Source organism: Cuculus canorus, chromosome 1 (genome assembly GCF_017976375.1).
Source record: "Cuculus canorus isolate bCucCan1 chromosome 1, bCucCan1.pri, whole genome shotgun sequence".
Taxonomy (NCBI): domain Eukaryota; kingdom Metazoa; phylum Chordata; class Aves; order Cuculiformes; family Cuculidae; genus Cuculus; species Cuculus canorus.
The window spans coordinates 89,190,536-89,331,532 of record NC_071401.1 but is presented as its reverse complement, the minus strand read 5'-3'; the positions used below and the strand labels follow the sequence as shown (position 1 = coordinate 89,331,532).

Below are 140,997 nucleotides of genomic sequence, written 5' to 3'. Positions count from 1 at the left end.
AATGGCAATAGGTGTTAAGATGAATGAAGATCTCGAAGGTAAAGAAATATGGATAGGAAAAATTGTACTAATTACATTAATTGTCATCAGAGAAAACTCTCCCTTCCCCCTTATGTCTGAACAAAAGGGTTTAGGAGAACTTGACTCCTGAATCAAGTCTGTTGTTCAGCAAAACCTCATAGGCCAAAGCTATCTGGAAGAGTCAAAGCAGCGTTAGACCAATAGCAGCTGTAAGAAGGATTCCACCACCTCAAAGCAGAAGTCCACATCCCCCAGAATGCTCAAAATGGGAGGCCTGCAGTTGACTGTAAGCTCATGGGAAAGGTCTGTTCCCTCCCAGAAGGCTCTCCTCCTTCTCTGCCTGCTACTGGCTCCTCATTATGCCCAGACAAAGGGAACGGTCACACTAGTGCTTTCCCTGGGCGTTGATATTGCACATGTCTGTGCCATTCACCTGGGCACACTGGCCCTTAATCACACAACTGCTCCAAGCACTGGTCGCCCAGCTAAGGACAAATCCCTTGTGGGAAGTCTCAGAATAGTCATACTGTGTTTGGCTGCATCAAACTTTAAATCACCGGCCGTGAAGAGCTGCAGGGCCACATAAATAAATAATAATTTCAAAATTTTCTGATAGTTACTGAACTGCTTGTAAAAAAGGAGTTAATGAAGATGAATGAAGCAAATTCTAAGTGTTTGAGATTTATGGTCTATGTGATGACCTTCCTTTGAAACAGTGTCAGTGTCATTCCCCTTGCTGGCTGAGCACACACACGCACACAAGCTGTCTCTGCAGCTCTCCCAGCCCATTTCTTTCTAGTTTTATTTTTTCTCCACCCTGATTTATAAGGATGTGTCCTATCTTCATGTCTCAGGGAACACACCGGACTTTCAGTAAACATACACAGTGCGGTTCCTTTTTTCCCAAAAGTCAAAAGGAAAAGGCTCCTCGCCATAAGATAAACATCCCCACCCATTCCATCAAGAAAATACATAGCGGAAGAGATCATCGAGTTTGTGTTGTGTCCTGTAGACCTTCAGGCTGCCTTCTACAGTGGAGAGCTCCATCGATGAGGGCTTTCTCTTGACAGTGCCCTGCCACAGGTCACCCCGGGTGAGGTCTGGGGATCTCAGACTCAGCAGTACCCGGTGCCTGGCTTCTCCCTTATCCCATTGCCAGAGAGACAGGAATTTTCCACCAGGGTGATATAACACGGGACAGGACAAGGGGGAATGGCCTCAAGCTCTGCCAGGGGAGGTTCAGGCTGGATATCAGGAAAAAACTTTTCACAGAAATGGTCATCGGGCACTGGAACAGGCTGCCCGGGGAGGTGGTTGAGTCACCTTCCCTGGAGGTGTTTAAGGGATGGGTGGACGAGGTGCTGAGGGACATGGTTTAGGGAGTGTTAGGAATGGTTGGACTCAATGACCCAGTGGGTCCTTTCCAACCTAGTGATTCTATGACTCTGTGATAGCCAAGGAGCCAGGCATTATGGACTGTGCTCCATGGTCTGCAGAACTGATCCAATTCCTGTTAAACAGGTACAAAGTGATTTCTATGGCTGAAATGTCTTTTAAACTAATAATGCGGCAGGGGTTTGATTTAAAAAAATCCATTGACCTAGGGACCTTGAAACTTGTCCAATTTGCCTTACAACCTGACCCCAAGACCATTAAAGTCATTTTAAAGTCTCCCTTTGATTTCATCGAACTTTAGATTGGCCCTTGACAAATGTTTCAATTAATCTTTGCCAGGTTCTATGTTTGTAATGAAATCTAAATTCATGTTAGATTTGTGCAATTCCCTTTTTTATAACAAATGTTCCTCACCACATAATTTCCAATATAGAGATGTGCTCAGGCCCTACAGACCAAGGAGAACCTTAGATAGAAGGTAAATCAGTGGCCACATGGGACCTACATTTTAAGAGGACGCAATCGTATTGGCAAAATCATGGTAGTTATCTATGAGAGGGTCCACAAATCACTTTTCACCGCAGGATGGTCGCTTATCCCTTTACCTTCTGTACAGGAACAGTCCCGTTATTGGGGAGCAGCAGTGCACTCACTGACTTGGTTACCTGAGACGAGGGGAGGAAAGAATTGCATCACAGTAAGAAAAGCTTTTATGGCCAAAATGCAGTCATCCAGGATCAGCCACAGAAACAAGAAGCCACAGGAGAACCAGTTGCCACCAGTCACCGTGTAGAAGACAACTATCTATGTGATTACTCTTAGGCTGCAGAAATGTGATGTCACTCATATTAGCAAAGACCTCTCTCATCTTCCATAGAAGATGCAGAGATCTCAAATTATCCCACATAAGCCACTGTGTGAATCAGCAGGGGCAGTTGCCATGGATCAGCAGACACCTGATAATTTGTTAGCCAGCAGTAAGCTCTTCATGTGTTAAACTCACAATCTCCCTTGGGACTAAAACATGCTCTGCAATGTTTTGGAGTGTGCCAGGCTTTCTGCCTAGCACAGAAATGTTGTTAACCTATTTTTAATGCCCTTTTATTCTTTTTTATTTTTAAGAATATGGTCAGAATTGCAGTTTCTCCTGTTTCTAATTAACTGGCATTCCTTGGTATTCACCTGCTGACTAGAGTAATTATTTCAGAATATCCTTAGCACTTAAACCTCTCTTCCTCCAGTTTGAGGACTATCATTTCGGGGGCTGCTCATTTCCGGAGTGGCTCTGTGTTTGGTGGTGTCTCCAAGTAGAGACAAATCACTTCCAAACGGGCTGTGAAAACCCTTCCTTCAAGACACCAATATTAATCAGACTCCAGACCTTATCTTTTCTATTACAGCTGCTTGTCTCCTTCATCCCACTAGGAAAGTTGAAAACTTAACAAAAACCAAGAGAGCTTAAATTAGCTTTCAAGGACACAAGATCTATGTCATATTAACTACCATTCAAATTTGTTTGCATTTTCAACAACGTTGGCTCACCAATAACGCTGTATTCCCATCCAGTGCTTATCCAAGATCAATTTGCAAAGCACATTTTCTGATGACAACTTGAATTTCTCATTTCCCGTCCACAAAGGGCCATGATGTGAAGGTGGTAACCGGCTTTGCTGCCTTCTAGAATAAAACCTTGTAGAGGTGGAAACCATGGGACGTCATCCTCTCAGCATATCTGAGCAGAAAGGCAAGCTGAATAGCACATAGCATATGGGAGACCTGGAGAAGTTGCTTTAGTGCAAGTCTAGCTTCCACGGCAACCAGAAGCAGTGTCACATCTCTGGGGTATGTTCTGCCAAGGAATCTTCTCCTGCCGACGTGATGCTCAGATCTCACTATCACACAGGAGACTTCTGAGTGATGAAGCAGTGTGGGACTCCAGTTGACATCATCATCGTTCTGCTTTTGTGTGCCATTTCAGTCCTGTGTGTCCTATCTAGTCTGGATTTGCACAGAATTAACATGCTAATAATTAAAGATGATGGTCTGCACATTCTGCAGAAAGATGACCAAATACATTGGAGTCCCTTGCAGAGCTGCAGTTTGGATGTCTTCATGTGGTAGTCAACTGCACACCCTGAATTAACACAGATAAGCTCAGCTGAATAAAAATTCCTTTTACTCAGGGTTTAAGTCTCCATTTCTTGAGGAGCTAGACAAGAGTACTCTAAAAAGCCAAATCTTATCCCAAAGTATAAGCTATCTTGGCTAGTAATACACTGCAAATATTAATTTAAGAAAAATATTGTATTCTTTATAAACTCCGAAATATTGTGTTGTGCTGTATTGTGTTAGAGAAGTTCTTCCAAGAAAAAAATGGGCTTGGTATAAGGCAGATGTATATATCTGACTCAGAGTGGTTAAAACAACAATAAAAAAAACACTATAAAGCAATAATTAAAAGGACAAGCAGGAGCAGAAAGCAAAAGCAAATGCAAAACATACAGAGACTTGGAAAATACAGGAAAGCAGAAAAAGCCTATAAATACTTATGTCAATAAAGCAAGCCACTGGCCCTCATTTAATTAGCGATTTTTATTAACGGTGGTTTGTTGACTAGTGTAGTGTTTACCTAGAGCCTGCATAAAAAGCATTATAATCAGGAGATTGTGGCATTTTAATTCCCCTATTCCCAGCGTGGAAATTAAAGTGCTAAACCTGTCATTTGTGTCCATCAATAGATCAGGAGCAGACAGATCACCAATCTTTGTACTTTCTTTAGGGAACGGGATGCAGGGGGTATATCCATGGGCTCAGTTGGGCTGCACCTTGCAGAGAGGCAGGAGGTAAACAATTACTGTGGCTGATATTGTTTTATCTCTTGCACATGGATTCATAAGACCAGGTCAGCAAAGCAGCTGCTGTTTTCCAAACCCTTTTCTTCCTGCTGGTGGTGTAGGTGGACGCGAGTCCAAAGTCACGTATTTTATTTTCAACATTTGAACTCAAATCCCATTAATTAGCAATCTAAAGTTTAGCCTACATCTAAAATGCAGACTTCCATTCCAGCAAGGCAAGCCCACTGGAGACTTTGGGTTGGAGGCAGGGGACCAGGACCCACCTCCCTAGCTTGTTTCCAGGAGCGTTGAGTTCTGAAGTTATCTTCCTCACTCTCTCTCTCAGTAAAATAGGAAACAAGATGGTTTTATCAGAAGTAAGGCCCTCTCTAGAATTCAGAAAACTTTGTTTTGTGCCCCATTTCTGCTTCCTTTAATCTGAGGTCAGGCAGGGGCTGAGCCAGATTCAGAAGTGACTTAAAAAGGACAAAATGAAGAGTTCAATGAGGCTGTTTAGTGACTCTATGGGGTCAGTGCACCACTGAGGCTTGCGGGTCCCTCTCTACTCTTTCTTAGTGCTCTGTGCCTGCCTGGAAAGGCCTGGGCTACAGGGGTCTGGGTCCAGGGAGCTGACAACACTGGCCCTGGAGAGAGGGGGGGGGGGGTTCCCTCCATCCACTAAGTCCCAGGCAAGCTGTGTAGGTGAAGCCATCTGGAGCAGTGTGGCTGGATGGTGTAGGCAGGGGCTAGGATATTGTCTGCAGTCCCGGCGTAGACCCATCAGTGGGTTGTCCCCATCGCTGCTGGACCTTCAGCCTGCTTTGCGGACTCGAGGTATGGGTGTAGGGAAAGTCAGGATGGCAGGAATGCAACCTATCTGGGTTACATTACATCCAACCCCTAATTACAGCCAGAGACTTCCAAGTCAGACAGTAGTGAATAAACGGGTGTGGACTGAAATCCTCTGCCCAACGAGTTGGCTGGGATGTGCGGTGACCGATGTGGGGCTGGGATTGGGTAAGGAAGCTGGTGCCCTGCAAAGCAAGCTGACTGATATGTCAGGGGCAGGGGAAGGCGTTCTTGTGCCTGCTCCACCCTGGCTCTCCTCCTGTCACCCTGCAGCACACAGAGATCAGGCTTTCTAACAAAGTGCAGCAAGGACCCCCCAGTATTTGCTGGGCTGAGCCAAAGGTAAAGTAGCTCCTGACTGCACCCCAGGCTGGCCGATTGCAGGAGGTGCAGCTCTGGTTTCTGCGGCTCCATGCCTGCTGGCACAGCCCGGCCGTGCCTTTAGCCCAACTCAGAGCAGCATACATCCTGCCCCTCTACACAAGGTCACCTTCTGGTTGATGCAGACACCTTTCCATTTCCTCAAATAGCAAAATTAATAACTATCCCACCTAAGCCTGCTACAGCAGGCAGTGAAAAAAATGGCCTTTTTTTCCATCTTACAATTTCCCTAAAAATAAATGAGACTAAGCTGTACAATGCTGCCAAAGCAGGTGTCAGGTCTCTGGCTTGACACCTCCGTGGTTCTTCTGGGTGTGAAGCACACGTGATGGCTGATGGCATTAATGACCTCCAGGAGTGAGGAGAGGAGGGATAACTCACAAGTGGCTTTAATGAGTGAATATAAATATAACAGCCAACCCGCAATCATATAATTATGTCTAATCTGTCCATCTGTTGTACACATACTTTATTGATTACACACACACATACACACATAACATATATCTGCAATATGTATGCATATGTGCAAAATGCTTAACAAATCATCCACGGACTGGAAGATTTATCCTACTTGTCACAACTGTTCAGGCTGCCATTTCCATTATAGCTATTCTTTTCCAGGTTGCCTAACTTTCTTCAGAGTGGCACTTTTATGCTGGCATTTAAACATTGCATTTCAGCAAAGTTTGAAAGGAAAAAATGTGAAGAGATCTTGTTCATCCACTTCTAGGTTCAGTAAAAATGAAAAATTACTTTCACCACATTTTTGTATTAATAACAAACTCCTCTGCCCATCCTGACTGGTGATGAGATAATTTACCTGGGAGGCATTACAATTCTCTCAGTAAAACAAAATAAGAAACTTCTGCAACTCCCCAGTCCTCGCTGCCTCAGGGGAAGGGAAGGGGGAAAAAAGCAAAAAGACTGTTTCCTTCACAGGTAAGGGAAAAAAATGTATGCAGAAGCAAAAAAAAATCCTTTATGTGAGGATCTGTCAGCACTATTTGTAAATATTCTCTGAGATTGAAGTTTTTTCTTTTCCTTCTTTTTAATAAGAAAAAAACCATGGATAGTGGTTTTGCCTTGTTCCATTACAAGGACTGAGCTGCTTCATTGCAGACAGGGATGCCGTTGCCCTCCTGATCTGATGCTGCTGAGAGGTGTTGCCAGACAAACAGGAGAGCTATGAGGGGTGTGAGGGGACGGTGACGTTTCCCCTAGTCACAGCCTGCCGGGGCAGACCCACATGGCAGCATTCAGCTGCTCTTGCAGAAACTCTTCTGAAGAAATGAAGGGGATTTTTGCTCCCCTTCCCTCCCTCTGGCACAAAAAAAAAAAAAAAACAAAAACAAAAAAACAAGCAACAAAATAAAGGTCCTGAACAGAAATTTTGAGGCGGCATGGTATTAAAACATTAGGCTACACATAAAAAGAAAGAAACACTAGTTTGGGTGTTGTGTTTATTTTCTATTACTCATATCAACAGAAATGTGTGGAAGTAGGGGTGTTCTTAAAGGCAAACAGCACCCGTGGGAAGCTCAGAGGGATGCTCAGGCAGTCTGGCAGGTCTGGAGAGCTTCAGATCCAAAAGATATTAATGGGAAGGCACTACAGATGTGCCCATGGCCAAGATAACATTGTCCTGGAGACTTAACTATTCCATTTCCTGGCTTAAGGTTTGTGAGTTAATTGTGTGGGTCTAATGACTGTTAACATAGTGTTTGGCACGGAAGGGAAAAGGGAGAAGGAGGAAGGAGGAAAGAGGGAATGGTGAGAGCAACAAGGCTTTATTACGAAAGGGTATGAAAGCCACCTCCTGCACATGGGACCAAGGCATGGAGTGCTTCTTTAAACCAATCAGCCTAAAAAGCCCCAAAACTGTGGGTGTTGCAGCACATCCAGGAAAGCAGTACTCTAACGTGTAACTATGGCCCACCTGGCTCTGACAGCACAACAGGGCTGGCATCCTTAGCAGTGGCCTCTGTGGTGGAGGTAAAGTTGGCTCCTATTGGACTTCTTTGTTTGAGACAATTCTGACCATTTAGTTCTGTAACAATCCTGCATTTGCAAGGACATTCCTCTCTTCTGGAGCTGAAAGTCAGACATGCCATAACAATACCTGTAGGGCAGGAGCTGTTGAGCCAAACTTTGCTGAGACTGAGAGGATATTTCTGACAGTGGGATCACTATGTATGTGTTCCTTGCTTGTACTTCTCCCTGTGCAGCTGTGGACAGCTGCTATTGGAGAAAAAATGATGGCTTAGATGGCTCTTTAACCTGACGTGGCATAGTGGGTTTTATTCTCCAGTATGTGATCCGTAAAACCTAGTCCCTCTCTCTTTAGGCATATTGTGGCACACAAGGTGCCTTCCCAGTGCTTTTTAAATACATTAGAAAGCTGTGAAATCTCCTGAGCTCCTACTTGGGAAAAACATGGTGACAGTATTACTGCAACCCTGTGTGCCAGGAGGCTCCTGTGTGGACATGCCAGGGAAGATCAGAATGTCCAGAGGGACAGGGAGGTTGGGCTTCACTCCGGGCTGCAGATGCTGGAAACAAGACTAGAGAAGAGGAGATCTGGGGGCTTTGAAGGCAGTGTGATATTGGTGTAGAAGTTACGTGAGAGCTGAAGGTGGATCGATAGTGAATTTGGGCTTTGCTGGTGATTGCTAGATTTTGAAGGATTGCCCTGATAAGAAAGGTGTTTCTGTAAGCAGAAACAGATTGGATTTTTTTTTAAAATGATTGGACTTTCCTGGTTTGAACATATATGTCAATCTTTCAGTGGTGTAAATTAGTCCCAGCTGATGATTTAAACCCACTGACGGTCTGTTCACATATCCTTTTGCTCCTTACTAACTTGTTACTTCCCCAGGGCTGTGTTGAGCTTGCAGTGAGGCCCAGCGGGCTGTGAGATTTGCTGGAATACAGCCATTTCTCATGCAGCCACAGCCGGAGGCTAAAAGCCCTGTGCTAAAAGACTGTAGCCAAGCATTGGCCATCACGCAGTTTGGCATGAGTGAGTGGGATGGAGCACCCCCCTGCCCGGCCCTGAGGCTGTGCCAGGAGGAGGGGCAGCACTGGTCCTGTCAGAGCTTCGAGCCCACCTGTGATGCTGCACGCTGCAGCACAGAAACCCTGGGGTTAGAGGCAGCCACCCAAAAATCTGGCATCACCCAGTTGTCTCCGGTGCGAGAGCACTGTCGAAGAGAGTGCAAGTCCTTTCATGCCACTTGGCTACCAAACTGTAGCCCACTTCCAAAGCAGCACTCCCTCCCCACCTGGGCTGGGCAGGGAGAAGTCAGCCCTGGCAGCCCAGCCAGCATGCAGGGATGGAGCAGAGAGCTGAGGGCCAGGGAGATGGAGCAGTACCTCTTGGGTCCTGGGGCTCCCTGCTGCCCAGAGCCAGCCAGCATGAGCAGTAAGGCCCCTTGGCATGCAATTGCCTGGTGCCATTAACCTCTCTGCCTGGCTGTGGGATTTGGGGGCTGCCTAGCAGCCTGTCTCACATGCCCCAGCACTGGCCACGTACATAATCCCAGAGCGAGAGCCATGCTTGAACTGCACATGAACCGTAAATCCCCAATCCTAAGGCTGAGGGCAGTTCCCGCTGGCACGCCTGCTGCGGCGGCTCAGCCTGGTCCCGAGCACCGCCGCCCAGAGCAGCCGTCTCATTTAAATTGCTTTATAAATGGGCCAAGGAACTCTGGCTCCAGCCTTCATCTGAGTAATAAATACACAATAAAGCAGCTTCAGTGGCTGGGGGAGGCCAAACGAGCAACACTTCCAAAACAGAGAGGATGTTCTTACTGAAAGGATGTCGGCTTTTGTAATGTTTTAGCCCTTTTCTGGCTCTTCCAAGGATCCCTCCTGGAGGAGATGGCAGTAGAGGCTATGTTTAGCCAGCTGCATGCCCAGATGGTCACAACACTTATGAACAACATCCCCTAGGAATAATTGTATTAAGTCTTCTTTGGATTTTTCACTCTTGGGGTTTAAAAAAAAAAAAGAAAAAAACACAAACAACAAACAATTCTATAACTCTCTCTAGAATTAATGGCCTAGCAAGTCTGCGTTTGATTACTGTATTAAGAAACCAGCCAGTGCCCAACAGGTTTTTGTAGTCACCTCCAAACACGAGACGTCACACAGAACTGTGACTTTTTAATGAAAAGCTGGAAAGTATGTAATTGAGGCCGAGGTAGGATGTGCTGACATGCCAGGAAGGACATCTGAACCCTGTTATACCAGTATGCCCACGTGGGTTAAACTCCATACTCACCAGCTGGACGAGGAGCTCTTCCTGCAAGTACAAGAGGAGCTAGGACTTTTCAGTCTCCTGTTAAGCAGTGCACATGGGAATGAATGTCTGCTCCCTTTGGCTTGCAAATTTTACATCACCTATTGCATTTCCATTCCTTTCTTTGCAGAGAAAGAAAAGAAAGCAACCAAAGAAAGCAACCAACAAGAGAAAGCAATGAACCATGGCAGAGCACTCTGCTGCACACACACTTCACACCAGCCTTGGGAGAAGGCAGGGAAGGGTGAGGGGGATGTGGGGATGAATGAAGGCAACACCACACAGTTCAGTTAAGGAATGTGCTGAGAGATGAGAGTGATGACGGTAACATAAAAACTTCTGAAGGAGATCGCTTGGAAGGGTATGTAAGTTTTAAAAGTTAATGCTTCCTTTCCTGGTACATCCCAGCGGAGGATCATAAAGTGCTTGGCAAGTAATATAATCCCACAGCTCAGCCCTCCTGCTACCAAACTCCTGCCTGATGACATACTCATTTTATGGGTGGGGACACTGAGGCACAGAGAGGTTATCCAGTTTCTGCAAGGAGAAATCAGGCAAAGATAGATGACAGCTGTGATTGCAGAGATCTGACCCTAATGGTCAGGAGGTTCTTGCCCAAATACTTACATTTCTACCTATTTGTAGTATTGGAAAAGACAAGAATTAGAGGCATATAAAGGATATGCAAAACATCCACCCTGTGTACCAGGGCTACCAACACTTCCCTGCAACCCATCGCAAACTGTCAGAAATTACCTACAGCCGCAAGTGTTACATTCCATAAAAAGGAGCCGGAAAGGCCATGACTGGTGGTCAGCATCCTTGTGATGGCAAGGAATGCACAAAATGACTGAAACAGAAATGAAGACTACTGCTACACTTTTACTCTTGTTCCAGCAAAGTGTGAATGCCACAAGTAAAGCTTTCTGGAGGTGTCCTGCATGGAGAACATGGGGAATTAAATGCATGCTTTGCTGAAGGTGTAGCAGCCCACACAACATCGCACCAAATGCAAGCTGTTACTCACCCAACAGACCCCAGTAGGAGCCAGCTGTCTGATGCCAGGAGGTAGGGACCGTTGCTGTCCACCTTGTGTTTGGACTTCAGAATAGTGGCTGCCACAGGACAACCTAGTCTTGGGTGATATTGTCCTGTGGCCCCAAAAGGCTGCTCTAGTTGCTGGAAATAACAAGGCTGTAGCAACCTTCTGGCCATGGCCTGTTATTTTCCTCCATGGCCCTTATTTGGACACCACAGGACATGAGGCTTGGCAGAGTATAGGCGTGTGATTCCTGTTTAGTTGCCCTATTTCTCAAGATCCCACTGAAAAGGCTTCACTGCTCCTCTCTGCTCTTGCAGCACTGCAGGGAGGCACTGCAAACCCAGGGATTGAGGCTCTTGGTGTCATCCTCCTACCACACACAGGATACTCGCCTCTAAAATGGAGCAGGGATGAGATTAGTATCTTCTCTGTCTCTTGCTGCTCCAGCTTTTGACACACAGGGAGATGGGGGGGGCAGAAAATGATGTATAGATAGAGCTGTGAGTTTTGATGGAAATTGTCATCAGCCTGATAGCAGAAGCATCACCGGGGGACAAGGTGGCTCTGACCTGCTGCAAGCCATTCACTGGAGGAGAAGATGGCAGAGGAGCACAACACATTGTGAAGGGGCTTTACCTCAGCACAGCCCATGGAGCAAAACCAAACCTTTGCCTCTGCCCATACTCTAGCGTTCTAATGCATAAAACCCCTACAAACTCAGGTCACACAATTCATCCTGCTTAAATCACTACCGCAGCCTGCAGGATCAGACATGTACTTTAAGCCCATTTAAGGTATCATTCACTAATGAAGCAGGTCATTTTTACCTGTCTTTTAGGAGACATTTTTTTTCATTATATATGCACCAAGTAGAGGCTTAAGATCCAGAAACTATGGCTATGGAATTTTGGCGTTCCTACTCATCAGTTTGGTTAATTGCTCGTTTCGTTTACTAGCTGGGTTTTAACTTTTGTATGGATCACTTGGCTCTTGAAATTCCATAAGTATTGAAAGTCAGCAAATTTTGGAAAGTGTGCTCTGGAGGAAAGTCCTGGAACTCGTACAACAGGCATAATTTTCATTTGTGCAGGTTTAGTGCTCTCGCAGAATAAATAAGCATTAACTATCCCACAACCGTGCCAAAATGCAGTCAGTTTGTAGCTGGTCGTGTGCGGTGCTGGAAGCATGAGCATTTCACCTCGCAGGCTAAATGCCTCTGTGAACAGAAATTGCAATCATTACTCAGCAGATACCTTCCAGCTGAAACCTCACTCAAGAACAGCTATGTCTGCATTCAATATGTGTAATATCAAGACAGTGGTGTTTGCATTTAAATGCTGTCTTTTGTGCAAGGAGAATCATGAGGGGCAAAGATAAATTTTTGATTAACCCTTCTAGCCACTGGGTGCCACTAGTGATTTGTTAGGTTAACAGAATAGCAGTAATCTTGCAACTTTACAGAAGAAACCCACACGTAAACCATTGCAATGAACTGTTAATATATAGTTTATTTAAAAAGCATCCATCCTGCATGTCTCCGATTTTTCCTCTATTCCAATTCTCAGCAATTGTATTTCATTGTTGGGGTATCGTTTAAGGTGCTGATTTAGAGGCTGCGAATTCAGCTCTTGCAAAGCCTGATGAAGCAAGCAAAGCACTCAGGCTCGCGTTTACCTTTAAAACAACCCAGTAGTGCCTTTGCAATCAGTGAAACTACTCACGTGCCTACAACTAACCATATATTTGACTGCTTTGCTGGATTAGTGCATAAAGTGACTGGAACTGAAAATGTGGTCAGCAAAGAAGCCCTCAGCACTATTGTCTTTGTTGCTGCCCAAAATTCTTCCTTTGCAATGCAGATTCAAGATAACATATACATATAACCATTGCTATTAATTCCTAGCAGGAGACAGGATCAGACCCCCTGGTTTTAGTAGTCTGCTTTTCATCTTTTTAATCCCCATCCCATCCTGCTTTTCACTTCAAAATACCCTTGCCTCCCTCCCCTTTCTCCGTCCTTATTGTTCTGATGTTCCCCACCACGATTTCTCCAAAGGCAGGATGTCGAGGTGGCTCAGTTAGAACAGTCCATTTCCACAAATAGGCACATACAGGTTGAAGTGCATACACGATTTTATGCTACACCTGAAAACATACAGAGCAAAATAAACCCCCAGGATCTACTTGAAGACTGTACCTACCGAGAGGTCTCCACTGTTTTTTTCGTCTGATTTAAATTAAAGTAACATGAATTCTGTGTAGGGACAAGTCTTAAATAGCCGGTAATTTGCAAGTGCATATTAAAGCCCCACAAGCCAGGTTTAAATCGAAGCTGGGCCCTTGAATAAGAACTCCGACAGAGGAACAGGTTGCTGAGGGGGAGTAACAAGCTACCACACATCAGCCGTGTTGGAGTAATTTGCCTGGTTACAAATGCCCTTAGCTGGTGCTGCCTGCAAAAGAATGCAATACATCCCGTGTCTCTGCCAGCCCTGCTTCACACATCTCCAGGGCGAGAGTATGAACACAGGCATTGCACTGGACTGACTGAGGTGCTGTAGATCCACACACCGGTACCTCTCGTGATAAAAGTGCCCACAGACACCAGTTCAACGCCTTCTTCCTTTCCTCCAGCACCAGATGTACCCAGAGTCCACCGATGGCTCAGCTCACCCTTTCTGCAGCTCTCCCTCCCCTTCCCGCTGCTGCTCCAGCCGCAGGGGCTGGCTGCTCCCACGCTCCCTTTTGTATGTCAATCACGCAGCTCTCCCCACTTAGAGCTGTCTTCTGTTTCCTGCTGCCAAGAACTGTCTCTATTTGAGACTCCCTTTCAAACCCATGATTACCAGAAGCCTTCCTCTCATCTCTTCTCTCTTCAGCTCTTCCTTACTATTCATTTCTTGGTCCGCGTTTTATTTTTGTCTGCAAGTGAGTGCTCTGGGGCAGGGTAGCCCCACACGTGTATGCACTGTGCCGCAGGAATGATGTGACCGCATATTCTTTGCCATGCAGAAGTGGCCTGGAGAACAGGGTGCCTCACCATCTGAAGGCAGACAGGATGGCACTGTGGTGAATTTTTAACTCTTATCCCTGATTCTGCAGTTGGGAATACTCCAATGTGTTCTTCCCACCAGAGAGGCAGCTTCCTGCACCAAGAGCAAGAGAGTACAAGAGCAGAGGTGCGACACAGCTGCCTGCAAATCTGAGCTAATCTGCTCTCCTCTGGGCCATCTTCTAGCGTGGGCAGGAGACCAGGCTCAGAACAGTTTGGTGTGGCAAGCTGCAGAGGAGGATATTTACGGGAAGCTGTGGGTGCGGAGAGACTGTACGACCAAGCCCAAAAGTTTAAATTGCAGTTTCGTTTTTAAGTAGCTGTGCTGGATAAGGGGGGCAAGGACACAGATGGGTGGCACGCATTGTTAAGGCCAAGTTCACAGGCTGCGTTCAACAGCTCATACTCAGTAGGACTCCCTTTTTAATTAATTAAGATTATTCTCCTTCGGATATTTTAAAAATGGCTCAAAGATTTCCTCTGAACTACAGGTTTCACACGAGCGAAGGGTTGCAAGAAATCACCATTTAATTAAATAAATATCTCTTTGGCCAATGACCCTTTTCCAAACTTGGAACCTCCTTGCCATCATTACAGCCCCACATAAACCATAGCAGTTAGCAGTCTGCTTTGGGATTACAGTGTTCCTAGCAAGCAAAATTGCTCGCGAGATCATTTAACCTCCCCGGGGAGATGACAGGAAGGAATTAATCTTCTGCTGCTAATCCGCCCTGTGCTGCTGGATCAAAAATTGGCATCGATGGGGGTGCCTGCAGAGGGGAGCCTGCGGTGGCATTTACCATCCATATATATTCCCTCCCACCTCCTTCCCAGTTTGGCTGAGGAAACAGGGGGCAGCTATTTCAGGAAGTCTGCGTAACATACTATTTAACCGTTTGTGCTGGCAGTGAAAAAGGTTTAGTTCCTAGCATTATTCTCCAGTTCTATGTATGTCGGCAAGGAGAATCTACAGAAAAGCTTTCACATCAGTCCGTGAATCAGTCCCTTCCTTAGTTTTGCTGCTATATGCAATCTCTTTTACTTTATATTTAGTTTGGGTTTATTATTATATTTATTAATAATTTTAATATATTATTCAGCAATGCCCAGGTACATCAGTTTTTTATTCCCAGAGTGTTTGTAGGAAATAAAATGCTCTGGCATAACCCCAAGGCCTGGAGAGCCTTTGCATTGGTAGTAGCTCTGCAGCTATTTTGGAAATCTCCCTTTTTTTTTTTTTTTCCTGGAGAGCACAATGGATCCAAGGAACAATTCAACATGTTTGTGGACAATCTGTGAGTAAAGAGGGGGTTCCACTTTATAGACCAGCGAGGCCAGCCTGGGAGCAGGGGCAATATCTTGGGAGACAGCAATCATAATAGCATAGTGTGAATAGCAAGTAGTAAATGGCCTTAGCAACTGGCTTGTGGAAAAAAATTAATTTGCTAAAGAGCATTGGTACTAAGTCGCCTTGAAGAGTTGTAAATCACTAGCTTGTAGAAAGGGAAACCTGCTCCTCTATAGTCTGTGGGAAGGGAAGGACTGTTGAGATAGATCTGACTACTCGAACTAGCCTGAACTTAATAGAAAGAGTTCAGAAAATAGTAAGCACATCCAAATCAAAGGCCAAGCTCCCACCGATGTTGGCAGAGGCAGGACAGGACCCCATGGGCAGTTTTTTCGCAGCTGAGGACAGCTGCATGTTTCCTTCTCTGCAGCACTCGGGTTTTCAACCCAGGTCCAGATGCCTCTGTCGAGATCTTGCACTTCCACCTCACAAGGCGGCAGGACTGTGGGGCGGGGGCAGGGTGCAGGGTGCCCTTCCTTCCTCTGGCAGGGTCCTTCCTCTGGCATGGAAGGCGTGGAGGATAGGAAAGCCAAGCCCAGAGTGGGACATAACAGCAGGGAGGGCTCTCAAGAAGGCTCTCACTGGCCGGAGGAGGGGTCTGATCGGTGTGGGAGCAAAGTCAGACCCTTCTATTGCTAATACCAACCCTGACACAGGCTCTTTTCTCCCCTGACTGATCCAAACATTTGCAAATGGCGGGTTTTCTTTTCACTAGCATGCCAACAAATGGGATTTGCAACACAGAGGTGTGAGGGATAACAGCCCATCCCTCATATCCAACAGAGCCTGCAGGCTTCTCTTGCTACTTTCACATTTCCCCTGCATTAATCCCCACAATAACAAACTATCACCAGAAAAACCTTGGGAAATAGGAGGCAGCAGTATACATACACTCTTCAGAAAGAAAGGTATAAAAGGAAGCAAAGAACATCACAGTGGAAAAACACAGGTTGTCCGCTCTTCTGTTTTTTTGTCAGATGGTGATTCGAAGAAAAAATGGTCTTTCTGTACCAGTCAAGAAAGGAAGAAACATGTTCCACTTCTCTTAAAAAAAAACCACAATCCAGTTAAATAAGAGTGATGTTACTTCTCTAACCCGGAGAAGTAAGGCAGTGCTCTGCAGTCTGTGAAGGTTTGTGAAGGTGCCCTTGCAGTTATTGTCCTAAATGCTGATGAAATCTTGTTCCCCAAATGTGCAGGGTGGCACAGATAACTCCTTCAAGATGTTTACCAGTTCCTGGCTTGCGAGTCTCCAGCTGCCTAAACCTGCCTCCAGTGTCTCCCATCTGCAGTTTCGGATAGTTTTCCATACACGTCCCACTGACTGTGCAGCTCTCTGAAGCTGCTCTTTCGTGTCTCTCAAGATGCGGTTGAGCCTCACCGATGCTGGTGCTGATGTGGCCTGCTCTTGTTGTACCCTCCAGATGCTGACACTGGGATAAACCAGGGCTGCCTCTGGACAGATCTTTTGTCTTCTCTGCTCCACCATGGAAAGCCACAGGCAGGAGTTAGGATATACAGAATATACTCATGGTTTGGGATCACGGGTTATTGTATTCTAAAACAAATGATAGCTCAGATGACACAGCCACAAGTTTCAGCTCACCTAACAAGTATATATCTAGTTCATCTATTTTTGTGAGCTTTTCTGCATTGTGATGTTTCTTTTTTGTGCACTGAGCATTTTCACTTGAGCCAAAAATAATATTTGGGTTTGTTTAGGTTTGAAAGAAAGCACATCTAAGTATGTTGAGGCAAATCCAAAGAGCCTACTAATGCCTGGGGAAGCAAGTGTGTGTCACTGGATTCATGTGACAGGCAGGCAGGGGCTGGAGAGGAGCTGCCTGGTCAATGCACAGCAATGAACGGGTCAGGACTCCCGAATGGCAGTGTTACACCTGCAGGCTCTGGCACCACACTTCAGCAAGTCCCGGTGCTTGGTCTTGGCCTTGGTTTTGTAGGCCTTAGGGACATGCACTAAGCACAATATGGTCTGATTTAATACAATTTCACACAAGGCACTGTTCAGGCTAGCGGTTGAAAAAGACCCATATACCACATTTGTCTTGACAGTCAATTCATGTTGACACAACGTGGTTAAAAACAAACAGCCATCCCAGTAAAAAACATAAGTAGCTGAAGCAGAATGTATATTTCATTTTTACATTAAAAACTACTTACGATGATAGATGACAGCACAATACAATCCAGAAACCAGCTGCCTATATTATCCATTATATCAATATTTATTTTAATTCCAAAGACTGTAGTTTGGGGACTTTTACTGAAATAGATACTCTAAATGGTATCCTGATGGATTACATTTTGCTCAAAAGTAACTTTACTTGGACACCACTGAATTCTTTTTGTCACTTATTCTTGTCCGAGTTTTTTTAGCAAGCTGAAAAAGGAAATGATAGAATACAAATAGAGCCAGCAGTGTATCTGTAGTGAGAATTATCTTCCCTGGCAATAGCACACAACTGGTCTCCAATCATAATTACTGCCTTTTTAGTCTCTAACAATAGATCTGAAATTGTGTTTCGAGGATATGGGTCTTTCTTTTACAGAGCCTTTGCTGTGTGAGCCTCTGTGTTAGAGGGCAGAGTTTTTCCCTCCCCACCCTTAAACCTTTCCCAATTCTAGTAACGTACCACCTGAGCAAATACCACGCACATAGAGCAGATTGCTATAGAGAGAGAACATCGCCCAGGCACGTAACCCAAGCATAGCTGAGGCTCTGCCAGCGCTGCGTACAGCGCTAACTCGACTGAGAGCAAAGGGAGCAAGGCAGTGCTGAGCACAGCCAGCAGCAGCCAGAACCCTGAGTGCCCTGGAGCTTACGCTAGCTCAGAGTGAACCAGTGGCAGCAGTCCCCGCAGGCTGGTTCTCTAGAATAGACAAGGGCTCAGCATTTGCAAGCCTGGCCCTTAAAGATCACAAATAAGGGCATTTTGCTGTATTGGTAACCTGCAAGATTTTTTATTACTCTTTCCTCACAGAATCAGGAGCAAGATATCATAGAAAACACAACTTGAGAGTTATCGAAATGGAACATCGACAGTTTTCATTCCTTGAAATTGTGATTATAGTTTTGCATCTTTTTCAACACCCCTTTACTCTTTTTTTATGGGTGTCACAGCTAAAATGTAGCATTTGTTTCTATTAGAACTTGGAAGCAGTGAATTACTTGTTTGCTGCAGCCCTGTTTAATTTGCAAACACTTCATTCCTAGAAGGCAGAGGGAATCAAGCAAGAGGAGACAATTTGTTTGCGTATCTCTTCAATTCTTTTTCTGGAAGCACTTCAGCCTCAGAGCACTTTTTCTGAGCATTTTCTCAGTCCTGGTCCAAGTAGTGCTATGCTTACTGCTCACTGGCTGATTTTCCTGAAGCTACCCATGTGGTTTCTCTCACCTATCATAAATATAGGCATCCTCTTCTACCTATTTCCATAGTTCCCTATTTCAGTTTAATCAATCTCTTACCTGAAAGGCAGTGGGTACACACTTCATTTTCCCTATAACCGTATCAGCCAGGTTAATGACAATATCTTAGACCCAGTGCTGTCTTGGGGATACTCAAATCAATGATCATTGTTTTGTTACTGCTGTTACCACAATGATTCAATGTTGTTCATCCCAAATCCTTTTGGAAGACCATCTCAGAGGAAATCAGCCACTGCCACACGCTTTACTCGGCTGGTGCTTCCCTCTTTTCTCCATGTTGAGTCCTCTGTGTGGTGGAGGTCTGAGCCCTTAGAATGCTTCTTAATGGGGAGCTATGGCAAGATGGGGATATCATCTGCAGCCCCAGCACTGGAGGAGGCAGAGCCCGCCACGAAAACAGCTGCTTTGCCAGCAGATCCCGATGTCCCTGTTGCAGGGAGTGAGTCTGAGGCAGATGCCTGTGGTGGAACACAATTTGACTTTCATTTGTCTTGGCTAGTTTGCGGCACACCCAGAACAAGCTCGGCCCTGGTACGAAATCCTTCACCATCTTCAGACTGCTGGCTCCAGCAACAAGCATTTCCAAAACTCTCAAAGCTGAAAAGATATCTAAAAGCCAACCAATCTCAACTCAGAAACAAGTTTACTGAAAAGTTATGATGCTTTTAGTATTAACATTAAACTGCAGCCAAATTTTACTGGGAGGTGTTCAAAATGATGAGGCTTTTTCTGCACTTGCATTATTTAAAGGTTAACAGTAGAAGGGCATACCACTTAAGATATAGGACAGCATATATATGTAAGGTTAATGATTCTTCAAATAGCAAGCCCAGAAAAGGACTGAGCAGGTGTAGCCTAAGGAACCACATAAACATCAACCAATTATTTTTATGTGTTTTCTTTCTTAGTGTAAGCTTCAGCAGCTGGGTCCCATATGAATATGTCATGACAGATGACAGTGATATGAGCAGATGAACCCTAAGGCAACCCAGTATCCTGTCAAGGAGAGGGCAAAGCTGGGTCCCCTAAATATGCATAGGCTCTGTCACTGACAGCAATTTACTGTTGTGGTTAGGCGCCTGGAGTGTGTATACTTCCCCAAGAAGCAGGTTTTAAAGTATTTTTAGACATGAATACCATTAAAGTTTGTCTTCAGTAAGAATCACTGTCAAAGGAGCCCAGTCTTCCACAACCTGGTGAAATTTAATTTTTTTTTTTTTTAATCTCACATTTCAAATGATACTTAACAAAGCCCTACCAGCTTTCTTACCTGTCCCTTACAGGAGAAGGTTTATAGCAACATTAAGCTGTCAAGAGAGGAAAAAAGGTTACTGTAATGATTTGTCATAAATGTTTACATTCTTGTAATTCAGCTTACACCTGTGTTTTGTCTGGCTCTGGCCATGTGGTTCAAAACTGTGAAGATGGATGCAACTACACAGTTTATTCCTCTACGGTGAGGCCAGAAACATTTTTAGTGTCAGTAGGTTGCAAGAAGTGGGGTTAATCCATCACCTCCATTAGGAGCTGTATAAACAAACCAGCCACCCTGTGATGCTGATAACGCACAGCCTGTTGCTCCAAAGCTTGGATCGGTTCCTCTTCTGGCTTGTGCCACAAAAAAGGCACGGTAACTATTGCAGAGGTGCACATGACAGTTCAAAGAAAGGACCAAATCTCACTCCCTGTGCTTCTGTGAATGGGGGGAATTCGGAGACTGATTTAAATATTAAATCTTTCCTTTTCCAAGCTCCATTCTCAGTCATCTTCTCCTTTTGAAATATCTTCTCTGCTCTGAAGCAGTGACCAAATGCTTTCTGTGGCATTTTGAAGGGATGTCAGTGATTTCTTAGAGTAGGGATTCGTATCAGGGGAAGCTGGTGTGCATACTAGCTAAAACAAACCATGCTCAATCTAATAAAAAGGAGGATATCAGTATTGAGGCAGCAGTTAAAGCTGGTTTGGAATTTGCAGCCAAAACAGAATCAAATCCCTCTGTGTCAAATATTTGTGATCTAACTTAATCTCCAGATTTTAGAGACTGGCGCTTGCATAAGGCAGGGAGGGGTTAACACATTGCTTTCTGGCATATCTACTGATTTCTAAATGTTGCTGGTTTTCTTTCACATTTATTTCCAAATAAACCGAAATACCAAACTTTACAGATGGAAAAATCTAGTGGTACTCCAAGGTTTCTGTTGCTTTGTCCGTTGGAAATCTCAGGCACCACAAATCATTCCTCCTGCTTCGGGTAGCAGATCCAAGTTATGCCAAGTTTAGCAAACAGGACTGGTTGAGTTTGCCAGCAATACGGGGTTAAAAGCTTTCCACTTTTTGCATTGCTTACCAATAACAGAAATTACGGAGGTGGATTTTCAAGGTAGCGGGAGAGCGAAGTAAGGGAGATATGCGTGTGTGCATAGGCACATGATGTGAAGAGCAGGTGACTGAGCACTGGATTTGTGTAAGTGGTTAGGCCTGCCTAAGTCCCAAGTGCTCCAGCATCTCTGCAGCAGAGAAGGAAAGGACTAAGCCTGGCCTTGGGCCCTGAGGTACTGCACCAGATCAGCAGTGCTTGCGCAGTTCTCCTTGCGGATGTCTCTCCTGTGTCACCTCCCACTCTTCTGCGCTTGGCTTGTGCTGAAGGAGCTGCACCTGTGTGCGGGTGTGCGCTGGCTCTGACTGTACCACAGAGCCCAGGTAAGAGCAAGGGGCTCCTTCTGAGGGCTGCATGCAGGCTCCTGGGCTTTCACTCCCTGGGGAACCCTGACCTGTTTCTGGTCCCTCAGTCTCTCTCCTCAGCACACTGGTTAGCTGCACCACAGTTGGCTGGGCTGGCAAGGGCAGGGGGGATACAGTGCAGCTGCAGCAGTGGAGTTGTGTGGGACAGCATGGAAAGGAAAATAGAACTTAAATGAGAGGCATTCAGGTGAGAGGGGCGGCCTAGGCTTTGTCAGCATGCAGGTCCTCTGTTTCTCTCTGCACATTTCCAGACTGGCTACAGGGCCAATTTTCTCACATCATCCACCCCGTTGGAGCTTGTCAGTCCTGCAAAATCTCAGAGCACAAACCCCTACCTACATTTCAATACCTTCACCACCCCTCCTTATGCTGCCTCTCCTTACTATCCCATACATATCCGCTTTCTCCTTCCCTGCTCCCTTACCACCTTTATTTTTTTCTCAGTGCCCATATATATCAACTCATATGGGTATTTCCAGTGATTCTCTATAAGAAAGCAGTGAAAAAGCTTAACGAAGAGTGAGAAAAATGAAGAAAAGGGTTAGTCTGGGCTCTAGAAATGACAGAACACAGAATTAATCCAGGACATGGTCTAGAAAAGAAGGCAGAGAGGGAGAGTCAAGTAAAGATGTCATCCAGAAAGAGAGGTGGTATGTGAAGATTCAGGGCTTTGCAAGACACTAAAGGAGGAACAGAGATGAAAATATATGAGCTATCCATGCCATCTGTCAATGTTTGCACAGAAATCCCACCAAACCAAAAACATTGTTAAAAATCCGTTAAAGTTACTCATGGCACATCCCACCAAGAAAAAACATTAGAAAGCCATGAGGTCTCTAGCCAAGCCTTCGCTCAGGTTTTGAAGCCCTCAACCGCAGTTTCACCTTCAGCACGTCACCCCATCACCTTCTAGAACCCACAGGTTTCCTCCTTCCCTTCCCACTCGAAACCTTTAACCTTAACCCCGTGCACAAACCTCTCCTGCCAAGAAAACAAAATACACCACCGTACTTCCTTAGTACTCGTATTTCCTACCACCTAACTCACACACTACTAGCACACGGAGCAGGTAAGAAATTCTCAAAACCATGAACTCTCCTACAATTTCTTCCCGCTTACAAGGAAATGAAAGATTTGCACCACCCACCATCGTCTTACGTAGCGCCTTTCCACCAGCCACTGAGACCATATACTCTGAACCCCAGCTGCTTCACCACTGATCCACATAATTGCTCCTCTTGCAAACCGTGCCACACAGTTTGAGTTTACGGTTATTCAGTTCATGTGGGGGTTGAGGGAGGAGGTGTGTGGGTTGTGGCTGGTAGATGTGGCTGACGTAATGTGGAGAAGGTGAAACCGTGCTTGCAGATAGTGAGAGCTGGCTGAGCTCTACACTGGCAACTTCACTGATTATTTATATGAGTCTGGTAGTTCCTGATACAGGTGAGGCACCAATTTTTTTCTCTTTTCAGTATTGAGAGGAGACAAGAGTGGCATTAAGGTGTGGCCATGAAAACATAACAAAATACTATTTTGTTGTTATTCTTTCCAAATTTTTGGTTTGTTGATGCGTTATGGTCACAGCTTTTGGCTTCAGTAAGTTTTTCCTTCCCTCCCACTTCTCTCCCCATATTGATGTGAATATGTAATAGTACTTTTTTGCCATTATGCTGTGTGTTGGCTAGGACTTGACCCTAGTACCTCCTGGAGCTCTGGGCTGATACAGGACTGGGTAGGAGGAGCGGATGGCCTGAGAGAGTGCAGTCATTGGTTAAACAACAGAAAACAACCGTAGTTAGAAAAGGTAGCAAAGTAAATTATTAATGGGAAAATTCACTGTGCAGAAGCAGTAGAAAATATCTTGAAGTACCCCCTCTGCTCACAGTTTTCACCCTCCTCCAGCTGCACTGCATCTGGCCTGCATACCTTATTTTGTCCATTTTTGGCCAAGATGAATTAAAGTAGTATCATTTTTTTTAATAGTTACTGATGACAAGTCCATCTGCTTTTGCGTACAGGGTATAGCCAAGTGCCCAGAAATCAACTCTTCCCTAATCAGTGGGTATTTCTGAAAGCATCTCCCATAAGATACCCATCCAGTGCATTGGACTCTGTCTTCAGAGTACTTGCCACATGGAGAGGGAGTAACAGCACCATTTTTCTCCTGATGTCAGTATTTGAAATGAGTATCGTTATCCCAGTGGTATCACGGTTCAAAATGTGCGCAATGCCAGCTGACTAGGTGCCAGCTGGTGTGACAGAGGCATGCGTCATACCTGTCTTACGCCCATTGGGAGCTGCCCTGTTACCTCGCCTTACTCTGCAATGTCCAAATTTGTTGCACATCCACCTCCCCTCTGTTTCCCCCGAACTTCCCTACCACAATTCCACTCTTTTCCTCAGAACTGCAGGATACTTCTCCATCTGAGTAGTGGGGAGCTGCAGGAGCTCTGCACGCCCCTTTCCCCAGTGGCACGCCAAAACAGAAGAGATCCTCAAGACTCTCAATGTCTGTGGCTCCCAGGAAGCAAATGAGTGATAGAAGGGGGGAGGTTTTTGGGGTAAGTATTCCCACAACTCGGGGGCAGGCAGAGTAGGAAGAGAAGTCAGGGTCCATCTTGCAATATTCCTTGGGATTCAAGTAGCCCAGTTAATAGACTTGGACCCTCTGGTGAGATCGCATAAGCTAGGAGAACACAAAATGGGTAAGTACCTCCTCTTCCACCTGTAGCATTCTGTAACTGGGGAGACCATGATCCTCTTTAAACTACCATAAAAGAATCAAATATGATATATCACTATTTAGTAGGGTACAGTCTTAAATTGTTGGTAGCAACTAGAGAGGTAATGAGCAGAACTCGTTTAAGCATAAGGAGTAAAGGCCTCTGCTTGAAATCCAGCAGCCCTACTCTTCCCGAGGCAGACTGGCCAGGCACTCTCCTCTGGCAGACAGATCAAAGCTTCCAGCCAGGCACCGTGTACAGAGGAGCGCTTCCCAGCAAATCACAAGGCTCCGAGAGAATCTCTTTTACTCATCAAACCCTTGAATTTTTCTGCCAAGGTTTCCTCAAAAGATACGAGTTATGATTATATTGGCTATCCAGTTCAGTTTAGCTCATTTAATAGAAACCACATATTAAAAAGAAACCTTTAAGGTAATCCTGGGCATGAACTTTGTAGTGCACAGATTAGAAATTACCCTGTCTAAGAGCTGATTTGATAGTCTCCAATAGCAAAGGTAAATCTTTCCAGTGACCAGGATGCTGATTTCTGCAGATGGCGAGAGACTTTGGACCAAGCTAAGAAATCCTGCATCTTCTAAATGTTACTTACAAGATGCCAAGTATTATTTGTGTTACCAGGACTGTGCTCCTATGCAAGGCACAGGAAGGATCCATCATTTTGGAGTCAGTGTTTGAAGAGGCCTCCCAGTTGCATTGGTTGCCACACATGGTGACAGAAAATAGACCACACAGAGCATTTGAATCAGGTGCCTGGCACGGTTGCTGGTGCAGGGAGCACCAACAGATAAAGGAAAATAAAAAATAATATAACATAAAGCTACATAACACAAAATAAAATGATAAAAATGAAATCACTTGCGTGCTGCGGGGAATTCCCGGCCGGCAAGAAAACGTTTTTCCAACAGGAGGAGCTCTTTACTTTGGTGAGACGATGTCAAAGGAGTGGCCACAGTTTTATTTCAAACCCCCTCCTCCTCCTTCTTCTCCCGTCCCCGTTTCATACGAGAGCGGCAGCTTAATTGATTTGATAACAAAATAAACACCAGCCGAGGGCTGCCCGCGGGAGGAGGCAGGATGAGGCCAAGGATGCGCGTCGCGCAACCCATCGTGACTTCTCCCGGTCGCCGCCCTCCGGCCCTGGGGGCAGAGAGGTGCGAAATGCTCCTGGGCATCCCGATCCCCTGCTTCCAGAGCCTGGCACACCGCGGGGGCGCAACTTCCACCGCCGGGAGAGCCGCGAAGCCTCGCGGAGCCGGGAGCAAGGCTTTCCCTGCCCTTCCCCCAGCGGGAGAGCCGGAGGATGCCATGCAAAGGAGATAGTAGAAAGCACAAGCGCAATCAAGTCAAGCCCTGGGGGCTCCTGAGCGAAGCGAAGGGTCAGAGCCTGGGATTTCCCCCGGCGCTGCGGGCGGGTGATGATTTTGGCTGCTTGGAAAATTGGGGGGGGCGGAAGAAGGGGAATGCGGGATGGAATAAGGAGCAGCGCTGCCTGCACATCTTATTAATCCCGAGGAGGGGGGATGCGTGGGTGTCTCCGTGACTTCGCAGGGTAACTTGCCTTCCGGGCAGTCTATTTAAACGCTCTACAGCATCCCAAATCGGCCGCTGGGAGAAGGCTCCTCACGCCCGCTAAGCCCCGATCCCTCTAAGCACGGGAGCCGTGGGGCTGGCAGCCGGCTTGGCATTTCCTACCCGTGCAAGCCTCCCCCCGCGCCCGCCGCCGCCCCAAGCGACGGCAACTTGGTGGCGTAAATCAAACTCATCGTCATTAATGAGTTTCACTATATCTCTGGCAACTAACGCGCCGAGCGCTTTAAGGAAAGAACCCACTTAAAGGTTGCCGCGGAGGGAAACCGCCCTGGGTGCTGAGCTTGCCCTCGGGGGACGTTGTGATGTGGAAAAGTGGATCCCGAGAAGCCGCAGCGGGAGGAAAAGCTGCCGAAATAACTCCACTAAGCCGCCCTCGGCGACACCCATCCCCTCCCGTGGGGACTGGCAGCGACTTTCGCCTCCCGCGGGCACCGTGGGATGCGCTTGCCCTCCCGGGGCAGTCCTCATCCATGTCAGGGTCATACTGCGTGTCCCACACACAGTCTCTGCGGTGTCTCTTGGGCAACAGCAGCACTTCTTGGAGCCCGGGATCCCTGGCTGGGGTCCCCGCGGCTGCCCACGCGTGTGCGCGCCGTCGGGGCGCGGAGGCTGCGGGCAGGGCAGCGGGCAAGGCGGTGCTTTGCTCTCGCCTGCAAGGATTAGTGCAGCCAGGAGCAGCAGCAGCGTGGAATTTCCAGTGCTTTGTCCGCAGTTTCAGCTTGTTTTTCTTCCTAATTATTTTTGTAAAGGCTCGATGATTCCTCTGCGGGGTTTTTTTGTTGGTGATGGTGGTGGTGGTTGGGGTTGGGTTATTTTTCTGGTTTTGTCTGTTCTGCGCTGCAATGGGGATTTTGAGCTGCAGAACCCGAAACCAGGAACGGTGACTAATTTAGGGGTGTATTTCTTCCGTGTATTCATTTCAAGACAGTAAAACTTAAAAGATGGGCTGGAGGGACAGTGAATCGGAGAGAGGTGGGAGCAGACAGCTAGGGCTCTGTATGTAGTTTAATACACCCTGAGACACGTAAAGTTTTCGGTCAGTGTGTGCGGCTGGCGGGGGGGCGATGAGGGGGCACAGGCAACAGCAAGTAACGAGCAGGCTGCGTATGATTTAGAGCGATGATGAAGTTTATCATTTGAACACTGATGAATTCAGGGAACGGGAGAGCTGCAATTGACATTCCTAAAAACAATTAAATCGGTAGGGAGTAGTGCTGGAAAATCGATACGGCCCAATGTAATACTGTTTGACTATAAACAGATTCCTCCTATGGTAATAAACCACGAAGTGAGTGTGAAGTACCGCGATTCCCCGGCTGAAAAGAGGTCTTTTCCCTTCGGCACCCCAAAACACATCCTCCCTCGCCCTTAACAATGATCCTCGGCTCCCGCGGCGGATCCTGGAGAGCCGAGGCGACAGTACCGAATAGCCTTGTGAAATTCTCCAGCAGCAAACGTTCATAACCCCGAGGGGAGGTCGGGGGAGGTATTTAAATAGCTTCGCGAATAAGTAGCGAGCGCCTTTGGTCTAGCGACGAAAATAAACTGGGAGTTAAGCTTTAAAATCCAGGCTTGATTTAAGATCAAGAAGCACTCGGCTGAGACCGCTCTCGGGGTGGCCCCCGAGGGGGGGCCGGGGAAGGGATGGGGAAAGGGGAATGCGAAAGGGTGAAAAGGGAGAAGCAAGACGAAGGGAAGGACACCCGGGCCCCACTTGAAGGGAAGGGGGGCCGGGGAATGGGGAAAGGGAAATCCGAAGGGAAGGGGTGGAAAGGGAAGGAAGAGGAAGGGAAGGATACTCGGGCCCCACTCGGGAGTAGGGGGGGGCGGGAAAGGGAAGGGGAAAAGGGAATGCGAAGGGAAGGGGTGGAAAGGGGGAAGGAAGAGGAAGGGAAGGACACCCGGGCCCCACTCGGGCTGTGCCGCTCCCCTGAGCGCGGCGGGGATGTTTCCTGCGCCCGGAGGCGGTGGCCCGGTTGGGGGGGAGTGTGTGTGTGGGGGGAGACACACACCCCCCCCCCATTGCCAGGGCCCCGCACTGAGTCTCCGTTTCCAACAGGGGGCGAGGGAAGCCCGGCTGCCTCCCGGCTCGGCTAGGAGCCCCCGCGAGAACGGGGTCGGTCAGGGGGCCCCGGGGAAGCTCGCCTACATCCACCCTTCCCCGCCGGGGAGAGACCCGCCCTTCCCCGGCTGCCGCGGGGAGGAAAACGGGAAAGCGGCGGCCCGCGAAAGCCCCGAGGCCGTTCGCACTTTCCTTGCGGCTTTGAGCGCTGCGCCCGGGGCCGCCGAGTCCCGCTGTGCCGGCGGCTTGGCACGGGGAGCGGCGCCGGCTGCCAGCGCCGAGCGCCGAGATCGTGCGGTTTGCAAAGCAGCGGCTGCACGCCGGGGGCCCTCACCCGCGGGAGGGAGCCGGGAGACGGCCAGCCCCGCCGGGAACGCCTGACAGGGCCCCGCCGGGAATGCCTGGCAGGGCCCCGGGGACACCGCCGTGCGCCAGGTGGGGGCGGGAAGCGCCCGCTGCCCCCGCCGGCTGCGAGGGAAACGGGATCCCGCTGCCGTGCGCCGCACGGGAGCCTGTTCCTGGCAGCCGCCCGCTTCCCGGTGCCTTCACGGAAGAGGAGACAAGTTGAATATTGTTTGCACGGCCGGGACAAAACATCCAGGGTTGGCGGGGGGGGAGGAGGGGGGGGGAGGGAGGGGAGGGATTGTGTTCGTCCGCCCGTGATGAATAATCCGGGCCGGCCTCCCGGCTGTGGCGGCCAAATCGCTCTGAGATCTGCCAAGAGATCGGCCGCTGCCTCTGCCCGCGCCTCGGGCGCTGTTGGCCTTTCCCCGGCTGGCTCTGGCAGCGCGAACATCAGCCGCCGAGCGCACGGCGCGGGCTCCGCGGGGCCGGGAGCGCGGCACCAGCACCAGCCTGGGACTGCGGGGACGGGGGCGATAAAGCGTGGCAGCGGAGAGAGAGGGATGGGGGTGGCATAAGGGGAAAAAAAGCGTAGAAGTGAAAGGATAAAGTGCTGGCAGTGGCATGGGGGGGCGAATAAAGCCTGGCAGCAAAGGGATAAAGGGCTGGAGGTGGCTTGGAGTGCGAATTAAACGTGGCAGCAAAGGGATAAAGGTCTGGGGCTGGCATGGGATGCGAATTAAGCCTGGCAGCGAAGGGATAGAGAGCTAGGGGTGTTCTCGGGACGGGGGTGCTTAGCGGCAGGTGGACTCCCCGCCGCTGCCCCGCGCCCCTCGGTCTCGTCGCCCCGCAGTGCCCCCCGCCCCGAGCTGCTGGGCGCTGAGCCGGCTGTCCCTTCCTCCCCCCTCCCGAGAATCGTCTGGTGGGAACAAACACAAGCTGTTCCGGCCCGGGGCCGCGCAGCTGGCCCGGCGGTGGCGGCGGAGCGGTGCCAAAGGGGCCGCAGGGAAGGTCCTCGGGTTTCACCGAATGCGTACACACGCGGCCGGGAGCGGCCCCGGGCGTGAGCGGCGGAGGTTCTGTGTGTGTGTGTGCGTGTGAGAGAGTGTGTGTGTGGGCGTGTGCGGGTGGCGACGTGCCCAGGGAGCAGCCGGGGACGGCGTGCGGCTCCATGTGTGGAAGCCAGCGGCGGCGAGTGCCTGCGAGACGAATCCCTGCGAGGGGGAGCGGGAGAGAGCTGCCAGGGAGGCGGCTGTGTGCCTGCGTGGGAAACCCCGAGAGTGTGCGATCGCGTGTGCGGGGACAGCGGGAGCGCGTGTGGCCGTGGAGCCCCCGGGTGCGAGGGGTGGGAAACGTGTGGCTGCGTGCGAGCGAGCTCCTCGGCGTGTGGCCGGGGTGAGAGAGGCGGCGAGCGTGCGTGGGAATGGATGTGCGTGTGGCACGGCGCCGCCTGTGCCACACGGAGCGTGTGCGTGACACGGGGCGGCGTGCCGGTGTGACTCAGCGTGCGAGTGCACGCGTGGGCGAGAGCGGCGGGGCGGGGGGGGGGGCACCCGCGGAAACGAGGATCCCGGGATGAAACTCTGCCCTGCCCGGGGCCACCATCGCTCCCGCGACCGCCCGAGGAGGATGCTTCCCACCATCGGACCCATCCCGGACCCATTCACCTCCGCCGGGGGAGGGAGCTCCCGGGGCAATGGACCGTGGCTGGGCGGGCAGCGGGCCATGGAGGAGGGACCCCACGCCCTTCCCCTCTCACGCAGTGCCGAGGGCCCCTCTTGGCCTGTCCCCACCTTGTTTATGTGCGACAGGAACTGGGATTTTCCATCTGCCTGCTCCGCTGGTCCTGACCTCCGTGCAGGGCTCGCAGGCACCGGGAGTGGGTTCGGGCTGGAGAGGCAGACAGGCTGCTCCTCTCTCGGGCTGCCGGTGTGAAACGGGGACGATGGCAACGGTGGGGGAAGGGATGGAGCTGGTGGTGAGAGGCCCTGGGAGACCTGCCCTTCCCGGGGAACCCTGCCAGCGTTGTCCTGCCTCTGCACGTCCAACTGCTTCCGCACAAGTCTACTCTTTCCTTGCCCCGACCAGATCCCTCTTGCCGGGACAGCAATAGGCCCTTAAAAGGGTTTCTTTTAAAGGGGATTCAGGGGGGTGGTGGGATGCCCTTTCTTGCCCTGCAGGGAGTAGGTGACCTCGCTGCAACAGCTGGAGCATTGACAGAAGAAAGGCCCTTAGCTCGGCTGGGGGGGGGGTCTCCAATTCCGCTGGATCCCAGAAACGCTGACAGCTCCATGGGAAACATGCTGCGCGAGCGGTGGTTCCCGATGCGGCTCTGTGGCCCTAGCCCGAAGACGCTGGCAGGGAGAAAGGGGGCCATGGATACAAATCCTTGCTTGCCCTGGGGCTGTCTGGGATGCGAGACGCGGGGTGCGTGGCGTGGTGCCACCGCCGCCCCGGAGCGCCGAAGGGTCCGGGTCTCGGATCTGCCCGTCCTCGCCCGCTACGGGACACGAGCAATCCCGCGTTGCCCCACCGATAGGCTCGGCCCTGGGGGTGCTTGCGGATCTCTCAGGAAGGGGCCGGGGGAGGCCGACGGCTTTGCCTGGAGCCGGCACGGAAACAGCGCTGGGAAGGAGCAATGGCTCTCCTCCTCCGGCGCTGTAAAGCAGAGGCTGGCTCTGTCTGAGCAGCCGGCAGTGATAAGAGCTGATTTACAGGTAGGGGTGAAACGTGCTCTGAAAACCTCGTGACACTTTCCTCCGGTGGATTCAAATAATATATAAAGACCGTGAGGTGGCGATCTCCCGGGTAGCTCCTAGGATGCGTGGCGTTGTTGTTAACACATGTTTCAATTTTGGATTGAGACTGTCAATTACCCGCTGAGCTGCGAGTCTTAGCCTCAGGCGGGCTGGGGAGAGGGGACGGGTGTATTTATTAACCTCTCAAGCCTGGCGGAGCAGCGCTTCCAGCCTCTCGCTCGGGCTTTCTCGTCCTTTCCCCCTATCCCAGCCGGTGCCACCCGGGCTGCTCCGGCGGCTCCCGCTGCCTGTGGCAACTGCAATTTGCCTCCTTCGGCCCCTGCGGACGAGGCTTTCAGTCCTCAAGCCAGCAGAGCACAGCGGTAAGCCGAGCCTGGAGGGGTTCTCTTGGCCAAAAAAGCCCCAGACGGAGCGGGGTAATGCACTGGCAGGGCTTTCCCGCTTCCCAAACGCGTTTTCTCAGTCGGAAAAACAGGCCAGCTACGCTTGGCATAGCCGATTGGGTTTAATTCTTTTTCTCCCCCAAGCGGGAGAGACCCCCGTATACCCCTGAGCAGAGTCAAACAGCTCCGAAAGCCCGCTCCAGAGGCAGCAGCGGAAGGGCTGGTAATTAACATTTCATCTGGTGGCGGAGATCCGCAGGCAGATCGCTCGGGAAGCTCATCGCCCCCTCCCGCGGCGTGCTCTCGCCACATCGCACGGCGGCTGCGAGGCACTCAGCGCTGTTTTCCAAGGGGTGGGGGTTCTTCCCGGAGAAGCTTTCCCGCTCCTCCCGACCCCTGCCTCGCACCGCCCTGGGGATGCTCCGCCAGAGCATCCCGGGGAGGCCCCCCAGCAGCACGGTTTGCCCTATTTGAGCCTCCGCTGCTTCCCTTCCAGTCACCTGAAAACCAGCCACCCTAACTCGCTAAAGGCAGCGCTTCTGCCTCTTGCTTTCCACCCCCTTTCCCCCCCACCCCAGCTCCCAAACTTGGCTGGCCGGGGCCGAACCGAGCCCGCACCCCCAGCGCGGCCCCGCATGCCTCTCCGTGCTGAGAGCCGTGAGTGCGCCTCTCCGCACCAAGTCTCCGTGACGAGAAAGGCATCGTAGGCAGCCTATAAATAATTTCCATTATGTTCAGCTGACAGCGCGAGGCGATTAATTTTAATAGCTGTATATTTGCCTGTTTCTCCTAATGCTCTGTAATGAGATGAGAAGCCATCCAACCCCAGATGGCTCCAGCCGCCTCGTTATTTATTTATTTTGTGCGTGCGTGTGTGTGTGTGTGTGTGTGCAAAAGAGGGGAGAAGGGGAAGGGGGGGGGCAGCCTCCCCCCTCAACCGAGCTGCCCGCGTTCGTGCCGCCCCCGGTGCTGCCTGTGGGAGCCATCGTGACACTGCACATTCAGTCGCAGGGACCGGCCACTCGTGAGCACCTCCAAGGCCGGGGGGGCACCTATTTCGGGGATGTGTATTTATTCTCTCCGGTCGCGCAGAGCGTGACTGCGGGAGCGGGAGTAAATGCAGCGGATCGATGTCGTTCGGGGTGAGGGGAGGGCGAAGGGGACCACGGATCAAAGCCCATCCTATTAACCTAAATTTCGGCTCTGCGTGGCCTGCGGTCCGGGGGCCGGCAGGAGGGGAGAGCTTTGTGGGAGCCGGGAAAGCAAACACGCCGCCGGCACCAGGCAGCGACGTGGTGGTGTGTGTGGCGGTGTGACAAAGCCTCGCCGCGCTGAGCAAGCTGTCCCTCAGCCCAGGCGGCGGGCGGGGGAAGGGGAGGATGAAGGGAGATTTCGAAATGTAGGAATGGCGGAGCGAGTCCCAGATTTGGGTACTGCAAAGGTGGGGGGGGGGGGGGAGGGTGGGGGTGCGTGTGTCATTCCTTGGTAGGACGAGGCTGCTTAACCAGGTGGAACAGCACGGAGGCGAGCACCTGTGTCTTTTTCTAAAAGGCGTGTACTGATAATTACGAGAGTTAATTGCGTTGCTTTGAAGGTCATTTGAAGTTACGGGGCTGTGTTTTCTTTTCAGGCTAGCAGACAATGCCCGTGCGCTGTTTTAAATGTAAATCAGAGGGTATCCGCATAAACCTGTATTGTAGGATCGAGGCGTAATGGATTCACTCCGGCTGTGCCTGAGCTCGCCACAATACAGCTGAGCCGCCGAGCTGGGAGCGCGCCGGGGTTTCTCTGCGGAAACGCAGTTGCCGAAGAACATGAAAAGCATTAAATCGTGACTGGAAGGGGGCGGCGGCGGGCGGGGGGGGGAACGCGTTGACGCTTGAGGAGCGGGGGGAAAGATCGGGACCGGAGGATGCGGCGCAGTCACCCGTCGCTATCGTCCGGGAAGTTTCGCCCCACGGAGAGGCACGGGGCCGTCGTGTCACGCACCGGCGGGGACAGCCCCAGCCCCGCTCCTCCCGCGGGCCGAGGGGACAACGTTCCTTACCGCCCCCCACCTCGGGCATCGGCCGTTCCCAAAGGTCCCGAGGGCAGGAAGGCTGGGAATAGGGGCCTCTCCTCCGCCTTGGCATGGGGACCTTGCCCCCGCCGCCCCTACCCCGGGGGAGGGAGAGTCCTGGCCCGATCCGGAGGAATGTGGCGGGGAGGGAATCGGCCCGCAGCCCGTCCCTGCTGCCTCTAAGCCTTCATTAATCCCACCGCCCGGGGCCCGGGCGTCCCCCCGAGCTGACCTGCCGTGCGATTAGCTCGACGCCCCGGGGTACGGCTCTCCCCGGCGGCGCTGCCAGCTAGCCCGGCCCCCGCTGCCCCCGCTCCGGCACCTGCAGGCGGCACCGCCGGAGGCGAGGACGTGCAGCACCGAGCCCGCAGAGAGCCTTTCTTCCCTCCCCCTTCCCCTTTCCCCGCTAATAACAGGGCAGCGCTCTGAAGACGGTCGCGCCGCACGGGAACAAACGCTCATTGATTTCCACCGCCGGCTGCGGGGGGACGCGAGGAGCCGAGCCGCGGCCCCGCACCGGGGGGTTCGTGGCGGGGAGGATGTGAAGGGGAAAGAGCACAAACCGGGGAGGCATCCGACGGGGGGAGGCTGTGCTTCTTCGGGCACAGAGCTCACGTCCCCAGGGCCGCTCGTGAGGAGGGGGCTCCCCTCTCACAGAGATGGGGTGACTCGGGTCGCCTCCCGGGCGAGCAGCTAGTCGGAGGGACCGTATGTGAGGAGGGGGCTCCCCTGCCCGGAGATGCCCTGGTGATTCAGAGTCGCCTCCCGGGCGGGCAGCCGGTCGGAGGGGCCGCAGGGCGGCCGGGGGCAGCGGCCGGGAGACCGCTGCGGTGCGTCCCTTCCCGCGACGCCGGGCCACCCTCGTGCAGATCGCGCCGTGTCACCTCCCTGATGGCAACCACCACCCGCCTCTCCAGAAAAGTCGTCAGCCCGGTACCGCAGCTTCCCCCGTTGTCCACGGCAACCGGCGTATCTGATTGAACCTCGTTGTAGGCAGTGACACCCGCGTAATGGATCATCCTGTCAGTGCTTTTTTATCACAGGCATTTATTTTGGTCACGGCTGGTGATAACTTTGGTGTTTATCCCTCGCGTCGTTACGGGCCCGGCTGCGATCTCCCTTCCTCCCTGCCGGGAGAACGGCGGGGGGACACGGTTCGCTCCGGGGCGGCGGACCGTGGCTCCCTCTCCCGCGCCCCCCCCCCCCGCTACCCCCAGCTGCGAGGAGTGGGGGGGGGGGGGGGGGGGGGCGCCCCCGGGCTGCCTCGGCTGAGGACGGATCGATCTGTTTGGCTTGGTTAAGCGCCCTCCCCCGCTCGCCCTGGCCTCCCCGGGGCCGGGTTATCTTGGGTCATGCGGAGCCGGCGGGGAGCGCCGGGTGCGGTAAAAGAGGCTCCAGCGGGAGCCCCCGGAGCAGGAGGGAGCCCAGGGGAAGAAAGTGCCGTCCGCAGCTCTCCATCAATCCAGACACTTCAAAAGTAAATAAAGCAGGGCAGGGAAGGGCCTCCAGGGAGGGGAGAGAAGAGGCCTCTGACAGGCGATTGTCTAGGGCGGAGCCAGGGCTATTTCCATCCCGGGAATAACAACACTCGGGCTGCGGTGGCTCCGACCCGCGTGTCCAGGAAAGACCGGATCGGGGTGTTTGTTTTGCTTTTAATTATTATTTTGACGGCGGGCTGGCGCAGCGCAGGCAAACAATGACCCCAAGACGTCCGAGGGGGTGCCGGGGCCGGGGGGAGAAGGACAGCATCGACCCACGCGGGATGGGAGGGGAGAGTCCATCGAGGGGGGTCGCGGGGCTAGGCTCGCTGTCCCGGCCGGGGCCGGTGGTGTCCCTGCAGCCCCGTGGGGCGGGCAGGGAGAACCGGGGGGAGCCGGGCCGGGGCCCCCGCTGGCGGGCGGAGGTGTGTGTGCTTGGGGGGGTGGGGAGGAGGCTGCCGAGCTTATCTGGGTCACTGGGGTTAGAGGGAGCAGCTGATAGGAACAGAGGAGCTGAGCTCCCGCTGCTGCAGAGATAGAGCCGCGATACGGGCCAGGCAGGCACCGAGCTGGAGGAAGGGAGGAAGGGCGGGAGGGAACGAGGGAGGAGGAGGAGGCGGTGGCTCGTTCCGGCTCCCGAGCCGAGCCCAGGTGCGCTGTGGTTTCCCTGCGCTCAGGGCTGTGCTCGGCAGCCCCCCCTCCCTTCGCTCCCCATCCCCCGTCCTTCCCCCCCCTCTTCGCGTTGCCCTCCAACGTTTAACCCTTTCCCACCTCCGCGGGGCTGGAGGCTGAGGCGTGCGCTGGCCCGGCCGCGTCCCCTGCGGTTCCCCCACTCCCTCCGTGGCAGGGACTGATCGCGGGGGGGCTGAGGGGGGGGCGGGGAAGGAGAGAGGCTGGCCTTGCGGTGCCGAGTACCGCCCTCGGGCAGCTCCAGGGACCCGGCTTTGTACACACACACGCACACACACACACAGAGCCGTGCACACACACCCAGCTGCGCCGAGCCGAGCCGAGCCAGCCCCGAGGCCAAACCCTCGCCCGCCGCGGCTGCTGCTGAGGCGGGCGATCTCAGTTACAGGCAGCCATGCAGCGAGGTTTACTGCTGCAGCCGCCGCCTTCCTCCCCCTCCGCCGTCCCCGCCGCCCTTTTCCTTCCTGCTCCGGCCCCTGGAGCTTGCCCCGGCTCGGCCGCCGGTCCCGGCGGGGAGGCGAATGCGGGAGCGGCCGGGAAAGGGCTCTCCGAGCGCCCTCATCGCGCGCCCGGCCCTTTAATCAATTTCACCCTATTAATTATTAATTTTACGCCAGTCAAGCTTGCCCAGGAGGAAGGGGGGAGGGAAGGCTGATGTCAGTCGGAGGCGGCGGGGCCGTGTGCCAGGCTCCCCGCTCAGCCCCGGCCCAGCAACTTTCGGCTCCGCTGGCTCGGGCAGCTCCGAGAGCCGGGGGAGGCGGCGATTCCCATTCCGGTGGATGATGCGCTACCCCCCCCCTTTCCCCCACCCCCCCTTTCCCCTCTTCGCACACACATTCACACACGCTCTCCCTCTCTCTTTTCCGCTCCCTCCCTTTCTCTCCCCGCCCGCCCCCCGTGTAGACACATCCATACAAGGGCCCATTGCATCGTAGCGATGATGGATCGTGCCTAGCGGGGGTGATTTGGTGTTGATCGCATATTATCACGGGCAGGTTGGACTGGTTGCTGATGGACGGCTTTCTAGCAAGCCGCTCCTTCCGACGCTCGGGGAAGCAGCTCGATCGAAAAAAGCAGCTTGCTTTTAACTCCTTCTCTCACCAGCACGCGTAGGGCAAAGCTTAGCATCTGTCACAACAGCTCTCCGGGTAGCACTTTTCCCTCCTCCCACTCCATTTTCGCGCCGGCTGGCTCTCTCCAGCACCGGGTTGGACACCGGGCAGGAATTAGGGGGGGCTGCCTGTGAGGGTTACCCCAGCTCTTCCCACTGGTCCGTACGGAGGGAGATGCCCCTAAGGGTCCACCCAGTCCGTTGGGGACCCCACCACCCAAGGAGGGCTGGTCTCTCTTCCTTCGCCTCTTCCTCGCTTTTCGTGTTTTTAATGGAAGTGCATATAGATACAAAGAAGGTTTCGTAATGCCTCCCGCCTGCAAGGGCCGGGGACCTTGGCTAACCTTCTCACAAACTGATGCCAAGGGCTTGTTCCCAGCCCTTGCCGAGCGCTCGGGGCGCAGGGGGAGGCTCTGCGTTTCGGTGACAGGTAGCGAGGTAGCCATGGAGCCCCGGCGAAAAGGCCTGCTCGCAGCCTGCCTCCCCAGAAACGCTTCGTGCGAGCGCTTATTCTCTGGCGAGAGAGGAGGGCGGTGGAGGGGAGGCTTAACCCTTTCCCTCCTCCCTGCCGCTCCGAGCCGCGGCTCTGGCCCTGGCCCGGGACAAAACACCCCTTCGCCGCCTGATTGTGCACGACGGGGAACTCCGGTTTACATTTGTCTTCTTATTTTTTAATATATCTTTTTTTAAAATTCTCTTCTTATATTTTTATTTGTCTTATTTATTATTATTATTTCTTTTCTTTTTTTTTCTTTTTTTTTTTTTTTTAATTCGCGGGGCTCGAAAGAGATGGTGCAGATTATCTTGCTCTTCGTGGCCGGTTTAACTCCTTCCTGCAGCCCCAGCACAGGTTCCTCGGGCCGAAGATTGTTTTCTATTTGGAAACCGGAGAAGAGGCGGGGGGGGGAGGCTATCGGCAGGGAAGCAATAGCTCGCTCTCTCTGGAGAGCTGCTCTCCAACAGGCAGCGCCTTGAAATCTATTTAAAGAGAGAGAAAGGCGGGGGGGGGGGGGAAGAACAAAGGGGGGGGTGGGAGGAGGGGGCCGAACTAGAGCCAGCGAGAGAGAGAGAAAGCGATGGATCAGCCAGTTTGCAGTATGCATCAAGCTATCACATCTGTATATGCTCCGATCGATGAAAAGGATGGATAATATTTGTCAGCTGCAGACCTTTTTCTTCTCACTTCCCGTGGAAAGGACGAGGGGGGGGGCGAAGGAAGAGAGGTAATAGGGAGCTTCAAGGCCAGAGGCACTTCCTGATATAACAAAATAGAAAAGAAAGACTGGGGATTATTACCGTTATTAATTATTTTTATTATTCTACAGTAACCAAAGGGATGATCAGGGCGCCGTGCAGCCCTTTCTGCCTGCTTCTTCACGCTCCTACTCCTTTCTCCCCAGCCGCTTTTTTCCTTTCTTTTTTTCTTTTTTTTTTTTTTTTTTTTTTGGTGAAACTCAGCTGCTTCCTTGCAAGGCTCCGAAGATTTAACCCTTTGCCCGCGAAGGCTTGAGGTCGGCGAACACAAAAACAGATCGCGAAAGCCTTGCACTGGAAAAAAAAAAAAAAAACAACAAACCAAACTAACACGCGCCCAGCGCGAAGTCCGTAAAACGCACCGTTACACACACAGCGATGTGGTTTGGCCTTAGGGAAGACGGGGGAAGGGGGGAGAAGCGAGAGAGAGAAGTAGCCTCCCTCTCCACCGCTCCCCCGGCTCTGCCAGCCCCTCGCCTGGTGCCTGCAGTTGCACTCTGAGTAAATAGTTCCCACACATGGTCCACATTTTGCACAGCAGCAGCGTGTTTCCTCTCGGTCTCTCGTTGCTGCTCTATGAGTAAAGGGAAAAAAAAAAAAAAAAAAAAAAAAAGAAGAAAGGTTTAGAGGAAGTTAAAAATCAGGCGAGCTGAGAAAAGACTGTGTTACACACATCCTGAATGAAAGTGAAAGCCCAGCATTTCGGCCCTCTGAGCGCCAAGCTCTCACCTTCTTAGCAATGTCACTAGCGTGCACGTTGGACACATCACAGTCATTACTGACACCCATCGAGGCGGGCTCAGGGCGCTCACAAGAGCTGAGGAGCCCGCTGGCCGCCTGCTCTATGCCCGGGGGGCGCGCCAGGGGGAGCCGGGGGATTTCTCACCCCTGGAGACGGTGCCCAGCAGCCAAGCCGTGTTTGCAGAAATCGCGATGTCCTAACCCGTCCAGCAATTGCTTTCCCAGGGCACCGAGCGTGCCAGGAGGGGCGGCGGGACTTGGGGGGAGAGGGGATGCTGGTGTGCCAGGTGACACCTCCTGGAGGGTCGGGGGGCAGAGGGGACGCTGATATGCCAGGTGGCACCTCTCGGAGGGTCGCTTCCATCTCCTGCACCCAGGACACACACATACACACTCACAGGGAGCTGGACGCCACGGTGTGAGCCGCTGGGAAACAATTATCCGGCGTCCTCCTTTTCTTCTCCAGCCAGGCCTCGGCTCCGTCCCCGCCCGCCTCTGAGCCGGGATCAGCCAGATGATCCTCCGGCCGTCGGCTGAGTGGCAGCCGCTTCGTGGGTAGCATTAGTGCTCGGCCACTCCGCGCTCCAGTGACCCCGCCGCGTTTCTCTCCCCCTCCGGAGCCCGGTGCCCCATCAGCTCTCGCTGTGTGATATTTAAAAGAAGGGTTGCATTCTCCCCGATAGAAGCCCACTCGTTTCCTTGTTGCCAGGAACAAAGCGTACATTCAGAGGGGTGGCTGTTGATGGCTCCCTCTGTATAGCACTGGAAAGCGGGTGGCCTTTGGTTACTGGCAAGGAAAATTCTAATCAGGGTGCTTGTAAGCGGGGCTTTATAGAAGCTTAGTTACAAAAGGCTTACACCAGAGTAATGCAATAACTATAATAACAGCCAGGGAGCCCTAAAGAGGGTGGAATGTGCTTGTGTCTGGATGATTTTCCCCGCTAGCACAGAGAGGGACTGTTTACCGCGAGTGCCATTAAGTATCGCTGGAAACTCACCAACCGCAGACTTATTTCAATATACTTTATTGTTGTATCTGCTCTAAAAACAGCTTGCTTCGGACGACTTTTAGATCGTTCTAGAGCAGAAGGGGAGAGAGAGGCCGCCCGGGAGGCTCGGAGCGGAGGGGCAGTGCCAAGGGCGAGGGAGCTGCGAGCCGGGCTGACCGGAGCGCATCCCGGCGGGCAACGACAAAGCGGCGAGGGGAACGGGCGCCCAGCGGCACAAAGCCGTCGGGTTCTCGCCCCCCGGGGCGGGCAGCGACATAGCCTCAGCCACCCTCTCGGGCTGATAAGGACGAGGGGGCGCCGGGGCGGACACCGGAGGAGGGACAAAGGGCGAGCATCGCCCTCCCGCCGCTCCGTCCATCCTCCCGGGGCGCCCCGGGCGCGGTGACCCCGCTGTTCCGGCTCAGCCCGGCTCTGGCTCGGCGTGGTTGATGGGATCAGCCGCAGCTCTCCGCCACCGTCGCCGCCTGTTGGTTTTTCCATTCCGCCTCCTCTCCGCCCGGCCCCGCTGCCCGCCGCCCCCCAGCCAGACCCGGCTACCGCTTGGCCGCCGGCGAGAGGCCGCGGCTCCGCAGGGCAGGAAATGGTTTGGCCGGGGAGCCGGGGCGGTCACCCCGTCCCGCCGCGATCCAGGGCACGGCCGCGGCCCCGCGGGAGCAGGCTGTCCCGGGAGACAGTGGGGGAGGCGGGCACGGCTCCTCCGCCCCCGGCGCCCCCCGGGCAGCGCTCGGTTTTAACGGAACGGCGGAGCGCGGCGAGCGAACTGCTGCTCCGCGCGGGGCAGGAAAAATGGGTTTTTAATAGGCGAGGTCGGCGTGCTTGGCAGCCGGCCACGGCGGCCGGGGAAATAAACAAACACAGAGGAGCTGCGACTTCAGGTCGGAGCACAAGTTGCGCTCTCGGCGAGAGAGGAGCCCGCGGGGCGAGCCCGCAGCCTCCGGCGCGGCGAGCAACTCCAGCCCCTCCGTCCCCATACCAGCCCCCCACCATCCCCGAACCAGACCCTCTCCATCTCTATCTCCATCCCACCACCATCCCCTATCTCCATGTCCCCTCCATCCCCATCCCAGCCCCATTCCCTCCCCATCCCAGCCTCCCACCACCCCCATCCCAGCCCCCCACATCCTCATCTCAGCCCCCCTCCATTCCCACCTCCACCCCCCCATCCGCCACATCCCCATCCCAGCGCCCCCGTCCCCATCCCAGCCCCCCACCATCCCCACCTCAATCCCCCCATCATCCCAGCCCCCCTCCATCCCCATCCCAGCAGCCCCCCTAGCCCCCTAGCCCGACAGGGCCGGGCCGGCAGCGGGCGGAGGACAGCTGGTTGCCTTGTTTATCGCGCCCCGGCGCTGCTGCACGCCCAGCCGCTGCCGTGCGGCCGGCCCCGGGGAAGGCAGGCGGGGGGATCGGAGCAGCCCTATGGCGAAAGGGCAGGCCGGCGTGTGCCGGAGGGTTTGCAGCGATGCCCGCGGGATACCGAGCAGGCAGGGCTCGGCAGTGCCGTGCCCGCTGGCCGCCCCGCGGGGGGCGCAGCGCTCCCGCTCCCGCCGCGCGTTCCGGGCTCGGTGCCGAGCGCAGCAGCCTCTCCGCCGCCGCCAAGCTCCCTCCCGGCTCCACGGGGCAGCGTGGATACAGGCATCCCTCTCGTCGCCGCTGCTCTTGCCGACAGTCCTGGATGGTCCCGGGCGAGGGGGTCAGCCCCTCCTCTCGCCAGGCCCCCGGAGCCCTCGCCGAGCCTTTTCGCGGCGCCGTGCACTGCAGGCCCAGGAGGGGAGATGGGCAGCCCGAGCCTGGGCTGTGCAGCCCCCCGGCCCGGGGAAGGCTCGGTGCACTCAGCCATCTCTTTAGCATCCCCCGCCGAACCGGGCCGGAGAAACCCCGCCGCCTCCGGAGGGGGAAAGGGAGGCACTGGGTGTCCCGGGATGCCCTCAGCAGAGGAGGGCAAAGGGAGCTGGGGCAGGAGAGCCGAGAGCAAAGTCCAAGCGTGGGGAAGCTGGACGAGAGCTCCGGGAGAGGCCGCCAACCCCGGCGGTCACAGCCCTTTCTCGGCACAGCGGGAACAGGAGTCCCTTTGGGTTCCCGGGAGGAGGCGCGGGGGCAAACCGAGCGCTCCGAGTGCCCTCGGGGCCGCGGCCCGGGCTCGCAGCTCTGCTCCATCGTCATCTCCCAGCCACACCGTGGCGGAGGGCAGGGCTCCCTAGTGTGTGTGTCCCACCCCACCCCGCGGCGGGGACAGCGGGGCTGCGGCCGGGGAGGGCGGCTGCCAGCTCCTCGCCGCCCAGGCAGCTGCCAGCTTTTGGCAGCTCTCTCCGCTGACGCCTCCCAACGACTCCAGCAAGGGCTGAGAGGGGTCACGGGGAAGAGCGGAATAGTGCGAGAGGCCGGGCTAAGGCAGGGCAGCTCAGCAGAGCCAGCCCCGGAGAGAGGGGACCGGCCAGCCTGGAGAAAAGGGACAGGTGCAAAGAGCCGGGGAGGGGACACACACACACACACACAAACACACACACGACAGGCAAAGCCACCAGCCTGCAAAGTGCTGAGTTGGCAGTACGCCGAGGAGCTGGGGCGCACTGCAGTCCCGAGAGCCAGGGAAGGGGCGATGGAGAAGCAGCCTGAATTGGGGCCAAGGCTGTCTCTTACCAGACCTATCCCTTAAAAAAACTGGCTTCCCTTCTAGTACCAGGGTTTACCTGCAGGGTAAAGTCTCTGCCTTTCTGTCTCCGGTCCCATTATTCCAATACAGTCTAATCCTTCTGTTGTGACCTACAGCAGAGCTCTGATTTATTTTTAATGCGTTCCGATTCCTGTTCCGTTGTCAAGAGATGCATTGAGATTCATTTTCCATCCCCTGCTTTTCAGACTTCTGTTCTGCTGGAGGAACCCGCCGATAGAGTTTAATTCGATTTTATATGATTTAATGAACACCTTTATCTTTTGTTTTTAGCAGGAGGATAAAGAATACAACTGCTTTCAGCTTTTGCTAAATCAGACACGTTTCCCACCGAAATTCTATCTAGTGACACACACTCTCTGTAACATTTCATTAACAACCCCCTTGATATATTGATTTTTAATATTTGTATTAAATGTTGTGTAAAATTGAACTCAGGCGTTAGAAGAGATTGTGCAAGTCACAAGACATGACTCCTACTTAATTGTTATTTTTTTTCGGTCTTGGAACAACAGTTGGAAAGAGGCCAAGGAGTGTGGGGGGATTAAAAAGAAATATTCCAGGGGGAAGTGGGGGGGGGGGGGGAATAAAGGGCAGCGCTCGGGGAAGAGATGGGGAGAAGGCACAATCCCTCAGAGGCGCGGGCAGCAGGGATCGACGGCCACCCTCCCTCCGTCTGTCCGTCCCCTGCCGGTGCCGCCTGCCCCGTCGGTGCCCTCCCCTTCCTACCCCATCGCCTCGGAGTCCCTGCTCCTTCCCCTGCTCTCCCGGCTCGTTCTCTCCATGTCGCCTCCCTCCTTCCTCCTGTTCCATATGGTTTCTTCCCTCCCCCTTTTCTCCCCCCTCCCCGTTGTCTCCGTGACTCTCCCCAGTCCGTTACGCCCCCAGGGGAGCGTAGAGGGGCCCGGCCTGGCCGGGATGCTGGAAGGGCTCAGCTGGGCCAGCACGCAGTGCGGGGGGGGCACACGACACAGCAGGGGAACACTGAGGGTCAGGAGAGGGCCTTGGGGAGAGTACCAGCCAAGACTCCCGCCCAGAGAGTTTTCCGGGTGTGTGGGAGAAGATCTTGAAGAAGTTCATCGCCCTCATGCTTCCCCCCTCCTTGTTTTCTTCCTCTCTCCTCCTCCCACCCCCCCACCCCCCCCAAGGAATACGAGGCATTCAGAGATCAACATAATTCACCTGCGTAAAAAAAAAGCCTCGCGAGCTATAAACTAGCGGCTGATCCTCCGCTTAGACTAGTGTTTAGCCGTTCATGCATCATGAGTGTCAAATAAATGCCTGATTGAGGCCCTCAGCGGAGGAATTAGCTTTCCTTGTGCTGGAAATGCATAATAGAGAAAGTGCTGAGGCATCCTCCTCGGAGTTAGCTCGGGCTCCGCTCCCTGCGCTCCTCCTTTCGGGAGCTTTCCCTCCCGCACCCCGACTCCATCCAGCCCCCCCTCCCGCGCCTATCTTCCTTCCCTTATCAGCACGCCCAGCTGGCCAGGGGCGAGGGGACCTCTCTGAGGGGGTCTCGCACCCAGGAAGCCGGAATGGGGTCAGAGGGAGCAGCCAAGCATCTCTCCCGGTGCCCGCGTATCCAGAACTGCCCCCCAGGAGGGAGGACGGTGGAAACGAGGGAACGCCGCGGGGCGGGAGGAGGGCTCTCCTCCACGAGCTTCTTGTCGCTTGGCCACCCTTCCGCACAGGGGGCCTCATCCTGCCGGCGGGTGTGACCCAGCCCCGAAGTTTGGTGACAAAGGCGGGGGGAGCCGGGCTGGGATAGCGTCCGGGGGGGGCCCCTCCCTCCCCCCGCGGCTCTGCGCCGGGCTCCCCGCACGGACAGGGTCCCCCGAAGGACCCCTGGGCAGGGGAAGCCTCCGGCCGAGGCACAGAGGGGTTAACCGCGCCGCGGCCGGGAGGAGCAGTTAAAGTGCAGGGGCTGCAGATGCTTTTCAGACCTCAGTGTCTACCGTTTTAAATTAAAAAAATGCGCCCGGCCCGACCATGCACCAGTGACCTGCAATTTCCCCTTCTTTTCAAACTGAAATATGGCCAAACTATCTTCAAGTTAACTTAGGGGCTGAGGACGGAGGCGGGGGAGGTAGGGGTTGGGGTTGGGGGGTGGGGGGGGAAGGGAGGAAATCGCTCTGGGTTGAGATCTCTGTGTCAAGTTTCATCCCCTCCTGACATTTCTGGCTCCGCGCCAAAGCCCTGAAAATGGAAAATTGGGGAAGGGCGGGCGGTGAAAGAGGAGGGGGGTGAGGGGGGGGGTGGGGGGAAGCGGGCCAGAGCTCTCGGCGGAGCGGCAGAAGCGAGAGGCTCTGGCCAAGAGGGATGCATGAGCGAGCCCGTCTGAGCGGAGCGCGGCGGCATCTTCCGCCCTCCGTTCCGCCGCCCAGGCGCGCGGGGATCCGCCGGCCGCTGCCATTGTTACCGGTGGGCGATGCGGGGACCGGGAGCCGCCGCTCCGCCGAGAGATAAATAACCCCTGACAGCGCCTCTTCGCACCCAGCGCTCGGCAGATCGCGCTCGGCGGACGGCCGCAGGTCTGTTGTCGCTCCCTTTCGCGGGAGTCCCTTTCAATCACCGCTAACCCCCTTCACTTCTCCCGGGGGACGCTGCCCGCCTTCCCCCCTGTCCCCGGCACCGCAAGCCCTCCCCTGCGCTCTCCCCCTCCCGGCTCGGAGCCACCGGGGGCGGGGGGAGAAAAGTCTCTGCTGAAATACTTTGGGCAGGCTGCGTGTCTGCCAGGAGGGATCTTAGCTCCAGGTCTTTTGTCTCGGGGCCTTCGCCGAGTGGCTGTCCCCGGGAAGAGCCTCTGGGGAAAGCGCTGGGGAGTCCCGGGATGCCGCCGCGGGCAGCACTGCCTCGACCCGCCACGCTGCCGGCACTCCCGGAGGCTCTCCCGTCCCCCTCCCCTGCCGCAGGAGCCGAGGGGCTCCGGCTGAGCTCCGCTCTCCGGAGTGTGACAGTGACCGAGCGCGAGGGAGTCCCTCGCCGGCTGTGATGCTCCCGGCCACCCCGGTAGCCAAAACGCTACTTTCCGGTTGCCCCGCCCCGCAGCACCGGGGCAAAGTGGCAAACGTGTGCGCTCTTGCGCCCGGGCTGCCCTCCCCCCCGGACCCCGCGGGTGCTCGGAGTGAAGGGAGCCTGCACTTCGTTCTTTACAGCATCCCTTTCCGAGGCCGAGCCGCTCTGTGTGTGTGTGTGTGTTTGAACGCGAGACAAGGTTATGGCCAACCCGAGTCATTATTTCCAGGCGGGCTGCCGGGAGAGGCTCTCCCAGGTGGAGCCGATGAGGGCGGCCGGAATCGGAGAGACAAAGCCTGGAGCTCGGGATGGGTGCTCCGAGCGCCTCTTCCCAGTTACATCGAAATGCACTTTTAGGCGATTGTTTTCCCTTTCCACTTGTTTGTCTCCTGCTAGCCTCGTAAACTGCCTCATGATTTATTACCTAGGCTAAGTGCTTAATTTGTGAATAAGAAACAGATTAAAAGGAGATCGGAGTATTTTAGCAGGCAGGCCAGAGAGAAGCCCGGCAGCTGTTTCGAGTTTGTAGGCATTCTCCAAGCTCCCGTTAAGCAGGCTGGCCTGCTAGTGATCAAGGGGGTATCCCCGGGCGCACGGCTAGCGCGGAACCCGGCGGCGGGATGGGGCTTTTTTGTGGGGGGAGGATGGGGACACCGATGCCGGCCGCCTAAGCTACACCCGGAGCTGTGGCATTCGGGATCCGCTGCGTCTCCACCGAAGACGGGCTGTGCCGGCGGAGGGCCCGGCCGGCACGCAGAGGGTTAACGACGACTCTGCCCTCTCCTTCAAAGGACTCACTCGAGATAGAGTAAATACGGCCGGGGCGGGGGTGCCGCTCAGGCCACATGATGCAAAAGTAAGACAAGCACACTCCTGAGAACAAAGGCTTCCTACCCCCTTCCTCCCCCTCCCCCCCAAATCTGTCTTAATTCTGCGAGTAAACTTGAGCTGCTGTAAAACAAAGGGGAACGATGGAAGTTGTAGCCAAGGGACAACCAAAATAAATACCTTTGATGCAGTCCAAGCACGCACTCGACATTTTCCGGAGCCCTCACTGTGCTCAGCCAGGCGGGACAGACATCACATCGTGGACTCTCCCCGCGAAGTGTGACGGGCATCCCCACCACGTCCCGCAGCCCCTCGCAGCCCTGGGGGCGGCGTTGGAGCAGGGCTGCCCGGGGTGTCCCAAGGGCCAGCTCGCCAGGAGGAGTGTGGGCCTGGGAGGTGTCCTGTACCCGGGTCCCCAAGGAGCTGGTGAAGCACGGTGTGTGGCTGGGAGCGATGTCTCGCTCCGCAATGAGCTGTGCCCTGGCCCCGCTGGAGCCCGACAGGAGCCAGCCAGGGTGGTTTGCCCCCCACCCTGACCCGATGGTGGCCCTGGCCCCAGGTCATGCAAGTGACACCACCCTGACCACGACTCCCTGCTCCCGACTGACTGGTTGCAGAGCCAGGCCAGCTGCTTTCATGCTTGTCACCAGCACCCGGGAGCGATTCCCAGCCCCAGTGCCCCGCAGAGCCTGCCTGCTCCTCCTGCCCCCTCGCCTCGGTCCTGGCCCTTGGAGGAGGTTTTAATGCATCAGAACAGCGGAAGAATCGAAGGGGGAAAGCAGCAAGGGAGTAGCCTTTGCAGCCAAGCAGCCAGCAAGGCCTGCCGAGTACAAAGCACTGCTGCTAAGCCCAAAAGCCAGAGAGAGGCGAAAATCTATAACCTGCCCTGTACCTCAGTGCGTCACTTAAGAACTAGGAGCAAGATCGCTGCGTTGCTCCCACCAGAGCGCAGCAGACAGGGCTGGCTGGGAGGAAAATGACTCACGTGCCCTTGTTGTACCTCGAGTGTTTGCTCCGGTGCTGCAGAGATGGCTGGTGTTGGAGCCCTGGAAGGAGTGGGAGAAAGGGACAGACCCCGGGCAAAGCATGCAGACCAGGTGTGGGGTAGCACGTAGTCTGGCCAGGCTGAGCACTGGCCTGCCAGGGAGCAGGAGAGCAAAAGACCATGCACACAGCATTCTGAAAGATCCATGCATGTGTGCACACATGAAGATGTCAGAGTAAGTAAGATGTGCACAGAGTAAGTGTGCACAGAGTAAGTGCACACAAGTAAGATGTCAGCTTTTCCCCTTGTCTGGGGAAAGCTGAATGTAAGCTGTTTCTGGGAAGCAGTTCTTAAGATACACGTGAGTGAGGGCTTGGGGATGCCCCCTCCCACAGCAAGGAAGCACCTGAAGGAAGAGTGCAAGAACGAGACATAGCGGATATGTATGTCTACACAACTGTTTCAGCCTGGCTTGAGACAAGGTCCTTCTTCCGTATTTGGGGCAAGGTTTGTGGCAAACCAATGCTGGAACCCATTTCCTGGGGCCTGGTGGTGTTTGGGTGTAGTTGATAGGTCCCTGCCTTGTGACAAGACGGCTATTGCATAGGTATTGTACACCAGCACCGTTCCTAGCCCTGAGCCTTGTTGTTCACTGACTGAAGGTAGGACACAAACTTTTGAGCAGCCTGAAGAGCAGTAGGCAAAAATGGCCCCAGGGTCTCTGCACCTCCCTGTGGGTTCTGTTCTCTTGCTAGATATCTCCAGCGTTTTATCAGGGAGAGAAAAGCACAGGCTTGTGTCATGATGATAAGATACAGCACTTTTCTCTTCAAGCACTAACAAACTGGAAAAAAAAAAAACAGTGGCAATGGAAAAGTAAAAAAATCCTTTCCAACTTGTTGGGTTGGCCTTTGCTGTCATCCCTACCTCAGGGAGGGCTATGGCCACAACATTAAGCCTTGGTTGCGCTACTGAAATTCACTGCGCTAAAAGTCACCTGGTCCCTCGAGCGCTCTTGTAAAGCACTCCAGGTCCCCATAGAAAATGGTTTGCGTGTGCTTAAAACTATGTGAATTGGATTTGCTTCCAACAGCGCATAATACCAGTTTCAGTCTGATCCTGTCTGGCTTTCACTGAATTAATGCCTGGATGCATCTAAGTCCAAATGTCTCAGACCAAAGTGGTTCAGATAGTCCTCCTGCTGCTGTCTCTTGCTGCCTCAAAGGCATTTTAAAATCTCCTTGGAAGTGCTCTTATGTGGCCATAGCTAAGCCTCAGAAACAAAGCAATGGAGAACACTGCTAAAGCATAACAGGCAAACCTCAGTGGCTTGGAGTACTCAGCAGGGATGCCAAAAGGTACGAAAGCGGCTTCAGTTTGGAGTACAGGTGCACCTCAGGCTCCTCTCGTAGTCCCAGCCCTTTCCTGCCAGCAGTAGCACGCTGCAGGGCCCCCATCTCCACCATCCTGCAGGCCTTCTTGCAGCCAGGCTTACACCTTTGATGTTCACCCAGTAACAGTTTGTCAAGTCACAGCTCTCTCTTTTTCACTGCTTCCTAACACCTCACCGCCTCCAGAAAGCTCCTGAAAAGGAGGAAAAGTGATTTCAGAAGTCCTGTCACTGAAAACTCTTAAAGACCTCTACGTGCCCACCTAAATAATAACTTCATATTCTTATAACCTCTGTTTATGCAGCCTGTCTGGGCTCTGTTTAAATTTGTGAGCTCTTCAGGGTATGACCCTACCTTGCATCGTCTAATGTACTATCATCTAAACACAAAACAGCAGGATGAAGTTTTCGGCTACAATACTTCTCAGTTTGTGTAGAGATAAATAGGGAGATCAACACATGCTAAATTTCGGTGGTATTTTATCTTTCCAGGTTCGCAAATATTGCGTTACCTGACAGCAGTTCTAGTGTGCTGGGCACTCTGTACGCACAGAAAGGAGATTGTTCCTGCCTGCCCAAAAAAGAGAAGCAAAACTGTAAAAACTGTAATGGCAGATGACCAGGAGAGTGATGCTGGTGGCACAGGGAAGCAGGCGAGCTCCTGGCTTCAGCCCACGGGCTCTTTTGCCACAGCTCTCTGAGGCCACCGCTCCCAAAGCCTGTGTCCTGCAGTTAGAAGAGAACAGTGTGCGTTTGTATGCGTGTGTTCATGTGAATGTAATTTTGTTTCCACATAATGTGGATTATCTTTCTTTTAGCGGTAAATCCGTTCAGGGGTTTAGATAAAAAGAGAAATCCTGCAGCCATTCCCTCCCTGGGAAAGGGCATGTCTTCTGTTGCTTTCTCTGTTCCTTTTTCCAAGCAGTTCGCAAACATCCTTTTACCTAGCTCAGCATCCGATCTCGAGAGCCTGCCGACTCTCAGGGTGAAGGGCTCTCACATGGGAAATGAGGAAAATGCAAGGAATAAGGCACAGCTGAGGTGATGCTTGGATGAACAGGAGAAGGGAACTGGTGTGTAGGGGGTAGAAGCACCCCCCCGAAAGCATTGCACTGGGTGGTGCTAAGGAAGGGGTTGTGCACCTCCACAGCCTCCCCTCAGCAAGGAGAGCAGGTGTGCCGTAGGTGCAGGACACCTAATAGGCTCCCTGCTTCTGAACCCCACTAGGACTGCGTGGCTTTACAAAGTGTGAAGGCAACCTTGTCAGGAAAGAGAGCTCCATTGATTTAAATGCAAAATTACCCTCCCGCAGTTCTAATTTCCCAGGCAAGGGCTGTGCAGGCTCTGAAAACATGAAAGTTGTTGATGTATTGGTTCAATTAATTTTTAAAATAAGTTTGAGTGCTATTTGTTTCAAATTTGATAGGAAAGTGCTGTCGTTCTTAGCAAGCAAAGACGGAGGTGAGAGTGGATGGAGTGTGTATTTTGCATAGCCTTGAAAAGAGGGCTTAATCGAGGCGTTTATTTAGTACCAGGCCTCAGCGCAGGGTTCCGTGAGACTCGTGGTGAAAGAAAAAGACCTAAACATCTGTATTTGCTAAGTGGCACTGGCAGTGGTCAGCCAGCTTGCAGAGAAGAGCAGACATGTGAGTGTGAGGCCCAGCAGAGACTGCTGGGTCCCTGATGCTTTTTAAAAGGAAATAATAGCTTGTGGGGGAACCCTTTCTGGTGGCCTTGGCTCCTGTGACCCCCCTCTGATGTATGATATTTAAACAAGGAAATGTCAATATTAGTTTTCCACGTACAGCCTCGTTCTGCTGTCCACAAAAAAAAACTAACGACAAACCCCTTGGAGGGTTAGAGGAGAGGAGACCCCAAAACAGTTGCTCAGATCCAAATACTGTTGTCTGCAGCAGCCTGAGAGGAAGAAAGAGCAGGTTGCCACAAGCAGCTGGGCACTTGCAGGTAAATTAGAAAGAAGCAGCAATCCCATCCTGCGGTGTGCAGTGCCTCAAAGATGCAGGTCTGATGGCTTGAGTGATTATTGCTTTTTAAAATTATAAATTGCGTTTCGGTACAGTGAGTGAGGGTAATGTGCTGCTTGCTAGAATTATGTCCAACCCAAGGGTGTTTTGCTATAACAAAAGTGACTTCTGTGTGCTTGCTTTTTCATGTTTGGGGCTAACAGAACCTGATTTGAACCTGCTGGCTACCTAGCAGTGGTTTTGGAAGGGAGTGAGACTAATTGTACAAGAAGATATCCATAAACTGGGCCATCAGATGTGTCTACTGATATATGTGTCCTCTGAGGTGGGAAAGTGTAAGTCATAGGAAGAGAGGGAAACGTATCTGACTCAGAGTAAAACAAGGGCACGTGGAAAGTATAAACTAAGGGAGGCCTGATACTCTTAGGATGTGAAGGCTGTGCCATGTGTCATGGGCAAAATAATTTTATTGTGGATAGTTTAAGCCTAAAGGGGCAGTTGTGGTGCAGCTGTGTGGCAGAGAATGTGAGGTGGGGCATGTATGCAAAAGGAACTTAACCCTTAATCCTGTGCTTCCCTCATCTTGCTGTTGGTTTATGCAGGCTGTGCCTCTCTAGGTGTTGCAGTAGCAGCTTCAAGGTCCTCTAACATAACGTGAACTTCATTATAGTTCACCCGGGGGTGAAAAGCGTAGCTACACAGGCTTTATGCTGTATTGGCATCGTGTCCCCAGAGGCAGTAGCAAAATAAGTGGTGTATGAGTCCCTTAATCAGCTCTGTGCAGATGGAGAATCAGTCCCATATAGAGAACACCTTTTGTGGCCAAGTTGTAGCTGCTTTCCCACTAGAAGGTGCCCATGGTTCAGACCCACTGTGCTCACCCTGTCTCTAGCACGTGTCACGACCCCTGTTAAGGCAGAAATGGCAGTGGCAACAGCCCAAGGAACCGAGCTAGCTAGAAGGCACCGTGGACCAGTCTGATTGCCAGGAAAGGACCTTTGGTCTGATGCATGAGTGCGAATTCATGTTTAACATAAATGTCCAACTGGGACTATGGAAAAAAGCCCTGCTGTTTTGGAGGAAAATAGATAAAGGAGTGTTGGTTGGGTGTGAGTCCCACTAGGAAGCACAGGGATCGTGTATGAAGCTGAGGCCCAACCATTTCCAAGACTATGTCTGTCCTATATGATTTTCTGCTGCTGAGGATAAAAATTATATGGAAAGACATCTTTGGGGCACAGACTGTTTCACCCTCATTACATGAGGACAAGCACAACGCAATCCTAGCTACAGCTAAGGCTTTTGGGAGCCGGTCTCACCCAAATTATCCGGGGCACCTCAGCTACAACTCAGGCCACCTCTCACATGGCACAGAGTCCCGATTGCAGCATCCTGTGTGATGCCAGTCACTGCATGCAGTGTTTCCCGGTATAGCTCAAGAAGATCAGAGATTGGGAAGGTACTGGAGTAGTGCATTTAGTGTTTCTGTAACACACGGACCTTGGTCCTCTGGGGTGCTGCCATTCCATCCTGCCATTGCACAGCAACGCTATCTCAGAAGCCAAGATAGACTGAAGAATGGATGGGCACCACTAGGATGAGCAGAGGAAGGGCAGCACCTATTTCTTTATCAGAGGACATGTTTCATCTGGTATCCGGTGGGACAGCTCTACCCTGCTTAATGTCTGTCTTTTGGAGCAGACGTTCATGTGGAGGTGGATGAGGAATTGTTTCAGGTGTGAAGACCGTTTGCTGTGGATGGAGAAGCCCCCATACACGCTCTCTGTGAACTCTCTGGGGAGGAGTGTCCCAAAACTGAGCCCAACCATGGCTACTGAGTGGACTGGACTGCTTTGAGTCTTGATGAATCTTAATTGGGGCTTTGGCACTGCGTGAGAGGAAGAGCGCAAAGAGAGAATGGTGTAGTGGAGCTCTGCCCATGAGTCTCTCTGTTAGTGCACAGGCAGGACTAGTGCCATTGCGAGAATATGCAGCAGTTGCTTCTTGCAGACAAAAGGAAAAAAAAATATTAAGCCCTACTGAAGGCCAGGGCCGATGGAGCACTGAAAAAAACCCAACTAGAAAAACTGAGCTACCTCTGCAATCCGGTCAAGCAATGCTCAGCGTTGTGAATTTGATGAACAGCACTAGTCTGTGTGAAGACAGGTGACTTTTTAAATGGGGTTTTAATAAAGTCAGTATTGCTAAGGCTATCTATAAAGGTAATCTGCATAGAGTTTTAAACAAGTAAACTTAATGATGCCATTAACACTTCCGACATGAATGAGATCGTTGCTGGAATACTGTGTCCAGCTCTGTTGTGCTGTTTGCATCCTAAAAGTGCATTGGCAAATTAATGCGGGATCAGAAAAGAGCTACAAGAGTGACTCAAGGTACGGGAATCGCATCTTATTGCAGAAGACTAAAGAAATCCCATCTATTAATTTATCCAAGCGGAGGCTATGACTTGGTTTGATCATAGTCTTTAAGTGCCCTAAGTGTCTCTATGGGGAGATTTCTGATAGTAGAGATCTCTTTAATGTGGCAGACAAAGGCATAATGAGATCCTATGTTGGAAGATGAAGCTCTATGAATTCTGAGCAGAAATAGGTGCATTTTTTTTTAAACCTGTGAGGGGACATAACCACTGGAACAACTGAGGCAAGCAGTGGGTTTTCTGTTGCTTAAAAGTCTTCAGAGCAAGATTGGATGCCAGGTTAAAAGCTCAGCCAGAATTTATGAGTCTGATACAAGAATGTCTGGCTGAAATTCACTGGCCCATGATATGTAGCAGGTCAGACCAGCTGATCATAACGGTCCATTCTGGGTTTAAAAACTCTATGAATTAGGTATTTCAAGTCCCCTGACCCCAAATATTACTGGAGGTCTTGAAGGAATGCATTATAAGCTGTCATCATTTAATTGTAAGCAAGCAGGGGGATTGCCTTTTTGTTTTCATTAATAAAACTTCTTTTCCAAGAGCTTGTTAGGCACCAGAGTTAAGCAGCTATAAACAAACATGTCAACGTTTTAAAAACAGTTCAAATAATTCTCCTTCTTCCATTTGCTCAGCATTTTTTTTTCTTTTGTGCAGCGGCACAATTTCATTAATGCTGCATCTTCCGATGCTTTTCTAGGCAAAACCGCAAATTCCAGCAAAATAAAAGAAGCAATCCACATTCTCAGGGCAGCCCCCTTAGTCCGTTCCCTCCTTCGTCTCACAGATATGTTGCAGGCTTTCTCTCTGCACTGTACATCAGCAGAACAGGGAGAAAGTCCACCAGTTTTCTAGTGCAGGCCCCTCAGAGAGGTGGGAATCCATTGTCTGTCAGAGGAATGCTTGGCCTGCAGAGCTCCTGGCTTGTCTAAGTGAATAGCAAGGAAAGGGAAGAAGGTAACAAGGAGATACCTGGTATTCCTGAAATTATGCAGGCTATTAACCTTCCTGAGGTTGCATAAAATGGCCTCCAGCAAATGGTCTGAATGTTTTTCTTACACCGGTGGAGTAGTTTTCAAGACAGCACAAACTTTCTTAGTATCTCTTCGGAGGCGGGGGGGGGGGGGGGGGGGGGGAATAACAAAAAAAATCTTGGGATTTTTCAACACTCTTGAAAGTGTTGAAAATCACATCCAGTGTTGCATGGACATCCTAAACCTATGGTACGTGCAGTGCCTCGTTAGTCTCGGTTATCAAAACCGAGACAAGAGGTGGTAAGGAGCACAGCAAAAGATGTAGTTTCAAGTCTCCGGGGGACTGCGCTCACGTCGGGGGGAATCCTCCCCACTTCCCTCCGCTTCCAAGCTCCGCAGCGTTTTCCGTGCGGGCAGGGATCCGGGGGGCCGAGGGCTCGGGAGGGGAGGGCGGCGGGGAGAGAGGAACCGGGAGCCGAGCGGGGCACAGACCTCTCGGTCGCACATAACTCGAGAAGACGCTCGGCCTCGCCATGACAACCGGCGGCCAGGGCTGCTCCCACGTCCCGCCGCCTCCCCCGCAGCCCTTCTCCTTCCCTGGCGTTTGGGGAATCCGGGGCTGCGGAGACCAGCCCGGTGCGGGGAACAAAAGGGGACCAAAGCAGCTCTCTGGGTCACTTTACACATCGGAGAGGGCGTTTTTTTCGTGCTCCGTAATGAGAAGGGAGCGTTCCGAGGAAGTTCAGATCAAAGAGGAGAGCATCCCGGATATTTGCATAATTGCCGGATTTCGGAGCACGGGCACCGCACGGCGGGCTGCTCTTCGCCTCGCCCGGGGAAGCCCGGAGAGAGGGGGGCTGCAGACCGTGCCCCCACGGGGGGACAGGGAGCCCTGCCCTGGGAGCAGGGATGCTGGGACACGGCTCCGGTGCCCGACGGCTGGGAGGGAGCTCTCGGGGGCTCCAAAAAGCGAGGATGCCGGGGGCCGTGGCGAAGGTGGTGCCGGTGGTGCCGGGCTCCCTGCTCCCACCCCGGCGACATCTGCGCCGCGGAGCCAGCGCGTCGCCTCGGCGGGCGGCTGGCGGGTGGCTCCCGGCCCGGCGGCTCGCCCCGCCACCAGCGAGCGGGGATAAAGGGATTAAACGGCACGCTCGCTCTGCCGGGCGGGGGAAGGGGAAGCGCTTGGCCAGCTCCAGCCTCCCGCTCCCCCCGCGGCGCTGCCCCCGCCAGCGGGGAGGCACCGGGCGCGCCCGCGGTGCTCATTGTTCCCATCAGCGGGCGGCTGCGGGGCCTCGGGGCTCGCCGCGGCTGCTGCCGGGGAGGGGATGCCCGGGGACACCCTTTTCGGCCATTTTAAAGCGGTAAAGCTGGCGTCTCGCAGCGGGTGCCCCGGCCGATCCCCCCACACACCCCCCGCCCCGCCTCTCTGCGGAGCCGTCTTTCTCGGAGATGCGGGGCTGCCCCCGCACCTGGATCCCTCGGTGAAACCCCAGCGCTCCCCCCGCGCCCTGTCCCGGGAATGTGGCTAGCCTCGGCCCCTGCTCGGGTTCAGCCAGCTCCCGCCCTAGCCCTAAGCCGCGATGCCGCAGCCCCGGTCTCGGTCCAGCCCACAAGCCGGGAGGCAGCTGGACCGGAGCCGCGGCTCGGGGGACAGCCGGCCCCGGGGGACCTGCGGCTTCTCCCCGCATGGCCGGGCCGAGTGGCTGGGAGCCAGGGAGGTGAGGTTAGCCTCGGAGCTGGCTGGCGGATGGCATGTTATTGTGAAAAGCGAGCGGGGAAGGCAAATAGGAGCATGGCACCGTATAGGCTCGCCACGTGACCGAAATGTGTTTATCTCGCCCGGGAGAAGCTGGGCTGCCTGCGGAGGCCAACCTTGCTTTCATGGCACAGGCACAACTCTCGCGGCTGGGCCCTGCGAGAGAGCAGAGACCACTTCTGTTTGCTTTCGCTGTCGCTTCGGCTCTTATCATTTGCCTTGTCATTCATCATCAACCTCTCCCTGTCTCCCTCCCCCTTGACCCCCCCTCTCCCCACCCGCCACCTCCCCCAGGGTCAGTTGGGAAAAGACTGGGAATCCATCTGAGGAATGAGACGTGGGAAGAAGGGTCGGATGGAGACGTGGCTGGGGCGAGAGCGGGGGATAAAAGCAGCTGCGTGCAGAACAAAGGTGCTGGAGGGTGGCTTTTGGTGGTGGAGCAGAACCTCGTAAATGAGAGGTTTTCGCTCACAAGACTCCGCTTGCACAGTTTCTGTCCTGCCCTTGAACTGACAAGCGAATATCTGCATCGCAACCAGAAAGTAAATCACACGGAGCCTGGCTCGGGGAGGGAGCGCACAACGCTTCAGTCGGTTGCTAAGTGCAAAAAAAGTGGAAGATTTCAGCTTTCCAGCGCAGCCCCGCTTCTCCGATACAATATTTACTTTAGGAGCTCTGCGAAATGCGCTCGGTGTTTATTACAGAGAGTGCCGGAGCAGACTCGCATTTGCGTGATTAGGAGCAAGCTCGCATTTGCGTGATTAGCAGCGAGCGGAGGAGCCGCCGTGGTGCGGAATATCAAAGCGAGCCCGCCTTGGCAGGGCTCCCGGGCAGGGCTTTACTGGCACCCGCGGGATTCCGCGGGGCAGGGCGAGCGCGGGCGGCGGCGGCTGCCGCTCCCGGCACCGGGGCGGGGGGGGCCGGGGGGGCCGGCAGCGAGCCCTTCGCGGGAGGCTGAAAAAATCAAACGTCTTTTCTGCCGGGGGCTCGGCGTTAACGAGGCGCGAGGGTGCTCGACTGCGGCTGCCGGGAGGGCTCCGGCGCAGCATCAGCTGCGGGCAGCCGGCCGCTAATCTGATTAGTGCCGTCGCGTTTGGGGAGAAAAGCGCCCGCCGTCCCCGCCCGGCCTCGGGAGAGCAGACAAAGGTCTGCGAGGCAAGGCCCCGCGGGCCGGCCCTGTTAATGTTCAATCGGGAGCGGGTCAGCCGTGCCTCTCTCTTCTCCCTGCTCCGCTCCGGGGAGGGGGGGTTGCTGACCCCTCCAACGCAGCGCCTCTCCGTCCTGCCCCGCCGGGATATTTTCTCCTTGGAACTTATGCTAAAATAACATTTGCGCGCACGGTAATGATTTATTTATGTGGCTAATAACGCTCACATTCTCGCTGATATTTGTCTAGGCGAAAGACCAGCTGCGAAATGCCCCGCAGCTGTAGCCAGTGCTAGAACAGAGTGCCTTGGAACCAGAAATCAATGCTCCTGAAATGAACAAGTGGACAACTCACTAGGCTCAGTCACTCCACCCGCCGCCCCCTTGATAACGAATAGATGAAGTAGGCGCTGGAGAAAGGAGGCGTCGGGGAAGGCCACCACACATGCCCGCTCCTTGGCGGCAAGGCCGGGCAATTCCGCAAGGCACAGCCAGCCGCACTGGCATTGCCCGGGCGGGGCAAGGGCTGCCACAAGCACTCGCGGGCTACCTGGGGTTAGATGGAGATAAACACGGCGAGTGCCCGGGAGAACGACTCCAGGAGTCATTGATTGATAAAGGTGTCCGGTTTCCCTGCTGCTCCAGAAAGCACAACCGACAGGTTCAGCGAGATCACGTAATCGTGGCGTCTCTGCCTAGAAACAGTGGCGCTAATTTTGCATTTTTACCATCCATCCACGGTGAGGAAAAATACCTGTCCTCCCGCAATGCAAATCCTTACGCAAATAGCTCTGCGGGCGCGCAGGGAGCCGCTGCCATCCTGACCTCCCAGCCAAGAGTCGCTGGCCCGGATTCCGAGTGGCTGGCCGGCAGCAGCACACCCCGAAAACACAGGGGATGGTGAAAAGTTCCTCGGCAGCCCCTCGCAACTCGCTGCTGGCAGAGGGAAGTCTGAGCAGGAGCCTGCGGGTAATGGCCGAGGCCTTCGTGCATCCCTGGCGAGCGGCGCCCCAGCGCTGAGTGCAATTACCGTGACACTAAACTAGGAGAGAGCAGCACTGAATTTAATTTGCAGGCTTTTTAAAAAAAAAAAAAGAAAGAAAAGGGAAAAAAAATCTCAACTTGTCACTTGGAGCCCTTCTGTCCTGGAGAGGGGCCGCTGCAGGTCCCGCTCCGGGAGCCGGGACCACCCTAGTGCCCGCAGCACCGTAAAACATTTCTAGAGAGCTAAAGCCCTGCGATGGGGACGCCTCCCTCCCAGCGCCGCTCCCCCCGACGGCCGGGTCCCCAGCGCGGGCAGGCGCCTTCCGCAGCCTCCTTCCTGCCTTCCCCACCCCGTGAGGGATACACCTCGATCCAGCCCGCTTCCCTGCTCCCGCTGCCTCAGGGGAAAGGGAGGAAATTAGACGGAGAGGGGAGAAGCGGCTGAGTAGCCCCCTCCCCGCTTTTTTTCATTCCCCCATCCCGGCTCTCGCGAACTGCCTCCCGTTAACAGCAGAAGTTCACGAGAGAGCGAGACATGAAGAGAGGGAGATCGACGTTTCCGAGAAAAGGGAGAGACGAAAATAGCGAGGTAGAGATGAAAAAAAAAAAAAAAAAAGCATCGCGACCGAGGGACCCCCCGATCGGCTGGGAAGCCCGTGGTATCCGGCCGGAGGAGAAGGGGGGAAGGAAGGGAGAAAAGAGGGTTTTAAAAAACTGGAAGGCAAAAGCTGTCGGGGAGGAAGTGTAAGCCGAGAGGGAGGCTGGGGGAGGGGAGAGAGCGCCATCTTTTCATGTCACAGTCACAGAGACAGCGCTGGGCTCGGCCACAGCCTCTCGGTTTCTTTTTAACAGCGGAAAACGTGCGATTAGCAGGCAGACGGGCGGAGACTACCAGCCCTGCGCGCACACACAGCCCGCAGCGCTGTCTCCGCGCCGTGTAATCCCAGCGCTCAGCCCTGCTGCACCCCCTCATTAAAAACCCGGAGATTTCCTCCTCCTCCTCCGCTCTCCGAGGAAAAACAACGCCTGCCACCGCCTGCACCCGGGCAGCGCCGCCCGCCCGGGGGCCCCGCTCCCACCGACGGGCTGCGCGGACCCCGCCGCTCGCCCCCGCGGAGGGCTGATGCTCTCTTCACATCCCTGGGGAGGGCGCAGGGCAGGAGGTGGGGCAAGCACAGCCGCAGCCCCTCCGTTCCCCATCCCTGGGGGCTGCCGGGGCGGGATGCCCGACGCTCGCCCCGCGCCCTCCCTTTATCCATCCCGCGGGTGAGGGTCGGGAGAGACGGGATCCCTCCCCCCAGGATCCGGCGATCCCGCGGTGGAGCAGTGTACCGCGTGAACGGCGCTTTATTCCGCAGCGCTCAAACCCCTCATTGTGTTTGGCAGAATCACCTGCCTCCTCCGGAGCCGGGCGATTAATTTAATGCCATACGGAGCGCGCTCCGTCCCGGCCCCTCCTCGGCGGGGAGATCTCCACCGGGCGCGCTCCCGGAGAGCGGCACGGCCGGTATCCTCCGGCTTTCCCGGCGGCTCCCGGGGAAACCTTCCCCGCCCGGTAGCTCCGATCGGAGTCGCACAAGCAGCAAGCAAACCTGCTCGGTGCCCGAGGGAGGGCGAGGGGGGGCTGCGAGGCGGGCGGGGGCCGAGCCGTGCCTGGCGAGGGGATTTGCTGGGTCGTTGGCTGCGCCTGGGGAAAGGCGGAGGGGGGGACGGGTTGGCTGCGCCAAGCGGTGGGGGATTTGAGATGGAAGGGGAGGGGGTGGCTGGGCTCGGTGGAGGGTGGGGGGGGGAAGCTGCCGCGACTGCTGGGGACGGCGGCTGTTATTATTGTTATTACTGTTATTGTTATTTTTAGGGGGCGGCGGCGGTGGGAGCGAGGGGGGTGGGGTGGGCGGCGCTCGGGGGGGCGGAGGGGGGGGGCGATGTGGGAAAGGGGGGGCTGCCGGCTGCGCCCGCGGAGGGGGCATGAGGTGAGGGCTATGGGAGAAGCGTCTCCTCTGTTTCTAATAAAGGAAACGACTTTTATTGAACGATAAATGCAGGGGAACGAAAGTCGTGTGGGTGCGCCCGATGGGGGCGATTGATTTAGCGGAAGGGAGGGAGGCGGCTCGGCGTGCTTGGGGCGAGGGGAGCGCAGTAGTGAGGGGCAGGCTTGCCTCGGCTGCCCCTTCCCGGGGGTGGGGGGATCTCGGGGACGGGGGCCTTAGCCCGGTGGAAGGGGGCGAGGGTTGCCCCTGTGCGTTGCGGGGGGGCTGGAGAAGGAGAGAGCGGGATGCTCGCTGTGGGGGGTCCGGGGTAGGGGGGGGGGGGCGTGGGCCGTGGGGTGGTGCTGCCTGCCCCTCTCGGGCAGGGGGGGGCTGAGGGGGAGGTGTCGGCTGCGCCTTGCCAGTTGGGATTTGATAGGGGCGGTAGGAGACACGTCTCCTGTTTCTAATAAAGGAATCGGCTTTTATTGAAGGATAAATGCAGAGAACCAAAGTCGTGTGGGCTGCAGCCGCCGAGCTTCGTTAGCTGCCGATGTGACTGTGAAGATAAAACGCTCCACAATAACTCGAGCGCGAAGAGCGCCGGGGATGGATGGGGACGCGCTTTGCCCGTCCCTCCGCCCCCGCCGTGCCCCGCAGCCCCAGCCCCGCGGCGGGAAGTGCCTGGGGAGCCTCGGGCCGTGCTAACGGCTCGGCCTTGGGACTTGGCCAAGTTTCTCTGACTTAGGGGAACTCTGGGGATGAGTAATCGCGCCAGGCTAGGCTTTGGGAGGGTGGTTGGGTTGGGTTTTTTTTCGCTCGCTCTCTCGCTGTCTCTTTTTTTTGTCCCCCCTCTTGCCATCAGCTGCTGACCCACTCCGAGAGCGCGGCACCGACGGGTTTCTGAGAAAGGCAGCAGGAGGAGACGGGGGATGCGGCTAGCCCGGGGAAGCTCCCCCTCCACCGTCCTGGCTCCCCACTGAGCCCCCCCCACCGCCTCCGCACCTCGGGGCTGCGAGGGGTCCCCGTTGTGCCAGCCCCCGCGAAAGGCCCTGGATGTGGCTTTACCGGGGGACGAGGGAACGCCTGGGGACGAGGGGATGCCAGCCCGCCCGCCCACGCCACACACACTGCTCTGCCTCGCGTGGAGGCCCCGTGCCGGAGGTTTCTCAGGGCGGCGGGGACACGGCGCGGCCGCGCCTTGCCCTCGGGGAGCTGTCGGGAAGCCTTTTCTATTCGTCACCTAGGCTTATCGCAGGTGGCGACGGCTCAAGGACGGGAAGGGGGAAACTCCGGGTGTGGGGGGAGGCTCCGGTGACCGGGAAGGAGCGCAAAGCCCCGGCCGTGGCAGGCGCGGGCGAGCCCCGCTGCCCGGTGGCCGGCGAGGAACGGCGCCCGCATCCTGCCCGCGGGAATTCGGGGCGGGAGCGGCGGGGCGTGGGGTAGGAAACGGCCCGGGGGAGTTCGGGGGAGGGTACTCGGAAGCTGCTGACGGTGGATCCTGCAGCTCGGCTGGGGCGGGGGAGGAGGGGAGCATCGCCGTCTCCCGGTGCCGTCGGAGGGGCTGCAGCGAAACGGCCTGGAAAAGGCAGCCCGCCTCTCGCTCTGCCTCACCCGCTGCCGTGGGGTTCTCCCTCCCCCTCAGCGCTGCTCCCTGCCCGCTTTACGGGCAGCGAGGGGCTGGCAGGGCGGCCGGGGGGGAGCGGGGCTCCTGGCAGGTTTCGGTCCCCATTACCTGCGTGACTCGGCTTCCGAGAGGCGCCCTGGGAAGCAGCTGCTGCCCTGGTTTGGGTACCGCGGCGGCGGAAGGGGGTGACGTAGGGAGACGAAGCGAGAACGAGGTTTTAAATGGCATTTCTGAACGGAAAATACTTTTATTTTCTCTTGGTTTTTTTTAAGCTGCTTTCGAAATGAACATTTTCCGCGATAAGAGGTGACCGATCAGAATCGCTGGGGGGAGGTTGTAAGCAGACGTTTTGCCCCAGCTTACTGTTATCTTATCTTTCACACTTGCAGGGCGAAAAAGTGGCTTATCTTTATACCCACCCCCCTCTCGCCTTAATTGCTAAAAACACTGTGAAGTGTTAAGTACAGGACTAAAGAATCTCTCCGCGTGTCTGCCATGCGAGAGAAGAGGGAGAGAAATAAATAAATAAATAAATAAAGGATCCGACTTGAAAAAAATGAGGGGCTTTTCTCTGGAAAAGTACACACGTGTACACACCGAGAGCCCCTCCCTGCCCCCGCTCCGCTGCCGCTTTGATGTCGCAGGCTCTCATTTCATATGCGTGCACCCCGGCGAGCCGCTGCCGGGCTCCCAGCCGGGGCGCAAATCCCCGCTCCGCACGGCGGCGGGCACGCAGAGTGGCGGGGCCTCGGCTGTCACCTCTGGGGCGGAGTGAATAACCCTAGTGTTTATGAACCCGGGGCTCGGAATTGGTATTCAGCGCCGAGCCACGGCATCGTCTCCTCGCTCGCTCTCTCTCTCCCCACCCCCTCCGAAACAAAACACAACACAAAAACAAAACCAGAAGGAGGACGGAGGTGATTCATCGACTGTATCCAATTATTAACATACAAGCTGTAGTCTGCACAAACACACCTTCAAACCATGGCGGTTCCCCCGGCCGCCGTATGATGATGTTTAAACTCGAGAGCCTTGCGGCTGCCGAGCCTCCGCGCTCCTCGCGGGATGCCGAGGGATGGGAATGCGGCACGGCGGAGACACCCCACCGGGAAAAGGGAGCGCAGCCTCAGGCTCCCGCGCATCGCCTTCCACGGCGGAGGCGCGACCTCGCCCGCACGGCTCTCGGGCCGGGCTTTTGCCTTGGCTGGGGCTCCCGGCCTCTCCGGCGCCCTCCGCGCCGGGCTGGGGGGAGGCGAGGAGAGCGGCAACCTCGCCTATTTTCACTCCTCTCCCGACTTGTGCGGCTCACGCCCCCTCCCCTGCGGGGCCTTTGCCTAGCGGCTGCGTCTCCTCGGCGGCAGGAGCGGAGGGGCTGCCCTCCTTCCACCCACTACCGCCCCGCGGCAGCCCGAAGGGACGGGGCAGGGGACATGCACACACAGGCGAGCCGCAAGCAGACAAAATGGCCGAGGTGTGCAAGTGGGAGAGGTGGAAGGGGCAGCCCTCATCCCTCGGCGGGGCTGTTCCCCCACATCCCCAACCCGGCGCCTTCAGTCCGTCCCCCCTGCGGCCGCCCCGGTGTGATCGGCTCTGCGCCTTCCTCTGCCTTCTTCCCGGGCGGCAGGCCGAGCTTCCCGGCTGGAAGCTGGCCGAGGTGTGTTTGTCAGCCTGTCCCTCCCGGGCTGTCCGCGCCCGAGCGGCCAACGGGGCCCGGAGGACCGCGGGCATCTCCCCTCTCCCGTGGAGCGGGGGAAGGGTGCGGAGCGAGGCGAACGCAACCGGAGGGGTTTGTCATTGGCCTTTGTAAGAAAGATAGCGGCGCCGAGTCCGTGAACCGAGCGCGTCTCGGGCTCTTCTGGGGAGAGGGAGAGAACATAATGGATCTCTTGTCAACAGAGTAGCCCTGAACTACGAAGTAAAATTATAGTACTCCTGCTATGCAAAACCCCCTTGATTGCACGGGGAGTTTGCGCGGCGGTGTAACAATATGCTGGCACCGTGTCAGGCCTGAAAGCGCTGCAGACCCTGTATAACGCCAATTGAGGCTTGTCTTGTTTTGTTATTCAGATTTCTAGGCTTCCATTAAAAACAGCCTTACAATAAGCAATGATAAAGGTCTGATTTAAGACACACTCAAGCAGGGCAATTCAGAGCTTAGGACGGTGATCTGTTATTTATAGGCTTTTCCTAGCACTCATCACCAGGCTGTCTGAGCACCTCGCTGGCATTAATTCATTTTACCTTCGGAGGGCCCATCTCCCCTCTCTCCCGATTCCCGTGCCCAGGAGACTCGCGTGCTCCGGTTGCCGTGTGGCAGGGGAGCAGAGCTGGGAGGGCCCGGGAGCCCGGCCTCGCCGCTCCTGGGGTTTAAACCCCAACTTTCAGAGGTGTGCGGGCCGGAGGTGGTGGTAGTGGGAGGCTTCTAATTAGAGGCGGCGCTGGAGGTAAATGAGAGCCGGCGTAAAGCCATCCCACTTGGAAGCCTCCTGCGAGAAGCCCATTCTGCCATTAACAATGGATTTGTCTTTACGAGGAGGTTAAGTACTTAGCATTATCGGAGCAGCCGTTTTTTTTTTTTCCTTCTGCGAGCGCATCCTTGCCGGCTCGGCAGCAGCGCGGAGCCCCAAGCATCATCTGTGCCGGGAGGCTCCCCCCGCTCCTCTCCCGGGGAGAGAACAGTGTGCAGCGGCCTGACCCGCGGGTCAGCTCCCTCCGGGCCGTGTGGGAGGCGGGGGAAGGCGGCCCGGTAATCCGCAAGGCGAGAGCACGCTCTGCATTTTCCAGGGTTAGCCGGGCGATGCCCGCACCCGCGGCGGGGGAAGGCGGCAGCCGGGCCGAGCCAGGCCGAGGGAGGAGGGAACTGAAGCCCCAATGTCTTCGCCTTGGAGCCGCCAGCCTCCCGCTTCGCGAAGCTCGGGGACCCGGGGAACAAAAAGGCACAGAGGCGAACAAGCGCGGGTCTGTTCCTCCCCGCCACGGAGGAAACTGCGTTCACAAAGAAAGAAAGTTGAACTACGGTTAAAAATAAAAGCGGAGCGAGTTTACCCCGAGATAACTCGAAGTCAGTAGTTATGTATATTAAAAAAAAAAAAGCGCCCCTGCTCCAACCACCCGGCCCCGCGTTGTCGGCGCACACGTGTGATTCGGAGTTTGCAGCCCGGGGGAAGGGAAGTGGGCGACTTCGGTGATGCAAGCGCGGGCCGGTGGCACCGCGGATCCAGACCTGCGGGCAGGGACAAAGCCCAGATAGACGCAGCCGTGAAGCGGGAGACGCGCTACTTCTGCTTTCCTACCGAAAGAAGCGATTTTAATGAGGTTTTCCCTAGGAGAGAGGGGGGGGGAACCCAACAGAGGCCTTTGCTCCAGCTGCGTGCCTGTAACTCACGTGTGTTCAGTCTAATAACTTTTAATGTCTAGCTCTAAAACATCTTTATAAAAAATAGCTTTACAGCGTAATAGGCCAGGTGTCCTTCGGCTTGTTATCGGAGATTAAAAAAACGTGTGGGAGCCTTCTGCGATGCGTGGCCCGCCGCACCGGGATCGAACCGGGAGTACCCCGGGACCACATCCCGGCTGCCGCTCTCCCCTGCGAGGAAGCCGAGCGGTGCGGCCGGAGTTTCGGGTTTCAGACGGTGGATATTTCACTTCTGCTTTGTGACGGACGAGTTTGGTTTTTTTTTTTTTTTTAAAGAGAGACGTAGCGAAAACCCAAAGCCCCGTGACGGGCAGTCTCATGAAATGCCAACCCGGCTCCCAGGCGTGTGTGGGTTATGCGCTCTGTGTTCCCAACCTCGAGCATCTGGCGACCCGCGCGTGTTTTCCAAATGTGGGTTAGATTCTCGATTAAAAACTTCTGGATTTTTTTTTTTTGGGGGTGGGGTGGGGAGGCGGAGGAAAGGTTTGCTGGGGACGACTTTTGGGAAATCCTCTTTTTCCACCTTCGGAGATAAGCAAGAGCAGCGGAGAGCAGCGGAGAGCAGGCAGGCGGCCCCGGCAGTCCTGCTCTGGCGCTGAATCCTCATCGCCCTGCTTTGCTGCTTGTGCGCTCCAGGCGAGGAAAGCCTTTGCAGCTCGCAGCATCTCCGCAGCCTTTTTTTCGCGCAGGGTCTTGGAGGTGGCGATTAAAAATCCCCCCCGGGGCGAACTGTCGGCGTTAATCGCCTGGCGTTTGGCTGGCAGTCGCTCCCACACGGAGCGGCGGCGAGAAGAGCTCCATGTGGCGCCGGCGGCGCTGAGGTGGCAAAACTCCCGCTTCTCCGGGAAGGCGCCGGGAGGTGCGGGGGAGCTGCGGGGCCGCCCCGGAGCCGGAGCCTCCGCACGACCGAACCTGGGAGTATCGGAGAGGATGGGCGTTATGAACGTGAAATTTACGAGTCGCGCTCGCCGAGCCAAAAGTTGCCTTGCCAAAGTAAATAGATGCAGCCGATAACTACCAACCCGAAGATTAAAGGGCTGCTCAACCCGGCCAGAGAAATCTTAAAGCAGCCGTAGAAATGCCAGCGAGGGGAAACGGCGCTTCAGTCTCCTCGGGTTGCCACAGTGCTTACACGCGGTAAAAACCACGTTAAGGGCTGCCAAAGCTGGATCGGGCGAAAACGCGCTTTAATAAGGCCCCTCCCCGCCCCGCGCAATGCAGACGTTGACAAACGAGTGGCTTTTCGTTCGTTTTTTTTTTTTTTTTTTTTTTTTTTACATCCCGATTCAGAGCCCGGAGAAAGGGACCGGGGGGGGGGAATGAAGAAAAACACACATCACGCGAACCACGCGAAGTTGAGGGCGGCGAGTGGGACCAGACAGGGGCCCCGGGGCCGCCCCCCCTTCAAGGAGAGGAGGGTGCGAGGGAGAAGATCCCCGAGTGTGGGGGTCAGGAGGGCTGCGAGCCCTCGGCGGGTCCCGGGGCGGCGGGGATGCCCTTGCGCCATGGAGGGAACCCAGAGGCGGCGGGGCAGGGGGCTCGGGCTCCACCGCCGGGGGGGAATCCCGGGCACCTCGGTAGGGACGGGAGGGAGGGCAGGGGGGTCCGGTGGAAGGGCCAGGGGCGGAGGGGGGGGGCGGCGCGACCCGGCGCGAAGCCTCGCAGCGATGTCTGCCAGCGCCGCCGCCGCTGGGGTTTTGACAGCTTGGCGGAGCGGAGTGAGCGGAGCTTTATGGTAATTGCGGTTCTCCACTGGCCTTCTGGGTAGCGAGCGAGGGGAGTATCGGTGGGGCGGGGGGGGGGTGTGAGGGGGCGGCTGTCCTCTCCCTGTCCGCGAGAGCGCGGAGTCCCCTCGGGGCGCCGCAGCTTGGCAGCGACCTGTGCCAGCCGGGGGGAGAGGGCCAGGAGAAGCGAGGAGCCGGCGGTCGGCTGGGGGGGGCGCAAATCAATTAGTCAGGGCAAGGGAGGGAGCACCCTGCCTGGGTAGGGAAACGCAGCCAGGGGAGGGGGGAAACTTGCAGAGGGAAAAAGCGGTGGCGGCGCTGCTGCCGCCGCTGCTGCTGGCGGCGGCTCCCTCGGTGCAGCGCCTGCCCGGGGGGAGGGGAAGGGAGGGGAGGCGGCGGCTGGAGGAGGAGGAGGAGGAGGGAGAGAGGGAGGGGGGATGCGAGGGGAGCGCAGCGTGCAGCAGACGGAGCCCGATCTCCCAGCGGCAAGGTGAGGAAGAGCGGCTTTCCCGGCGGACTAAAGAGGTTGGGGGGGGGGGGGGGAAGGAAGAAAAAGAGAGAGAGAGGAGGAGAACAGGAGGAGGAGAATTAAATCCCCAGCCACACACACACACAAAGCCGCGGCGGCCAGGGCACGGGAGACGGCGGCGCGGGCGAGATGTGGGGAGCGCCGCGCTCGCCAGCGCAGGAACTTCGCCCGGAGCAAGCCAGCAACATGGCGCTGCCAAACCAGAGCCGGCAGCCGGAATGAGCATCGCGGGCTGCCGCTCCCGCTGCCGCCTCTGAGCCCAGCAGAGCCCAGCAGCGAAGCCTCTCCCGTGGGCACCTGCCCCGGCGGCCGCGCTCCTGACCCCCGCGGACTCTCTCCCTTCCCGTTCCCCGGACCAGGCACACGCACCCCCGGAGACGGGGAGCGCGATCGGGAAAACTTTTTCTCATCTCTCTTCCCCACCCGCCCCGACGGGGCTGCCCTTCCCGGGAGAGCAGCCGGGCGAGGGAGGCGACGGTGAGGGACCTGCGGCGGGGACCGCGCCGCAGCCCAGCGGCGCGGCAGGAAGGTCAGTGCTCCGCTCCGCGAACGCCTCCCTTGCGGGGAGCGCCGCCGGCACCGGGTTCCCCGGCTACCGGGCAGCCTTCGGGACTCCCCTCGCCTCGCCGCGGGGAGGGCGGCGCAGCCAAAAGTTACGGCGGGGCTCGGGCGGGGGTGGGAGGAAAGGGGTCTTCCCGGTGCGCCTCTGGGACTGCGGCGGCCGAGGGGAAGTTTAGAGGCAGTTTGTTGGGAAGATGCCTGTTTGAGAAGCGGGGGAAGCTGCTGGTCGCGCTGTCGGCTCCGGTGCGCCTGTGTGTGTGTGGGGGGGGTTGATAGCGGTGGTGTTCTAGTTCGTTTCGCACTTTGCGATCGGGAAGGTGGCGGTGCTGGGCTCCGGGGGCTCGGGGTGAGCGAGGAGCCACCGACCCCCGCCGGGCGGTGCGGGGCTCCGGGGGGACGGGGCGAGGGAGGAGGGACCGTACGGACCCCCGCCGGGCGGTGTGGGGTCCGGACCGAGCGAGGAGCCACGGTGCGGGGCTCCGGGGGGACGAGGCTCCCGAGGAGCGACGGTGGCGACCCCGCGCCGGGATCTCCGGGCTCCGCGCTCCCTGCCGCGAGCAGCGGGAGTGCGGGCAGGTGAACGGCGGGGACACCCCGCTGCGGGCTGCAGTCCCATCACCGGGAGAAGCCGGGGCGCCGCTCCCCCCCCTCCCCCTGTGTTCCCTCCGCCCTGTCGGGGCGGGGGCCGCGGCGCACGTGGGGCAGGGCGGCGCGGGGCTTTCCCGGGAGCGGAGCGGGGCTTGGCGTGAGGTCCGGCGTGACACGGAAGTTTAGTCAGCCCGAAAATGTAGTTTGGAGTTGGGAGAGCGAGCCGGAGGAAGGCTCGAGGCTTGCCTTCAAAGGGCCGGCCGGAGGGGGGCCGGCCGGGCAGGGAAGCAGCGGAGGCTGCTTTGTGAAGCCGGGGCCAAATGGGGCGGCTTGTGCGCAGCATATGAGGCACGCATTTGATGTTCGCGGAGCGAGTCCGGGGGCGAAGGCTGCGGAGCGTTCACGTTCCTCATTCTCGGTGTGTGTGTGTGTCTTATGTTTTTTTTTTTTTTTTTTACTCCTCTCTCTCCTTTCTGCGATGTGCATCGGATCCTGGGGTTTCGTGATCGCGGAGGGAGTGTGTGTGCGTGCGTGTGAGCACCTCGCCCTTCCCCCCGACAAAAAAAAAAAGCCCCGACTGTAGTGAGCGGTGCAAAACTGACAAAGTGTGAGGACTGGCTTTAATGGTATCGCCTCGGAGCTCCTCGCAGTGTTCATTCCCACTAATGAATCTTTTCCAGAAACTCCGTTCATTGCTTTCATCTGCTCTTTGGAGCCTCCACCTTTTGTATTCGTGTGTGTATTAAGAAAAAAAAGGGGGGGGGGGCGGTAGGCAGCCCGCACCACGTAGCCCCGCAGCAAAACCCGGATTTTCCAAAGGTTTCTATTAACTTTTTTTTTTTTTTCCTTCCCACCCCCTCCCCGTGGCCTTGCCCTGAGGGTAGCCGTGCCTCGCCAGGGCTGCTTGGGAACAAAGCTAGGGGTGAAAGCGAGCGGGCGGTGCGGGGTCTCGGCCCCGGGGGCAGCGCCCGTTCCCCCTCCGGTGGCTCAGCCGCGCCCGGATCGCCGCCAGCCGCGCTTCTCCCGCAGCTTTGTGCTCGCCGATCCCGGCGGAGCGCTCCCTTCTGCCGCCGCTCTCGCCTTCTTGCGTCCCCGAGAAGCTGGTGCCTTTCTGGCTGGAGCCCGGTGCCGTCGCGCTTGCGACACACCGATTCATTTCCCTTCGATTCTGCTGTCTGAGCCACTGGGTGGGTTTTCTTTCCCTTTCTTCCCCCCCCCCCCTTTTATTTTTTTCCTTCCCGAGAGGTAGCCAGCGTAGCGCTCACCCTAATTGCTTTTAGGAGGATTAGGAGAAAATTCCTCTTTCCCCCCCCGGGCCGCCGCCTCCCCCCCCCCTCCGGTTGCCTTTGCGCGCCGGGGTTGCAGTTTATCCCCGGTGCAGTTCTTTGAATTGCTGTCACAAATAGGTGACTCAGAGTTAATTAGGAAGTATGCACCGGATCAATGGGCTGCACAGCTCATTAGTTATTCCCCAGCCTTTTGCAGCAGGGTTGGACCTCCGGCTTCTCTCCCCGTATATACACCTCTTTAATACGCAACCCGGAGGGCTGGCAGGGACCAGGGAGCACTTGGGGTGAGGGGGGCTGGGTGCGAAAGGGGCGTGATGAATACGGACATTGAAGTTTCCAGGTTGGGAGGTTGCATGTGGAGGAGCGGCCGGATCCTTCTGACTTCCCGCCCCCCTCCCCCGCCATCCCAGCCCCTCCCGCCCCGGCTATGGAACCTGCCTCCCCGCACGGGCGTGGAGGGTCCTTTCCCGCCCCGAGGTCGGAGGGACGAGCCCGGAATGTTACCAAAAACAAACAGGCACCCAAAAAAAAAAAAAAAAAAGAGGGAAAAAAGTGTGTGTGTTTATTGGAGCGTACGCTGAGAGAGCAGACAAAATCTCATTTGTCAGGCATGAAGGTGGGCTGTGTGGAAGGCTATAAATATACCGGGGAGGATTGTATCGCGGTCACTTTTCTGTTCTTCGCCATTTCTAAGGTGAGTGGCGGAGGCTGAGGGACCGGGCAGGGGCTTCTCCTGGTATTGTTTGTCCGTCTGTGATAGATCGGTCTAGACAGCCGCTCAGGCTCCCTGCGAGCTCAGGAACCGGAGCCTGAAAGGGAGAGTGGGGGAGTCGGAGAGGAAAAGGTCACCGCGATATTTTTTTCTTCTTTTTTTTTTCTTTTTTCTTTTTTTTTTTTTTTCTCTTTTGGTGGCGATGCTTGTTAACCCTTAAAGCCGAGAGGGGATTGGGACCGGGTGCTCCGGCCTAGGAGATCGCGGGAGCAGCGAACAGCCGCAGGGATGCTGCTGGAGCGGGGATGGGGCAGCGCGCCTCGGGCCCTGGCGCTCCTCGTCCTCTAGAAGGCTCTAGAAGAGCTGTTTCCCACAACAGGAAAAGAGTTCATGAGGCGAGCGCCGGATCATTTCGTTCCCAGGAGTTTCCTCTCTGGAAACTCCGAGGAACGCTTGAAGCCGGGATCGGGGAAGCTCGACGGGGCCCTGAGTGTGATCGGGCAGGCGAGCGAGCCCCGGTGTCAGCTGCTTTCCGCCTCCCCCGGCCCCACCGTGCCCCCCATCTCCCTCCTTCCCGCCGGATACAGTGGCAGCCCCGCAGTGGAGATTCCCGGCCGCGCGGGGGGAGCGACTTTCCTCGGCCGTCTTCAGGTCCCGTCAACTTCTCGGTCCTCACGGGATCTCCCCGGCTCGTGTCCGTGCAGGTGGAGGCTGGGAGTACCTGCTGCGGGGTGTCTGGAAGCCCACGGGGGCACGCACACCTCGTGGAAGGCAAGGGCGAGCGGAGAGGAGAGCTGGGGCTGCGCTGGGGCTCGGCTGGGTCTGAGCTCCTTTGCGGCTCCTGCGTGCGCGTGTGCTTCCTTTTGTACCGAGATGTCCTCGGTGGATGAGATGCGATCGTGGCGTGCAAGCCTGGGCGGTACAGATTAAAAGCAGTTAAGGCTTTAGAGCGATAGATAAAAGCTGGTTTTGTTGGATTCGCCTGCAGCGCGGACCATTCCCATTCCTCTTTGTCTGAGCCCCGGTTCCGGGCGCTACAGCCTTATTGGAAATGCTCCCGAGCAGCCCGCGCAGCCAGGGCAGCAGGCAGCTCAGCGCTTATTTACACGTCACATCTAAATACATCTCTAATTAGATAGAAGCAACGCCGGAAATGGCAGATTTGTTGCATATCTAATAGAGACCAGTGCAAACAGACTCAGCAGGGTTTCCCTCTCTTCTGCCCCCACCCCCCAAAAAAAAAGACCAGCAAGACCAAGCTATTAATATGAGACCGAACAGCAACGACTTCTCCCATTTGAGCGCATTATGAACCACATTGGCAGATGTCTCTATTCTAATATTTAAAGCAATACTTAGAATGTGTGAACTGAATGCCCAAATATGGACTGGGTCTTGAAACAATACTGGTGCCTTGGCTTTATTCCTGCACTGGTGGACAATCCAGGCTCTGTGTCACGCACTGTATCTGTCTTTACCATGATGTGCTGAGAGCTGCAGCTTCTCAGGCACTTAGAAATTGTTGTCCCTTTTCCTTTCTCCTCCCCCACCCCATGATAATTCCTGTTTTTAAAGGCTGATAAAGAAGCCAATGTCCCTTAACAGGGATGCCAGAGGCAAGGCGTCTGAGCTCCAAGGGCTCCTGTACAGTCTGTGCAAGCAAACTTCGTGGATCTGTGCAGCTGGGAGACCACACAAAGTTGTTGACATGCTTTCAGGTCTCCGTTCGTGGAGAAAATGGACCCAGGCCACTGCAGCCCAAAATAATGAGAGCTGCGCATACCAAAGTAGTCTTAGCAATCTGTGGCTGTCGTTTAAAAGGTCTCTCAACTTTGACCGGTGAGTGGCCCCTGCAAAGACGGGCCAAAGGCCTGCTGCAGCTCAGGTCGTAGCTCCAGCTACTACATTTCCCTGGGACTAAGTGCGGCTGGGAGTAAATTGGTGCTCGGCACGGAGGAGAAGCGGATTCTGATTTCTGCATGTCTTGACAAAGATGTGGGCTCATGCTGGGGGCTCTGCAGCTTAGTTGGGTTGCGCAGGTGATATGCGATACCATATCTTTCCCCCTAGCACCACAAATAGATCACGTTTTAGTGTGGGCTCAGAAAGAGCAGCGTGAAGCCGAGTTTAATACTTCCTCCTTAGGTTGGTGTCGCTTTAGAAATAATTGATGGCCGGAGTGGGCCTGCTTCCCTCTTTCTTGGTTTCGCAACACAACCTGAGCGGCGGAGTAGAGCTGGCTGGCAGGGGAGAGCCGGGATAACCCTTTCTAACTGCGCCGAGCAGCTCTGGCTGGCTCTGTGTGTGTGTGCGTGCAGGAGGCAGCGCGGCCGCCTGGGCTGCAGGCAGGGGGAGTTCCCCGAGCAGCTCCCGTTAATCCTCCTGTCTTTTCAGGGAACGGGGGTTTACGGCCGTCGCTGCTCCGGAGTGACCTTTCCCTCCAACCCGACCCTCTCGGTCCCGAGGCTGTGGCGGACAGCCTTGTCTGTCCCAGGGGCACAGCTTTGGTGGAGGTTTCTATGGAGCAGCCAGCCAGCGTGCCTTTGAATTGCTGAACAGATGAGGTGGGGACGCAAAAGAGGAGGCCAAGAACTCGTGGCAAATGCGGATTTAGGAAAGTTCTGCTGCTTTCCAGCAGGGAATTCATTTTTCCTTGTTTGCTGGACAGCAGTTCTTGGCCGAGTGGAGATTTTTTTTTTCCCCTCTTCTCTTCCATCGCTGGAAAAGTTAGCGAGTGAGAGCGTGCTTCAGTACCTGCCTGCCTGCTTTCCTTAACTGTTGTCTGAATTATTTGGGGTTGTCTGTATTATTTGGGACCCTCCCTCTGCACGCAAGTGCTCTTCGCACCCCAAACCCACCTCGTGAGCTAATAGATTCGGTGCCGTGTGATTAGATGTGCAAGGAAGTCCTCTTGGAGAAGATCCTGACAGCATGAAATATAATTCCTAATCTCAAAGACAGTTTCCAGTATAATCTCATTATGCACCACAGACTCCCGGTGTTATTTTGTAGAAGGCGGACAATGATCAATTTACATTGACCTGGGGCTGGGCAAGCTTTTAGATGGTAATTGCCATATTGATTTGCATGCAAAAAGAAGACCTGCTAAAATTAAAGACCGGAAGCTAAATTAAACTAAATTTATCGTCTAGGTGCAAACTAAAAGACTTGTAAAAGTCTAGGGTAGACTTGGAAAGGTATGAGATTCAGAGGAAAATGATTCTTATCCCGATCACTCATGAAAATGAATCTACATGATGGAGACCGGGGCTGCAAAGACCCCATTGTGAGCAGAGGCACACAAGCCGAGGCTGTTCCGTGTAAGCCCCGACTCTCTAAACAATCAGAGAATAAAATATCTCCTCTGTCCAATGAAAATCTCAGCCTGAATGTTGGGATTGTCGTGCTAAGGAAAACAAAGCTTTATTTGGATAAGACAATTAAAGTGGAAAGCGCAGAATCCACCAGCCACACTGGGAATGGCTCGTATAAAGAGCTGAGTGTGTTCAATAGAGCGCTGGGGAAAGGGGGAGGCTCCGTGCTGCCGAGCCGGCACCGGGAAAGCCTGGCATTGTGCTTCCTTTGCCTGCTCCTTGGCCAGGAGGGACAAGAGTGCTCCCAGCCAAACACGCTCTCCTCTTCGTGGCTCCTGCTGCTCTCAAAGTAATCTCCCACGGCCCAGAGCTGCACTGGCACAGCTCTCTCCAGGGTTGTTCCCCCATGTACCTCCAGACAGTCCGTAGTGGGTTGCAGTGTGCCAGCGCTGCCAGCTAGCCAGTTCTTTCTCAAGTGCGTGTTTCGCTTTTCATTTTCAGCCAGAGTAGCTCTTGCTCTTACCCCAGGTGTTCGTGTAATGCGCAGGAATACCTCACTTAGGGGCCTCAGTATTTGCATATTACAAAACATTTGGGCCTGTATCCTCAGCTGTAAAAGTCAGATCTCCTCCTCCACGGGAGTATCGGAGTAGCTGGTGCCTGGCACAGTTGATAGCAGAGAGAAGGTACTCGCACAAGCAGCAGACCTCATGCCTGGGGCAACCCAATGGGTGTCCTTGTGCTTGCATGGAGCAGGTGCCGTGGGGCTGCTTGTCCCTCACCTGCTGCTGTGTTTTCCCCAGGCTCCCCAGTGGTGGGGTGGCATTGCAGTCAGGGGTCTCCTGGAGGGGGTGGGAGAATGCTGTGGGGTTAATTTAGCCTCAGCCTGAGTATGGCATTTGCACATGGTGGCGGGAAGGGACAGAGAAGTTAAATCAAAGCTGCAGGGGTGGATTCGCAGCTCTCCTTGAAATTCACAGGGAACTCCCTAAAGGCACGGGAAGGGGTGGGCTGAGCTCCTCTTCTTTCTAAGTGCAAATTCTCTCCCTGAGCCAAACTTTCTCCATGTGAAAGCTCCTGGCTATGGAGAGATTCTACAGGGATATCTGATCCCTGGGCAATCCCCTTTGCTTCCACGCCCTGGCGTGCCTGGTTACGCTCTAAGCCTCTCTGGCTCGCCCACAGCCGTGGGAGGCTGGGCTGGGTGTTGCGGGAAGCCCTTGCCACAGGCTGTGGTCTCCTGGCTTACCTTGCTCTGGCCTGGTTGTGCTCCCTGTGCGCTGTTTTCCTTTCCTCCCGTTTCAGTAGTCAAGCACAAAGTGGATTAGCAAAGCCCCGTGCAGAATTAAGCAGCCCGATGCGAAGTTATGCTGAGTTCTGCCAGGAGGACTTGCCTGCCTTTTCCCAGCAGACCTCCCGTGCTGTGCTGTGCTTTGCAGTGCCAAGGCCAGCGAGCAGGGGTGGGTGGATACTTCCTGGGGTCTCCATGCAGCGGTAAGCAAGGAGAGAAATAGCTCTGGCTAAAGTTGCGAGCAGTAAGGGAAGCCGGAACAATACTTGAAGGCAGGAAGTGATCTCCCAGGGTAAGCGTTTTAATGGAAGTATAACCTGGCATTGCACAAAAACCCAACCCAGGGTGGCTGCTGCCAGCTAGGGAGGATGCAGGGCTTGGGGAGATGTGTGGGAGGCTGCGCCGTGCCGTGCCAGGGGCACCCACGGCAGAACCGGGGGTGGCTGCGGCGCGGCCTGCCCTGAGCAGGCGGCTGAAGGTTGTCTTATTTTAGCTACAGAAATATCTCTCTAGATCTGTTACTGTGAGATCTCGTTTGCAATAAACTGTATTGGCTCTCCCCTTTATACAAATTTCTGGTATGAAAGAAAACCCAGGCTATATGCATGGAGGCAGGCATGAGCTAGTGAGATCAGGTTTCCTACCGAGCTCCCGGAGGAGAAGTCAGCATTTGATTGAAGCTACACTTGGTTCTTGGTTCCCAAGGGACAGCAGCCCTGAAATACGAGAGCCCTCCCTCCTTTTTTTTTCTCTCCTTCTCTCTCTTCTTCCTCTAAAAGCCTTTGTGCTGAAAGAGCCTCAGTAGGCACGAATCGCTGGTCTCTCACAAGAGTGTGTTGCAGCCTTTGCTGACATTGTTTTGTTAGCAGTGGTTTTTACCAGGCCAGAAGATTTCCAGTTACGTATAGGCAATGAATAGTCTATGACACTGACCTGAGAGTACGTACTGGCATCATTTGTAGGTGAATCGGATTCGTAAGTCGATTGGAGACGTAGTGCATTGTTGTGAAGCACTTTTACCTGCTTGGGGAGTGCTGCCCTTTGGCAGGAGTCAGGCCAAGATGGAGATGCCCTTCCAATAAAATCAGCTATTTCCCCTTGCTAGTGCCGGCTCCCAGACCGCATGTAAGAACCTAGCAAGTGCGCTTCCAGCTCCTGCGGCTGCTTCAGGAGTTCGTGTGGTACACAGATTTTAGAGAAAGTCACCCTGTTGTGATATTCCTTTAATGATGCTCAATTCGGGTAGCGCTGGGTGGCAAACTGAGCGAGGAAAGGTTTCCTCGAGTCGCTTTATTTTTCCCTCGATTCTATTCAGCGTATTCCACCTCTCCTCTAACTTTGCCACCGATACAAAATCAAGTAAGTGCAGGGAAGGAGGTACCGGGAGATTTACACTGAAAATTCCAGCTGTGCCCAACAAAAGGCCCACTGCGAGTGTGCAGCACACTCCTTTGCTACCCAGTGGTTGTATCGCCAGCGAAGTTGGAACCGTGCCTTAGCTTACTGGGGTTTTTCATTCTTCTTCTTTTCCTTACGAGGGAAAGGGCTGAAGGGGGAAGCGGGTCCGTGCCGGGGCCTCTGCAGGGTCACCGCCCGGGGCAAGGCCGGCGGGGGCGGAGGGGCCCCTCGGTGGGAGCTTCGCTGCGGGAATGGCTCAGGGCGCTGCAGCCGGGGGTGCGGGAGCCCGGCTTTCCCTTCCCGGGGATGGGACACGACGTGTGCCGCTGCACAGCTGCTGGTGCGGCTTTCCCTACCGCTGCGGGCCCCCGCCTCGCCCTTCCCAAAAACCAAATCGAGAGCCGAGCTAGACTTCCGACGGGGCTTTTTGGTCGGGGTTGGAAAAACCCCTCCCCGCTGCGAGGGAAGCCCTGCAGCGCTCGGGACACGGCCAGCATCGGGCTGGTGGAGCATCCCCCCCTTTCCCCGGTCTGGAGCATTTCCCTCTCCCCTTCCCCCGGTCCGGAAGATTATCCCTTCCCCGGTCCAGAGCATCCCCCCCCATCCCCGGGCCGGAGCATCCTCCTACCCCCACCCCTAATCCCCCGTTCCCGGAGCATCCCCCCCTTCCCCGGTCCAGAGCATCCCCCTGGAGCAGCGAGGCTCCGCCTGACCAACGGCGAGGCACAAGCACGTTTCTGGCCCCGGTGTGTGTGTGTGGGAGGCGGGTAGAGGGTGTTCCTTGTTTCGAGTAAACCAGCTGCGGTAGTTGATGGGAAAGCAATGAAGGCAGACACAATGCTGCTGTTGTTGGTTTGATCTCTAACTGGGGATTGTTAGTCTGGATTTAACTCCGTGCGAGGAGGGGGAAGGCGAAGGCTGTTTACAGCCAGTGCAAATAATGTGACAGCTGTTGGAGCGCGAAGAGCCCGCGCCTCGCCGGCACTCGCACACAAAAGCTCTCGCTGGCGGCCGGAGCGGCCCCGGGGCCGCTCCCGGAGGCACCGCCCGCCGCTGCGGGGCGGCCCCGGGGCTCGGCAGGCATCCCGGGCGGCGGCGGGGCGCCCAGCCTTTCTCCCCTGCCGCGGCGGCGGCGCTTGAGCAAACGCCCCTGGGCGGAGAGAAGCCTCCCCCCCTTTAACCCCCTCCCCTCGCTTCTCTCCTCCTCCGCCCGATGTACGACCGCAGCCGGGCTGCGGGAGGAGCGGCCGGCTCTCTCCCGCGCTCGGGAAATCCCTCCCGCCGGTGGAAGCCGGGTGGCAGCCGTCACTTTGCTGGGAGCATCCCGGTAGCCCCGCGGGAGGAGAGGGCAGCCCGGCTCCGAGCTGCTGCCGGCCTCGGGGAGGGCGCGGTGCAGGGGTTGCCTCCCGAGCACGTGTTGGTGGCGGAGTTCTTATCTTTCTTATCTCTTGGGAAGGCAGTTGTTATCTCTTGGGACGGCAGCGCAGCCCCTGATCACCTGGACGTGCTGGCACTCCTGGAGCCAGGTCCTTGGTGAAAAAACTCCTCCTCCTCCTGCGTAAATAGCCCGAGAGGCCATTCTTTCCTGAAAGCCTCTGCACCTAAGCCCCTCGTTGCCTTTTGAGCATAGGACACAAGATGCTGCCTGTTCTTGAAGTTTGCTACAGTACCCAAAGTGGTCTCCCGTCCCTTTCAGAAGAGCCTCTGGAAAGTCGAGGGAACTTGGAGTACTGGGTTCCGGCCTATATTTGTCCCTGACATAGTTTTGCTACCTACGAGAATCGCTGTTTTATACAGTAAGTGACCTCCATGTACTACTACTGTCTTTTTGGCGAGGCGGCTCTGGGGCAGAAAGCAGGTAGGAAGGGGAGATGCCTGTTTCCTCCCCCACCCCCCTTTTTGTAATTTTGGTCAATGTGTTGCCTTTATCTCTTTCTCTCCAGTCAATCCATTATTTTTTTTTCTCTCTTTTGGCCTTGACTGTTGCCTTGGTCCTTTATGGATTACGTTGTGCTATTAGTGGCAAAAGTGCGCCAATAGTCATTCAACAATTTTAGCATCAATTCCTATAAACTGGTGTTTTATATGACATGTGCCATTTTTCTGCAAGAATACTGCTTGCGAAACTACTTTCGCCTTGGAGCAAAGGCAGAAAGATAAACAAGCCTGTATAGCCAAAACACTGGCAATCTCTGCCTTCCTTCCAAAGCTTTTAAAGTCACGGAGTAATATTTTCAGGATTATGCTGCTGCTGCCTCTGAGGAGGGAATGTCACTAGCGTTGAAGAAAAAAAAAAGAAAAAAAGGAGAGGGAAAAAAAGCTAATGCAAATTAGAGAAAAATAATTTTCTTTCAGCGATATGCAATGTATTAGTCACTTGTTATCATGCTTAGAGGCAGACCTCATTTGCGCGTCTGCCAACTCGTTCACATCTGCTCAGAGCTGTTCAGGGCATTTTAACCTTGGCGGTGTCGTGTCGTAGTCCCACGGATCAAGAACGAATAATTAAAGCTCTAAGCAGCAGCAGCAAAAAAATTCATAGCCGCCCATCTGCATGGCAGTTGGATACTCTGCTTTGTTTCGGTGCGGAGCGCCGGGATGGGAAGGAAAGCAGGGAAGGAGGAATGCACACGCAAGGCCGGCGGCGGCCTCTGCTTTGGCTGCCCTCCTCTCCGGCGGGGCATCGCCGCCACCGGCAACTTTATTTCTGTTTTTTCCTTTTTTTTTTGTAATTTTTTTTTCATGGAAAAGCCGAGCGTTGCTATTGTGTTTCCTTTTATTTGCCTCTCCCGGTGTTCTGCGCGCCCCGAGACGGGCGGTGCGCGGCGCTGGCTCTGCCAGCCCTGGACGTGCGTTCCTTCTAAAGGGCTGGAGGAGAAGGTGATGTGAGGCTGGGACACAAGAGTTGTGGAGACGTTTACCGAGGTGCTCGTTAATACAGCTTTCGTCACCGAGGGCTCGCCAGGGCTTTCCAGAAGCGCTCGGGAAAGCGTTTCCCATCAAGGAGAAACGTTAGCGCCGTAAACCCGGCATAAACTTCGGGGCGAGGCTGATTTTTATGCATTGTTTAGCAGAAACCGAGGTGTTTGTTTGTTTGGGGTTGGGAAGGGGTGGGGAGGAGGAAAAAGCCCAAACTTCCCAAACACTTTTTTCTTTCCTGCGGTCCCCGTGTACCGGAGCCTGGCCCCGGCGCTGCTGTGCAGACAAAGCCCTGCGGGGGAACGGGAGGCTTTCAGGCCGGCCGCGTTAGGTAAAACGAGAGATGGAAGCACCTAAATTTAATATTTGGCTGTTGTGTGCCAGCCATTTGGTGCAGGAGCCGCCGTCCCCCGGCGGGGCTGCCGGGGGCGGGGGGGGGGGGGGGATGGGGGGTGGGATGGTTTGGGGGAGCGGAGGGAGCCGCTCCCCATCCATCCATCAGCCCCTCGAAGCTGTTGCTCCGTAAATGAGGGAACCACAGGCCCTGTCAGCCGCAATTATGCAAAATGAAGTCGTCCGTGATCAATATCTCCCAACGTCCCCGACGGATGCGGCGGGGGAGGGGGGGGGGGCGGTGGATGGGGGGGGGTACAGGAGGGGGCGTCCCCACCCGGCTCCGGGCGCCGCGGTGGCCCGAGAGGGAAACCAAGGGCGTACGTCCCATTAATCACCTCTTTCCCCTCGCGGGGGGGGTGCGGCGGGGGCCGGGAGGGAAGGAAACGGGGTCCTTGCTCCGGTATTTCTGCGAGGATAACGCTGCGGAAGCGAGCGCAGCCGTTCGGCCAACTCTCTCTCGCAGGAGCGCTGGGAAGCGCTAGGACTTTTGTATTCAATGCTGGGGGGGGGTGTGTGTCTGTGTGTGTCTCACCCCCTCCAGCCCCTTAAGTTTCCTGAGCTATGGTGGCGGTGGAGTGGGGCACGGCGGAGCCCGGTGAATGGCGAGCCCGTGACGCTGCGCTCGCCGAACAATGGGGGACGAAAAGGGGGAAGGGGCTGGTTTGGTGCTATTTTTTTTATTCCCCCCCCCCCTTTTTCTTCTGTTGTTTTCCTCCCCCTCTTTCTTTTCTTTCAATCCCCCCCTCCTGCAAAGCAAAAGCCACACGGCATAAAGGCAACAACAATGAAGGGCTCCCGGGATGCCGAGTGCGCGGCGGGTTAATGGGGCGGGGGGCGCGCAGGCTTGCGCTCTTGCTCTCTCCCTTCTCCCCGCGGCCTTAAATTACCTGAAATGCACATTTCTGCCCGGCCCGCGGTGCGTGGGTGTGCGTGCATGCGTGTGTGTGTGTGTGTGTCCCTCTCCCGTTGCTGCCGCTCCTCCTCCTTCGCAGCCCGGGCTCGGGTGCTGCCTGTTGTCTCTGGCAGCAGCAGCGGAAACCTCGCTCCCGTGTGCGTGCGTGTGTGTGTGTGTGTTAAGTGTGAATGTGTGTCTCTAAAATGGCGCGGACGACCTGGGTAGGGAGATGCCGCGGCGGGTGGGCGAGCTGGGGGGGAGGCTGGGCTCCCGCCGGGGGCCCCGTCTGCGCGGGGTGTTCTGCGGCAGAGCCGGGTTGCGGCTCGGCTCCCTCCTCCACCGCCTCCTCCAAGGCAGGGGAGGGAGGGAACCCCAGTATCCCCCCACCCCCCGGGACGGAGGCATCGGGGCACGGCGGGGGGCGGGCGTGTGGGTGCCGGAGCGGTGCTTGGGCGCTCCCGATCGGCGAACGGGGTCGGTGTTTTCCCGCGAATCCCCGGGAAATCCTTCATTGCAGCGATGCCTCAAAGTTGGGTACCAGCCGCCTTTGCCTCCCTCCGGGTGTGTGTGTTTGAACCTTTGCAGCTCCTTTAGCGCACGGCTTCCCCCCCCCGCCCCCTCCGCGTTTTAACGAGGTGGGGGGGATGTAGGAGCGAGAGCTCCTGCCCTGCAGATGTCCCGTAACCTTCGAGCGTGGGCATCACCCTGTGCCGGGACAGCCCTGGCCACCCAGGCTGCCCCACGGGGACGTGTCTCTGGGGGCCAGGGCTTTCCCGGGGCTCCCGGGTAGAGAGAGCTCCGTGAGCTGCTGGGGAGGGCAGACAGGGTTATTTGAAGGCTCGCCAGCCATTTTAACTCCCCCTTCTTGGCCTCCTTCCCCCGCCCCCTTCCCCAGTTCCTAGGCTTATCATTAATTGAAAACTTTTATTATTATTTTTTTGTTTCCCCCCCCCCTTTTTGGCTGCTGAGCGCAGCAATGATTCGCCTCGCAGCATATGGGAAAGCGCCGCTGCCGCTCGGGCGCGGTGACTGCGCAGGGGCCAAGGCGTGACAGACGGCGTGGGGGGGGGGGAGCACGGGGGCCGCCTCTCCCTCGGGGTCGCCTGTGCCGGAGGTGGGTGGGATGTGCAGGCCATGAACAGAGGGGGAGATGGGGGCTGGGGTGCATTTCCGCCGTGCCCGGCAGCGGGGGAGGATGCCCCGTCGAGCGTGACCCCTCGGCGCTGGCTCGACGGCCCCGGTTTCTCTCGGACGGCTCCGCCGCGCTGTGTTTACACGGCTAAAAGGTCCCGATCCGACACGTGATGGTGTGGGAGCGGCGAGGGGGGGGGATGGGGGGGGGACACACAGGGAAACGGGGACAGGGCGGCTGCGGCAGGAGCTTTAAAATAAACCCCGACCCCCTTCGCGCTGCCTGCACGCCTGCCCTGAACCGAAATGCACCGCTGTCGCGCATGACTCAATATGTATTTTAAATCGGTTTAGCGATCTCGCTGGCGCATTGTGCTTTAGCTTTATGGTTAAATGAAATGCCACACGTCCCGGGTAAAGGTCAAACTTCTTTAATCCGCGGATCCGCGCGGCGGCTACTTAAGTCTTGCAGCTTCCTCCTCTGGTTTACAGAACGTGTCACCGGCGGGGATGCCGTGTGGAGATGGCAAACCCCCCCCCCCCCCCCCCCCCCCCCCCCCCCCCCCCCCCCGGTATCTTTATTTTTATTTTTAAAAATAAAACAACACGCAGCCAGCCCTGTTCTTTAAACACTCGTCTAATATTAGATCGCTGCCTGCTGCCAGAGCTCTATAGGGCGCATTGTAAAACGACGCAGCAATACGGTGGCTTTAAAGTCTCCTTCCTAGCCGTGGCACAGGCCGTTGTTTTTTTTCTATAAGTCGTAAATACGTAAGTCGGAGGTACAAGATAAACGAGGCACCTAAACGCATTCATAAGCAGCTGCCCGCATTTAAGCTTATAAATACCGCACGAGCGCTGCCCTCTAAATCAAGACCCCGGTGAACGGGGTGGGGGGTGAGCGCTAATCGAAGCAGATCGCTCCGAGTCCCCCCGATCGGTTTTCACTTCTCTCGCAGGGATTTTCACAAATCTAGAAATGATCTTTTCGGTGGCCTGGAAGCAGGCGGCCACGGGGCGGGGGAGGGGTGGTTGGTGTTGGTGAAAAATCAGAGCTGGCTTCAATTTATTACATCGTTTTTAATATCCGAAAGGCCGGGCGGGCTGTTTGCCGGAGCTCCAGCCGCTCCGTCGGTGCCACCGGCGCTCACAGGCTTCTTTTCCCCCTCCCGTCCCCCCTTGCTCCCCCCCCGCCGGCTGCCGCCGCGCTGCTGCTGGCTCTTGTGGCTTGTGCAGTGGAAACTGGCGGGCTGCCAGCCGGAGCTCGGAGGTGGAAAAGAGTAAAGGCGCCAAAAGGGAACTCGTGCGCCGCTGCAATTCTCCTCCCGCCCCGCTTCCTGGCTCGCTGCAGCCGCCGGGCTTCCTCCGACAACCATCGCTCCCCCCATCTCCCCGCAGAGACCTCCCTTCCTCCGCCACTGGGCTCCCCGGGGCCAGAGGAGGGTGCCCCGACCCGGGCGGCACTGCCCTCACCTCCTCTTTCCCCCTGGGGCACGGAGAAGCGTCTTCCTCCTCCCTCATCCCCTTCCCGCGGGCATCGGGTTTTTCTCGTTTCCACGCCAGGAGCGTGTTAACAAAAACTTTTGCTGCTGCTGGCGTCGATGGTTGCCAAAAGTCTTGTTGACGTTGTGAGGGAGACCCAAACGTTTCCCTTTTCTAAACCAGCTGCCCGCACGGCGCGGGGTGTGCGTGCATGCGTGTGTGCATGTGCGTATGCATGTGCATGTGTGTGTGCAGACTCTGCCTGTATATGTGTGTGAATGCATGTATGTGTGTGCAAGTTTGTACGTATGCATGCGTGTGTGCATGTGTGAGTCTGTGCGTGCATGTACACGTGTGTATATGTGCATGTGTGGGTCTGCGTGCGTGTGTGTGTGTGCATGTGCATTTGCGCGTGAGAGTGTGTGTGTGTGTGTGTGTGCGCGCGCCTGTCTCTGCGGCGGGGCCGTGGGTGTTCCCGGCTCGGCCCCGCTCGGCAGCACGCCGGGAGGCAGGTTAGTGCTTGCAGGCGCTTTTTCTTTTTTTCCCAACTGGTTTCACACGGCGGCATCGCTGCGGAACCGCGTGTGCGATGCGCGTCTCGCCCCCCCCTTCACCCTCCCCCCCCCTCCGCCTCCCTCCCTCCCTCCCTCCCTCCTCCGTGCATCACCATCTATATTTAGCCGCAAATGGCTTTATCGGCCAGACACCTCCCGGAGGAAATGCCGTGCGCTCTCCCGAGCTCCGCTCCGCAGCGGGGGCGGCCCGGGAAGGGGGGGTTGCGGTGCTCTGGGTGTGTGCGTGTGTGTGCACGCGGTGGCCCGGCGGGTGGCGGGCAGGGAGGAAGGTTTCCTCCGTGCGCTGGGGCGCTCACAAGCCGTCGGGCTTGCATAATGGGGCCACCCCCGCGGAAGCTGGGTATAAATAGGAACAGTGTCCCACACACCCTGATCCCTTGTCTCCCGTATCCCCGTTGCTCGCTATGTCCCCCACGCCCCGATCCCCTGTCCTCCACAACGCTGTCCTCCACTATGTTCCCCACACCCTTGTCACACACTATGTCTCCTACAACCCTGTCCCCTATATCCCTGTTGCTTGCTGTGTGCCTCCGCATCCCCAACCCCCACTATGTCCTCCCCGATCCCCTGTCCCCCACAGCCCTGTCCTTCCACATGTTCCCCATATCCTTGTCTCCCACTATGTCCCCTCTATCCCCGTTCCCCTGTCCCCCACGACCCTGTCCCTCACCCCCCATCCCCCACTGTGCCCCCCACACCCCTGTCCCCCACTATGTTCCCCACATCCCCGTCTCCCACTGTGTCCTCCACACCCCTGTCCCTCAATATGTCCCCCATGTCCCTGTCCCCCACTGCGTCCCCCACATTCCCGTCCTCCACTGCGTCCCCCGCACCCCCGTCCCACACTATATTCCGGCGGCATCGAGGTCTTGTGGTGCTGGTGGCGTTCGGCGGGGCTGAGCCCCTGCAGTCCCCTGTGCCCCGATGGGTTGCCACTTCGCAAGGAGAGAGAGGGGAGAAGGAGGAGGGAAGGAAAGGGCGTGCGAAGAGTTAAAAGTCTGCTGCTTGTTGCAATGAAATTATGGCTGGCAGTGGCGCCGCTGCTCCTTCAGCAGACCTCCACTTTTAAACAGTTCACAAGAAGTTCATCAGGGTGGTGATTATAACTGCGCACGGTGAGCGCCAAGGGGCGGCTTTTGGGGAAGGGATTGGCAGCCCCTTTGGGGTGAGGGCTCTGACCTGCCCTGGGGGGACATCCCATGGTGGGACATCCCATGGCATTCCCTGCCCTGGAGAACTTTGCCCTCTCTGCCGGTGGCAGCAGGACATGGGGTCTCCAGATTACCCGCTGCAGCTGGGATACCTTTTGGCCCCCCCCAGTGCGATTTCAGTGTTTCGCTATCAGAGGATTGATGGGCTCTAATTCAGGCCTTATCTTAATGATATACTTCCACCGAGGAAGCCAGGAGGGCACAGGCGGCCCACATTGGCCTCACGTGTCCCTGAAGAAAAGTGGGGCGCAGGGTGTGGGGCCACGCACCGCCGAGGTCTGTCTGCTCCGAGCTGGCATCCATCCCTCACGGATGAGGCAGCACACACGGGGCAGCTACTAACCTTATGTAAAACCCTAAATCACTCTCTCCATGCTGCTGCTGCCTCTATTGAAAACATTACGAGCGGCGCATCTGGAAAACAGTAAATCTGTCCAGAAACCGTCTTTCTAGTGAAATAACTCCTTTTGAATGATAGCGCGGTATCTAATCTCCGCGGATTTTTGTTTCCTTGCAGCGATTTTTGTGGACTTCATTAGGGAAAGCTAACTGTTCTGGAGAGAGGAGGGTCAGCACGCCATTTCATTAATATACATTTGTTCCAGACGTGGAGTTTTGCACAAAAGGCCCTTCTGAGGGGAGAAAAAAGTGTTGGGGAACAAGGCTTTCCTGCCGTTTCAGTTCTTAAACCTCTCTGAGCGTGTGTGAAGTATTGTGTTAAAGGCCCAATCTGGGCTTCTTCCCCATTAAATGCCAAAGTGATCATTTGCATATTTTGTAGCCTGACAAAGGAAATGAGTTTGCAGGGGAAGCATGGATGCTTTGGGAGACGTTAGGCATTAAACTCCCAGTGGTCAATCGCCCGTTACTGGCTTGTGTATGTGTGTGTGCAAAAGGAGTATCATGCCTCCTGCTTAAAGGCTTCTATTTTTGTGAGAGAGGAAGAGCTGAGGGATATCCTATGCATTAAAGGCTCCCCCTACTTATTAACCCAGCATTTAGCAGCAGGATGCAGGCTGAAGCTCAGTCAAAAGAAACGACTCAACCTCCGAAGAGCAATTAAAATCTTGCACTGGAATAAATCATGCGCCGCAATAATCCTGTTAATAAAACGCAGCTTGTCCTGACACTTCGCTCATGCAGCAAACTAGAATTTAATGCGAGTGGAGGTGGCGTTAGGCAACGTAGAGGGAAGGAAAAGCCTTTCCGCCTCTGCTGCTGGACGCGAAAACGCCGTTACCTTTCACCTGCCTCTCTGGCTGCACACAGTGCCGATCCTCTTGGACTGCTAATACTTCTCCAGCGAGCCCGCTAATGATTTCTTTCCCTGGAGTGAGCAGGCATCATTGAATTACCGAAAGCACTCGCAGCAGCAGCAGCAGCAGCAGCAGCAGTAGCAGTAGTAGCAGCAGCTCCGATGCAGAAGCCACCAGGGCTCAGTGCTTAATCAAATCAAGGGGTGGGGAGCTCGCCAACCCACTTACTATTTTTAACCCCTTTCTCCAAGTTAGTCATGTACAGACGCTAAAGGGGAGGTTTTTATTTAGATCCCTTCTGTAGCACCGTCTCTTCAGTTTTAAGTCCTCGTGTGAAGGCTTTATTGGCAATCAGCGTAGCTAATACACGCGGTATGTGGCTGTTCTTGCAGTGCACTTCTGCTCCTGTGAGTGCCTGTGGGCAGTTTCTCCTGTCCCCCAGAGCCGATGAGGTCTCCTTCCTTGGTTCAGCCTATGCCAGATGAAGGTTTTGGAACTGGTGCATAGTTGGCCGGCTGAGTCATGTCTTGTTCAAATGCAGTGGAGAAACTTTTAGTTGTCGATAGCCTGGAATGATTCCTAATTTTCTGTATGTGTGCTGGGGAAAAGATCCATCTCCTCTGACCTATAAATGCCCTCAATTTGCTCCTTTATTGCAGGGTATCTCCCTTAGCGGTTAACGTAGGCAGCTCACTCCCCGCACCGATCCTGCATTCATTATTAACTACCCAGAGGGAGGCTGGCTGCTCTGTCGCGGTGTTTGCACTTCCTCCTAGACGAACGAATCTGCTCAACTTTTTTTTTTTTTCTTTTCTTTTTTTTTTTTTAATAGAATATAAAACCGTGAAGAAAAGCAGTGATCTTTTAAGAAGACGTCATGCTTTCTGCAACTCCCCTGTATGGCAACGTTCATAGCTGGATGAGCAATGAAAGGGTCCGCATGTGTGGAATTAATGAAGACAGGTAAATATTTAAGCTGCTGGCAAGTTAAACCACACTGTAATTCTGTAGCGTGAGGTCTCGGAGTTTGCTCGCTTCTCTAATACGGGAGTAGATAGCTGCTGCCGTGCATCGGGATCAGTCCAGCTTGGAGGAGGGGTGAGGGGGGACGTGTCTGAGAGCGGTAGAACAGCCGCTGATTTACTATTTAACAGGCAACCTGGGTCAGTGAAGCGGGGACACCCTTTAAAGAGATTACTCCCCAAAGCGGCCTTTAAACGTGCTTTTACAATTAATTTATTATTTCGTATTTGTGAAGGGGAATTAAACCAAACAGTGCACACGTTCTTGTGGTGACTCTATACGGCAGAGGGGCTCCTGCCTACGGCTTGGTATTCCCTGCCTTTGGACCAACTGCTTGTCCTATGAAATAAGAACAGCAGCTTTTCTGCCTCCCACAAGTGAACTTCTCTTCCTTGCCACCTTTTTTTCCTGCTGATTATCATTCATTCAGTGATAAAAATTTTAGTCTTTTAGTAATTTTCAATGGGGTGATGCAGGCTGCTGTCCTCTTCCTTTAAACTCCAGCTTTTTAAAAAGCAAAACGACACTGAACAGAAGCTGCAGGTACACCTGCCTTTCTCTGTGCCTACTTTGTGCGGTTTTAGTGTTTTTATGTCTTCTTTTTGAGCCCGTGTTCTCATTGTTGTGTGAAAAGTTTCTAAGAAGCCAGGGAAAGTTTTCTGTCTTTCAGTGGAAAACTGTTCGCAAACAAACTGGACATGGGACATGGCCAAACATCTCACTCTGGCTTTGCACTCTCTCCCCCTGCTTCCAGTTATTTAGGCATAATATTTTTATGTGCTACTTGCATGAAAGGCAACTCTTAATAAACGAGTATATTAAAATGGTATTTATACTTTAAGATGATGATGTGCCTTTAAGCACTTTAATTGAAAGGAGTTCTTTTGGGTAATGCTGAAACTTTCCTTCTGCTGCATGTCAGCGATTTTTATCCCCAGGATTTGAAATTTGGCACAAAGGTATATTCTTTATCGGTGCTTTCTGTGATAACAAGTCCCACTGCTGCAACACTGGTGCGGCACAGATGTGCAGCTCACTCTTTAGCATGGAACAGCTGACATTTGTATGATCTTAGTGTGTGCGTGTGTGTTTTAATTTTCTCCTCGGCAGTGTGTATGGATGGTACTTGAACAGAGTATGTTTAAAAAGGGATATTCTCTCCTTGGAAAAAAGTAAAGGGCAAGGGAAAAAAGAGAAGACCTTGACAAAAATCATTTGTGTGGAAGAGGCTGCTCTGAGGTGTGCTCGGTGTGTTCTTGCTGTCAAAACCCTTTATACTTGTTTTCAAATGGTCCTTGATTTCTAAAGTAGTTGCTGTCCATTGGTACGCAGAAGGAATAATACGATATCATATGGGACTTCTCTAGGGGAATCAAAATATGGAGGTGACATAATTTTATACTGATCTGAGATGCACAGGATGGTTTCAAATAGTAAGCTGCTGTTTCTTAATAGGAAAATTCCCGTTAATGATGGCGATGCACCGAAAAGCAGACTGGAGTTGAGGGAAGAAAATCACCTGAATCACGCTGTGGTAAGAAGTTTATAGCTTTATGCTGCAGCTGAATTCGTTCTCCCTGCCCTGTCTCCCACTCCTGAGTGTTATTACATGATCCATTTGGAGAAATGATTAAACCACCTTTCCATTGCAGCTCTAGCTGGGCTTAAGCAAATAGCAGTTGTTTCTGTGGGAGTGAAATGGGACTTTGTTTCTTTATTTTGTTATTCTCTCGGTGCTGACTTCGTGGTGTGTTATTGTATGATATCATATTCTTACTTTTGCTCTGTTATGGGTAACGTCATGCAGCGTATCTGCATGTCTAACGAAAGTAGTTCATGCAAGTGTTAAGTACATCAGTGTTTCAGCAGTTGGTGGTTTTCACCTTCTTTGAGTACACGTGTGGAGTAGTGAGTGAGGAAGAAACTCGAAAGTGGACATTTCTTTATGCTGCATCCTCAGATGCTTTGCCCTGTGAATTGTGTTATGGTGTTGAGCTTTGGAGCTGAGGCAGAAGGAGAGGTCCTGGAGGAGAACAGGCTCTCCATCCTTCCCTTTCCACTCTCTACACTGCCTGCCTGCATCCTCTCTCTGATGGGGCTAGGGCTGAGGAGCTGTATGGGGCTGGTTGCTGCATGGTAGCTAAGCCACCAAGCATCGTCTCTGTGCCACTTGTGGCTTCTTGGGCTGTGGATCCTCACACCTTTTTTTTCTGCTTATGTATTTTGGGTGCAAAGAGATTTGTATTGATGTTTGTGGTGATATGTATTGCTCTGTAGGTTCCTGTTCTCCCCTTCTTCAGTGTAATCAGCCTCTGTATGTTTTTATGACAAACAAAGTGTTCGCACTGGTATTGTTTCTCTTCAAATGCTGACATGTCTGTAGCTTGAGTGGTGGTCATTGTAGCGAAATGTGAAAGTAACATAACTTCTTGTTCTGTAAAGGTGGATGCAACTACAGCACATCGCATTGACAGTCTCGCAGCTCTGAGTATGGACAGGTCTGGACTCATGCGAGAAGGACTTAGAGTCCCCAGTAGTATTGTTTATTCCAGCTTGTGTGGACTCGGCTCGGAAAAATCACGGGATGCTACAAGTTCGATAGCCGGGCTCGGATTTACTCCTGAAAGAAATCCAGAGATACAGTTTAAGTCTAATCCTCCTGAAGCGGTAGAAAATGCACCTGTCTCTGGAAAAGCCCCAAATGGATTCAGCGCTATTTACAAAACGCCACCTGGAATACAAAAAAACTCTGTCCCGACGGGGGAGACACTGGGTTTGGACCGAGTTGCGGGTGACAAGCAGAGTCCCCTTGGTGTCAATGGTGCTAGTTACCTTAGGCTCCCCTGGGTAAATCCTTATATGGAAGGCGCGACACCCGCCATATACCCTTTTCTTGACTCACCAAATAAGTATTCGTTGAACATGTACAAGGCATTGCTACCTCAGCAGTCCACCTACAGCTTACCGCAGCACCTGGCTTACTCGCCTGTATGTACGAACGGTGAACGTTTTTTGTACCTGCCTCCCTCCCACTACGTTACCCCACACATCCCTTCGTCGTTGGCATCACCCATGAGGCTCTCTACTGCTTCGGCTTCACCGGCAATCCCGCCTTTGGTGCACTGTCCGGATAAGAGCTTGTCGTGGAAGATGGGCGTCAGCCCCAACAACCCTGTTGATGCGCACACCTACCCCCACATCCAGAGCAGCAAGCAGCCCCGGGTCCCTGCTGCCAAGCCGGCTCCTACCAACATACCTGCGGACCCCGCGCTCCTGCTGCCACACTCGCCCCGGCCATCCCCTCGCCTCCCTCTGCCCACCCAGGCCGGGGACGCTTACACCGATTTCCACAAACATTTCCCAGGGATCACCACCTCTCCCTCATCTGCTGTTACGCTCCCAAAGCCCTATGTGAACGTTGGTAGTGAATTTCCAGCCTCTCGCCTCTCCAACGGGAAGCTTCCCAAAGGCAACGATGCTAGTGAAGCACCCCCACCGGCTGCTCCCCACACACGGAAAGCTGGCCATGACCGGAAAGACAACAGGTCCCCGCCGCTCCTGGAAAAGCAGACCCCAACCAAAGATGTCACTGACAAACCGCTGGACTTGTCAGCGAAAGTCGTTGAGACGGAAATTGCTAGCAAGTCAGACCACAGCAAGAAAATGACGCCGACGGTGCTGGTGCACGGCAGGGCAGGAGGAGGGGGGCCACACTTACCTAGCAGCGACATCATTCAGAAAGAAACTATTTCTCCTGGGAATGGCTGTCCCATCTACAGACCTGAAATTATCAGCACGGCACCGTCCTCCTGGGTCGTTCCCGGTCCCAGCCCTGGTGAGGAGAGTGGGAAGAGCGTCCAGCTGAAGAATAAGGCACTGGACTGGGTGATCCCGCAGCAGCGGAGCTCCTCCTGCCCCAGGATGGGCAGCACGGAGGCAGTCATCAGCAGTGTTTCAGGGACGGTGGCGGTGGGGGGACGGCCGGCATCGGCATCACCGGCTCCCAACGCCAATGTGGATTGCGCCAAGACGACCAGGAGCTCCACAGAGAGTACTGCATCGGTCATACAGCATGTTGGGCAGCCCATCGCCACCCCTGCAAAACACAGCAATAAGGTGGCCAAATCCTGCAGCCAGGAGGCCAACTTTAAGGCGAGCGAGACCGCCCTGGCCTCCAGCCCCATCTTCCTCCCACCCAATGAGGCATTTCGCTCCCCACCTCTGCCCTACCCCAGGAGTTACCTCCCGTACCCCGTGCCGGAAGGGATAGCCATTAGCCCTCTCTCCCTCCATGGGAAAGGACATGTGTATCCGCACCCTGTCTTGCTGCCCAATGGCAGCCTCTACCCTGGCCACCTGGCTCCCAAACCCGGCCTCCCCTACAGCCTGCCGGCAGGGCGGGGGGAGTTCATGACTTACCAGGATGCTCTGGGGATGGGGATGGTGCACCCCATGCTGTTGCAGCATTCAACTTTGGAGATCAATAAGGAGGAAAAGGTGGAAAGAAGGTCACGGTCTCATGAGAGGGTCCGCTATGAGGACCCAGCTCTGCGGGGTCGATTGCCAGAGCTCCTGGAGAGCAGTGGTAAGATGCATTTCGAAGTACCCAGTGACAAGAGTGTGAAATTGCACCAGAGCTCCAGCCACGGTAAAAACTTGGCCAAAAGTGACAAACACCTCTTCCCTGATCTTCTGCGAGACGAGCAAGAGGCTAAAGGCGAAGCAAACGTAACGAATGTTGGCTTTGCTACTGAAAGCAGTAATCAGGCTAATGACCCTACAAAGCACAAGGTAGAGCAGGCGTCGCAGCACAGAGATTTTATTGTAATGAGAGAGGAATTTGGGAGAAATAATGATCTTCACGAAACCTATAATTTCAAGCAAGCCCAGAGTTCATCTGTGTTCAGCTTAAGGAAAGAAGATTTATCTGTGAGCCAGCCTAAAGAGAGAGTAACCATCCAGCCTTCGTCCGCTTTCTTGGAAAACACTCATGAAAGCGATGTTCCGACTCTGGCTTTTGGCAAGGTGCAGGAGGACACGAAGCCATTCTGCATGGGCACCGCACCACCCAACATCGACACCAGCCAGACCTATACCAAAGACGGAGCCGACGACACAGAATCTACTGATGGCAAAATACTGAAACCCAAGCCGTCTAAGTTGGCCAAGAGGATCGCAAACTCTGCCGGTTACGTAGGTGACAGATTCAAGTGTGTGACGACCGAACTGTATGCAGACTCCAGCCAGCTCAGCCGGGAGCAGCGGGCGTTGCAGGTGAGTCTGTGCGGTCCAACGGCCGCCGCGCTTTTTGTCGTTATTTCTCTGTTGCAAGTCACAGTCAAGTATTAAAAGTTGAGAGAAGCAGCGCAGGTGGGGAGATGAGAAATTTTTTGTTAGGGCATACTTGCCAGAAATGGTTTTAAGTAGCAAAGTATGTTTGTTAATGAGAGCGAAGTGATGTAAAGAATAGTGTATATGGCTTTTATGTATGTACGCGCTAGTAAGCTTTAAAGGTCTTTTACTAAGATCGGATAAAAATGTTAATGTACATAAGAAATGTTTGTGCAGTTATAGAGGGGAGTCAGACAGGCATGCATGTTACCTTGGCGCCTAGCGATGGCTGTAATTTCTCAGCTGGCCTGTAGTGCCAGCTAGCAGAGCATACCCAGAAGTTGTGATTAGTATGCCAAACGTGCCGTTTGATGGAGAGGAGTCGCAGCCAGGTATTAGCGGGTCTCAGGCAACGTTTGCGCCAAGTGAACACGTAGGAAAGGGTAGGAGCGATATTGAGGTTGATGCTGAGGGATGACAAACAGATATTGTATAGGAATATCCTTAAGGTATTTTACTTGTAATGAAGGGATGAGTTAAGCCAAATTGTTTTGCATTGTTAAGAAAAGAATTGGTTTATGCTTATAAAAATGGATGAAATTATCTAAATGATCCATTGAGTGCCCATTTTAATTACATAGATGGAAGGATTACAAGAGGACAGTATTTTATGTCTACCTGCTGCTTACTGTGAGGTCAGTTCTTCAAATTTTTATTACTAGACTCTTACATAAACCTTTGAGTTAAATTTCATTTCCAAATACACAAAGGGAAGTTTGTGGGCCATAGTCGTCTTTATTCATTGTATGGTTTTGTGTTGTTTTGTTTTATTTTTTTCTTTTGTTTTTGTCTCTTTTTACCTCCAAAATGGAATGTTTTTTTCTTTTGTATACAGTAAACATTTATATATATATATATCTTTTTTATATATATATTTATATATGAAAGAATTGTGTGGCTATTTGCATATAGATGCTAGAACACTGTTTTACAAGCCAGGTGTGTTAAACTCCTACCCTAACTATTTGTCTCAAACCTTGGTTTTGAGCTGGTTTTTCTTTGGAAATGCTTTCATATAAGGTAAGGTAAATGAAGTAGCTTTTATCGCAAGACTTTTTTTTCATATCAATTCTCTTTCTAGCGTGCAATGATGCGCTTCTCAGAGTTGGAGATGAAAGAGAGAGAAGGCCAAACAGCTACCAAAGACTCAGAGGTCTGCAGATTCAGCCAGGCAGACTGGGAAAACTTGAAAGGAAACAGTGAAAAGAAGCCAAAGTCTGTCGCTCTGGAAGATGCCATTGCTGACCAAAATGACAATGACAGATGTAAGCAAATTTAGATGGCTTTCTGAAGCGCGTACATGTCTATATGCCACAGCAGCTTGCGGCAAAGATGCGTGGGTGTTCTTATTGGTGTTGCTGGTTAAAGTCACCTGCCTCAGCCTCTGTAGATACAGAGCTGCCATGGCTGGTGCTTTCTGTGCTTGTTTTGGGGTCTGAAGTTACTGGTTATGGCTGTACCTGCTTTCACTAGGTAGTTAACTGCCACCAAAGTTACTGACTTAAAGAGCTAATCCATTTAATCCATGAAGTACCACATCAACCACTGAAAGCAAAGGTCTAGGGTTATGTTTTAAATGCAGAAAGGAAGTGGGGGAAAAGTGAGGCAACAGGGAGTTTAGCTTCCGGAAGGTGCTGTAGCACTGGGAAATGACAGTATTGCCGCTTCCAGGGAAAGCAAGGATGGAAGACAGAAGAGTGATGGGGGGCGGGGAAGGACGTGATCTAGCGGGCTGGTTTATCCATAAAAGCTGGCTGTATTGCAAAACAAGAGGAAACACGCTGCAGACTGTGAGGGGTGTGTGTATGCACAACGTAACTCGGTGGTTAAGTGTGCTCTTCTGTAGGTGGAGATTCATGAGTAGGGCAAGTAGAAAATTTCATTCAGGCAATTTAATAACTTTGAATTATTGTTCTGGTCTTTGGTTAATGCTTTTGGCAGAGAGCATGCTGGTCAATCGTACTTGCTCGGTTACTCACCTAAATCAAGTTACTGTGGTATCCCTGTCACTGAAATAACAACCTCAACAAAAATCACCCTGGCAAAATAGTGAGGGAAGGTTTTAATGGTGGAAGTGGAGAAGGTACCAAGGTGGGGAGTAGGAAGCTGAGCCTCTGGAAGCTGTGCGAGCTTTCTCTTCTCCGGGCTATATTGAGGCAGCTTCAGGGAGGCAGGCACTGCTGCTTTTGCAGTTCCCATGCTAAAGCCAAGAGCTCAGCAGGCTGCCGCCCCAGCTCTGCCTCTTGCACATCTTGTTCCTCAAAGGACTCAGGGTGCCCTGGTGATGTCCTCGATTAAATCTCACCCTGTATGTGCTGGAAAGCATAAAAAGCAGGAGCTGAGGGGTCCTGCCAGCTTGCTGTGTTAGCAGGGCAAGATGGGCTGGCCGGGTAGGGGCAGCGGGGGGAAGGGAGTCGGGGATGAGCAGAGAGCAGATGCGAGTAAGGGAGCTTGGGGCTGTGGAGCATGCTGCTCTGGGGCGGGGAGTGGGTACTGTGAGGAGAAGAGCATTAGAGCATTGTTGTTTGCTGAAACACACATTTTCCCATCCTTGGAAGAGGCTGATGATACGGTGCAGTCTTAAATTCATCGTGTAGTGAGGTCTCTGGCACTTGAATCTGCTGGCTAAAATGTGTTTGAGACTATTAAATAACTGTTGGAAGCAGGGAAATTATGTTCAGTCTTATGTTAGTTCGTTCCTCTCCTCTTCTAATTAGCTCTGACTTAACAGGCTATTTCAGAGTTTGGCTGGATGTCTATAAAAGCGCAGATCTGTTCTGCTGAGGGAGCTCCTCTTCTGTATGCCAGCCTGTACAGCAGCAAATACTTACCGGTACAGATTCAGGTCTCAGTAAAAGTTTTTTATTGTGGTGGTTCACCTCCTGCCCCTTGAGATAGCAGCTGATAAATCAGGAAGCCAAGTCTCACACTTCTTAAATGCCTCTAGTGTAGTGACTTGGTCTCTGGTGGGGCTTGAGCCGCCAGCAGTCTTGATGCATCTCTTGCCGAGCAACCAGCAAAGGGGCGATGTGCTGTGCCTGCTTTTCCCCTTCATTCATCACCAGTGAGAGCCAAGGCTACTTATCTCTTGCCACTCCTTTCCTTTCAGTTTCTCACTATACTGTTGGTGTGTTCAGCTTTAAAGCTCTTGAATGGGAAACAGCTAATGGTTTTGCAACCTTTCCATTTTTCTGCCTCCTGCAAGCGATCTTGCTGCTGAAGAGACATTTCACCTTGTTTTACATAGAGTTTGTCCAGTGCTAGCTAAAAAGAAAGCGGTGTGCATATATGCGTGTGAGCGGGGAATCTGGGAGCAAAACTGGTGAGCTGTTAGGCACGACCCCCGCCTCGAGCACTTCACCTGCCTGACGTTGGCAGGGAAGAGGAAAACCACAACCGAAACTGTGATTGTGGCCCAGAGCTGGCTTGCAGATCTTCTCTGCTGCTGCCTCAGTGCGGCTGCAGCCGTGCCTGCTGCCGAGCACAGGAGCTGATCGGGGCTGTAGCAGCTGCGTGCCCCCTCGGCTCCTCTAAATCTACTAGTGTGACAACAGTAACAACAAGAGGCTAAATAACACAGGCAGGTGATGCTTACAGAGGCGTCTGATGAGATGGAAACTTCTTTTTTAAGCTTGCCCTGGGACTTGCTCATTTTCATAGTTTTGTGGCGTGGTGCAGAGCAAACGACGGCACAATATCTGATTCCTTGAACTTTTCCTCTGACGCGGTGGTGCATGGCTTTCCCATACCAAGAGCCTTCTTAAGCTTCATGATGCCTTGTGGAGGAAGGTAGAAAAGGTGGTTTCGTTTTGTTGTTGTTTTGTTTTTTTTTTTTTTTAAGGCCTGATTTAAAGGAGGTGGCTGTGTTAGCTAATTAATGAGTAATTAAAGCTAAGGAGTAAAGTAGGAGTGCTTCAATTCTCTCCCATCTCGTTTAGGTTTTGCCGGGCGTTCTGAGAGCAGCCGCGAAGCTGCTTTGTTGCCAAGGTGACTTGTAAATGTTGCTGAGGCAATGCTGCTCCGGTGCATTTCCATAGCACAAACATGATAAATTATGGGATGCATATGTCATGAGTCATAGGATTGTTCAGAGATCAAGTGATTTAAGCTATTGGCATGGACACGAGCATCAATACGGGCATGTGATGGTCGCATGTTGGTTCATAACAAAGCTCTTCTAGCAGTATTGAAAAAAACATACCCAAGTGTGAAAGATTGAATAAATTCAAGCTGTGAATTTCTTGACCGAGGAGCATAGTTAGCTGTTTATCTCATTTTATAGATATAAAGCTGTTTAAGCCTTAACTGGGAAAAATAAAAGCCGATAGGTTAAAAACCAGATCTTAAGGTGTGAGGTCATGGGGAAGAAGTTGTTTCAGTTTCTCTGTGTGAAAGTGTAGTGTGCCAAAGGTTTCAGAGCTGGTCTTTGGTGCAAGGGAGAGGTGCGAGTGTCCCTTTGCATGGTAATGCCCTGCTTTGCTTTTCTCTCTAGGCTATGTGTATTCCTGAACAAATGAAAGATGTAGACAGTAAACATGTCCTTTGCCCTGGTCAGTTATTACCTTCTTGCAGTGGGACATAGTGCAATAAAAAGGTAAAAAACCCCAAGAGTCTGTGCAGGGAGAATGAATGTTGCTTGTTTGTGTGGTGCGGTGGGCTTGAGTAGATGGAAACAAATGTGGAAAGCTCTGAAGCTAAAGTTACTTTAAAGAAAAAATGAAATCAACTGCGTTCTCTCTGCTCCTTGGGATACTCAGACCTGCATGCTGAAGGTGACTTACAGCATTTCTTACTGTTGTTGTGATCTCATGCTGAATACTGGGTTTTAGCATTTGGATAGTCATTACCCTGCTTGGATGAATAGAGAGTGTCTTGCATAAGTGAGCGCAATGAGATGTTGCTCCAGGGAAGAGGAAAGGCTGTTTTTAGCTGGCATGTTATTTGAACAAAAGAATTGCAACTTAAACACTAAGATATGTTTCCTTCTTTGCATTGCGTGGAAGGGCCTGCTCTCAAGCAGCTGACGGCAACAGGAAGATGGATAAATGAAGGAAAGTTTTTTTTTGGGTAGCTTGTTTGTGCATGCGTGTAACTGTTTCTTGTGAGTTTGCAACCTGTGCACTAAGAAGATACTGCTACAGGCAGAAACCATATGGGAAGAAGCATCTCAATTCTTCCTTGTTTTTAAGTTGTGTGGAACAGTGAGAAATGGTTTGAGTTGTTGGTGCTGGTTTTCACAGCTGGTGTGAGACTGGCAAATGCTGGAGGCTCGAGGAAGGAACATGTTTAAGAGTTTAATCTCCTTGCTCATAGAGGTGTGTTGCTATGAGAACTCAGCATTTATCCTGTGTTTCTGGCTACCTCGTCACTGTTTGAATAATAATAATATGAAAACTCCAACTATTTTGTTGTTGTTTTCTTCCTCAGGCGGAGAAAAGGATGTTGTAGATCTATGGCAAGAGGGAACAAAAGCAAATAAATTCTTCTTGTCCTTGTTGGGCATGGAAGACATGCTTATGTCGCTGTGCCTCGTGTTGACATTTATATCTTAATTTGGGGAGACATTGCGTCTGATCTGGACTGTTTGCAAAACAGTTCGAGGACAGAGTGGAATCCAGTGGTAAAATATTAATAGAGCCTGCGCTCTGTGAGGCGGTTGCTGCTGTGCCAAGGGGAAAAACCTCAGGGCATGCGATGTGTCTGTGCAAGCTGCGTAGAGAGCCTGATAGCCTGTGGGTTATACTGTGCCCCAACAGTGACCGACCTTTTTTCTTTTGCGGTGAAATCCAGCTGTAGAAGAGGCGGGGGCAGTGTCAGCAGTGGAGCAGATAGGCAAGGACACGTCCTGCGCAGCTCCTCGGCTTCCCCATCACTGTCCTCTCATGGTGATGCAGGATGATTACGCAACTAGGATTAATGTGCGGAGATGTTGCTCCTCTAATGGTCTTAACCGCATCTAGCGGGATGGATTTCAGAGGCGTGTATGTGGCAGGCAGCCCTCGAAAAGGATTTCTGGCTTGGTGGCCGAGGAGGTGGAGATCTATCTCCCTTGGATGTGACTGGAGAGTGGAGGCAAAGGTGTTGGAGAGCCGCTGGCAGCAAGGGCTTTTTGGATAAGCTTCAATAGATGTGTGCTGTTCTTCTTGGCACGTGGAGCCCTGGAGAAACGCCGACTGACGGGCTGTTAGCGAGGTTACAGCAAATGCCTTTCCTTTCCTTGTTTTATTTTTTTTTTTAAGCATGGGTGGTCTGAGTGAGCAGAGCTCAGCATCGCCGTGCTGAGTTCTCTTGCAGATATAGAAGGAATTAATCTGCAGTGGGTTGCTTTCGGTGGTGGCAGGCTGGAATTAGCTTGCTGTTTCCTGCAAGACCTGAAGATTAAGACCATCACCCCCCCTCCCTCCAGCCTGCTACTTCCTTTGACCCTGCCAAAGCTTCTCCGGGAATTGGTTAGGATGTGCCTGCCTTTTCTCAGGGCAGACGATGTTAGGAGCAGGAAAGCTGCCCTGATCTAACAACTCTCAGCGTGAACTGTGGTGTGTAGTTCCTGGGATGGCAATAGACATGAAGGCTATAAACAGCAGGAGCATGGCAGAGAGTGCCCTTACCTGATCTTTGGGGAAACTGAGTATATAAGTACAATGTTTCGCTATGTAAGGGGGAAAACAGCAGATTGCATTAAAAATGTAAAATTAAACCTGACAGAAGCAATTCTAAAGCAATACTTAAAATGTGTCTGGTCCAGCATCTTTTATACCACGCGAAACAGGACTGGTGTGGCTGTAGGGTACAGCTGTTGGGCAGCATCTTTATCCCAGATGTGCAAGCCTGGGGTGATGCCAGATGCATTCTGATTTGGGGGGACACTGGTGATTTACAGACACAGTTGTAGTAACCTGAGATATATGTTTTCTGGAACATATTAACATTGCTGGCTGAAGGAAGTGTGACAAACTGCATTTTAAAGTCTTGAAGGGAGCAGGTGTTGGCCAGACGGCCTTACAGAGAGGAGCATCGCCAAACAGAAGGATGGCCTGAGTATCTCGCTTACCTGGAAAAAGTCAACTTTTGTTTTGATTTTTCTTGACAAAATACCTTTAAATCATGGAATCGTGGACTATTGGGTTGGAAGGGACCTCAAAGGTTGTCTAGTCCATCTTTTGGCAAAAGTATGGTCTAGAAAAGACAGCCAGCACCTTGTCCAGCTGAATCGTAAAAGCGTCCGATATTGGGGAATCTACCAGTTCCCTGGGGAGATTATTCCAATGGCTGATTGTTCTCATTGTGAAAAATTTTCCTCTTGTGCCCAGCTGGATTCTCCCTAGGAGTAATTTGTACCCATTACCTCTTATTTTTAACATGTGACTCCTTATAAAAAGGGAATCTCCTTCTTTTTTATAGCCATCCTTTAAATACTGGAACATGGTGAGAAGGTCTTCCCTAAGCCTTCTTTTCTGAAGGGTGAACAAACCCTGTTCTCTCAGCCGTTCCTCATATGACAGGCTTCCTTTTGTCGTTACTGAACTTCACAAGGTTCTTGTTAACTCGCTCTTCCAGCCTGTCTATTCAGGTCTTCCTGCAGGGTGGCTCTCCCTTCTGAAGTGTCCACTCAATTTGGTATAATTGGCAAACTTCATCAGGGTACACTTGATCTCATCTTACAGGCCACTTATGAAGATTAATTAAACAAAGTTGGGCCAAATATTGATCCCACTTGTGACAGGCAGCCAGTTTGAGAAGGAGCTATTTACCACCATGCTGTAGGTATGGCTGATCAGCCAGTTCCCCAGCAACCACACATACCACTTCTCTAGACCATAACTTGTTAGTTTCTCTAGGAGGAGGCTGTGGGAAACCGTATCAAAAGCCTTGGAGAAATCGAGGTAGATAATGTCCAGCATTTGCTGCACATCAGCCAAGCAGGTAACTTTGTCATAGAAGGCGATTGCATTTGTCGAGCACGATTTGCCCATGGTGAATCCATACTGGCTTTTCCCAATAATGTGCTTCATTTGACTTGTGATAGCCCCTAGGAGGATTTGTGCTATAGTTTTCCAGGGACTGAAGTAAGACTGATGGGTTTGTAATTTCCAGGTTCCTCTTGTAAGCCCTTCTTGTTGATAGAGGTGACATTAGCCTTCTCCAGCCTTCCATGATCTCCACAACTTCTCAAAGAGAGTAGCCTTGCAACAACATCAGCCTGGTCTCTTAACACTGTCGGGTGTATATTGTCAGGGCCCATTGATTTGTAGGGACAAGCTCCTGTAAGGGTTTGTGTACCAACTCTTCCTTCACTGACGGTGGGTCTGCGTTTTGCATCTGCCTGAGTATTTGTTCCCAAGGCCTAGGGCCAAAACAGCGCACTGGTAAAGATGGAGGCAAAGAAGATCTTGAGAACTTCTGCCTTTTCAGTGTTGTTGGTGAACAAATTCACCCCTCCTGTTTAGCAGCAGGCCAATATTTTCCTTCTATTTCTGCTTGGTTTTCTTCCCTACCTGAAGAACTCTTGTAGTTTTTGACATCTCTGGCCAATTTCAGTTTAAGCTGAGCTTTTGCTTTTCTAACACTGGCAATGCCCTTGTAGTTCTCAATGGGTATTCGTCCATGTCTCCATTTCTTTTGGTTCTCTTACAGTTTTGAGCACACTCAGAAACTCATATTTAAGTTACGGGGGTCTCTTGCTCCTCCTGCTTCCCTTACCTTTAAAGGGGATGAACTGTTGTTATGCTTCCAAGAGAGTGTTCTTGAAAAGGTTCCAGCACTTGCTAGCTCGATTATCCGCCATGAAGGTTTCCCATGGAATCCCTCACAATTAAGCGCTGAGAAAGCTGAAGTTTTCTCTTCTTAAATCTGCTGTTTTATAAGGCTGCCCTGCAGGCAACTTCCCAAACAGCATACAAGTGATGTTGGGGTGTCTTCTGGTGCCTGCAAAGATCCCTAGAACCTTTGGTGAAACCAGGTGAACCTGGGTGCTGGTGTGGTGAGTCTCGGAGGGAATAGGAGGGAAGAGGGGGCTGTGAGGAACCAACATCTGCCCTGGTGAGGTGGGAGAGCAGAAGTTCAAGGTCAGGCTGTATGGGGGAGGAGTCTAAGTAATGATGGGAAGGAGCAATGGGAGGGAAGAGAAGCAGCTCTCCAGAGTCCAGGTAGGAAATCAGCAGATATGTTTGTAGGAAGGGAAGTGGGAGAAGGAGGAAAGGACAGAGAGGAGGAAGAGGAAAAGGGACTGAGCTGTGGGGAAGTAGGACAGAGCATACAGACAGTTTACCAATGTGCGGCAGACCTGCAAAGACAGTGTTGTGGTCAGCCAGGAAGGCTGTAAAATGCGTGGGAAAACCAACTTGTTTGTGGTAATTGCAAATGGAAAGCTGATTAACAGTGTTGCAGTTTGTACTGCATGTCTGCCTAATCGTCCCTCAGCTAGTTTGGTTTAAACTCAAGAAAAAGTACCTATTCAATAAGATGATTAAGTGCCGTTTTAAGTTAAGCATCTCATTTAAAATCGCTTAAGCAGTCTCTAAATTTGGAAGGAAGAGTTTTAGAGAGGTGAAGCGGAAGTTAGGGCAATATAGATGCTTTGGGGCTAGTTTGTCAAACTAGTTTTGAGTAAGCTTTTAAAATGTCACCTGGTCACTGCTGCTGGAAATCCTCCATGAAAAAAAAGTGAGGTCTTTCTTAAAAGGGGTGACAAAAGATCGAGAGATGTACAGTGGCTGGCTGGTTACTTGAAGCGAGGAAGCCTTTTTATAACCTTGGATTCAAGTAGTGCTTTTTGCAAAATATCACAGCTATTCTTAGTGGTATTCCTGTGTACGTGTGTGTGTGCTCTGTCCCATTTGTATCTCTAGAAGAAGGGATGAATGCTTTTAAGTGAGACTCTGCAATTTGATGTGAGAAGTTGGAGAAGGATTATGAATTAATGAAAGACTAAGACTTTATTATCATCAGAAGGTATTTTTGAAAGGAAAGTAATTGCAAAGTGAAGTTTGGATTATTATGTACCCACAGTTTTGGGGAGCAAGGTCACTTTCTGAAAAGGGTCTGTGCTTTCTATATCTAAAGATATTTCTTCATTTATAAAAGCATATTGTGATGTTTCTATGGCTACAAGTATTGTGAATGTTGTACGTTTTAAATCGATGTGGAAACAACACGAAGTATTGTGCTTTTGGGCGATTTGTACTTAGCTGTTGAGAAAACTGCTGCTTTAGGCTGACCATAGGAGACATATTCTGAAGTAAGATTTTGTATTTGTTTGCATGCCTCATAAACCATAAGCCATGGTAGAGATGACATTGAAGAGATCAGAGAGCATAGCTTTCTCACAATGAATTGTTTTGTATTTATTGGGCCTTGTGGTGTTTCTTTCCTTTATTTTTAGGTAACTTTACTACTACAGAAAACAACCAAGGTCACTTTCTTGAAACTCCAGAGGAAAAAGAGCTCTCAAATGAGAAATGTTATTTAGAGAGACATTCTATATATGAAAAAGCGGAAGACCAGCCAACGGAAGATATTGGCCAACATCCATGTCCACGTCTGGACAGGAAGCGTAAACACTCTGGTGAGAGAGTGCAAAATGATGGCAGCCAAAATGAAAACTTTGTGGATGAACTGCAGGATGAGCTTATACCAAAAGCAAAAAAGAAGAAGAACTCCAAAGGTAAGACAGCATTTTGCTTTGGTCTCTCTCTCAAGGAATGTCTTGTGAAAGGAACGTCCCTTTGGCTTAATGTCTTTCCATTTTTGAACTTGATAGTTACTAATGTGAGCACTGTCATTTCACTTAATATTATATATATGTATATATATGTGTGTATATATATATATGTATATATAAAAATCTTGGCATATAAGGGTAAAGCACTAGTCGTTGGACACTGTAGCCACAGCAGTGCAAGTTACCATAGTGCATGTAACCCTTAATGAGCGAACATTTAAAATGCATAGTGTGCTGGTAAAGCTGAGACTATATGCCCCGAAAGTGAAATGTAGCTTTTGTTTTAAGTTGAGGGGGCTTTTTGATTAATTTTTAGTTATTTTTCCATTAGATGACTGGCCTGAGAGGGAAATGACAAACAATTCCTCTAACCACTTAGAAGAGCCCAGTTGTAATGAGGTGACCAACCTGAAGGTGTGCATTGAATTAACAGGGCTCCATCCCAAAAAGCAGCGTCACCTGCAGCATCTTAGGGAACTATGGGAGCAGCAGGTGTCACCAGAGAGATCCCCGTCCGGCAAGTTGGGCCGGCAAAGCAGGAAAGATTTAGCTGAGGCTGTTCAGCCAGAGGCCACTGCAAAGGTCAAAGACTTCACAGAAGAAAGGCACACCAAGAAAAGGTCAGAGGCCAAAAGCAATAGAAGTTGGTCTGAAGAGTCCCTCAAAACAAGTGACAATGAACAAGGTATGCAGAGACTACTAGGGAAACCAGCTGGCTTTAGCATTTACAGTGACGCATGCTGCCACCGATGTTAAGGAATTGTTGAGAGCTTTTTTTTTTTAAAAAAAAATATATATTTCTGTAGATGTCCATTTATTTAAGGACTGACACCTCCTCTTTAAGAATTGCACTGTAGCTGATATTCGGCAGACAAGAAAATGTGTTTGTGTATGTGTGTGTAACTATGTGTTTGTGTGTGCGTGTGTGCGCGCGTGTTTTGGATTTAAATACTCTTTCATAGATAATATAAAGATGAAGTTTTTGTTTCAAGAGGAGAGCTGGGGAGGACATACAATGCGGGCATGCTTCTGGGAGAGGGAGGGAGCAAACAGGCTGTTAGTTGGTGTAACTGCATTTAACTACACATAGGATTTGAGGAGCTGTGGCCCTCTGAAACAGCATCAGTACAGCTAGCAGCTCTTGATCTCGGGAACTCAACGCCTCCAGCACCCTCAGCACTGCTGGGTTTCCTTGCCTTTCCCAGGGCACACGTTCAAGAACAAAGTTCATCCTCCTACCGAAGAGGAAGTTTTGCTGGTTTGTCCCAGGCATGTGCTGTAAACCTTGTGGCCCAAATCCCCAGCCCCTTGGCAGAGATGTTCCCAGTGGCTCTGTCCTATGGGGCCGCTTCCTCAAAGCATATCGGCTTTCCTTGACTTGTTTCAGGCTGCTTCTTTTCCCCTCACTCCGCCTCCTTGTTTTTCCCATCCTCTCCCCCTTTTCTGCCCATTCCCTATCCTGGGGGAGAGCCGGTGGAGGCAATCTGCCAAATCTTCCTCCAGATGAACCGGTCACTCTCCTTCCCTCACTGTCCTCAGCCCTTCCAGGCACATTGTCTGTGCCGCTTTTCCCCTTCCCTGTGAGTTTGCTGCTGTAGCATGATTGGAGGACTAGTGAGGAATAGCAGCATGCAGCTCATGTGTCCAATCTGCCTCATGTGTCCGCAGCACCTCCTCATGAATCCCCTTCTCTGGGAACAGCAGGGATCCCTTGTCTCCTCTTTCAGCTTTTCAGATAAAAGGTTGCAAATACTTTTCTTCCTTTGTCTCCTCCTTATACCCCTCCAAGTCCTATCCCTGCTTTTAAGGAAAGGCTGTTTCTGGGAGAGGGAGCTCTGAGTTGGATGTTTGGGCTCTTTCCTCCCTTACAGACCTGGGAGCTTCATCATACTGGTAGACGTTCACTCTTCGGCTGGGCTAACCTGTAGTTTAGCTGAGATCACCCTCAAAAGAGAGAAGCACTGGGAGAGCGAGTCCTTTTGTCCTATGCCATAGAAAGGACTGAGTCCAGGTCATTCTGTGCCAGCAAGAGTTTTCCTGGTAGCATCTCTGAAATGGTCACAGGCTAAAGTGTCAACTTTCCTTCTGCAAGGAGCCCATCTTTCCCCTCTGTAGGATTATCTGAAGGCAGAAAACCCCAAACTTTGATGCTTATTGTTGGGGAAGGTTCTCCAAAAGGATTTGTGGAGCAGGAGATCAAAACTTAGTTTAAAAGGGGCTTTGACTCTTACTCCCTTGCTTTATGTGCTGCCTTGATGAGCATGGTGTCAGCTCAAACATCCCTGCCCATCACCTGCTTCCCTTTGTACTTTCAGAAAGAGATACCTTGTAGAGATTAAACGAGGGTCACTAACAAGAAGCTGCATTGTGTAAGGATGCTCTAGCTTTCCCATTCCATGGCTGTGACAGTCTTCTCTAACGCCTGACCTTGGGAAAGAAGAGGTGGCTGTCGATGTACACACTGTTCCCAAAAGCATTCAGATTCAATCGCCCCATGGCTATGAAAAACCTCTTGGTTTTGGAAGCCGCTATAAAACCATAAGCCTGATTAAATTTTGCCTTGCCAAATTCATTGTGCAGAGGCACTGGAGATCATTCAGATCACTTTATTGATGCTCCTCCAGCTCCACTGAAGTGTAAACCTTTGAATCCCCTTTTTCTCAGTTTACTAGGACAAGGACATTTTTCCCTGTTGTGTGACAGAGCATCCTCTGTGTGATGGTAGCATGGGGATTCAGACTTCCAACTTGTCTTTCTTGTCCAGGACTAGTCCTCAAATTGTTTCTTAAAAACAAGTAGATATTCTGAATATTAAAAATATTCCCTGTTGCTTGCAGCTTTTTTTTTTTGCTCTGGGGCTGGGAACAGCTGTTCCTGCTGCCCAAGCCTACGAACATGGCAGTTTCTGCTGCATGGAGACCGGCTTTATCCCAAGAAGCGGGCTGTAACAGGGCATAGGGATCTGCCTCTGCACCCATGAAGCCTTAGTCTAACAGCAGGATGATTTGCTGCCTATGGCTGCAAATCTCTGGGAAGACAGAGGATGCTGACTTCTGGGTTGGTGCTCTGGTTTTCAACCCAGGATTTTAGTATGGGAGGAGTCATGCATTACACTGCAAGCCACCACCGAGCTGTCACCCCTCTGTCCCCTGGTCAGTGCCTGCTGACTAGGTGACCAAGTGGTGGCTGCTGGAAATGTTCCCCTGGTGACTCTTCTGGCTGTCACCTCCTTGCAGTCTCACTTGTGGGTCCAAATCATGAGAGCTTTGATGTGGCTTTCCCGAAATAATTTCAGGTCCCTGCCTCATCCTTCTTTTGAGGTGACATTACCCGTGCTGGCTTTCCAGAGCGCAGCTGGTCCGTGAGCATGGGGATGCCTGCAACTTCAGGGCATCGTGCTGCTGGCCTGGACCCGTGGCTGAGGTGGGAACCATGATCTCTGCTGGGGTCCCAGCTGAGCAATAACCTCGCAGCGCTGCTGGCAGCGTGGCAGCCAAGCCTTTCCGACAGTCCTCCAGGGAACTATAGCTGCTCACCCAGTGTGAGGTGAAAACCCAGGCAGCGCAGAAACAGAAGCCCCAAGGAAAGGAGCTGGGAGGATCTCGCCCACTGGGAAAGGCTCAGCCTGCCCCTGGGAACTGCCTCAGGTTGCAAGCAGCACGGCGGCTGCTGGCTTGGCAGGCAGGAGGAGGCAGCTGCCGGGATGGGAGCTGAACAAGCAAGCATTCAGGTGACGCGGCAGCAGCTGCATTTCCGTGTGGACCTCTTTGCAGCCTGCGGGAAGGGAGGCAAGTCCTGCTCTGAGTCAGACTTGCCACAACCCACATCAGTTGGAGGCCTGGGTTTTTTTGGGTTTTTGGTTTAGGGTTTTGGTTTTTTTCATGGATATTTGGGGATATTCGGGGATATTCCTGCCCACTTTTGTTTTCGTTTTCCCCTCACATATGTAGTGGACAGAAAGATAGGGTGAGATTCTAGGATTAATCACTTGCCTTTTTTCTACCTGTTTTTCTTGCATTTCCCAAGCTAGCGCTTGACTTTTTCTGGACAGTGCTGGCCTCTTGCAACACTATTGATCCCGAAGCTGCTGGGCATAGCTTTGCTACTCTCCGTCTCTTGGCCACAGTGCCCATCTAGCCTGATGCCTGCTGTCACCACTGTGGAGGGTCAAAGTAGAGCACAGAGTGTAGCTTGCAGGCTGGAGTACACATCTTTTGTGGTGATTAAACTTCTGCTTTTATTTGCCTTGGCATCCCTGCATAGGGAGGTCTGCAATTCTTTGAGGTAGGCTTCTCTTCCTGTGTTTTTTTCCTCCATCCTTTAGGTATTCCTGTCCTACTTCAGACCTGTGGGTTTTTTTCTTTCTATTCTTGTTATGCGACATGCAGCAGTTTCTCACTTCTCTTTGCACTCACCAGACCTCATCACTGCTACTTTCCATCTTTGCAATATTTTAGTAGCTGATTAAGGAGATAACGATGATACTTCTGTCTTGAAATTGAGCTTTTCACTTGCTACTCCTATGAGGTTAGTTGGGAACAGAAGAATTAAGTACTCCTTACTTCATGCTGTGTGCAGTTGGAAAGACAGCCTTGCATCCGTAGGCTCAGCCTCCAACGAGGTGGCTTCCTTCAGGATTTCAAAGCCTAAAAAACAGTGGATTTTTGCTGAACAATCTGCATATTGCGTGTCCTGTAAATTCTCTGACATCTGCTTCGCAAGGCATGGTATGCATCTTTTTCTAGAAAGTGGCTTGAAAGAACTGAGGGATTTCTGTTTTCATCTTTAATCTAGAAAGCCTTCTGCAAGTTGCTTTCACAGATCTATTTAAAGGAAGACAAAAGTGTGAAGCTGCCCACCAAGAGGATTCTAGATTTTATTTTCTTTTTTACCAGCTGGCTCTGGATCTAGTCTCTTTAAATAAAGATCTCTCTTCTATGAGCAGCTGCCTTATTTGCTCCTGCCATCTCTTCTGTTCCTAAAGTAGCATCGCTTCAGAGACTCCTCAGAGCAAAGGGCCACTTTCAAGTGCTCAGAGTTTTTTCCGTACCTTCCCTTAGTGGTGTGGTATTGTTGGGCTGAAGTGTTTCCCTCCTTTCCAGCAACCTTTAATTCATTTTTCTGTAGAGGAGTTGGTTCTGAGGTCACCTTGATTCTATTCCCAAGGGAAATTCAGACTATAAAAAGTCAACTTTCTGGTCCTTGTTTTGTTGTAAACCTGCCTGCACTCTGGAAAAAAAAGAAGTAACCACACTTTTTGCATGTGACCCAGACTGTAGGATCCAGTGTGTTACAGCTAACCCATGGAGAAAACCCAGCCTTGCCAGTGTCCTGCCATGGGCAGAGGAGCACTGGCATTGGTTCTCCGGTGTCCCAGGGCTTACTGGTCTCACAGAAAGACTCGCTTCTGGACACAGTCCTCAGGAAAACACAGCTGATTGCTTTCCTTGTGAAAGCCCAGCACTTTTTAATAGACGGTTTGCACAGTGTTTCTGTAGGGATGGCTCCTTCAGTAGCCTTTCCTGTCTTGGTTTGCTTTTCAAGCAAAAACGCTGCCAAGGAAATGTTCCCCATCTTATTGCCATCTTCATTTTAAGCTCAACATTGCCCCTGTGCTGTCCAATTAAGACTTTGTCCGTGCTCCTGCCTCTCCCCCTCTTTCCCTGCCATCTGTCTATCTGCCCTGCAACCACACCTAGCCAAAGGTGGACATGCCCAGCTGGGCCCAGGCTGCCGGAGGAGTTGGTTCCCCTTCAGATAAAGCAGTTCCAGGTAAGGAGGCGAGTTTTTCCCATGATGCGGTGGCAGCTTTCCGCTCTGCCTGTGGCAGCGCCGAGATGGCATGCATGACACCACATGGCCTTTGCGGTGCCCCAGTGCCCGGCACGGGGCATGTCACTTAACGATTTTTATCAGAGCGTGCTAACTGTTAACTTAACTTTAACTGGTAGGATGCTATTTACAATTTGAATGTGGGACGCTTGAAATATTAATGATTAGAAAATGTAATTGGTAGATCTCTTAGGCAGGCGAGGAGCTTGTGTTAAGTGTTAGCGATGTGTTTTCCTTTTAACACACCATGCGACGTGTAATGCCTTTCCTTCCCATTTAGGCTTGCCTGTATTCCCAGTGTCTCCGCACATGAAGAGCCTTTCATCCACCAATGCAAACAGCAAAAGGCAGGCTCAGCCAAGCTGTACTCCAGCCTCGAGGTTGGCTGCCAAACAGCAGAAAATTAAAGAAAGCCGGAAGACAGATGGGCTGTACACAGACGAAGAGGAGGATTTCCAACATGCATCTCTGCTGCAGAAATACAGCGAGTGTGAGAAGCCATCAGGGAAACGTCAATGTAAAACAAAACATTTGGCACTGCAGGAGAGGAGAAGGAGGTCATCTCTGACAGGGGATGACACCACAGATATCGAAAATGCTGAAGATAAGGTATCTTTATTTAGACTTAATTGTCCACCAGCCTCTCAGAAGGCAGAGCCAGCCTGCTTAGAACTAATGCGCTGTCATGCATGCAGGGTAGTGGGGATTGCATTCAAATTCATCTGTGGATGCTTTGCGCAGTTTGTATTTGCTTTTCTTAACCCAAATTAAAGGCGCTGTTGCAGGGCTGAAGTATCTTGCATTTAAAAACTGTAGCAGATCTTTTCTAAAAAATTATAGATGAGTAGAAGAGTGTAATTCTTTGCTGGCAAAATATAATCCCATCACTGTATTGAAAAACAAGGATAAAACCCCCCATGATAACGGTTTTGGCAGGTCACAGTAACGAGGAAAGTCAGGAAGCGACCAGAGCCTACTTCAGACTGTGACTCGTCACCAGCCAAGTCGAATGAGCAGAAGCTCTATGATCGTCTGCAGCAGACTCCCTCATTACTACCCGTCTCACAGCCCTCACAACTGCCGATCACAAGCCCTCCTCCGGAGACCACCCCGAGCCGGCCTATGCCGCCTGAAGCACGGAGGCTTATTGTCAATAAGAACGCGGGGGAAACGCTGCTGCAGAGGGCGGCGCGCCTGGGGTACGAGGTAAGGTTCCCTCGCCACCCGACGGGATGATGTTTTTTCTGTTTCAGAAATTAAAACCCTCTTCCTAGATTTATAGATGAAAATTTGCAAAGCAGCAGCTTTGAGTTTGGTCTTTAAAATTTCCAGCTCCCCCCTCCTCGACTACGTTCCCTTCCCCAATGTGCAGGGTCCAGGGGAAGGTCGCTGTGGGAACGCGTACCCACGGCTGTTGGGGCAGCTGGTGAGGACGCAGGGTAAGCAGCAATCCTGCGTGAAGGAGCAAAGGGTAAAGTTTTATTGGTAACCCTCGCTTCCGTTTAAATATAAGCCATCTGCAAACGGAATGAATGTCTTTTTTTTTTTTCCTTAATATAGTCTTTATGGTGATCCTTAATGAGCTGTACAATTTTTGCTTTTGTTGTTTGTGAAGAGCGTGTAGTTTAGGAGAGGGGTTCTATATTTTGTTCTTCTCTCCAAGGAGTATCTGGTATGTGACACAGGATGTAACACTTGGAGCGTCCTCTTGCATGATCAGATGCATCACAGGAGTACTCTGCATGCTTTATGCTCGGAGTCTGGAGCTGCTCAGCGTAGCTGGAACAATGTTGTCTAATGAAATGGCCCCCCTGTTGCTACAAAAATCAGAAACCGATGAATCCCCTAGCTCTGCTGTTTTGAAGTATGCTTTTATTGGGGAAATATGGATATGTAGGTATGAGTGTTGCTGTTGCTGAACTTCAGATCTTGCAAAGAGGTATTTCATTGCAGAGAGTGACTGTTGTTTTCAGCGTGGCTGCAAGGTTTGCCTTGGTGGAGAGAGGAAAGCTTGGACCTCAGAGCTAGGCTTGAGCCCCAGACTGGAAGGCGGCATCAGCCTGGACCCAAATGGGACCTTCCCAGACTCAGGAGTTTGTAGAAACCTCCAAATGCCCTTTGTTTAGCTGGAGAGCTTCATGTGCAGAGAGGCCTTCTCCAGCTCTGGAAGGCAGGGAAAGGTTTTGTTTACCCTAGACAAAGGCTTCTTCTAACCAGGGCACTTCAGCTCTAGCTAGGAGGAGGAGGAGTGGTTGTTACAACGTTGCTATGGTAATCTCCGTAATTTAAATGTTTTAATTTCCTATGGACCTAAAATTTTCTATGGATCCAAAATCAAAATGTTTTGTAGCATGTGTTCCAAGGTATTGGAGTGTTACTTCCTTCCAGTGCAGTGTCTGTTGGGGCAAGTACTGCTCGTGTCTAGCAGGCTGCTGTGGGATGCTGGTGTGCTTTGCTTTCTGTGCCCAGTGTGCTCCACTGAGCACAGTTCAATGGGGACAGCTCCAAAAGTTGGTGATGGACTGAGGTCTTGCTCTAGCAGGAGCCAAGAGCTCTCCACTTGCTTTCCTGATAGCGGGAGCTCTCTGCAACATTGGCCGTTATGGGGCTGGTTGCAGAAGGCCTGGGATGCGCAGGCTTGCCAAAGTGGGGGTCCTGGGGTAACCTTAATGTGCTCACCATGCCTTTCCATCATCAGCTGATTTGATTTTCTGACCTGAATTCACCCAACAGTTGAAGGGAACGCCATGTTTTTAATAGGCTTAAATGTTCTGATCGTTTGACTTGGTGGTTTGGCCAATGCTGACAGCACAGCAGAAGGTCCTGTTGTTGGCAGAGTGTGAGGCAGAAGAGCTGATTTGGGGGTGGGGGGAGAACCCAGTCTAAGTGTCCAAGCTGCTGCTGGGATCTGGCATCGAGGTGTCTTTCAAGGACCTGAGTGGTGGATGTCTGTGCTGCCTCATGGGGGCTTCGTTTTGGCCTCTGGTGAGCTGTAATAGTTTGGTCAGCCGTGGAAACTCTGTAGTTGTGTTGTTTTTCTTGCTAGTGACCAGACTGCTGCAGATATTAGACAGCTGAATTTCCTCGATACGTCTATCGTAAAGGCAAACAAAAAATGTTCCGTGGGTCAAGCTAATTTGCTGGTTTGTGACCTGTGGCAGCTGCACACGTCTGTTTTCTGCCATCCCCATTAGCAGGGCAGCAGTCTTTGGTGGCTGCAGCAGGATGGCTGGGGGCTGGTGCTGAAGTGGGAGCATTTAATGCTCACGGGCATGTGGGGGCTTCTCATGGTTACTGTGGTGGCAGCAGGAAGCCTTGCGGCCCCTCACAAACCCGATGGTAGAGGAGGTGAATGAGCCTATGCCACTGGGGCTATGGCTTGCCGAGGGGTGCCAGGTGCTCTTGCGGGACTTGGAGCTGTAAGTGGCACCACAAGACACAACTGAGAGATGTTGTATCGGGACAGAGCAGCTCCAACAACTCTGCTCTGAGAGTTGTTGTGAGCTTGTGTCTACTCTTTGCAGCCTTGCCCGCTTTTGCAGTAGGGATGCCCAGTGGGTATGTAGAGATCTCACCCCAGACCTAGAAGCAGCACTGGCCTGGGAACTTTTGCATGCAGAGATTATGGTGAGTTTTATATATCACTCCTGGAACCATGAGGAACCCAAATGCTGCTAACTCGGGCGGCTCTGCCCCACTCTGAATTGCACAGTGTGAGTGTGCCCGAGATATAACAGTGGAAAGGAGGACGGAAGCGGTTATGATTTTGTGTGTAAAAGCTGATGGGAGAGTGAAATGTCGAAGGACAAATGCAGCTTGTGCCTGGTCAGATAAATTGCATGGCTGCAGCCAATAAAGCTACTTAAAGACTGTGGCAAATGGTCTTTGGCTCTGGAAATTGAAACTGTCTGAGCAAAACCCAGCCAAAGCTGGTGGGAAGCTTTACCTTTTCTTTGCTAGGCTTCTGCACCAGGCCTTGCTTCATCAGAATGTTAGCAACCCATCCCAGAGTGTGTTCTCTCTCAAATTCATTCTGTTTTCCCCATTTGAAATAAATGCCTTAAGATAATAGTAGTCTTAAAACTGTAATTTACTTTTTGCGAAGGGGGAATTATAGGGACTGTGAAGTCTTCCTGGGAGAAAATTTGCAAAAGGCTTGTGTAATGAATTTGATGGGAGAGGAAACACTGGCTGTCTTTGTGCCGCTTGTTGCTTTTTGGTGTGTTTCTGGACTTGGGATGTTCTCTGGTGGATATGGGATTAAATCCTGCCTGGGAAGGCAGTGAAATTAAAGGAATGTATGGTGTGTGTGGTAGGGGTGGCAGAAAGATGATTTCCAGGGAGTTTAAACTCTCATGAAGACAGGGGTTATCCAGGCTGTTTACGCTGGGGATGCCTCGCATGAGGGTCTGGCCTTGGGTCCCAAGTGGCACTGCTGCAGGAGCAGTAGCTCCTGAGCATCGTTGTGCTCTCGCACAGCTCCCCTGGGGCTCCTGCACCCTGCCTGGGAATGAACATCACTTCTGGGATTTAGTATGGCCCTGCAGGGAAGTGTTATAACGCCTTGCCCAAGGGCAACCTTTTAGGGCTGGATGGTGGGAAGTAGTGCTTGTTAGCAGTATGTGTGCCCTGGGCGTGGGGGGTTTGCAGGGGGATGCTGACCCCTTTGTTTGGAAAAAGGTGCAGGAGCTGCTGCTTGAGCACAGGTGAGAGAGAATAAAGAAAAGGGCACCTCTTTGTAGATGAGGATGGAAGTTGCATATTTGCGTGCACCCTTTAATGCCGCTGTTTGCAGTTACGCTTGCCAACTGCAGGCAGCAGAAGCAGTGGTGGCACAGACCTTGGCTGTTGACATGTTAGCTCGGCTCTTTGGATTAAGTGCGAGTGATTTTCAGATTGCTGGTTTAAATAGAGCACCTGAACAGACATTAAATTGCCCCATGGTGCTTTCACAGCCTTTCTCTAACGTTAGCAAGAGATACTTATGAAACCAAAAGTGTGTTTGTGACACCACATGTTCCTGTATTCAGCGGTGGTGGCTAATTTTTTTGTAAATTGAATAAATCATGTTAAAAAAAGTTAATGAGGCATTTAATTAATTAACAATGTAGAGTTTTATGGTCTTTATGGTTACATTTTGTGGTTAATGACATTCTTCTTATAGCCTCTTAACACAGAATTGCCCAACAAAATTAGCCTTTTTGTCCAGTAGTAGGTATTTTGCCCTAAGAAGAGCCTTTCTTTTTACAAAAATAGATGAAAGGTCTTTTATTTTGAGTTGCAGAATCTATTTTAAATGGTAACTGCATGCTAAAAGTGGAGCCAAATACAGCAGCCGCTTCTGCTACCTATATCCATCTGCTAATTTGCTTGGCAGGGTGGTCTGGTTTTGAAGGAAAATTCGTACCTCTGGGGTATAATTTTGCACAGACCTTTCATATGGTTTTGAGCGAGTGCAGAGTAAAGAACATCCATTCTGGACTGATTTTTGGCCTTTGGGCTGATTAGCAGGAACATTAAGAGCCCCTGTTTGGTGAGAGAGACAGAACTGTGTGGATCCCAGGTTAAACCAATGAGTGCATCAGGTGTAGGTGGTGGACTGTTCTGTCCCGGCACAGGTCAGGGGGATGCTCTGATGCCTGGGATGGGCAGCTTAGTAGTAGCTCCCTGCTTTAGCTTGGTGAGTGAGGACCCGCTAAAAGAGCAGCTTCATGCTGTATCCTGGATACCAGCTCTCAGGTCAGGTATACCCAGAGCACAGATTATTATGGGCTTTCCGGTAGATTTTGAAAAGGAAAGAATAAATGCATCGCGCCGGGTGTTTTTTTACTCTCATTTTGGCAAAGCAAACACTTGCCATCTCCACACTGTATTCCGCTTTGCGAGGATGTCGCTCAGCCTTCAACAGGAGCAAACGCAAAATTAATGGCTTGCCACTAATCTGGGAATGTGAGAGCTATTTCATACATGCAGCATCACTTAGAAATGTGGTTTGTTCCTTTTTTTCCTTTTGCATCTGAGACAAATTGAGAAAGACTCCTACCATCCTAAATTTTTGGTTGAGTGATGGAGCAGTCATTGTATCAAGGCCGCACGACAGCGTAGAGCTGAGTCTGGCCTAGGCTTTCGACCGTGGTATATTTGACGGCAAGATGAATTGTGTTAAATTCACATGGCTTCCGACAGCGCTGGGCTCGTTATTGGAACCTGGCGTCTGGCTTTAGTTCTGCATGCAGAAAACCAGGGTGGGTGAAAATGGGATTTCCTGGATATTGATAGAGTCGGGCTATTTTTTTGTTTGTTTGCTGGTAGCAAAACGTCCTTTATGTGTCTTAAATGTGTTTTGTTTTGGGTCATGTGCTTTTTCTTTTTAAAATCAAACTGGCTTCGGCTGCGCTGCTGTTGTGCTTGCAGAATTTTCTGCTTAAAAATGCAGATGTGAGAGTGAGAACCTTCCTGCTAGCTTTATGCATGGAAGTTTTGAGAAGTGGAAAGCTGTGAGTTTTGTCTGTGAAATTTGCACATTCCCTCTGTGTGACAATTCCTGATGTTGTGGGCTGTGGGAAGGTCACTGCAGGGCATGGAGCTCTCGGTGCTGCTCTGCGTGAACCACTCTGCTTGTGGGAAGTTGTCTCTGCTGTGTCTCCCGAATAAACACGACTTTTCAACGGCATCCCCTTTTCTTTTCCTTTTGACTGACTTGTCTCAAAGCAGGTAACTTAGGCGTATTGTAGGGATAGTGGGATTTTGCCTTCCCCCTTGCCCCTCCTCCCTGGTTTTCTTTCAAGAAGAGAAATCTATGCATCTCTGCAACAACAAATAACTCGATGAATCTGTTTTTCCTCCTGTTTCCAGGAAGTGGTTCTGTATTGTTTGGAAAGCAAGGTGTGTGATGTGAATCATCGTGACAACGCGGGTTACTGTGCCCTGCACGAAGCCTGTGCCAGAGGCTGGCTGAGCATCGTGCGGCATCTCCTCGAGTACGGGGCTGACGTCAACTGCAGCGCTCAGGATGGAACCAGGTTAGCAACACCCCAGCCTGGTACTGGGTAGTCACCACCCCAGGGCGGTGGTTTCTTTGGCCATTTTTTTTTTTTGGATGATGGGAAGAAAGCGCCCTTTTCCTTCTTCCTTCATTCCTCTCCTTTATCCCTCCCTTGTCCTCTGTTGCTGTCCCGCATGAAACCCCCAAAGCAGACAATGCTGCTAAGGTTCTCCTCCATGGTGTACTTCTTATTGCTGGTCCTTGGGCAGGAGCGTGCAGGACTTGGTGACCTCCTCCACTCTCTGGTTAATAGAGCCGTGGGGGCATACTTTTGTTGTGACTCGAGTTCAGTGTGAATTTTTTTTCTTCTGGGTATTTTAATAAGTTGTGCTTTATTTTTTTTTTTTAAAGAGTTTGTGGAATTCCCAGCTGCAGGGCAGGAAGGAATGATACTTGAGCTGCAGCCCTGCTCGTATGTGCTCCAGGTCCTTTGAGTTGTGCCAAAAGAGTGGGCTTTGCCTTGTTAGCAGGGCTCCTTTAAAAGCACTTCAGGCTTTTACGGCAAATGGGTGTGCAAGTCCTCTACATGCTATAAAAAAGTTGTTTTGCGGAACTGTTAAGACTATCTGCTCATTTGATGTTTTGGATTTCTTTTTTAATCCCAAATTAGGCTTTTTTTCGTTTCCTTCACAAAATAGTAGGGGCTCCTAGTTCCACAGAATAGTGAGCTTCCCCCTCCCCCCACCCCTTGAGATAGAAATGCCGTTCCACACATTTTTTAAGCTTCTTGTCCTTCTCCTAAAAGTAGCTCTTTGACCACCTCTGCGGGGCTGACCTGGGGACAGCTTTTCCTCAGCATATGCAGAACATTGTCCAGTCTATACATTTTGAGGATAGGTCGCTTTGAATAATGCAGAGCTCCCGCAGCTTGTTATCTTAAAGGGCTTATCGCATTCGCTTGTCACCATCCGAAGAGCCAGGGAGGTAAAATTAGCATAACTAAGAGTCTACCTCTTTTGTTTTTAAGCCCTTTATTTATTAACTTGGGAAGGGAGGAGTCAGGGAAACAAAAGTCTCAAGAACACCAGTTAGAATGGTCCATTAGAGGTTCATGATGGTCTATCGTTACCGGCCCATCACGGCCCAAAGGAAACGTTTCTGGAGGAACATTGAAACTCTGGCTGGACTGTCAGATTCCTTCTCTTGTCTCCCACTTACTTGTAAGAAGTCTCTGCTCTCTCGGCTGACAAACAGCCCTGCATTTTCTGCTGTCTCCAGCCTTAAAAAAATATGTGACCTGTGGAACGGCCGCGAGTTGCCTTAAAAAGAATCCTCAATTATTTTTGTTTCACTTGCCAGAATAACCTATATAGAAAATTAACCCCAGGAAGTTTCTGACAGCCCTTAATCACCTGCTGCTTCAGCGTACATCTTTGATTTCAGTTCGCAGATGTAGCTGATTTTCAAGAAAGAAACTTGGCTTGTGTGCCCTGAAAAGTTGTTTTTGGGAAAATGCATTTTAGGAATGAACATGATAATGATATGATCATAGATGATAATGTCAGAACTCAGTTTACAGTCCCCTTTCTTTTCTGGTGGCAGACTGGTTGTTGCTCCCCCTCCCCCCCCCCCCCCCCAGAAAAAAAAAAAAAAAAAAAAGGTTGCTCAACAGATAGCAGGAATCTTGAGGGCTACAAGGATGATCAGAGGGCTGGAGCACCTCTGCTGTGAGGACAGGCTGAGAGAGTTGAGGTTGTTCAGCCTGGAGAAGAGAAGGCTCCCAGGAGGCCTTATAGCGACCTCCCAGTACCTGAAGGGGCTACAGGAAAGCTGGAGAGGGACTGTTTACAAGGGCTTGTAGTGATAGGACTAGAGGCAATGGGTGTAAACTGGAGAGGGGCAGATATAGACTAGACATTAAGAAAAAATTCTTCATGATGAGGGTGGAGAGGCACTGGAACAGGTTGCCCAGGGAAGTTGTGGATGCCACATCCCTGGAGGTGTTCAAGGCCAGGTTGGATGGGGGCCTTGGGCAGCCTGGTCTATAGTGGGAGGTGTTCCTGCCTATGGCAGAGGGGTTGGAACTAGGTGATCTTCTTTAAGGTCCCTTCCAACCCAAACTATTCTATGATTCTATAATACACACATGAAAAGATGGCCTGGCTGCCCTGAAAGGAGCAAGACAGAAAGCAGAAGTTCCTGTAAAGAACTTCAGGTCAGCACTGTCCCCTGCCTTTTGGTAGAGCCAGACGTCTCTGTCTCTGTAGAGTAAATCATGAAATTTGGAAGACAAGTCCCATTTCTTTCTTGAAGCTTCACTAAGTTTTTCTCCTTTAACTTTTAGGAGGAAAGAAGTGTCGCTTTTTAAATTCCTGGTCCTGAACATGTACACCTCTAGGAAAGATAACTAAAATCTTAAAAAAACCCACCAACAAGCTCACCATCGAAGATGTACTCCCCTCCCCTGCTTTTATCACTACTCTGAATATGCCTTATTGCCTCCTCTGCCGCCTCACTAGCCCACTTGCCAAAGATACATTTGCTCATGCTGAAAGCTCTCAAATCTCCAGACAGTGACAGTGGATCTGTTTAGTTCCGTCCAGCCAGTTAACCTAAATCCACACAACGTGATATAAACTGCATACGCTGCTTTTACGAGCGTGGCAGCCTGCGGTGTCACTTGGACACCAGCTGCCTGAAGCTTCGGTCTGCATTAACTTGCCACCGGCCGCCTCTCGTCACCTTTTTAGAGGACACACTGAAAGTTGAGGGTATGGCACCAGTGAAGGTATGGCTGCAGTCTGAACAAAGTGTCTGTAGGAACGTGAGGGACGTAGGAAAGCTCTGCAAAGTCCATGCATCTCTCTGTTCGGTCCCGAAGTGCTTCAGGTGCTCCCATCAGTTTGGCGTCCCTACATTCCACGGTTTTGAAGGAAAGCAAAAAAACCGAGAGAGTTTCTTTCCTTTACATACGGACACGGCCAGGTCTGCTCTGAATTAAGTAGAAAAGCTCGTCGGCTTTCAACCCCCGGTCCCCAATGTTATCGGAAATCTTAGTGACTGCCAAACCCCAAAGCGGCAGACGGTAGCGGCAGCGTTTGGGGGTGCAGGCGTGGTGCAAGTCCTTCCTTTTGCCCTCAGCTCGGGGCAGGAGCTTTACCTGCACACCCCGCAGGGCACCGTGTCCCTCTGCTCGCAGGCTCTGGCCAGGCTAAATACTGCAATCCCCTACGTTTAGGGTTTTTTTCCCCCTTCAACTCCAGGCGGGCGGTAGCTCTCCTAAGGCAGCGCCTGCAGACCCTGAATACACAAGCATTCTGCTGCCGAATTAGTGGCTAATCAAAGATTATTATACAATGGGTGGAGATCTTTAAGACCTGTCTCGGAGGCGCCACTGCCACTAAGGGCTCTTAATCGTCTTACCTATAAATAATAATAGGCCGTGCTTAAGAGGTGAGCACTTTCCTCCCCTGACGGGACCCCAGTAAGTGCAGTCGCTCATCAAGGGGCTTCGACAACCGGTGCCTGACATTAGCAAGCGCCGTTGCAGGTTTATTTGCTCTTATCTCCTTGTTCTTGCCCTCTTAGCCCCGCGGCATGCCCTAGCTGAACCGGCACTGCTTGAAAAACAAAGCCACATGCCAAAAATGCAGGCATCTCCTGCCTGTTAGCAAGGCTAACTCCGTAGCTTCAGAGTTCCGCTGGCGAGGTTTGTTCTCCGCAGCCAGTTTTGCTTTATCCTTCTCGCTGGTGGCTGATGAGCTCAGCCTTTTTCATATTTTTTTTTTCCCTGGGAGGACCATGCCAACATGGCTTTCTTCCTGCATCCTGCATCCTTTCAGCTGGTCTTGGCAGAGGGATCCCCTCCAGCAGCTAATTGTGTTAGAGGAGAGGCAGCCGGCAGAGCTGCCCTCCTGCAACTCGTGCCTTTGCTTTGCCTCTTCCGTGGGGCAGCGTTGTGTAATAGAGTAGATGGAAGCAAAAATAAAACACTGAGATCTGGCACGGTTCGGCAAGTTACGAGACCTCTTATTGCAGCGAGGAAAATTCTGACGGTGCCTGAAAGGCTGAGAGCAAACCCTGAGTGGCCTAAATAGTTTATAATTTTGGTGGCGGAATGATAAACCCCCAGTGAAATGTTTTCCTGACTCTAGTAGCAGTAAAAATAGTAGGAGGAATTCGACAGTACACAAGAGAGGGTTGAGGTGTGTGTCTCCTGTAGGATATTGCAGCACTCGAATGTCCCCAGATCCTTCTGGGGCCTTTCAAAGGGTTTGTTTTAGAAATGAGCTGCACTACCGTTAACTGTACCATTAGGGAGAGAGACTGTTTATTTCCACCATGCTCCGGGCGGAAAAGATTATATGGGCAAAGCAGCCCAGGAGAGGAACTCCTAGGGATCTTTTTTTTCCGCATCTGAAAAAGTTGCCGACTCTAGTAGTCACTTTTGTATCTTACAAAGAGGATTGTTAAACTCTGCCAAGACTGAAAAATGCTCCTTCCTCTGCCAGCCCTGTTGGGAGAAGCAAACGAGTAGCTGTGCCTTTGCACAGTCCTGCTTGCGAGCTTGCCAAGAAGCTGTGCTAGCCAGTAAAAGAGTCTGTCAGCGCTCTGTTATTGCCGTTTCCCTCGTGCTTTATCTATGGGGAATCGGGGAATCTTCTTCCTGCTCTTCCCCTCTGCGCGCGCACACACACACACACACCCCCCCGCCGGGTTTTCTTTCCTTCCTTTTATTTATTGTTTTTCCTCCTTCTGTGCAGCTTTACTGCGCCTTTCCTTTCCCTTGCCTCTATAAAGTCTCCTCTCATGCCCGGAGTGGCCTCCCAGTGCTCCGGCAGGCGATGAGGACAGGTCTGCCTGTCCCACTGCCTGCCCTGCTGCCGGCTGAGCTGCCTGGCCCGTTGCCTCTGCCTCTGTCTTGCTCTACTGTGCCAGGACGGGTGACCAGTAGAAAGGGAGAGGAGATCCCATCCCAGAGTTACAGCCTGTGATTTTTCCTTCCTGGGGAAGGCCCAGATGCTCTTTAATAAACTTGTCCGAGTGTCATTAAATCAATTGAAACACCAGGTGGTGATTTAGATGCAGTTTTTAATAACTTAGGGGATCATCTTTAATCCATTACTGCTTCAAAAGCCACTTAGGTAAGTCAGTTTGAAAAAAAAATCAAACAAACAAACAAGAAACATCAATGAACCCACAACACCCTCCAAAACTCCCCTCCCTCCCCAAATCCCGATTCTAAAATATAGTGGAAAACAGTTAAAAAGTGAGAGAGTGGGGAAGAAAAAGCGTCATTTGGCGGCAGCCGTAATTCTCATCTGTTCCCAGTGCTTGTTGCCAGACATTCAGCCAGGGATGCTTCATGCTCAGTGGGGGACGGGAGGGTTTGCAGCTAGGCTGACCTTTCCTGCTATAGATGCTCAGAGTGTTGTGACCGACAGCTCAGGCCTCAGATACTTGCTGACAGCCGGAAACACTTGGTACTTTATCAGTGTCTGTGTCAGCATCCGTATTATTTGTTACCTCTTGTGTTGTACCGCCTGAGAAGTTTAGCACCAGCCAGGTCCTGGATGCGCTAGATGCTGTGTAGGCATGCGATGCTGCAGCAGTCCCTGTGCGGAAGCACCGAGTAGGTGGAGGTGGGAGGCTGAGACTTGCAGGGAACCCCAGGAATGCTGGCATCTCCAGTGCCATCTGTCTCAAACGCGTGAGATCTTTTCAGTGTGACGTTATAGACGTCCCTGAGAAACTGAGAAGGGATATCCTGACCCTTTGCAAGTGATCGTCAGGGACTTCTTTGGTCTTAAAATGCAGAAGTGGCTTCCTAAAGAGCAGTATGCCAGGCTTTGAAGGCATGCACGTGTTGCGCTCTCTGCTGCTAGGAGCCTTGAGGGGTGGCATGACCTGGACTACGCTCAGCAGCTCAAGGATACCTTCTTGTTTGTTGTGTTGGTGGCCTGGGGCGTGCAAGAGGCAGGCAGTGTGGGGTAAGCCCTCTCCATAGGGAATAAGCCACAAACTCTCCAAATACACCTCCTCATGTTAATATAGTGTGGTTTTGCCAAAACCAAAACCGCATGCAGCTTTCCAGCAAGATGGGGTTAAGTGAGAGTGCTTCATGTGTGACAGATGTTAATCACTCTAAGTTACAGACTCCTGGAAAAGCACTTGGGGAGTAAGCGCATCCGAAATATACTTCTTTATTGAATGGATCAGAGTCCCCCTCCCACCATCAGAACTATGGTGGGAACATGGTGGTGTGCCTTCCTCTTTTGCCTGTCCAAAGCAGTGGTGACATAGAGGGGCTGTTGCTGTGTGTGGCGAAGGAGTGGTAGGATGAGCCTCTTTGCAGGAGGGAGTTTCAGCCCTGTCTGTTAGCTGAGCATTGCTTGGGAGATTGGTAGGCAGAGCTGAGGGGTTTGCTTGTCTGTGCTTCCAGATGACTTCTTGCAGTGTCATTCTGAAAGCTTCCCAGGTAATCGGTATGTTAAAGTCCTTCCTTACTACTCTTGCTTTTTAATACATCTGTTTGAGAGCTCAAGCTTTGTTAGGAGCAGCAGTGTTGACAGATTAAAGGAGCAGGAGTGTAGAATGGAGTTGAACTGCCCATGATTGCTGGCCATTGCATTTGACTGCCCTTTTAGTTCCCTGCTCATCGCCCTCTGAGGAAAAGATGGGATTTTAACACATCTTCATTAGTCTGAAGGGTAATATGTTCTACTTCCAGACAACTCCCCGTTGCGTATAATCAATTTTAAAGGCAAAAGTTAATGCAATTTATAATTAGCGATAAAGCATTCTAAACCTGGAATTGCAGGCATGTGTATTAATGAATAATCCTTCTGTAGGCTCACCAAATCTATGTCTGAGTTTGTATAAATTTCTCGTGCCACGTAAAATGGCACGTTCTGAGTGGACTAAAAGTAACACGTTTTTCTATTCTCCAAGTAGAAGGGTTGAGTTTTGCTGCAAATATATTCACAAGTCCTATTTAAAGAGGATATAGCACAGAAGTTTTAATTTGCAGCAAATTTTCATAACTTATTTCTGTGTACATAATTTAGGAGCTCTGGGTAACTGATTTCCATGCTTGCCCAGAGGCAGGCTGAATGAGCCCTTACTCCACAACACGCTGTTAAATTGGCAGAGATTTGGAACGGTAGAGTGACTTGCAGCAAAATTGTGTTTGTGAGGCTTCACACAAATTCCTGCTTTTTGTTACAGTGGTGTAATTATTTTACTGCCCCTTGAAATACATACGGCAATGAATAGATGTAACAGAAATATCTGCCCTGAGCAGTCTGACTCTGAAAAGGCAAGAGGCGAGGCAATGATGTACAAGTAAAACTGACAATGAGGTGATTGGCAGCTGTATTAATAGTGCTATTTGCTATAAATAGGTGTGATCTGAAGTCAGAAGTTTCTTGTCGAACACATTTACATAATATTGTTGAGTCAAAATGTAACGCCGTGATCTTTTTTAATTTCCCCCTAGACCAATCCATGATGCGGTCGAAAACGATCACTTGGAAATCGTCCGCCTGTTACTGTCTTATGGTGCTGATCCAACACTTGCGACTTACTCTGGGAGGACCATCGTGAAAATGACCCACAGTGAGCTCATGGAGACCTTCCTCACAGGTGCGTGGCCACATTGCACGGGGCTCTGCTGGTTGTGGAAAGGATGTTTCCTGGCCCCGCAAAGTCCCTTCTGCCTGGTGGGCATGGCTCCATGCTGAGGAGCGTTAGGGTAGGCTGTAGTAGCTCCCTCTCTGCCTACTCCCACTCCCCAGCTGCTGCAGCTGAGAAGTGTAGCCATGCATGGGGGCTTCTTCTAATTGAAATTTTTAATAAGTTGTGAGGATTATGGCACTATGAGATTTGGTAGGTGGGAGGTCGTCGGGCTGTTTCAGTGCTTTCATTTTTCTTCTTGAAATGAAAATAAGAAACTTGCCAAATCAAATAGCTGTTTGATAAACATAATCATGTTTTCCCATAGTTTTGGGTTTTATCCTTCTTGTACTTGTCTTTTTTGCAAGTTCTGTCTCATTTTATATCTGAAGTGCTGTAAAACTATATTAAAGGATCTTGGCTTTAAACATGTCCGTATTCTAGCATGTTGGGCTTTTTTTTCTCATACTAGTTTTGGATAAAGACGCTTGCATTCCCTAGTAAGTTTACCTCTGAAAGTGTTTGTAGTGTTCACAGTCAATGAGTTCAAGTACTGATCTACTTACCTTTCTAAATGGTGAAGTGCAGAAAGCGCATTAGTGTGTCAGGACTCCAGTATGAAGTCCAGTATCTTGGACTTCTTAGCATCTTGATTTCCGGTATCTTTTCATCGAGTCAAATTATGCCTGTAGAAAGGAGTTACATCTTCTGAATGTATTTGTGTGAAAAACCCTTTTTCATCTGTTTCTCTGGGGCTACTGTTTCACCCTCAAGTTGGTGACTGAAAAGACTGCGGGCTAAAAGTGTGCTAAAAAGTGCTTTTATCTTTCACAAAAGTAAAATGCCACGCTCAAGTTACTGAAGCTTAAGGTTGCATCTGTCTTTCTTAGGCCATAGAGGATTATTTGGTGTGATGGGTCATTATTTGATGTGGTGGGGATGCAGGAGTAAAGTGAATTCCAGGAATATTTGCAAGAGCGATGTGTGTATACGCTGTTCTTTGTAGCGTGTGCATCAGGAATACGGTGTGGGTTTTATTTGATGGAAGATATGGAGGATGCATAGTGAGACTGTATGACACATGGTCTGCTAAACTTGCCAGCTTTTTGTTCTCATCAGTATGTTTTTGTTGTTATTTTTTCCTCTCCAGAGTATTTAACTGACCTGCAAGGTCGAAGTGTTGATGACCCTGGTTTGTGCTGGGATTTCTATGGCAGCTCTGTGTGCGGTGAGCAAATGTTACCCTTTATTTCTATGTATGCAGAGACTTTCAAAACATGCGGCACGTGGGGGTGGGGGCTGTTTTGTTTTTATCGTGGAAGAAGCTAGGAAGGAAGAAAACTGATTTTATTTACCGATCACGTTATTGGAAGAAAAAGCAAGACCTGCAACAATCTCTCCAATGCTGACTTGGCACCTTTATCCAATTTTATTTAGATCCAAAAGATGAATCTGGGTTTGACGTCTTGGCAAATCCTCCTGGCCCAGGTGATGAAGATGAAGATGGCTTTAGCGACGTGTTTGAATTTGAATTTTCAGATGAGCCTCCCTTGCCGTGTTACAACATTCAAGTGTGTCTCTCTCAGGGGTAAGAACAAATAAGGGGTTTGGGGCAAGAATAGCTGAGACAGTCTGCTTGGAATGGTGGCAGTTTGCGTCCATGGGGAAGACTGCTTGCATTTATTTAATGTAAATGAGAAAGGAATACTATAATTGCAGAGCTTTTTAGAAAGAAACTAATAAGAGGAGAGAGAGGGAACGGCTGACTTGTTGGGGCAGTGTTTTAATTGAAATACTCCTCAGTGGGATGAGTGACTTTTGAACACCAACTCCTTCCCTCATTCCAGGCAGGCACCTTGATAGAACATCCCAAAAAGTAAGTGCTTCTAGCACTACATTTGGGTATCATGTTTGTAAGGTGTTCTTAATTTCATTTATTGGCCTTTTCTTTTTTGCTGAGTGGGCACATTTTTGTGGGTAATGAAATGACACCATTATTACTGTTCTAGATTTTGTAGCAAAACTGGTTTAAAGCCCTGAATCGTATCAAACAAATAAACATCTTGCAGAAGATACTATGATACTTAATAATAACCAAAGGCCTGGAAAACTTTATTATCTGTTATATTCAAGATATAAATTAGCTTCATAAACAGCTACTGTTTGTTATTTGCACCAGTTTTGATGGCAGCTGAAGGAAAAATAGTTCTAAATATTAATCATGCAGGAGTGTGGGTTTAGCATGTTTTTATTATTGGGATGATGGATATAGTTTAAATTCTCTGAAGTGGGCAAGTATAACGCTTGAATTAAACATAATCTGACAAAAAAACTTCTGTGGAATTGTATTTAATATTGACAGCTCTGGAAGTTAGAGGTGCTGAAATTTCTGGCTATAACTCTAGGCCATCTCCTAACTTGTCAAATGAGAGTCAGGCTCAGCTGGGTGAACCTTTAACTGTGTGAGCTGCTGTTGGGATGGCTGCTGACCCGCGCATGCGCTCAGGAGCCCTGAGTTTGTGGGCTCCGATGCCCCTGCATGCCTGGTCCCCCTCCCTCCTTCCCCAAAGCTGTAGTAACATGAGCAAATACATGTGCGCCTGCACATCTGTTATATTCGAGCACCTTGGGCAATGGCCTTGTTTGTGCATGAGGGTTTATTTCACAGCGATATGGTGAAAAGTCAAGAAGCCTGTGACTTAATTTCAGTTATTGGAGCCTGTTTCTCCTTCGCTTCCACAGACCACGAAACTGGCTTTTGCTCTCGGACGTGGTGAAGAGGCTAAAAATGTCATCTCGCATCTTTCGCTGCAACTTCCCCAATCTGGAAGTTGTCACCATCACAGAGGCAGAGTTTTACAAACAGACTTCCCTCAGCCAGTTGTTCTCTTGCCCTACGGACCTTGAAGCTTTTAACCCAGAGAGCAAAGAGCTGTTGGACTTGGTAGAGTTTACAAGCGAACTCAAGACTTTACTTGGCTCCTCACTTCACTGGTTGCATCCACACGAGGACCCTCCCTTCGACATCCTCTGGTGAACCATCAGGCCATTTAATGTACAGTGCTCTATACAGTTACTTCTTTATGTATATGTGTTCAAATGCAATTGTTTCTGTAAAGAAAGGACACTATTATATATGAAAATATCTTTCCTTTATATAAGAGATCTGAATTCCAGTTGGATGGATTTTGGAAGAATTTTTTTTTAACTTCAATCAGTTTTTACAAAATTGTTATATAATGTTTCTTTAAATGCACACAGGCTTTGGAATAAGTTTGTTATTAACTTGGAACACATTTTTTTTTTAAAGAACACACCCACACATTGACTTTGTTTCATACAAAGCACTGATTACACGGAACATACTTTTCCTAGGTGATGTGATCAAAGTCGTGTGGCTCGTTTGGGAGACAGAATTCGGTAAGGCACTTGGTGATATTATTTTTGTTTTTTTGTTTACAGAATTACCTGCTTTGGCCAGGTAAGCACTATTGAATATAATTCAATAGTTTGTAATATAAATTAAACCATATCCATACGCATCAACTAATTGTAAGAACTTTTATATCCTAATTTAAAAGCTGTGAAATTTAGTTTTCACACATCAAACCGGATTGTTTATATATGTTTAAACATTTTATGCTCTTTATTTAAAGAAGACTTTGAACTATTTTTTCTGTACCTTGTAAAATATTGAAAAACTAACATATGTTGAAGTTGCTTGAAACTGTACATAAACTAAATTTTCTGAATTGTGTGTTTATGTTTGAGATCTGTGTTTTAACTTTGTAAGTAAATCTCCTGCCTTTGTATTTATATTTTACAAAAATTTTCTTAAAGGCAATAAAACTGTTGAGAAATGAAGAGGCTTAAGTGACTCCCATTAATTCCATGCCTGGTTGTGAAACGAACTTGAACTCATTAATGTTTATGAAAGGAAGCTCTGCATGTGCCTTGTGAAGCGGAGCAGAGCTGGCACAGGTGCCGGTGAGCAGTTGATGAAATCTGAGGTAGAATCTGCATCGGCTGTCTAAATTCAAGGTTACAAGAAAACATCGGGCAGGCACCTTTTGTGGGACAGAGGTTTAAAAGCTGTATTCACAATACTTTCTGCATCCGTCCCCTTTTAGTTGAAGAAGTGTGAATAGGTTCAATTATTTTCCCTCCTTTGTCATCTTTTTTTAAGTTGAATTGACTGAATTCTCTTTTCGGTGTCTGCAGAGGGGTGGAAAATAGTACCAGAGCAAATGCTTTAGTTTTAATATAGAGCATTAAGGCTGTGAGCACCCTTTGGGGGATCTAAAGGGACGGTGAACAGAATGTCACTTCTACACTGCTCAGGAGCTTGCATCTGAAGAGGCTGGGCTTCCAGAGCTTGGGCAGGTTTTCTCTTAAGGGTCTGAAAAGAAGTTCCTGCTGTGAACTCAAACTCTTGAGTTTGCTTTGGAGCTGTTCTTAGCAGCAGTATGTCCTGTGATAGCCAAGTGCTTCGACTGAGATGTTTAAATCGTGCTTCTCTTCTGATAAGGGCCAGTACACCCACCAAAAGTTTCTCGAGAAGAGCACCTGCTCCATCTGAGAAAAAAGTGTCTCTGTCTGTGGATAAGTGAAGCTCAAAGGTTTTGATTAATGGTCAGTGTGCTGAGGGTTAAATCCTTGCTCTTGAGGGACCTTAAGAAACTGTGTGAATTACTCTCATCCTAAAGGTAAGGTAGAATGACACCACATTTCTGAAGGTGCCCCAGAAGACAGAAGCAGCCTGATGCCTCCTTTGGTTTGTTGCCATCCAGACTTTTGCCAAACCTTTGTAGTGTGTGGCTTACAGTAGGATTGCTTCTGGGGGTAAGGTGGTTTTGTGGCTGAGCCAAAAGGCAAGAGAGGGGCCCAACAGCTGTCTGCTGTTGGCAGCTGAAGTCCCTGTCTCCCCACAGGGCAGGGAATTTCTAGTCCTAATACAAGTGCTGATATCTTTCTTCAGACTTCAGATAAAGGTGATGTTGCTCTCTGCTGCATGGCTTACACCGACACCCTGGATTTCTTTCCAAGCTTCCAGCTTTGCGAGGAACTGAAATTCAGGCATCCCTGTTCTCCAGTGGTGGGTGCTTTTACCTCTTGGTTTTCCCAGAAAGCCAAAGCGACCCAGAAAACAATAAAGCAAGGGAGAATATTGAAAACAATTGTTACAGACAACTTTATCTGTACAGGCAGATTACAGCTATGTAATACCTGGATAGTTTGAGCTGAGCAGAAATCAGCTTTGTACCACTTCCAGGGGTGCGTGGCAGACACCTCACTTCTTCCTGTGCCCCACAGGCAAACAGAAGATTGATGCGGCTTCCTCTTTTGGTCGGCTCCTCCTCAAATGATCTTGAGAGCACGTGCTACCCAAATGTCTCTGCTTAGTCAGCTTTCCACTATCTCCACTGAGTACAGTTGGGCCATCCCTATGCTGGAGCTTGCATCCATGCTCTAATACAGTAACAGCCTCATACTGTTGTAGTGCAAGTGTGTGCCTGCCCCAGGGCCCCTCTACTCTAAATATAGAGCTGTGTTGGGGAACACCTGATTGCAGTGCTGTCCCTTGACACAGCATGACTACTTTATCTTCTAGGGTGTAGGTTCTTTTGAAGAGACTTTGCCGTGGGAGGGTGCTTGAGGAAGCGTGGAGGGTTCAGTGAAGGAGCAGGGCAGCATCCCATGCTGCTGGGCACACAAGGCTGGCTTGGCTGACCCTGTTCTGGGCGGTTTGGGAGAAACTGTCGCATGAGCAGCTGGCTGCAAGCATAGTTTTTCAGTAGGTAAGCCCAAGGGATCGTTACCTTGGGGAGAGGAGAGATGGCAGTGTGCCGGCAGGGAGCGAACTTGGTGACGGTGAGTGTAGGCAGGGGAGTCAAAACACTGCCTTGCCAGCATCGGGACTGGCTGGATTCTGCACAACACAGAGCCAGGGACTGTGCTAGCTCCAGCCAGTACGGCAGGGCTGCAAGGAGGCTGATGTTCATCGTTTCAGCTTCTGGATTCAGGCTGCTCTTCTTCAAAGTACTTTCTTGTGCGTCCTCCATAAGCCAAAGAGACTTGCTTCTCACTGCTGGCATTACTCCAAGTTAATAAGAAGCAAGGAAACAGAAACACAGACTTTGGGAATAGTAAAACCCTGCCAATCCTATGTCTTGCCTTCTGCAAGGTGAAAGTGCAGTGCTGATGCTGTTGAGGCCCAAGCCATGGTGTTTCCTTGAATGTCCTCTGCTCATCACTTGGATTTGCCTCTCTGGAAGGCTGTGCTGCCCCATAGAGGCATTGGAGAACCACTGGTGCAATAGGAAAAAAAAAACAACCCCAAACCATCTCCATCTAGAGCAGAGGTGTAAACCTCCTTAAGGGAGTTTTCTTTGTCAAACTTTTACTTGGTGCTGGCTGCGAAATCCCAGGAAGTACCGGGCTACAGCCTGGAGGTGGGGAGGAAGCCACAGCATGCGCAGTGCTGTGTGGCTTCTGCCAAGATAAGCAATGCTTCTAAGGACCGCAAAATATTGAACAACTCCTTTGCCTTCTTGCTTTACTCAAGAGGACAGGGTTCCGCATAGTGGGGTCAGCCCTGGGAGTTTCCCATTTGGGTTATTTTTCCCTTTGGACACTCTTCTCGTTTATTCTGCTTTGCTCTTGTCTCCCTGTTTTGCTCTGGTGACCTAGCTGGGGACTCATGACAAAGATAGTGATACGGTGAGTGTCAAGCAAGGGCTAGAGGCATTTGGTCCTTGTTTGTACTTGGTGTTGACTTTCTTGAGGAGCAATCTGCTGAAGGGAGAGCCCAGCTGCCCGCTGGAAACTCGATCCAGCTTCTAGTTTATGGGATCACAAGAGCAGAATTGAAATTGTCTTAAAAACTGCTCCCAGGGGCCAAGCTCGCTCCATGAATCAAAGAGTTTGAAGCCGACTCCTCCCTCCATTTCTGTGCTAAATAACGGAACTATAGATGAAACCCAGCATTTGGGCATTAATATGAGCAAGGTGTCAGGGAGTGGTAAATGCAGGCAGCTGCCATTCCCAGGCTCTGTGAGGCTGCTGGTAAACATTCGGCATCATTTCTTCAGTTCATACAGGAAAAAGGCACACATTGCGACTTTAAACTTACAGATGCAAGCTAACTGAGGGAAAAAAAAAAAAAAAAGTAACATATCTGTTTAAAATTGTTTGCAGAACATTGTATTTTCATTTCCGTATGGGTCCAATGTTGGTAGGAGAGGGCTTGGCACCACTACACAGGATAGAATAGTTGAACGCCATGGTTGTGAAGACATAGACTGGGTCTTTTCTCAATGTGCTTATTCACTGTTGCATTTCTGCTAGAAGGAGGGGCAAGAGAAGAAAGTGACTGGAATGCAACAAGTTCCACTTTGTGAGCCGGTAGTGTTTTCAGGGGAAAAAAATCCCCAAACAGATCTGAAGAAGATGAAGTTCTCTTCAAGTACTGTGTCTAGGTGTCCACACTCTCTTCCCATCTGCATCTGTCTTGCTAGTTCAGTATTTCACCTGTTTGTGTACTTTGCGTGGGTTCACTGTGATTGCAGAGTGAAGAGACTGTATTTTCCTGCAACTTGTGGGTGATGCATCACTAGGAGCAATGCTACTTTATACCCTCCTAGTTGAAGGCAGTACATTGCCTCTTTCTGGTTTGCCAGCTCTGAAGCAAACCTTGTCCACACCATGTGCACACAGTTACCAGCAGTCCGATGTGACTGTAGATGGTTGTTCTCTCGAGGCAGGTATGAACCATGATCCTGCCACTAAATTGATTTTCCTTTTGTTGTCACATTAATTTGCAACTCATTAATAGTGACAGCAGTGAGGTACTGCACTGGCGCAGATTTGCATATTCATGACCGACTTATTATTAAACAAATAAGATTTCCCTAGCTTAGGAAGCACCTAGACTAGTGCCACATTGTGCATTATATCAGCCTAGATGTTTATTTTGTCTTTAATATGTTAATAGATGCAAGGGGAGCTCTTTTTTTTTTTTTTTTTTTTTTTAAGGAAACCTGCATCTATGAAATAACATGTAATTTAAACTATCAGAATCATTGAAATAGTAATCCATTAACAAACCTGCCAATAATTGAACAGGAATACCTATTTAATGTACAAATCAATCAATCAATTCTAACTGCTGGCTTTGTTGCCTGGTGATCCTAACTGCAGGCAGTACCGGCAAGACACAGCCAAGCCACTGTACCAACGAGGTGAGTGAGGGGCAGATGGTTGATCCAGTGTTTTATGGTTTGTTACAGTCAAATTTTTCGGTTTTCATAGTTACTTGTGTTTCTTTTCCCCTGGAAGAGTGGTGGGAGAGGAAGTGCACAGTGTGCCTGGCATGCCATCCACTGCCACCTTCTTGTCTTACCTGCCCCTCCCTGACACAGCTTCGGGAAACGTAGCAGCAGAGACACAGGAGCTGGTGGTAGGTGGGTGGCTAGCAGAGTGCCATCCCCCAGCGTGGTGGGGAGGGTGCACCTTTGTGTTGAAGAAACTGGGCAAACATCCTCTGGAGATCAATAACTGTTCAAAATTTGCAGGCAGGAGGAATGGGAGGTGCAGAACATGGGGCCATGATGCAGAAGGGTATTTTGATTCTCTTGCTGGTCACGGAGACAATCCTGTCCCAGAAAGTAACATTATTTTTTTTTTCTATCAGGCTATTCAAGACTAGCTGGTAAGCATTTCAAAACCCTCTTCAGCTCACTGCTGCATCCATATTTTTAATTCCTTTCTAGCTCTTTTAACAATTTGTAGGGTATTGGGCATAATTACATTTGTGGGAACCAGCTGGTTATTACAAAGTTCCCCTCAGTCCTCAAATTACTTTTTTTTCCTGGCTTGACTTTCCAGAGGCCTTTGACAGTGCTACCTACCCATAGGGCCAAATGTGGTTCTTATCCCATCCTGCTGTTTCTTTATGAGTCACAAGCCACCTTCTTTGAACCACTGGCCTCTGCTCCCAGCCTCCCCTGTCCAAGGAGCCCCTGTTGCTGGCTAAATGCATGTGACTGAAGAGAGACAGTTAAAACTGAGGATGGTGAAACGCAGCTGTAAGTCACCCCAAAGACTATATCCCTGTAGGTGCAGGGGAGGGCGAGGCTGTTTCTGAAACCTGTATACAGCAACTCACAGCATCCTTCTCCAACAGGAGATAATTTAATTTTCTAACATGGGATCTGTCCTTATCTTCATCTTCCCCCTCAGGTCCTTCCCTGGCACAATGAGGGGTGCCCGTGTGGCTGTATCCTGATTTCCACTGCTTCATGATTGCAGCTATTTTCATGCACTGGGGATGTAGAGGGTTAGGCAACACATGCGGCAGCCACTTGTGATGTCAGAGACAGTGTTTAGTATTTGTAGCTGTCGAAATTTCAAGGAAAAAGCTCCCTAATGAAAACCCTTTTCCAATATGCCATAAAACTCTTGTTTAAGTAAAGCCTACGTGAAGGCAAGTCCTGACAGGCCTCCTGAAATGAAAAGGGCAGCTTATTTAACAGCTGATCAACACTAATAACCCTTGGCAAATACAGTATGCAAATTTAGCACTGGAGCCAACACGTGCAGAAGGGACTCTTCTCTAACAGCCTGGTTTGGCTGCTTTTGAACCGCTGCTGTTAATCATGGAGCCCAGTGCTGGGAGAGGGGAGACCTGGGCTGCAGTTGCCATGTGTTAGGTCAGTGGTCTGCGGGTGCTTGTTTAGGAGAAGTTCCTCTACCGCCACAGGAATCTAGTGGGCACTTGGTTCCTGACCGCTCAGTGGGGCCAGGCTTGGCTCCCCTGCCTGAGATGCTGAAACCGGTGGCATAAAGCACTGAGGGAACTGAAACAAATAATTTGAAGCTGGATATCTTTTCTCCTCACTCCGTGACATCTTACGGGAAACATCAGTTTTGAGTATCTTTGTGATATGTTAATCTGCATAAAAAATACCCTTTGTGAATTGGGCCAGCTCAGGGGCAAAATTAAGCCGGGCGCTGCTATGGGTTTTTCCATGCAGAGGAGTGGGATGGAAGCAGGGTGGGGACTTTATCCTTCTGCCCCTTAGCTCTATGTCATGAGGGTGTTTTGTAGCTGCCTAGCTGGTAAACTTGGCCTCTTTAGCCCAGGGAGTTTACCTCTACTACCCAGTGTCTGCTGTGAGCAGCCGGGGATTTGGGGCTGTTTGATGCAGGACCAGCTCAAGAGGGCAGCAATTGTGACAGCAGTGTGATAGAACAGGGCCTATCTCGGGGACTGTTGCTGCTGGATGGGGTGGTCTCCTCTGGGAACATCCCTTGCACCCCCATGAGGTGGTTGCACTCTAGCTCAGCAGCAGCCAGACCCTTGGGGTGGGGGGTGTGGAAGAGGGTGGGTGAGCATCCCAGCCCCCTGCCAGGTGAGGAGGCAGTGCTGCCTGGCTGTAGGAGCAGGGCAAGGGGTCAGGGATGGGCAACGAAGCGTTGCCCTTTTGGTGGCACTGTGGCATTACCTTGGCTCAGAAGGATGGGTGAGCTGTGCCTCTGGAGCATGGATGCTCAGCCCTTCCACCAGCTTCCCACGCAGCTGTTAACAGTCTAGTGACCAAAAGTGTCTGGTCCCCAAGGGGTTACGTCGCCTGAAAGGGCTGCCATGCGTGAAAAGCCAATGTGGCTTTGATTACTACTGTTTTCAAAGGCTCAGGAGTGAGCTTGATTATCAAAGTCAACAAAGAGATGCAAATACGCTGCGGCAAAAAGGTGCCTTGTTAGTTTGGGAGTCAAGGCCCTGGGTAGCAACAAGCAACAGCTTTCACCATTGGGAAACATTGAGAAGGGAGGATATGTTGTTATTCTGGAGAAACCAGTGGCTCAGACAAGCTCATGGCTCTGAGGACACAAAGCAGTGTCTCTGTCTTCAAGGCTATTTAATAGTAAACAAGTGCTGTCAGGAGGAAAGCAAACCCACTGCTGCCTGAGCACTACGGCTTGGTCTATTTTGTGAGCGCAGCAGGGGCTGCGGCGGGGGGAGCGCAAGCTGGAGAAATCCAGGAAAACCCTTCCCAGGCTTATTTCTACAGCTAAACGTCAGTTCGAACTCACAGCCTTGTGCTCAGCCCATTTGTGACTTCCCAGGCGTTCAAACATCTGGCTAAGTTTCTAACAACTTCATAGTCTTTCCCTCTCATTGTCTGCCCTAACTCCACCTGAGGTAACTCTTGCTGCTCAGTGCGACCCTCAGAGTTGTTTTGAAGGCAGAGCAAGGTGAGCCAGACCCATCCCTTCCCCAGCCAGCGCTGGAGGAGGAGAGCAGGTCTGTTTGGCTGTTGGTGCCAAATCACAGCAAAACAGCCCCAAGGACGGTCCCTCTTCTGCAGCTCCCAAGCGCAGAGGAATGCGGTATCCCAGGCAGTCTGTTTGTGAAGGCATAACGTATTTTTTTAAATACACAACAGAGACTTCTGCGGGGCTCGGTCTTTTTGTAAAGCAAATTTATTTGACAAGTTTATTTCTTTATCAGGTATTTGTCTAACCTGGTGGCATGGAGAGAGCAGATATCCTGGTAAAAATGTTAAAATGCAAACTCCCAGACATGTGTACTGTCACAGCCAGTGTCCAAAACATCCTCACCCCACTTTCATGTTAAGTGTCCTGGTGTGACAGCAGGGAATCTATGCAATGATCACACTGGGCCACTGTGAAGTATAATAGCCAGGAAAAGAGATGCCCCAGTAAGAGAACAGGAGACAGGTTTCTGGCTGGTCCTGGTTGAGTGGCTGGTGGACCCAGGGGTTAAAACCAAGCCTTTTGCAAACAGTTCCTCCATCCACAGGATGGGGAGATTAGAAACACCTTAAGTGCCTGGAGGTTTTGCAGCACCACTGACTGATCAAATAAAAATACGCGAATCATAAATCAATATAATTTAAAGCAGATTTATTTAGAAATTGAGATTGGGCACTAAGGGGCTTATCCAAATCACTGTGGCTTGCTATTAGCTGCCTTCTCCCCTCCAACTCTGTGTACTGTCTTGGGTTAGGTGAGGTGGGAGTGCAGATGTGCTACCTCCAGTTTAAACCAGCACTGGGCAGGGGGCTGGAAGCTGGGACAGGGAGAGTGGGGAGGTAGCCAGGAGGTATCTGCTGTCTGGTGCTGGCCACCAAGAGATGACAACTAGCTGAGAGGAGCAGGCGTGCGGAGTGGCTGCAGCATGACATGAGGTGTGACAGGGACCACAGCCAGCCACAATAGGGATGGACACTGGGGAGTTCCTCCCCTTGCTCTCTCGGATGCTGGCTTAACAGGCAGCCTTTGCTATGCTCTTGCCATTACTGCCATCTCCTCTCCTCAGTGTGCAGCAGTCCTGAACATTCGATGTGTGGAGACGCTGCAGTTCTGCACAGTCTCTGTGTGCGTGTGTGCGTGTGTGTGTGTGCGCAGGAAAGTGCTGGCTCCCTTGCCCCAGCCTTACGGGAGATTCTGACCCAGTGCATGAGCCAGGAGTGGGAAGATTGGCTCCTTTTTCCCATCAGGCTTGCAATCACCCTGCAAACACATTAGTTTTCCTAAAAAGGCACTGGAGAGCTTGAACAGCAAAACCACTGTGGCATTTATTAATTTTTTAGCATAGCTCTCCCTCCCCCACCCAGTGTGATTTGCATACCTGCTAATCCTCTCCCTCCTGCGATAATTCTGTGAAGGATAGGGAAATTATATCTGAGCAATAACTCCTTGATTCTGAAGCTGTGGAAGACGCTGTGTGCCATCACGCTCAGAGCAGTGACTTCCAGTAAGGGGAAGTAGAAGGTTTAACCTCCGAATTGCTGCATGACACTTACAAGACCCCAGGAAACCCAGCCAGCTTGACTACATGAACCCCACTCCTGCCTGTCCTGGATGGCTGTGCCCACCAGGAACATCTTTGCCCCTTGCAAAAGTTTGCCCTGTGAAAATCATTCCCGATGGCATTGTCTCCTCTGAAACAAATCTGCTTTCCAAGTGAGAGGGGAGGAAAGCCCTGTGCCCTGAAGGTTTCATTGCCCCCCAGAGACCTGCCTGGGGAGCCAGGGATGCCACCCCTCTTCCTGCATATGCTGAGACTTGGCATCCCACAGTGGGGCTGCGTTGCAGGGCTGGCTCTGGCCCCACAGGCTTCTGATGAGGTTTGACTGCTTTAGCCAGCAAAGACCTGCAGACAGATGTGTGACCCTAGAAGATGAACTCATTGCTTTTCAAAACTGATGTCTTTATCCTTGTCACCCATACTTATTATTTCATTTGGGTGCATGGATGAATGACATCTCCACCAGTAAAAATTCTAAAGATTGGCCGGTCAAGTCCGAGGAGAAAAAGAGGGCAAATCCCTCCAGTAATCCCTGGAAAAGCCCAGCCAGTTTTTCTTGTCCTCCTGCCTCCTCTGTGATTAAGAGAGGACAGGACAAGTGGGCAGGGGAGGAAGGAGAGCAGGGTGATGAGTAGGTGGTACAGAGCTCTAGGGAGCTTGCTACCCTTATTTGGAGCCAATAGCGTAGGTGGACAACAGAGGGAGACACAGGAGGAGGGCAGGAAACTAAGTTTTAAGAGGAAAGTTTATTGCATAATGGTAAGCCCCTAAACAGCAAGCACTGCTCAGTGGGAGAGTGACTAAAACCCTGGTGAGCTGAAGCCACGTTAGCACTATGTTCTCTGTTGGGAGAAAAAAAAATAATTAAGGTCTGAAAGCTGCATCTCAGAGGGCTGTGGCACCAGCACAGCATCCTTGTGTACCATGCGTGCCCCTCCTTGCCCTGGGACAGCTGCATAGCCTCAGCGTGCAGTGATGATGAGGCAGGTGGGAGGAGAGAGAAGACAGAGGTGATGTTTACCATTGTCCTGTGAACCTGACATCAGCCATTGATGCTTTTTGCTGAGCACAGGCAGGGGCGGGCCACTGGATGGAGCATCAGGGTTGAAGGGCATCAGGACAGAAAACCTGGCGTATGAGCCAGGGTGAAGTGAGACTACACCACCACCCGGTACACCCATGACAAGGAGCATTCCTGGGCTCTCTAGGGAGGGCTGCTGCACGGAGAAGATCAGACCATGGGCAGGGGGGAGCCAGGAGGGTGGGCAAGTCCCACCAGGAGCAGGCAGGCTATTGCAGGCAGGCTGTATGCTCATGCTTATGCCGTGTGCAGCCGCGAAGAGCACTGGGGCAGTTGTTTGCCAAGCAGGTTTGTGGCTATTGGCAGGGCTTGCTTCATCAGGCACTGACAGCGAAGTCTAGGAGGTTCCCCTTTCTGGACTATATTAAGGCACACACAACGGCTTGAGGGTGGAGGTGAGAGGACAGCAAGGAGTTGTGAAAGAGCAGCACGCCAGAGCCTGCGGATAACTAAGACCTTTTGGCAGTGTTTCAGAAAATGGGGTGGTCCAGTTAGGGAGTTCAGGAAATTGTCTGAGCTAGATTAAACATTTTCTAAAACCTTCTGGGTGCTTGAGAGCTGACTTGAAAGTTGGCAAAGTTAAATAAAACAAAAGTTAACACATTCCTTTCAATTTATTTTGTTACAGGGCTAGTATAAAGTCAGCCCATTTTTCATTAGTTTCAACGTCCCTTTCCATCTGAAGGCAGGATTATCTGCACAGTAAAAACCCAGGACACTTGCACAGCCGTGCAGGGGTCTGCATGTGACACACAAGAGCTTTAGTACACATTTCAAAAGCCATAAAACACATAACTGTTAGGCATAAAACTGAATTTCTCTCTAATTGAAGCCTGGTTGTAGAAAAGCCTCTGCGGATCTGTGGCTTGCTGGAGTCAGCCCCAAATCCAGAGTGCCCAGCAGCGGGTAGCCTTCCCTGGCCACACTGCTGCTTATTCTCCGGTAGCTGCGCGCTGTCCCACAGGAGACAGAGCTCCCACAGCTCAGGCAATAGAAGCGTCAGATCTCAAATCAGACCTGCCCAACTGTAGCAATGGAAAAAACACCCAGCAGGGTTTCTCTCTGGAGAGGAAAAACGAGATGCTGAAATGCATGGTGCCTGAGCAAAGCAAGACTTCTCCTACCCATGTGCCCACTGTGGGCAGCCTCTGAGAGGGATGACCTCAAGCTGTGTGTCACCCCTGTCCTTCAGAGAGCAAGTGGTGTACAAGCTGCCTGGCGCAAACAATTTCCACTGCTCGTGTAGGCTACATGTGGCCAGGAGCTGCGGAGAAAACCCACACCCTGCACCTATCTATCTCCCTGGTGGAAATGGAACCCTTGATGCAAAAATAGCCTGCCAGACTTGGAAACTGCCTGCTCCTGTCTCTTGGGAAAAGTTTCTACTAGTGGAACTGAAGGCGGTATCAGGCACAGAGCAGATGTCGGCAGCTTCCTCGCTCCATGGAAATAAGGAAGTAGGGAACCCATTTAGACAAACAGTCCCACATAAATCTTAGCCCAGCGTTTCTTGCCTGTACTCTATTTTGTATGAGTTCTGCAAAGGGTAAATTGAACTCTGCTGCATTGACGGAGACCAGTGCTATTAGTTTTACCTGTCTTTACGGGAGAGCTGCTTTGGGTGGGAAAAGAAAAGCAGTATGGCCCCACGAGAGAGAGAGAAATCAGAACATAAATGCAGGTATCAAAGCAGAAAAATGCAGAAAGCAGCAGTAGCGCATGGTATGTCGGAGAAGAAAACAAACTCTTATCACAGTAAGAGCAGAGGAAGCCATCCCACTGAAGGAAGGAGACAAGGAGGATAGCTGACATCCTGCAGAGAGGGAATCTAAGGTCTGGGGAAGGGAAGGCACAACCCCAAATCCATGGTGTTGGGAAAGGATGCAGGTCTTTAGGACACAGCGTCACTGAGCACCCCTGCTGACAGGCAGCCAGAGCCAGCCAGGCAAACAGGCAATTCATGGGCAGCGATGGAGGCTGAGGGCAGGTGTGTGAGCACAGGTATTTTTATAGGGTGTGGTTTACAGGCTTCTTGTCCTCTATCAAATCCCAGGAGAAAGTCAGAGCCTAAACACCCACCTGGAATGTGGCCAGATGAAAATGAATTATTAAAAGAAGTGGAGATTTATTGCCTTTAAAAAATTCATTAACAGGACAAGTAGAACAACTTTCTGTGTGAGCAATGTCAGAAGACAGGAGCCAGAAACGGAGTTTTGCCTTTGAAGGCAGTCAGCTACAGGGAGAAGCTGTCTCTGACCGTGCAGGGGATCAACAGCACACCAGATCCCACTCAGTGCCCAGTCCCTTTCGACAGATTCCTAGTGTCCAAAGGTCAATGCAGAGGGACCAAGCAGAAACGCTAAGGACACTTCCCCTTTTGGCGTAGAAACCTCACCAGTGATGGGAACTTTGGCTAAGCCCTGTGAAATCCAGGGAAGCCTGTTCTGCTTCTGGAAGGAACAATCACCGATCCACCGCCAGGCACTGGATTTCCAAGATGTCCATTTTTTTACAGACACAAATTGAGAAGCGTGCTCTGACCTCTAGCAGAGGAGGAGTGACGCTGTGTGGGTGAGGGAAGGAGGAATGATCCAAGAGAGGATTCCCAGCAGTGAGTCAGAAGGGGAAGAGACTGAGGTGGAACTGGCAAAAATAGTTCGGGGAACAGGGACAAGTTCTAAAAGAAAACAGTCTTTGTGCAGAGAGGATAAAATAAAATCAGAAAGGGCTTGAGCAGCACGATGGAGACAGAGCTGAAACTGAAGACCAGGAAGAAAAGGCAGAAGGTGAACACAAAGGGACAATCCTGCCAATCATTGTGTTTTATGTAACATTTTAACACAAGGGCCTATTGGGGGGATTGCTATTTCTAGTGATCTGTGGGTATTGTTTGCACTGGCAGGTAGAGATGAAGGCATTTGCCATCCTGATTCTATTATGAATAGAAATAAATATAATTTTCCTCTGGAAAAGCTGTCACTTAACATTCTTCATGTCCGAATGGGGACACTTGAGGCAGAAAAGCTGAAGGATAGCCCAGTCTCCATATACAGATACACACAGCATACACAGAGCCCCCCATCCTCTCACAGATTACTTAAGGCTAGGTGGAAGATGGAAAACTACCAGTGTAACCTTCAGAAAGCTGATTGCAAGAATGTTTTCCCATTAATGCTGCTAGTGGGCCTGTGATTGCATTGTTTAAGATAGCCATAATCAGCCAACAAGCAAAGCTGAACTGTACGTGCACTCTGTGTCAGAACGTTTTGCTTTCCTTGCTGCCTGAAATGTGTGTCTTGATAAGACAAGTACTGAAGACAGCCCAGTGGTTTAGGATCTTGCCCTGTCTGATGGCCAAAATTCACCCACC

At 51.9% G+C, this 140,997-nt stretch overlaps 1 protein-coding gene across 7 annotated transcripts; it reads left to right on the top strand.

Moving 5' to 3' along the window:
• The first annotated feature begins 44,592 nt into the window (after positions 1-44,592).
• BCOR (BCL6 corepressor) lies at positions 44,593-127,555 on the top strand. 7 transcript variants are annotated; one of them, XM_054068497.1, is made up of 15 exons: positions 44,593-44,840; positions 86,919-87,049; positions 88,565-88,643; positions 89,552-92,383; positions 93,082-93,135; positions 93,582-93,765; positions 102,882-103,163; positions 103,552-103,905; positions 109,333-109,661; positions 109,989-110,258; positions 115,908-116,074; positions 123,536-123,681; positions 124,862-124,939; positions 125,149-125,299; positions 126,454-127,555. In XM_054068497.1, exons 2-15 carry the CDS (start codon positions 86,964-86,966, stop codon positions 126,746-126,748), a joined length of 5,307 nt encoding a protein of 1,768 aa, XP_053924472.1. In that variant the 5' UTR covers positions 44,593-44,840; positions 86,919-86,963; the 3' UTR covers positions 126,749-127,555. The 7 variants fall into 7 exon arrangements, with proteins under 7 accessions (XP_053924472.1, XP_053924496.1, XP_053924470.1 ...); XM_054068521.1 differs by lacking the exon at positions 44,593-44,840 and adding an exon at positions 66,970-67,029 and having other exon boundaries at positions 103,654-103,905; XM_054068495.1 differs by lacking the exon at positions 44,593-44,840 and adding an exon at positions 66,970-67,029.
• Positions 127,556-140,997: the final 13,442 nt, after the last annotated feature.

Bases quoted from the DNA above. Each gene is read 5' to 3' on its own strand.
- BCOR (XM_054068497.1), top strand. From the start codon at position 86,964: ATGCTTTCTGCAACTCCCCTGTATGGCAACGTTCATAGCTGGATGAGC. The intron at 88,644-89,551 runs GTAAGAAGTTTA...TGTTCTGTAAAG, and splicing joins ATCACCTGAATCACGCTGTG to GTGGATGCAACTACAGCACA. The intron at 124,940-125,148 runs GTGAGCAAATGT...AATTTTATTTAG, and splicing joins CTATGGCAGCTCTGTGTGCG to ATCCAAAAGATGAATCTGGG.